The 144179-nt window shown below is 33.1% G+C and overlaps 1 protein-coding gene across 2 annotated transcripts; it reads left to right on the top strand.

Annotated features, from left to right (window-relative positions):
- Nucleotides 1-72482: 72482 nt before the first annotated feature.
- On the top strand, nucleotides 72483-143100 carry ORC4 (origin recognition complex subunit 4). Of its 2 annotated transcripts, XM_081261077.1 has the most exons (15): nucleotides 72483-72667; nucleotides 112633-112707; nucleotides 113324-113362; nucleotides 115740-115816; nucleotides 116574-116664; nucleotides 120272-120347; nucleotides 120674-120759; nucleotides 127008-127056; nucleotides 128451-128602; nucleotides 130272-130445; nucleotides 134962-135048; nucleotides 139166-139274; nucleotides 140021-140116; nucleotides 140202-140269; nucleotides 142664-143100. In XM_081261077.1, the coding sequence occupies exons 2-15, from the start codon at nucleotides 112651-112653 to the stop codon at nucleotides 142850-142852; spliced, it is 1350 nt and encodes a 449-aa protein (XP_081117203.1). In that variant the 5' UTR covers nucleotides 72483-72667; nucleotides 112633-112650; the 3' UTR covers nucleotides 142853-143100. The 2 variants fall into 2 exon arrangements, with proteins under 2 accessions (XP_081117203.1, XP_081117204.1); XM_081261078.1 differs by lacking the exon at nucleotides 113324-113362 and having other exon boundaries at nucleotides 72486-72667.
- The last annotated feature ends 1079 nt before the right edge of the window (nucleotides 143101-144179 follow it).

Genomic DNA, 144179 nt, shown 5'->3' with positions numbered 1-144179 from the left:
ATCATCTAGCCTATAAGGAGACATCATGTGAACAAGCCAGCAGTCAGAATCACCTGCTAAACATATGAATGAACAATACTGTAGTCTCACAGCCTTCTAGTCCTCAGGCTAAGACTCCAGACATCATGGACCAGAGAAAAACCATCCCCACTGTGCCCTGTCTGAATCCCTAACCCACAAATGTAGTATAATAAACAGTTGTTGTATTCTACTAATTTGGGGTAGCTTGATATGCAGACTTTGAAAACTGGAATAGAATGCTTCTATATAAGCAAGTTTGAGACTTTTTTTGAGGGGTATAAGTAGAAGTTTATATATATATAGGAATATATGATTATACTTTTGATAATAATAGATAACAGGCATTAGATTTGATTATTGCAATGACAAAACAATTGGGTTTTGACAATTTTATAAATCAGACAGTTCTTCCTCAATTTCTTTACCTTTTGTTCCTGACACTCTCACTTTGTCTTATAACCCAAGTCTGTAGACGCTCATAAGCACCTTTAGAAGTCCAAAATCTCCTAATTTGTTCAGATCTGCCTGTGTAAATGTCCCATATTTATATTATTATACATCACATTTGTCTCAAGACAGTATAGATTTCATGCATTTTTTTCTTTTCATTAAATTTCAAACTACATGAATTAATAAGATCATTAAAATTATTTTATGAACACATTCATATGAAGAGTTTTCCTTGGTAAGATGGAACATAATTTCTTTGGGGAGAAAATAAGAACATCTAAATAAATGTTCCAAGATTATTTTCTCCAATTCTTACTCCTATTCTTTAATTTAAACTAAGTATTAATTTCATTATAACTATTAAATTCTAGAATATAAATTATTATTCCTCCCCTATTGATGATTATCAACAGATGAGGGACTTATTTATTCAAATAGATCACCTATAATGGAAAAGGAAGAAGAAAGATAGAAAGGTCTTTAAGTATTCATTATACTTACTCTCACTAGTCTAAACGAAATCTCATGTCCTATAAGCCCATATATCTCTTCCTTGCTGTTACCTACTAGGTAACCTCTTCAAAAAAAACCCTTTCATCTTTAATCCTCAGAAGACTCAGCACCCGGCTCATATTCCTTTCCTCCTATCCAAATACTGCAATAAACTAGAGAATTTCAACATACTTAATGAATGACACAATACTTGCCTTTTATTCTTGATTTCCTCAGTGATCTTATTCACTGTCAGATTCAATCAATGATTTCCATGGATATGCCATGGATGTCATCACTGCTATGTCCTCAAAATAATAAATACAGACATCCTTCTCTGTGGTCATGACCTCCTAACTTGCCATCATTACCATTTAATTAGGATCCAATATAGGTGTTTTTTTCCCCAATATATAGAGTTTTTGAGGTAAGTCATTTCCAAAGTAAGATGTAGAAGATGATCTTGTAAATAACACAAAGAAACCCTTAAGGGGCTGGGGATGTGGCTAAAGCAGTAGCGCGCTCACCTGGCATGCATGCGGCCCGGGTTCGATCCTCAGCACCACATACAAACAAAGATCTTGTGTCCACCAAATACTAAAAAAAAAAAAAAATATTAAAAAAAAGAGAAACCCTTAAACACTTCCATATCTTTAAATTTTATCTTTCGTAACTTCATAATTTTTACAATTTCTGGTTTTGCAAAAGCTTTACAAAGTACAAATTATATAAAGCATATTAGCATATGGATAAATGAATGTAAAATTTATAAATAAATACATTGGTGACATATGTTTAAGATCACTTCATAGGCTACTTTCCATCCATTATCTTTTATCCTCACTGCCTTCCTTACTGAGCTTTTATCCCATTGTACTTCACTTTAGCATTTGCCTGTCAATATTATCAATACCCCTAGTCTCACAGTTTTTCCTTTGTACTAGGCTCCCAAGGGCTTCAAGCAAAAAACAACAAAAATATAAAACTCTATAGATAGTGGATAAACTCTGGTCATCACACTCAGTTTGGGCCCCAATATACCTGGAAATACTATCAGTTTTCCTTTCATTATTCCACAGTGATTGCTCTACCACTTTCTTAAACTTTCCAGCATTTACTTTCTCCCTCCTCTAACAATGGAAAGATATTTCTCTTCCTGTGTTTTGGTTTCTAGTCTCAGGTCTTACCTAATCTTCCTTTCTATTGACAATTTGTTATTCTCTCTACTGCTCCCAACAGGTAAGTATAAGGAAGTTTCTCCCATTATACAAGGAATAATCCTTCAATCTGAAGATCGTTCTAGTGATTACCATTATTTCTCTTTGCTTTTATAATCATATTCCGTGAAAAGAGTGATGACATTGGCTGTCTCTTTTTCTTTCCTCCCACTTACTTCTCAAATTACATAAATTAGTCTTCCATGACCATTACTACAGGTCACCAATTCATATGCAAATTTATACATACTGTGGTCACTTGTGGATCATTATTTTTCATTACTTCTCAGTAGTAGCTTTTGACTCAGCTAAACTCTCATTCTTTTTTTTTTTTTATTGATTATTTAAAGCATTACATAGCTCATGATATATCATCTTTCATACATTAGACTCAAATTGTGTTTTGAACTCCCATTTTCACCCCAAATATAGATTGCAGAATCACATCTGTTACATATTCACATTTTTACATAATGCCATATTAGTGTCTGTTGTATTCTGCTACCTTTCCTAACCCCTACTATCCCCCCTCCCCTCCCCTCCCCTCCCATCTTCCCTCTGTATCTCCCCTGCTGTTGTTCAATTCTCTCCCTTTTTTTTCCCTCCCCCTTGCCCCTCATAGCCTCTTGTAATTTTATGTATCCTTGAAGGTCTCCTACCATTTCCATATGCTTTCCCTTCTCTCTCCGTTTCTCTCCCCCCATTCGTCTTTGATTGTGGCTCAGTGGTAGAGTGCTCGTTTAAACTCTCATTCTTTAAAACTTTTCTTTCTTTGGCATGGAGATACCAGATACTTTCCTCCTATCCACTAGATCTTTCTTATTAGATTCTCTTATATTCTCCTTTTGTTCTTCTTAATGGTTCTCAACCTAGGCTGCATATTACAATCATTATGGGATCTTTTGAAATTTAAGATATTGTAAAAAGTACCTGAGACAAGTGGATCACAATTCCTGGAGTATGAAATCATAGGTAGGATATTTGTAAAAATTTCATCAGGTGGTTTAGAGACACTGTGGAAGTTAAGAACCTCTACATTAAATGCTGTCCACAGGTCTCTGTCATAGATCCTCTTCTTTTTCTATAGTATGCATTCCTTGTGTGCAAACCACTTAGTCTTGTGGCCTCATTTATAATCTATATGCTGATAAATCCTAAGTTTATATATTCAGCATACATCTCTCCTCATTGTTTTCTACTATTTTGTTTGTACATAAGCATTTTCATATATCTCTCAAACTCATGTCTCAAACTGAATCAGTCACTTCTCATACCCTGCAGAGCCCATTCCCCTTATTATTGACACTCCAAAGTATACTAAATACCAAAATTATATCTCTTCAGTATCTGTCGAATCTATTTCTTTCTATTCCCATTTTTTTTAAATGCAGACCATTGTAATTACCCAATTGAGCTGTTAGAGCTCCGTAACTGGCCTCCCACCTGCAATCTTGTTTTCTCTCTTCCAATCCATAATATTCACAGCAACTAGAATGATCTTCCTAAAAAGCAAACTATCACATTGCTCTCCTTATGTTATTCAAAGTTTGTCACACTTTAAACATTTAAGTGGCTTCCTACTGCCTTCAGAATTATTTTTAACTACCTTAACATTGCATATAAAGGGTTTCATGACTATGCCCCTGTCTGCTCTGCCCCCACATTCAATGTTGAAGTACTTAAACTTTCAGTTCTTAGGAGTCATCTTCCTCTTTCTCCAGCTATTGACATAAAATTATTATTACCCAAAATAATCTCTCCATCTCTTCCTGTTCTATTTAACTCCTAATTTTTCATGTGCAATTTAAGTGCTACAGTTTCTGGGAAAACTTTCCTGAATTGTTTTCAACCTGTGGTAAAAACGAAAGGCAAAGCTTATATTCATCACATATTCAGATGTGGCTCCCAACATCTCCCAGCCTGCCTGCAGTTAGATTGGGGGAATAAAGTTAATTTCAGGCCAGTAAAATGTGGGGAAAAATATTAGAAAACCAGTGATGAGACTGGTCCTTAAACATCCTATGGTTTTCACCAACCATCCCTTTCCCTATCATGGAAAATTTAAGAAGCCATATGCTTCTACAATATGGAGGTCTGCCTAATACAAACCAGGATTACTTTTAAGTGAAAAATAAATTACTTGTATGATAAATTATGAAATTTTCTGGGTTAACTGGTTACAAAAGCATAGTCTAACCTAGCCTTACCAATAACAATACAGAGCTTCAGTTACCTACTCCCAGTACTCCTTTATTTTTAATACAACTTGGTATTGCTTATCTGTCTTCCCTGATAAAATTATGAGCATATTAAGAAAAACTTGCACACCTCTCTAGCTCACTTCCATAGTTTTACAATCTAGCAAAGTGCTTGGAAGAGATTGTGTTGAGAAAAGAGGTACTACATGGATATAAGAATCAATACAATCTCCATAGTTTAATACAATAGAGTTGTACTAAAGAATTAACAAGTAATTCTGCAACTGTACTTCATCTGCATATATACATATACATTTCTTTTTCATTTTGGGTACTGGGAATTGATCCTAGGGCCTGGTGCATACAAGGTAAGTATCTCTCGCACTGCATAAAACTCAACTCAAAGTAGATCAAAGACCTAGACATTAGACAAGAAACCCTACATGCACTAGAAGAAAAGACTGGCCTAACTTTTTATCATGTCACCTTAGGAACCAAATTCCTCAATAAGACTCCTAAGGTGCAAGAAGAAAAATCATGAACCAATAAATGGGGAATGAAGGGAAGGGAGGAGGGAAAGGAATAGGAAAGACAGCGGCATGATTGTGACATAATTTTCCTATGTACATATATCATTACACCACAGTGAATCTCTATATCATGTACAACCACAATACTGGGATCCTAATTAGAATAAGATGTGCTCCATGTTTGTATCAATAAGTCAAATTATAGTCTACTGTCAAGTATAACTAAAAAAGCCCCCAAAGCATAAAAAGAATAATAAACTTCTAGAACATGTAAACGTGCAGAACAAACTTACAAATTCTTTTCATAAAAGTATAACATTTATTGAGGATAATATTTTTAGAAAATTATGGATCAATCACTGTTGTGAAAATTATGCAAAAATACTAAATAAAATGGTGAACAAAAACAACAACAACATGTGCTCCATGTTTGTATCAATAAGTCAAATTACAGTCTACTGACAAGTATAACTAAAAAAGCCCCCAAAACATAAAAAGAATAATAAACTTCTAGAACATGTAAACGTGCAGAACAAACTTACAAATTCTTTTCATAAAATTATAACATTTATTGAGGATAATATTTTTAGAAAATTATGGATCAATCACTGTTGTGAAAATTATGCAAAAATACTAAATAAAATGGTGAACAAAAACAACAACAAAAAAAATCTGTATCATCCTTCCTATTTTACAGAAAAAATGGAATGTCCAAAATGATGAATACCATGTCTAGGTCACACAATTGATAGACACATAGAATACTATTCAGTTTAATTCAACATCCACTTCCTTTCTTATACTACCACACTAACCAGCAAAATCACTGGCATCTGAACTCTTATTTTTCCTGCCAGTTTGCTGACTCAAAGCCTGGGCTCTGTCCATTTTCTGCCATACTCTCTGTCTATATCACTGATTAATTAAACTGGATAAATATTATAAAAAATAAGTAATTCTTCATAACTGTACTTCATCTGCATATATACATATATATTAATTTTTCTTTTGTGGTATTGAGAATTGATCCCAGGGCCATGTGCATACTAGGAAAATACTCTTCCACTGACTTACAATCCAGCCATCCTTTTAAAAAAATGTTTATTTTGAGATGGGATCTTACTGTGTTTCCCAATGTTGGCCTCGTATTTATGATCCTCCTGCTTCAGCCTCCTGAGTAGCTGGGATTATAGCTGCACCCAGTATCTGCTTTTCATTTTAGTTAAAAGCTGCTACATAGGCTTTGTATCCTATTTCTTTTTTTATATAAGCATGTACCTTTGTTACTACAAAGTCATCAAAAAGTCATTTAGAGTAAGTATGTAATATAATTTTACATATAAATACTGCCGCGTACCCAAATATTTCCTGTTCTTGGACATTCTGGTAGTTTCCTGACATCATTTTAGATAAAATATTGTTTGTATTCCTATTCAACTTACATTTTTAATAATTTTCCTCATATTTTAAGAGTTTCATTTTCTTTTTATACTGTACTTTCCTTGAAAGTTTGAATTTTGTCTTAATACTATTACTACACCATGGTATGCCTCACAGATGTCTTTCACTGAATAAACATTGGTAATATGTATTGCTTAAATTTTTAATAATGCTACCAATTCCAAAAACAAAGGGTTCTTCTACTTATTGTATTCACAAGACATTTGAGCAAACAATATATAAAACCAATTACAAAACAATTAAAAGAAACATAAAAGGGGAGACACAGCATTGAACTTTTATTATTCTTTCTCTCTTTTCCCCAAAATTAACCAAAGACAGCTGAGGTTTTGATTATAAGAACAATGAAAACAAAGGAAAGCACAAAGGTAGTGTCAGGAGACCCAGGTTTGAGTTTTGACCATTTCACTTAGTAGTTACATGGTTTTAAGCATATCTCTAGGTATTTCTATTATTTGGGAAATTACAGGTCTGGATCACTTTATAAGACAGGGTTTTTAACCTCACATTATTGACATTTGGACTAAATAATTATTTTTTTTATTGGGGGTTGGCCTACAGACTGTAAGATACTGAGCAGCACCCCTGAACTCTCCCCACTACATGCTACTAGCAATACCCCAACCCTCTCAGGTTCATACAGCTGAAACCATGTATAAAAATTGCCAAATTAAGGCAGTCATGCCCATTGGGAACTGATGCTTTAAGAAGAGCAATCCTATATAATTTTATAGCTTTGTCATGTTAGCAAAGCATTTTCCATTCCCCCCCCCCCAGAATGTCTAATAAATTACCAGGTTAAATGTCTATTCTCTGCTTGTGTCATTTTTTTTCCCCTTCAGTGTTCTCTTGTAATTTGCTTTTAAACAGTCAAAAGCATATTAAAGTAAGAAAGAAAATGGAAAAAAGTGTAAATGTTAAACTGATTATATAATGTTAATCAATTTTCCATGAATAACTAAAAATTGACAATATTGCTCTTTTAACTCTTTAAACTATTCCAGCTAGTTTTTCCCTTTAAAGAAGAAAACGGAACCTCAGTTTCCCTTTAAAACAAATAAAATGGTTAAAGCTGGCACTGTAGCTCAGAGATCCCAATTAACATTTAACATTTCAAACTGCTGCTTAATTTGGAACATTTTTTTTCAAGTCTGTTGAAGGTAGCAAGACTCCAACAGAAAATAACTCACAGTAATGGAAATGATTTTGAAATGGGTATTGTACATAGAGACATGTAATGTTCATAGCAAGTAATTTAAAATACTCCATCATAACTCTAAAAATACTTTGTAAGTTTTAATGTAATAATTAAATGTTCCCATCTTTTATAACAGAGAAATGTGTTTTAAGCATCTAAAAACAAAGTCTTCAAAATATGCCCTGCAACTAAAGCACTTTAAAACTATGTAAATCGAGTATAATTTTTACTTAAACACAGATTACATTTGTATTAAGGTGGTTAAATAATAACACAGTAATGTAAAATATGAGGTGGTCATATTTGGATTTTTATTTTGTGTTTTCTTTAAGATCTCATGCAGAAATAACACAAGTAAGTAGTTTTTAGTAAGGAAAAATTAAAATTGTTCACTTTTAAATACTTTCAAAAATGTTATCTTAATATTCACTGTGTTCTTTTAGGAATTCGAAAATAAACATTCCTATGATAAATCATATTTTCCCACCTGTTAAAAAGGGTTGCTGAATCTAGATTTCTTAATGGTGATGCAACACTTTGCAATGATTAAGCAGATGATAGGAATGTCAACTTTTAAATATATTTAGTGAGCAAAGAACAAGCACCATAATTTTGTTCATTAATTTATCAATACTTTTAACTTCCAATAATTTAAGATGATGATCCTGGACTTTTATGCAATGGAGATATGAGGTAGCAAGGAGTGTAGAAAAAACAGTCATTTGGGAATCAGACACATGAAAATTTGAATCCAATCTGTGCAATGTGGTATCTATAGAATGTTGGTCAAGTCAATTGTCTTACTCTTTTTGAATAGTGGATTCTATACCTATTTGCTCTAACACCTGCTTATAAGAACTGACTTATGGCTGGTATGCCATGAGTTATTTTTATTCCAATTACTAAATGTTTAATTAAACTTCCAGGAAATTAAACTTTTTAAAATAATAATCTCATTCAGATGAAAAAAAAACAAAAACGAAGGCGGCGGCTTTTTTAGTGATAAAACACTAAAAGACTGGATGGAAGAAGTTGTGTAAATGTCCTAAAGCAGGAAAATGCTTGGTGTATCAATAATTGACAGGCCAATTTGGATTCACAAATAAATGTTTAAGCAAAGAACTAAGGAGTTCCAAAACTACTTAACAGAAGTGAAATAAATGCATATCATCCTATGTGATTACTTTCTAAGAAAAGACAATTGTTTCATGGATAGCTTCTAGGATGTTTGTTTAAAAACAGTCTATTAACTTATACATTATGTGAATGCACATTAGATGAAGTGACATGGAGATATCACTTACAGAAAAAGAACTCAATGGGAATATTCCTTAGAAAACTGATTGTCATATGTAAATTTATAATCTGTAAGAAAATAAAAGGTCATGATTGACAAGAAGCTAGCTTTTCTAGTATTTTCTAATATTCATTCTGCTCAGCCTCAATTTTTTAAATAGCTTTAACCACCTATCATGTATATTTATTCTTGTTTATTATTACTATCAGCAAAAATCATAAGCCTTCCTTATGAAAGGAAGACTAAGAGAAATAGAGAAGGGTTAAATGAGTGATTCAAAATACAAAAAGTAAGGTAGTATATAAAGAAAGATATCAACCCAGTCCCAAACATTTATTTCTAGATACCAGAACTACAGGTGGTAAAAATGGGAAGGAATTTAGAAATGGCAGTTCTTAGGATTTAAAGAAAATAAAGTTAAAAACTGTTTTCCATTAGTTACATAGAAATTAATATTATGCTTTATATACATTATGGATCTATTCAATGGACATAATATCATTATCTGAAATAGTATTTCTATGAGAAAATAGATTCAGAATGACAAGACTGATTAAAACAATCTATTTTACATGATAGGGTCTATCATGATTAACAATTAATAAATATGTGATTCCAGAGTCATATGATAATATTATTAATGGTCCACAATCTCTCTCACCTGAAACCTTTGGGGGTAGCTGAATTTTTAAAAGTTATATCTGTTTTAGAATAGTAATACAGTACATATGTGTGATGTAACATTCACAGAAATGATGGAGGCAGCACCAGAAAAGTAATCACATTAATATTCTCCATTGTAATATAAGACTATTCACATATGAAAAATACAAAGCCCATAAATACCCTTACATAAAGTCATGTTTAGATTTGCCACAAAATGAATTTAGTTCAAATTAGGATTTGATGGCTGAACTAAAATTTACTTAATTTTTTCTTATTAATAAAAATGCAGATCCTTCCCCCCAGAACTTTTTTGGAGTTCAGAAATTTAGATAAGAAAAGAAACAACAGCCACTTATTTCAGTATTTATAAATGTTTTCCTATTCTCTCAACAGCCTCACATGAATGATTCACAGCTTCTAACAATATCCATCATTCCTTATTTCCTCACACTCAAGAAAAATTCCCTGAACCTGGGCAGTGTTGTTCATTTCAGTCCTTGTGTCAGTGTTCATTACATGCTGAATTATTTACAAAGACCAACACATTTATGTGGCACAAGGGATGCTATATCTGGGTTATCTTGAGTGTTTCCTTCTTCTTTCTTACTGACTACTTTGTGTCAGCTACTTACTCAGTAGTTACAATCAACTCACTTCTGCTTTCAGTGGAATATTCTGACTTCATATTAGAATCCACTTTCTTAAAAATTAAGGAAAAATGATGGTAGTAAGGAAGGAAATATAGCTGGAAGTATATAATAGTGGAGTAGATGGCTTAAGATGTGGAGAAAAGCGTGAAGCAAAAAGTCATCCACCAGTAAGTAAGTGGCAAAATATTTTATAAATAGTAACAAGATAACTTGTATTTATATAATGGCTTTTTTCCCAAAAGATTTAATGGTGTTGTACTTTTTAAAGACAAGTTAAAAAAAAAAAAACAGGGCAAAATCATAATCTTGAATATCTTTTAAAAGTATATAATATCCACAGACAGAAGATTAATTAGCTCTTAAAAAAAAAAAAAGCAGAACCTACAAGAGACGTTGTTTTGTTTCTAAGACAAGATCTTAAAAGGCCCAAGTTTTCCATGAAAAGATCAATGTAGTGATGACGAAAAAAATCTAGGGCTGGGATTGTGGCTCAGCGGTAGAGAGCTCGCCTACCATGGGCGGGACCTGGGTTCGATTCTCAGTACCACATAAAATAAATACATAAAAAGGCATTGTGTTCTGTCCATCTACAAAAGAGGTTCTCTCTCTCTCTCTTTCTCCCCTTTAAAAATATCTATTTTAAAATAATGATTTATAAATTAATAAACAACACTATACTGATATTTCAAGAGGCAGAAAATTAGGGTAGATATATCTGTCCTAATTGTTTTAATTCGTAGATGATTATCACATATTTTACATATGCTTATACAGTATCTTTTATATATGCTTGTTTTTAGAATATTTTTACTTCTGTTTGGGCAGACTTTTGTAAATTTGATATAAAGATGAATATTGTGGTAAGACATTAGTTGCTAGCACGTTTACATGAGAACAGAAGTGGAAAAAGTTAAGTGATCTGCCCAATATTAACAGTGATGGATATCTTGGTATTTGATTTTAAGTTCAATTCTTTTAAGAACTACATAAATCTGTGTTCTACAGTATGAAACTAAATCTTAAATTGCAAACAGGCAAAACAAGAGACTTATAAAGTATTTCTATGCTAGGTTTTCAGTCTTTATATGGAAGAAAAAACAGTCTCTGGTACTGAAAATGTACAGGATTCAAAAACATTATTTAATAAACTATATAAACAATGGAAAGAAAGGAACTATTTGAATAAAGGCAGGGTAGAATACAGGACCATGTCTGGGATACTCCATTTCTTATTTTTGGATAAAACATGTTAAATAAAAAGTTTAAAATATGTATAATGTATTTGGGGTAGAACCATGTCATTACATATTCTCATTTATAAAAATATATTTTTAACAAAGACACTGTCTTCTGACTCTCAATAAAGAAACTATTATTTAAAATCATAAAGAATCCTAAAATGCAATCAATCCTTTCATAAAAATATTTTTCAGTTCAGAGTAAATAGTACTCAGCTTTTCAAAAGTTATAATCACATTAATAAGCAAAATAACTACCCAACTAAAGAGTACCTTTGTGACTATGGTTATATCCATACCTTGATTTTTTAAACTAAGATTGTTTAATATTTTATAGACTAGAAATCTTAGATTGTTAATAAGAGTAAAGGGGTACACAAATTTTAGACAATTAGCTTTTGATTAACTTTACAACATGACAACAGAGCTCAGGTTCTGATACCTAACAGACTTGGATTTAAATATTCACTCTCTCTTAGTATATGAATGACTTTGGGAAAATAACAACTTCTTTGTGCCCTAGCTTCCTCATGAGTTTGTTGTGAGGATTAGAGAAGATCATGTCTCTAAAGGTCAAGAAACACAATACCTGGTAAATGTTAGTTATAATTATTAAGAATATTTTTATAGAGGATAACCTACTCATCTTTTTGTTGAATACAATACCTTTATTTTATTTACTTATTTATTTAATGTGGTGCTGAGGATCGAACCCAGCTCATTGCACGTGCTAGGCAAGCACTCTACCGCTGAGCCACAGCCCCAGCCCCAACCTACTCATCTTTTTGGAAGCACACCAAATGGTCATGAAATTGAGGCAGGTCCACCAGCAAAATGATAAGATCACTAACTTCTTTTTAGGTTGCAAACACACAAGAGAGTTCATTAATATAAACACTCTTTCCCTTAAATCAGAAGTAAATTCAGTAACTAAAGTATAACTGAGTTATAGAGGTATAAGGTTACTGTCTCATGCTTCAACTGAACAACAAACTAAGCAAGGATTAGGACCATGTCTGTTGTTTTCTCTTACTATATATCCTAACACTTAACACAACTCAGGTGCATAATAGTGATTTAATAAATACCTGCTGAATGACTAAAAAAGTGAATGAATAAGCTAATGTAAATCAGAGAAGCTATACAAAGGCCAAAAGAACAAAAAAACCCAAACAAACAACAACAACAAAAACTGAAGGGGAAATATGACCATCTAAGATAAGGAATAACTTAGAATGGGAAGCTAGTATTCCTGGGCAAGTGGCAAACAACTGTAGAGTTCAGAGAACTTAGCAGAGCCGAAAGAATGATGAAACCTTGACAGGGAGAAGGATATGTGCTTTAGAAAAAGGAAAACATCACAGAAGACTCTGAATGGATGACAAGAACTGGAAAACTCAGGGCTCAGAGTCAGAGATCCTGTTCTATAAAAATTCAGGTAGTTTTGCATGGAGCGGTATTGCCCTAAAAATATATAGAGAGGTCTAGGGCTAGAGAAAGGCTATTCGGCTTTTCTTTTCTTTTTTTTTTTTTTTTCTTTTTTCTTGGTAGTCCAAAGACTCTTTGAGAAATGACTCTGGTTTTGTATATGAAGAATGAAATGTTTCCTCAAAGAGGAAAGAAATATGAGAGGGCACAGCAAGCAAAAGGAATGAGGCTGTGGAATAAACAAAAGCAGAATGATTCTAAATGTAAGAATGATTTATAAAGATTCCCAGTGAAATGAGTAAAAGAAAACACTGATTATATGGGCGATGGATAACATTAAATTGTTTACCTATTAATGCACTTTGAAGATGAGAAGTTATTCCTATTTGGTATAGCTTCATTTCTAGGATTTCCCCACAAAGTATGAGATGCAATACAGTGGGGGCCATGCAGAACAAACCGAAGGTTTAAGCCTTGATACTGATGGAGGCCCATAGAAGGGCACATCAGGTCATGTAAGCATACCCAGAACCATTCAGGAAGTATGAGAGGGTGCAAACTTGGGTTGTGATGCAATACAGCGTTCACTTGTGGAAAGGAGATCAGGACTTCCAGGGTTCTACTACCACCTCTCTGTCCTACTTACTTTTATTCCTTATTTAAATGAGAAATGGAGGGCTGGGGATGTGGCTCAAGCCGTAGCGCGCTCGCCTGGCATGCGTGCAGCCCGGGTTTGATTCTCAGCACCACATACCAACAAAGATGTTGTGTCCGGCGAGAACTAAAAAATAAATATTAAAAAAAAATTCTCTCTCTCTTTAAAAAATAAATAAATAAATAAATAAACAAAATGAGAAATGGGGATGTTAACACCTTATCATGGTTGGTATAGCTTTACTCTAAATTACTACATTCTCTATCAGAGAGTTCACGGCATCTTTAATCATTATAACAATTTTTGTATTACTCTGATTTTATAGGCAAAACCAGGACAGATGGTAAAGGAACATAAATAAAACATAAAATAATTTATGTTGGAAATATTGATGAATATATAATAAAGACTTAATACATATTTCCCTCATTGATTTTTTATTCACTGATTCAGTCAATACTTATTAAGTGCCACCTTTCTTCCAGGAAGTATTCTAAATGCTAGGGATACACCAATTAAAAAAAAAACAAACAGGAACCCTCACTTTATAGAGGTTTTACTCAAAGTGTATATTTGAGGGAATGAGGTTCAGAGAAGACAATAAAGAAGTTAACGTTTATTTAACTCCCTTTATAATCAAACATATTAATTTTGAAAATTACCTAGTGCTTTGACACTCTGAGCTTTGAGCTGCCATTCATGGAAAATATATGCTAAAGAAATTATGGGGGTTGGGGCTGTGGCTCAGTGGTAAAGTGCTTGCTTAGCGTATGTGAAGTACTGGGTTTGAACCTTAGCACCACATAAATAAGTATCTATCACTAAAAAATGTATTAAAAAAAAAGAAACTATAGTCTTTGGACAAATAAATTTTTGTAAAAATATTTTCATCATAAAAATAACAGTTGTATTGCAGAAAAAATAAAAACTTAAGAGGGAAAAAAAGGACTTGATCTTTTTTTTTAAAAGATTTGATTAGCTCACATTTTCTATTTTTAAAAGTCTATCATTATTTTTGTTTGTTTTCCTACTTTAATTTATTTATTTGTTCTAATCAGTTATACATGACAGCAGAATGCTCTTTGATTCAATATATACAAATGGAACATCATTTTTTACTTCTCTGTTTGTACCCAAAGTAGAGTTACACAATTCATGCAATCATACATGTACCTAGGGTAATGATGTCCATCTCATTTCACCATCTTTCCTATCCCAAAGGCCCTAATCTTAACACCATAAGAAAAATACTATTCTCATATGTTTCCTTCTATATTTTTACATATTGAAATAGTTGCATATTTACATAGTTGCCATTTTGATATGTAATAATTTTGAATATTTTGAAAAATTTTAATTTAAACATTTTTTTAATATTTATTTTTTAGGTGTAGATGGACACAACACAATGCCTTTATTTTTATGTGGTGCTGAGGATCCAACCCAGGTCCCGCCCGTGCTAGGCTCGAGCTCTACCGCTGAGCCACAATCCCAGCCCCAAATTTAAACATTTTTGATAATTTGGTTTATTTTTAAATTTAGTTTATTTGCTAATAAGACCAATAGCAAGGTATACATTTATCCTTCCCCTAGTCCATCTAAAAGTTTAAGAATGGAAGGGGAAAAAAATTTATTGTAAGCCTAAAATTGTCTTTAAATTGAGGCCTAACAATTTAAACCTAAACAATGCCAAGTTTAAAATTTGATTCCAGAAAATTTTTTAAAAAGAGTATTATTCCATATAGTAAAATACTGTTACATTAGCACCAATTTCTATTTTAAATTGTAGCTAAATAAAAATGAGAATACTAATGACATCATTTTTTCAACAACATCAACTAGTAAAGTATCTGATTCCAAACACATAAATGATATGTTCAGAAAAGAATTTCACTTTTTAAAGGAAAAAATATTTATCTAAACTAAACATCTCCTCTCAAAATTCAATATTGTTAGATTTTTTTTTCATTCTTTGTCCATCTTTTACTTATTTATTTATTATTTTGTTAGGGTTCTTTTTAATCATACATAACACAAGGATTCATTTTCACATAGTTATAAAATAATGGAATATAATTTGCTTTAATTCCATATCTTGCATTTCCCCTTTTTCTCCCTCCTTACATCACTTTTTGTTTTAAAGTCAATGACATCTATTCATCTGCTGGAGATATGTGTAAAACTAATGACAAACTACATTGCTTTTATATATACTGATTTAATGAAACAATTATGATTATAATAAATCTTTTGCATTGAAAAAATAGAAAGGTTTCTGTTGGAAAATTCACTCCTAAATTTAGTATTTGGATACCTTACTTCTCGGGAAATTAACCAAGTGACAAAATTACTATCTACCCAGAGTACTTCATGACTATGATAGCAAGTTATAAAAGTTACATTTGAAATTAGCATTAACCAAAAGAAGTTTATGATTACCAACAAAAAGGCAACATTTGTAAGGTAGAAATGTGTATTAAAAAGAAATACCAATGTATGATACAATCTTATAGTGGGCTATTTTAGCCACTATAGAAAGGATAATCAGTGATATGACATTATTTCATAAGAGTATATTTGCAGTGGCTATGAAGTAGGGGAGCATGCTTTATGGAAATTAACAAAAAAAAAACTACATAAGGAAAAGGAGATTATAAATTATAATCAAGAGTTATATAAAATAGTAGTTAATAGCAAAGAGAAGTAAATTGTACATAATCCATAGGTAACACTGGTACACTTTTATGTTTAGGTACAAGATATTCCCCAAAAGCTCATATGTGAGATAATTCAAGAAAGTTTAAAGGTGAAATGTTTGGGTTATAAGAGCCTTACCTAATCGGCGCATTAATCCATTGACAGGGTTTAACTGGGTGGTAATTGTGGGCAGGAACAGTGTGATTGGAGCAGGTAGGTTGCTGGGCCATGTCTTTGGGATATTTATTTTGTCCCTGGTGAGCCTAGCTTAGTTTCTCTCTGCTTCCTGATTGTCACTTCACGAGCTGTTTTATCTTCTCTAGTTGTTTCTGCCATGTTCTCTTTCATCTCAGGCCTAGAGCATAAGATTCAGCCATCTACTGACTGAGATCTCTGAAACCATGAGCCCGGAATAAACTTTTATTCCTCTAACATTCTTCTTTTTAAGTCTTCCAGTCATAACAACAAAAAAGCTAACTAAAATACAAATTTATTATATAAAGAATAACTTGCTAGTTTCCATATAGAAAGCTGGTAAAATTCTATGTCAAGTTGACATAGGAAAAAACAGGGTCCCACTGGATGCTTAGAGTATTCAGTATAAAGACTCAGACTCTGGTTAGAATTACTGAAGGCTGTCATTCAGTTAAAAATAGTCAACAAAACTACAAAGAACTTTAGGAGTCATTTGGAAAATTATGCTCTCTGGGTGTTAAGGAAAACAAGTCTAATACTTGTAGTTAAAGGTGACAGTTAAGTGTTCAGATCTAAAAGAGGATTTATCCCCAATCCACAAAAATCTAGTTCTTATTAGCAACTCAACAGAAGATGACCTTGACCAAGAAAAGAATTTTATACACTGTGGTTGAACAAGTGTTTTTTTGGCATTGGCAATCTACATTTCACAAAGCAAAACATTTTAAGTAGACTTATTACTGGTGTGGAATCTGGCAGAGTTCTATAATCTAACATTTCCCCCAAAATGTGGGGATATAAGAGAAATAAGTTCTGATGGTCAAAACAAGACTACATTAAATATAAGCTCAAGGCTTCTTTTTTTTTTTCTCATGTTGTTTTCTCTATCCTCATTATAAAATAAATAAATATTTTCCAGGCTTTTCCCCCCCTCCAAATTTGCTTTAGAAACAGTCAAATTTATATAATTCTATACCTGTCAATATCAATCAGAATATGCTTTATTTTGAATTTGTGTGTCACAAATGATTCTTGACTTGTCCTAGTAGCACAATAAGTACCTCATCAATTGTCTTTGAATTCTATACATTTTAACCACAGTCTTATAATAATTCTCAAGAGAATATCCCAGCCCATAGTACAGAAAATAGAATTCTACTTTTCTGCGAATTTCTACTTACTGACTTTGATTTCTAAAGATTTTATGTCTTATGTCTCTGAAGAAGTGAATATCCTTATGGTTTTTTATTACCTGTTACAAATCATTATTATTAATATCTGTACATAGACATCTTATGGGTTTGCCCATCTCACAGCTACTTTACTATGTATCATATCCAATAGGCAACCCATTTCTCCAGTTACCTGTAACAAGATGATCAAAGATGAGAATAGAACAATTTAAAAACGCAGATATTTATCTCTTTAGAAATATAACATCTGATTAAATGAAAGGCATACCATTAAGAATTACCCAAAGTTTACAAGAAAATTGTGTGACTTTTATCCAAGAGTGGGCTAGACAGAAATTAGTTTGAGGAGCTTCAAATTTAAATTAGTTATAGATTCTGCAAACATTTTCCTGTGAAGATTTAAAGAGTAAATTTTTTAGACTGTCCAGGCCACTTAAGAGTTTCTGTTTTATATATATATATATATATATATATATATATATATATATATAGGCTGTTTAAAAAAGTAAGATATTTTTAGCTTAAGGGATATAGAGACACAGGTTCCAGGCCAGAGTTGTCCTGCAAGCAACATTCTGCTGATCTTTAGTACAGAAAAACTTGTGTTTTGCTACTACTAGACTGTGAGAAGCTACTGAAGAGGGACAAAGTGTATTATTCACTTAAGTTTTTCCAATGACTAGCACGGTGATTCACATATAGCAGCTATATAATATTGTTAACATTTGATAAATGAATGAATAAATGAGAAAACAAATGAGTGAACAGATATGTAAGCAATCAGCAACAGAATTATTACTGAAGATATTATTAGAATTTATAACTATTGTTAATGTACTGCTCACCAACAGTGGTCCTTTTATTTTAGGCATCCAGAAAATTAACTTCCCAGCATTGATTGCAGATTAGAGATCTTCCAGGTCTGACTAATTTTTTTTCCTTCTCTTCTTCCTTCCTTCCTTCCTTCCTTCCTTCCTTCCTTCCTTCCTTCCTGCCTGCCTGCCTGCCTTTCCTCCCTTTCTTTCCTCTCCTTTTCCTCCCTCTCTTCCTGCCTTCCAGCATGGTAATCAAAAATGATTGAAATGGTGGTTGCTCCATAAGATCTCTCTGAGACTATTATGAGCAGAGATCCTGCTGACCATGATGGTCATGCAAGGAGAGCAAGAAATAAACTTTTGTTGTTTCAAACCACTGAGGTTTTGAGGTTGTTTCTCATGACTTCATAATATAGACTATGCTGACTACTAATATACTACCAATCATCACATCTTCAGGCTACTTGCAAACTCTTTGAAATGATTTGAAAACTTTCAAACTATTTGAAAACTCATGCCTGGCTATAGTACAAAGCAGAAAGACAAAAGTATCTTAATCAGTCTGCTTGGAAAAAAAAAAAAAGTGTCCTGATAATCTACAGTAAATTAACAATCATTTAGTTTTTAGGTTGTTTTCTTAACCATAGTATGATAATAAGGATAGTATTTACTTTCTAAGATCACACTTGCAGGGAAGTTAGGAAAAGAACTATAGTTTATAATATATAAATGTTAAGTTTGTCAGTTTTCTGTTAGTATAATAAAATATCTTACATGAAATCAACTTATAAAAAAGAAAAGTTGGCTGTTTTAGAGGTTTCAGTCCATGACTGGTTGGGCCTACTGCTTTTAGACACAGCATATCATGATAGCAATGGATAGTAAAAACATCCACCTCATGGCAGGGACCCAAATGATACACAAAGAGAATGGAGTCCCTCAATCCCCTTTGAGGGCATGCCCTCAGTGACCTGAAAATCCCTCTGGGCTCCACCATTTAAAGATAATACCACCTCCCAATATGGCCAAGCTAAGGACTAAACTTTTGACAAAATGGTTTTTTAAAGGATATTCCAGATCCAAATTATAGCAGATGTTATTTACAATTGAATAAGTTGGCTAATTACTAGTGGCTCCCCATTTCTTCAGAAGTAATTATTTTGATCATTAATACAGTTATATTGTGGGCACTGAATAAAAAAATATAAAAGATTTCATATGCAATGCATGGCTCTTATTTAGATCCTAGCATAAATAAGTAACTGTAAAAATGCACACACAAAAAACCAAAAACCTACAAAAACTCAAACTTATAATTAGAAAAATATGAAAACTGACTAATAACTAAAGAGTATTTCCATTTTTTTTTATTTTTTGAAATTTTCTAATTTTTAGAAGGGTGATAATTGTATTGCAGTTGTCTTTAAATTGAGTGCTGATCTTTTAGGTATACATATTATATATAATTTGCTATACACTACATATTTATGTATATAAACATACACATAATATATAACATGTATATCTTATCATAAATATATATATATATATATATTTCATAAGAAATATGATAGATTATACAAATGAAAAAAGTTCCTACAGCTTGATGTTATACCACTTTTAAGAAAATTATTTCCAATTCTCTTAGTCCAGTGTAATACTTAGGAAGGGTAGACCACAGAATGAGGATGGGAAAGTGGAAATATAGGATGAGCAGGGCTCTAGTTGAAAGAAGCAATCAAATTTTACTCTTGTTCTTAATAAAACAAGGCCAACCAACAAACAAAAACCCCTGAATAAATATTTAATTCCCAGTTTATCCTGGGGTATATAGTATACCTATGGTCATTCTACATGTGATACCATGACATGTAAATTCTTTTTTCTATAATCACCTACCATCTTCTTTAGTTGCTTCATTCTACTCTCAGATACTTTTTCCTTAAGCCATCTTTCCAATAATCTCTTCCACAATGCTTTTCTACCACATCTTATTATTTTTTATTATGTACTTTTTTATACCTTTATTTTATTTATTTATTTTTATATGGTGCTAAAGATTGAACCCAGTGCCACACATGCTACACAAGTGCACTGCCACTGATCTATGACCCCAGACCCAAATCTCTATTATCGACCCTATAATTATTAATCAACAATCAACAATCCTCTCTTGCCTGAGGAATGACTTCACAAAACACTCCATCTAGAGACACTGACCCCTGCTAAAAAAATAGAAACCTGAGGAGATCTTTCTCTGATGGCCCTCTATACAGAAAGTCTTTATTCTCCCAGGACCCCTAATTTTTATAAACTACAACGGTCTGGCAGAAGGAGGAGGTCAGCATTTCTTTAGCTACTCAGGATCATTTCCAAATCTCTACTGCCATATTCTCATATAAAAATCCTATTATTTTGAGATCTGCTATTTGCCAGTTATAATTATTCCTTCTAAAAGGAAACAGTATCACCCATAAAACTGTTTCACCAGAATGCTCACATTAAAATTTGTTTTTTCCTCTTCATCAATGGTCTGGAAGTCCAATAAACACCAAACTAAATGTCACAGACACTTACAAAGGAAGGGGAAGCACCTAAAGGAATTAAAAATAACATACCATATAAATGTACAAAAGGTCTTTCTAACGCTGAGAGAACCACTGAAGGTTAAGTGGACTCAGTAGCATTATTCTTGTTTTGTAGAAGTTAAGGCAACAAGTTTGATGGGAAAGGGAAGAAACAAAAAGCAAAGGGAAAAAGTAGAGAAGAGAGCAGGGCATGGTGGTGCACACCTGTAATCCCAGGGGCTTCAGAGGCTGAAGCAGGAGGATCACAAGTTCAAAAAGCCTCAGCAACTTAGCAAATCCCTAATTAACTCAGGGAGACCCTGTGTCTAAATAAGATATAAGAGAGGGCATGGAGGGGGATGTGGCTCAGTGTCTAAGCACCCCTGGGGGTTCAATCCCTGGTACAAAAACAAGACAAGGAAGGAAGGAAGGAAGGAAGGAAGGAAGGAAGGAAGGAAGGAAGGAAGGAAGGAAGGAAGGAAAGAAGGGAGGGAGGGAGGGAGAGAGAGAGGGAGGGAGGGAGGGAGAGAGGGAGAGAGGGAGAGAGGGAGAGGGAGAGGGAGAGGGAGAGAGAGAGAGAGAGAGAGAGAGAGAAAAGAGAAAAGAGAAAAGAGAATAGTTTGGGGCAGTAATTTATTTATTGTTTCCAAAATACAAAAACTTCATTTATCTTATTAGAAAAAGCATAAATATTCACTGTAAAGATATAAAAACATTATCTGATATTCTGGAAATAGAAAATAACTAGGGTCAACATTATATAGAAATGTTATCATGCTATATGTGATAAACTATTTTTATCAGTTGTTTAATAAGTAATGTACATTTTCATATTAGTAGCACAGGTTTATACAGCAAAGCAGTACATACTACTATCTCTAGAGTCAAACTGTCTCTGATTGCATAACCAAGCATTCCTTCCTGATAACTGTGTGAACAGAGGCCAGTTGTTTTTCTTCATTTTAGACAAATAATCTTTAAAAGTGGGATTAAAAACAGTACCTACCTCATGGAGTTATTATGGGATATAATGAAATACCCCATGTTACATTCTTAGAATAGAAACACACTAAGCAAAAGTGTTCAAAAAAGATTGACACTTTTTACTTACTTGTCTATAGAAGGAATTTCAATACTATCAAGTATGAAATTATAAGAATGTAACAAGTAAATAAGCCCTTATTGATGTAAAATTTAAGTTGGATATTAAGGCTTATTGATACACATTTAAATATAAGAGTAATGAAGGAGAAATGATAAAATCATTTATACAGTTCCAGTTTGACTTATGAAGAACAATTATGAGACAATTTTAATAGTGATTGCAAAACCACCCTTTTTAATATTGTACCTACCCCTTAATTCCAAGAGTTTTATTTGAACATGGGCAGTATGACTTGCTTATATCCTCCAAAAATGATAAATCTAAAATTGAGACAACAGTGGGCTTTTTGTCATCTACACTAACTTTCTCATCACAGTAGGGGTCTTCATCTGATCCATCTTTTTAGGAAACAGTAAAAGAAAATCATCACAATGAGAACCTCACAATTCTAAGAAGTGTGGAGTATGTAAACTTAATCAAATACAAAGAAACAAATGTTTCTATAGGAGGACTCTTAACCAGTAGTTTGGAAGGGGTGTAAAGTGTGGGTTTACACTAGATGAGGTACTAACTCCAGTGGTCCATCACTTCATCTTTTTTCTTGGTACTGGGGATTGAACTCAAGGGCACTGGACCACTGAGCAATATCTCCAGCTCTGTTTTCTATCTTATTTTGAGATAGGATCTCACTGAGTTGTTTAGCACCTCGCTTTTGCTGTGGTTGTCTTTGAACTCAGGATACTTCTACCTCTGCTTCCTGAGCCCCTGGTATAACAGGTGTGTGCCACCTTGCCCAACCATCACTTCATCTTCTAAGTCATGTTTTGTTAAAAAGATGAACATTAAGGCTGGGCTATGGCTCAGCAGTAAAGGGCTCACCTAGCACATGTAAGGCGCTGGGTTCCATCCTCAGCACCACATATAAATAAATAAAATAAAGGTACAAAAAAATTTTTAAAAGATGACCATTAGAGTTACTTATGTGTATTCCTAAACATTAACAAAATACAATTAGAAATCTGTATTTCTCACTCAAATCAGGGTCCTTTAGAAAACTTTTGTATTTAGAAAAGATTCCTAAACATTTAGCATTGTTAAAAGGATAGTACTACTCCAAACCAGTCAGATCCAAATGATTTAGCTTTCATAGGACATGAAAATTTGGAATAAAACTTTTGAGTGAAATAAGTATGATGCATTCATAATGAAGAGCCTGCTATGAAAATAATAATCTTGTTATCAGTGGCAATTCTGTGCCACTTATTCAGTTTCCATACCACTAATGCACATGTTCCTAAAGAATGAAAATGAAATGTTGAATTGAAAATTATTCAACTTACCACTCTATCAAACCTTTGGCTAATACCAAAGGTATCAACTCCCAGATGAAAAAAATTCTAAGCCTAAATAATTATAATAAAAGAATATACAATTTTTCTTTGTGCAGTATACCATATATATGTCAAGTAGTATTTTTTTTTATTATTTTTTTATAGGATGTTCACAACATTACAAAACTCATGACAAATCATATTTCATAGATTAGAATCAATTGGGTTATGAACTCCCATTTTTACCCCAAATACAGATTGCAGAATCACATCGGCTACACATCACATTTTTACATACTGCCATATTAGTGACTGTTGTATTCTGCTACCTTTACTATCCTCTAATATCCCCCCTCCCCTTCCCTCCCATCTTCTCTCTCTACCCCATCTATTGAAATTCATTTCCCTCTATGTTTGTTATCCCATTCCCCTCGTAAACTCTTATATATAATCAAAGCTACAACTATCTTATATTTGATAAAGGAGCTAAAAACATGCAATGGAGAAAGGATAGTATCTTCAACAAATGGTGTTGGGAAAATTGGAAATCCATATGCAACAAAATGAAACTAAATCCCCTCCTCTCGCCACACACAAAAGTCAACTCAAAGTGGATAAAGGAGCTAGATATCAAATCAGAGACTCTACGTCTGATAGAAGAAAAAGTTGGTTCCGATCTACAGATTGTGGGGACAGGCTCCAAATTCCTTAATAGGACACCCATAGCACAAGAGTTAATAACAAGAATCAACAAATGGGACTTTCTTAAACTGAAAAGTTTTTTCTCAGCAAGAGAAACAATAAGAGAGGTAAATAGGGAGCCTACATCCTGGGAACAAATTTTTACTCCTCACACTTCAGAGAGCCCTAATATCCAGAGTATACAAAGAACTCAAGTAGTATTTTTTTTCCTCAGTACTGAACTATCTCCCTAGCACTTTTTATTTGTTTTCATTTTTTTACATGGTCTCACTAAGCTGGCCTCAAATTTGTAATTCTCCTGCCTCAGCCTCCCAAGTCACTGGGAGGTATGTGCCACCACACCTGGCTGAAGTACTTACAGATAGTCTTATGGTTTGTATGTGAGGTGTCTCCCCAAAGCTCACATGAGACATAACAGAAAACATTTTAGAGTTGATATGATGGAGTTAGGATAGTTTTAAACTAAGAAGGAGGTGGGTCATTAGGGATATGCCTTTGGGGTATATATTTTGTCCTTGGTGAAGGGAACTCTCTTTCTCTGCTTCCTAGTAATGTCTTGAGCTGCCTTCCTCTACCCACATCCTTCTGCCATGATGTTCTACCTCACTTCAGGTAATCAGCCATCTGTGGACTGAGACTGCTGAAACCTTGAGACCCCAAGTAAACTTTTTCTCATCTAAAATTGTTCTTTTTAGGTTTTTGGTTACAGCAGTGAAAAAGCAGACTAAAACAGACACAGAATAATCCATGTTCATGATTTCTACCATAGAAGTTTTATCTGTAAACATTAAAGTTTGCATTTTGGTCCAGACTTTTTATCTAATTTTTGATAAAACATGAATTTGTCTAACATCTAAAATTATATTAACCTAAGGGGTGACATTATGTGTAATGATATAATTTATTAAACTTCTTTTAAACTAAATGACTTCATTTTTACTATGCAGATTTCAGGTAATTTTATATATTTATGTAGGTTCATTACATAAAGGTGTTTTCTTATTTGAATTTTGGCAGGTCTCAAGACATTATATCTATTCAACCTGATATTATTATGCAATATAATAAATTCAATAATAGCATACTAAATTCTCTACATGAATAAAAATTGTTACATTAAAGGTTAAAACAAGGAACAACGGTTAAAACAAGGAACAAATATTATATATATAGAATATATATATATATATATATATATATATATATATATATATATATATATGCCGAGATTCTTCTAGAAATATTCCTGATTATTTAAGACATTTTCAAAAACACCGGGAAGGGCTGGTGTTGTAGCTCAGTGGCAGAGTGCTTACCTAGCAGGTGTTAGGTACTGGGTTCGATTCTCAGCACCACACATAAAAAATAAATAAAATAAAGATCTATTGACAACTAAAAATATTTTTTAAAAAACCACAGGGAAATCTGAAAGAACTCCATGAACAAATGAACAATGCTGAATTTTCAGCAAGAAAGGATATCATCTTTAATATCTGGATTCCTAAACAGGAATAAAAAAAATCCACAGTATATATCTATTAGCTGTAATTCCATAAGGTACTGAGACCTCATTTGAGTCCCAAGGTCTGTTATATAACCCTGGATATTACTTTCCCTTCCCTAAATCAGTTCCTCAATGCATCAAAAGGGAATAAGAAAGTACTTATTTCACTGGGGTATCAGAAGACTTAAATGAGAATATAAAGTGACAGAATAATACCTGTCTCAGGAGTTGTACTTCCTGTCAAGTACTTACATATTTACATGCATACATACAAATGTATTTATGTATATACACACAGAAAAAATACACTATTTGTGAATACTGATACATACATAAGACAATTGTAATTTATCAAAATGGAAAGAAATATTAGGCAAATATTACTAATTTTAACTTTGAACAAAAATGATTCTCATTCTCCAGTATCTTCCTTTGATCAAATTATGCACATGTATAAATATGGCACAATGAATCCTGCAACTGGTGTACTTATAATGCACCAATAAAAAATATAAAAAATAATTCACCATTTAAACAAATATCTGATATACTGCTAAATTTCTACTTGGAAGGATTATTAATTAATGATACTATTACAAATTTTATGCTTCAATTAGAAAATTATTCTTCAAAAAATAGTATTAAGATCCTTTTAAATGTTATTTCTACATTTCCAATTTTCATACCACCTAAGTTGACCTTCCTATATTTCTAACAATATAAAATGTTCCAGGAAATATCACAGGAAAGGCACAATTTTAAACAAAGTAATGAACTAAACATTTCTAACATGTAGTTGGTGAAATGTGAACCGGAGATATGGTCCTCTAATTTTCATACCTAGTATCCTATCTATTTTTATATCAAGGAAATTTGGCTCTACCAGGATAAACAGAAAATGGTATTTTGCTTGAGTCTGTTTTTTTTTCACAGAGACTTTCCTAATGATTTAAATTTTAAAAGCTTTCTTGATATTTTGTATAAAGCAGTTGGGATTAGTCTGTCCTACTAGTAGCAAACATTCCTCCAATCACTGAAATATATATTACATATATACATATATGTATGTACATATACAAAAGGATCTGAGACAATGAGGCAAAGAAATATTTGGAATAAGACATGAAAAGCTGAAGAAACAGCATGAACAAAGTTCCTAAACCAGGACAGGGCTAGTCAAGTTCTGGGAATAGCAAGGAGGTTATGCTCTGGAGCAGTGCCATGTATTTTTCTTCGGTAACAGTCTTGACAGCAGTCTATGTAGTATAGTAATTCATACAGCTATCTAGCAGGTTTCTTTTCTGTTCTCCTAGATTGTCCTTAGGTGCAAGATGAGATTCACATTCAGGTAAGGGAACTGTACTGACTTAGAGATTCCATGTTCCACCAGAGCTAATATTTCCTGAAACAACACCATTGGTGTATCTTCTAGAATCCCTCCATGATAAATGCTCATTTCTAAGAGTCACCACATATAGAGAAGCCCAAAGATATGACTTAATGCCAGGTATTTATAAGTATTTAAAATTCTAGATGAACTTTATCAACTAGGAGTCATTTTTACAATAAACAATGTTGCCTAGGAACATAGGGGAGACACCACCCTCTCAGATTACTATGGAAACAGAGTTAGAGAGTTAACAGAAAGTCAGATTCTAAAATTGGAGGGAAAAAATTTTGTTAGACTTACACACACAGGTTAACACACTTTCTTATAGCATTGGTGGGAGATAAGAGTTAGAATACCCATTAAATTACCATGAGATTTTTGGAAGTCAACCTGGGAAATTGGGATGAGGAAGACTTGAATGTAGTGGGTAGTAAAGATAATGAAAAGGAATTGAACAAAATTTTCTTGAAAATCTGAATAGCATTAGATTTCTATTTGTTTTAATTCCAGCTAACAGTTAAGTAAAAATAGAATCTAAATCTGTTTTTTTTTATTTTGTAGGAAAGTAGATAGAAATTCTAAACTATATTTACTGATGTAACAATTTTAAAATGATTTCATAAAATACAGATTTATCTCAAGTCTTAGAGGTATCAGAACGTAAATTAACTTTATTTATACCTTGGCAAATTAAATGTTTACTGAAACATTGAAATTTTTTATTTTGCTATTATATCTAATAATAACCTATAGAGAAAAATCAAATACAACAAAAATGCCTTAGTTATTATTGTCACTAAAAGTTACTGAGTGGTTCTTAACGGGAGTCCAAAATATTTCTTTGAAGTATATGCATTTAAAGCCCATAAATATTTCAGTGTCTAACATAGTACTTGGTTCAATGAGTGCTCCATAACCATTTTGAGTTAAAGAATATTCAGAAAGTGTACCTTTTGCAATCTATTTTGCAGTTATTGTGAACAGTAAAACTTCTGTCAGTATCAGTTATTGTTTCTGAGATTGACCAGAAGAGGCACATAGACTGTTAAATCTACAATCAGTTCGACAAATACTTACAGAATACTTCTATGTGCCATGTTCTATGGCAGGTACTAGGAAGACCATTTTTTTCCTCCAGGTTTTCCCCCAAAATTCTAATACAATGATAGATAGTACAAAACCGGATGGGTTACATAGTGCCCCGAAGGAAGACAAAGAGTGTCTTTTTGATAGGATACTGAAACCAAATCTTAAGAATGAGACAAGTGAAAGTTCATTGTACATCTGGAGAATAGCTTGATCCTGAAGGTGAGGAAAAAATGTATTTGCTCAATCTAAAATTTTTATTATTTTAGAAGGAAATACTAAATATACAAGTGAGGAAGTAGAGAGGAGACTTTAAGAAATAAAGATAAAATATTTACCTATTAACACCATAGCATTTAAAACTAATGGCTATAAATCTATCTAGTGAAAGTAATACTGCAAATCTCTTTTTTCCTTCTTACCTCCAAAACTTTAACCATAGCATATGTTTAATTCTGGAACATACAAATAACAGATATGTCTTATTAACTGCAAATCATTTAAGTGCTAAGTTCACATTTTTAGTTTTGCTTTGTATTTCAATAAAATACAAAGGAATGGAAAGTTCCTATTTTAAAGTTAAGAATACTGTATTCTTAACTTTAAGAAAGCTCACCCAAGGCTCAGATCTTCAGTGTCTTCTATCAAAAAGTCTACAATGCACAAAATATCCAAATTCAGCATTTTATGTTATGGTGTTCCTATTTCCCAATTTCCATGACATCTACAGCTTACCTTATAGGTAGGTAGTCATTCAACACATTCAACTTTGAAGAAATGCACATTTTCTTACAACGATAGAGAAAACCTGTATATTCATATTGTGATATAGTTATATTCTTTGAGTTTCATTTTTTCTACATTTTGTCATAATTGTTGAATGATGATTTCAAATGCGCATGGCAATGTCTCTGAGTTGTTACTATTAAAAGAATCAGTCTGATATCTACCATGGGAGAGAGAAGGCTCACAAGCTAGGAGAATCCCAAAAGCAGCTAACATACTCATGGTTTCTGCCTCAACTGATGGCTTCAATTGCGGTTCACACACATACCTAATGGCCCAACTACTTCAATCTTCAAGTTATTCTCACACTGCCTTCTTCTTGCTTGTGCCTTAACATTGCTGGGAAATGCCAGACTATTTGAAAGTAGGAGAGTCTTATTATGAAAGCTAAAAAGAGGTCTGTTAGGCTCTTTTTGGAGAAAGCTCCATAAAATGGCAAAAATGTTTCATCCTTCTCCCACTACTAGTCCAAGTAGGGTGGGGCAGTGGGGGATGCAGAGCTTGATTATGTAAAGACTGGGGACGAAGCTGGCAACAACATAACTCCTAATCTTCCCTTTGAAAAGTGATGATGCCAAAATATATTCTCTCTAGATTCTGGCTGTTCAACTTCCACCTCCATCAGACTCCAAAGCAGGAAAGATTCTCACCTGCCTATTTGGTCATAGGACCTGAAAGAGGCAAGACAAACAGGAATCATTATTTTAGGTATAAGTGACTCTACTAAATAATTTCAGCTCTCCGATATGTTTTCAGATATATATTGATATAAAAATAGTAGGCTATGTGTGCATAAGCTAGAACTGCCAATATTATAAACTGTTTTTCTAAATAATATTTACTGAAGGAATGAAAGGAAAAAGAAAGGAAGCAAAGAAATAAGGAAAGAAGAAAGTTAGGGAAAAATGAGTCAATATAAGGCCTCCAATTTTTTCAAGTGGTGATTTCAGAGCTATTGCTCTTTTAATTTGTTTGTTAAATAGTTAAAAAGAGAGTGAGTTGAGCTGTAAGATTTGCTGGGCCATAAGCAAAACACATGGGGAGGACTGAGGTTGCAGACGGAGGAGTGCTTGCCTCAGAGAAGAGTAACCGTCAAGTAAGAGTGTTTAAGGAGTTATGAAGAATATAGACTTGATGCAGGGTAGTGCCAATTTCTCAATGATCTCACCAGACAGAAGGAATGATGAGAAGAGAAAGGAATCTTTGTGTGGTGGTGTCATTTGAAGGCAGGTGGCTGAAGCAGCAAGTTTCCTGGTAATACCCCAGGAAAATAAGTTTGTTAGTCCTAGACAGACTATCAACTCTTAATCTGGGCAAAGAGGTTGGAAATGGTGGGAGAAGGCTGTAACTTGTTTATATTAGAACATTAATGGATTCAACGCAGGCATCTGAACACTGGATTAGAGACAAAAAGATTGATCCTATGCCAGAATGACAAATTAATACCCTTGGCCCAGGAACAAGGTGGGTAAAATCTGAGGGTCAAAGGTCTTAAATACTGGCAAATAAGAAGGCAGTAATGTTATAATTGATATTTTTCATAGATTTTTCAGGTATGTATATTGAACAGTGGGAGAATGTATCATCATCATTCAGGAGGTTCATACCAAGACGATCAAGTTTAAAAAAAAAAAAGCTGGCTCACATTCATATAGGCAGTAACATCTAAAACATGCATCAGAATAGCAGTCAGCAAATTCATCCAGTTGTCAGGTGGGTTTTTTTTGTTGTTGCTGTTGTTGTTGTTTTGTAAAAAAGAAAAAAATCTTACTGAAACACAGGCATGCGCATTCATTTATGTATTGTTAATGACTGTTTTTGCAATACAAAAGCAGAGCTGAGTGTGGCTAGTAAAGCCTAAATGTTTAGTATCTGGCCCTCTCCAGAAAAAAAAATCATTTGGACCCTATAATTGAATATAATTGAAAGAATTCTAAGGATCTTCTACTTCCATGCATGTTATTTATTTATTAATCTTTAAAATAACATTTTATTGAAGTATAACATACTACAGAAGAGCACACAGATCATATGTGCAGAACCAAATGAATGTTCAAAGAGTTAAGAAAACTGTGTGAACAGCAATAATAGACTATCAGCAATACCTGGGAATCTCCTCACCCACTCATTCTAGGTGAATTCTGCTCTTCAAGGAACAAGTATCCTAAATTAAAATATCTTAGATTTGTTTCCCTACCACCCTTCTTGAAATTTGTATGACTCTGAAACTTAACAGCACGTGCTCCCTTGTTTCTGACTTATTTTACAAGATTGTATAGTTGGTTAATATTTGCCTCTACTTTTTGAAAAACCATAAAACACTTCACAAATGTGCCTGTTGTCCTTGTGCAGGGATCATGCTAGTCTTCTATTAGGATATGTAGTACTAAAGCAAGCACATATCATTTATTTTATTTCTATTTTATATGTAAATTAAAATCTGTATTAAAATGGGGAAAATATAGTAAAATAAAGATCCTAAAACATCAGGAAAAATACAAATTCACAAAAACTCTTGAAGAATTAGTTAAATTTTGAAATGAATTTCATCCTCAATCTATCAATAATCCTTAAAAAAAAATCTAAATGTAACATGTACCTCAAATTTAAAAACCTTCATAGTTATCCTCCTTACTAAAAGCATATGTTGTTATTATCATCATCTTATTTTCCCCCCATGTACCGTACCAGGGATTGAACTCAATGGGCAATTTAACACTGAACCACACCCCCCAATCTATTTTAGTTTTTGAGACAGGGTCTAGCAATATTACCAAGATTGGCCTTGAACATGTGCTCATCCTGCCCCAACTTCCAGAGTCTCTGGGATTACAGGTGTATACCATTACACCCAAATATTTTAATCATTTTTATTAGAATACGATAACTTGAGAGGCTAAATGGACTGGGTCACAGGTCTCAAGAACTCTATGAAGGGGCTGGGGATGTGGCTCAAGTGGTAGCACGCTCCCTGGCATGCCTGCGGCCTGGGTTCGGTCCTCAGCACCACATACAAAAGAAAGATGTTGTGTCTGCCGAAAACTAGTAAATAAATATTAAAAAAAATGTTTTTTCTCTTACAAAAAAAGAATTCTATGAATATGCAATGAGAAATTTTGAATATTATTAAAATGTATATGTTGAATATGTTTAATACTATATTTTGAAAAAGAAAAAAGTGCACTTCTTTTTCACTGCAGAGTAATAAATATAGTAGTAAAATATGAGAAATCCTTATCGAGTATGTCAGTGGTGGAAAGAAAAATAATATTAAAAAAATCATAACAGCACATTTAACAAAGCTCAGGAATGATTTCAAATTGCAATACCGTTAAATATTAAAACTTCTTAAACCAAAGTTGAAACTATATATGTAATCATCTGTAAAAGCATCACAATTCTGTAAGACAAAATACTGTTTGAAATTAAAGCAAAATTATTTCAAGATATGTTTTTACATTACCCTGAGCTTATGGAATATAAAGATAAATACCATCATTTTTAAATGATACATTTTGAAATCATATTGTGTCTTAGCCCTTCTATGATTAGTGTACGCTTTAAAGTTTAGAAAGTATAAAAATTTTGGAGGTTTTTTTTCATATATTTTACTGGTGCATTTTAGTTGCATATAATGGTGGGATTGTCACATATTTGAAGTAGGCAATTTTTGAAGAACAACTATAGCTGCTGTACGATGAAGGATGATGTAACTTTTTACTTTTTTACAAATTAATAAGATTCTAGGGGTTACTATCAAATTTTAGCATGTTGCAACTTAGCTCTGACCAAAAATGAAACAAAAAAAAAAAGAAAAAAGTTAAAATGTTAAATGAAAAACAAAATGAAGCCTTCAGTAGAAGTAAAGAAAAAGTACGGGGCTGGGGATGTGGCTCAAGTGGTAGCGCGCTCACCTGGCATGCGTGCGGCCCGGGTTCGATCCTCAGCACCACATACAAAGATGTTGTGTCTGCCGAAAACTAAAAAAATAAATATTAAAAAATTAAAAAAGAAAAAGTAAGTAAATAGACATTTTATTAAAAAGAGATACAAATGAAAAAAATACTGGGAAAATATTTAAAAGCCTGAGAACAAAAATAAATAAAAATTAAAGATTTTATAAAAAGAGAAAATCCAAAGATTTCAATGGTACAGGCTAGATATCCTGACATACTGCTAGCTGTGACATATAAAACAGTTTCAATTTTCTTAAGTAAACTGAGGTATAAATCAGTAAGTATAAAAATTTTCATAAAGTTTGAATCAGGAATATCATGTTCAATAATTATTTTCTTTAGAAATACAAATATTGATAAAGTAATGTAAAAAAAGCACTGTTTTAATAATAATGAATATTAGAAATAACCTAAAGTACAAAATTAAGGAAATGGCTAATTAAATGCTGATGTATGCAAACAAAGGAACTTTATATCAGATAATTTTTAATAACATGTAACATATTTATCATAACAGATTTTTCTTTTTCTTCAGAATAAATGAGATGGTCTCAATTTTGAAGGTAGAAAAGGATAGGAAAACAAACAAACAAAAAAAGAAACATGCCAAAGTATCAACAGTGGCTTTTTCTATCTTCTATTTTCCAAATTTGCCCCAGTGAGCATGAAATAAGACTTAGAAAAGAGAAAAATAAAAAGAAAATAAAAATGGCCAGTGTACCACTGATGAGTTGAATATGAATACCAGCTACTTATAATAATTTTATAATAATAAATCAGTAAAATCTGCATATCTGACAGATAAGTAGGATTCTGATAAAAACATTTGTCTAAAGGACTAAATCCTAAATAAAAATTCACTTGGGTGGTAAATAAAATCAGAAAAGTGAATATTAGAAGAAATTGTTTATATTTGATGTTTTAAATACCACAACAGAAGTAAACCTCAAAAAACATTTTAAACATAAGTCACTCTGAGATTGGGAAACCTTTTGTGATAGAGAGAAAAATGTATGAACACGAAGAATTAAAGCAAGAAGAAAGAGTATCAGTATTACAATTAGTCCAAACTTCTTTATAGTCTTCATGGAAACATAAAGGCCCTTTGGTTAACTAATGAACAGACAGTAAAATGGAAAGATGATGAGATAATAGTAGAACTACCTGTCAGTCTGTGAAGAGTGGGTAAAATGGTAAATATGATTTGAATAAGGCAAAATATTTAGGGAATAATGAGAAAAATATATTTATAAAACTAAATAATTACACCATATCAGTTATAAGAAATGGACACTTAGAAGTAATATTTTTCTATTTTCTCCCTGAAGTGTTTCATTTAACCCTACTACAAAATTAAGGGCATTATTAAGAAGGATAATAAAAACCAAATAAATATTTTAATAAAAGTAACTCTGACTAATATGCTAAGAAAACAAGATGAAAAACTAACAAGTCCATAAGAAAGGATGACAAAATTTGACTCTGCATAAACTATATATTTCAAAAATTCAAAAAGTATTCCTTTCTAGTGGGACAATTTTCAGATCTTCAAAGCATCTTGCTAGTTACCAAGAACCAAGATTCTCCATGGTCAGGTGGCTAGAGAAATCCTTTAAGGAATTGGAAGAATTTCCTTAGGTATTTCTTAATTGAAAAGTAATTTTAAATGTACTTAAATTCAGGTTGTTAGGTAACATCTTAATTATGCTAGAATATTTACTTAACTCATTTAACATTAATTACATTTCTGCTAATCTAATGCATTAAGATAAATTTGCCCTACTGTGTTCAACCTTAGCAATAAAAGTGGCACTGATAGGCAAGAAAAGTTGTTGTTGATCATTCCATTATCAAATGTATACATTTATTGTATATAGGGAAACTAAGTAGTAAACTATACTTTTCTTTAATTATCAGAACCAGTTTTTATGTGTGTGAAAATATTTTCACATTAAAAAAAATCTGACAACCCAAGTATTTATGAATGATAACTAGGATGAACACAAATAAACTATAGAAATAAATATATAATTTTTTAAATTTTTTTGTTGTTGGTAGACCTTTATTTTACTTATTTATATGCAGTGCTGATAATTGAACCCAGTGCTTCACACATGCACAGCAAGTGCATTATTGCTGAGCCCCAGCCGCAACATATAATTTTTTATACAAGAAAATACTACCACAATGTTGACAACCATACCACCAAAAACTTGCCTGATCTCATCTGATTTTGGAAGCAAATATTTTTTCATTTATTTACTCATTTACTCATCTATTAATCTATCCATCTTTGTACTCCATCTAATACACTGCATAAAACACTTCCATTATGTCTTACTGTCTTAGTTTACAGACTGAAATAGCTAAAAGAAGTTCTCACTAAAACTCACTATGTTCTTGTGAAATGCTGTTTAATACAGAAAAAATGCATTCTGGAAGGAACTGTGTAAACTAATAAATTAAGCATACGTTTTGCTTTTCTATAAATATACCACAAATAATGTCGGACAAAACAGTTCATCAAATGCTTATATGCTATATAAGTGTAAACATACTATAAACAGAAAAGTGTGTAAGTTTGTGTATGGGTGTTGGGGGGAGACCTGGTAATTCAGAGGTAAAGGCAGAGAGTTGAGAGTTATACCTTCCACTCTTAAATCAGCAGCAAACTGAGAGCAATACTCTGTGTGGAGTTTAAAGTATTTACAAGTACTGGCTAAGGAACATCATTTTGCATATAATGTCTTCTGGAATGAACTATAAATCACATTGAAGTTTATAATGTCTGTTTTCAAAAATCAAACTGGAGCCAGGTTTGCATTAGTGCTTACTGCAGTGCCCAGAAAATTAGAAAGCAGCAATGAAACAACAATAATTCAATAATAGTCTTTAGAATCTCTTTCTCCATATATATAATTATTATTATTTGTAATGAGGATTGAACCCAGGGATACTTAACCAAGGAGTCAAATCCCCAGTCATTTTAAAAAATATTTTATTTAGAGAAAGGGACTCACTAAATTCCCCACGGGCTCTGTAAATTGCTGAGGCTGACTTTGAATTCACAATTCTCCTGACTCAGCCTCCCGAGCCACTGGGATTATAGGCTTGTGGCCACCATGCTCGGCCTAACTATATTATTATTTAACTATGAAAATAATTTCGTAGATATTCTCTTCATGCAACTACTAATCTCTAGGATTCCAGAGCAGACACGTACGTAATGACAGTGCTGCAAATACATCTGAGTATATATACACTCATTAAATTTAAAGGTGGAAAAATTAATACCATCTTTACAGTATGTGATTCTAAGAATTTTGATCCTTCTACTAATGTAATAACAAGATCTCCATACAGATCACATTTCATGACCACAATGCCCTTAAAGCCACATTAAAATCAATAATAACATAAGATACTTTAACAAACTTGGGGCCAATAGCAGTTCTTTTTGTTTTTGTAAAAAAATTTTTTGTGGTTATAGATGGACAGAATGTCTTTATTTGTTTATTTTTATGCAGTGCTAAGGATTGAACCCATTGCCTTACACGTGCTAGGCAAATGCTCTGCCACTGAGCTACAATCCCAGCCTGTCAATAGCAATTCTGAAGAATCCCAAAACCACTGAAGAAGTCACAATAGAATTAGAAAATGTTTATGAGAAAGCAAAACACCACCAACAAAAAAACTCTAGCCATCAAAGCTTGAGGAATACCTTGAGGATATTTAATGATCATAAGTGCTGAAATTTTAAGAGGTAAAAGACTGCAAATTAATGAAAAAGCATCTAAGTTTTAAAAGTTTTAAACATCAGAATATATAATGAATAAAGCAAAATAAAAAAGGACATAATATAGTTATAGAAATACAAGGCTAATCAAGAACAAGAGAAGCATAATAAAATGTTAGAGAGGGATATGGTATAATCTCAGCAACTGGGGAGGCTGCTGCAGGAGGACAGAAGTTCAAAGACAGCCTCAAACTATTTAGGGAGGCCCTAAGCAACTTTTTAGACCCTATCTCAAAATAAAAAATCAAAAGGGATGAGGATGTGGCTCAATAGTAAAGTGTCCCTAGGCCCCTAGGTTCAATTCCTGATACTAAAAAGAAAAAGGGGGGGGGGGCGGGGAGTTTAACAACAATTTCCACCTTAAACAGATAAGAGGATATTAGGAAAAACTACATGACCATAAATGGAAAAACTGATGAATTCATAGAAAAACATAGCATGTTGTTATTTAAAGAATGAACTGAGTTCTTAAATATTCCTATAATAAGCAAAGTGATTAAATCAAAAGTTAAAAACCTTCTCACAGAAAAACCACAGCTCTGTTTTGTTATAAGTGAATTCCTCTATATGTTCAATAAATATAATTCCAATCTTACTCTAACACTTCCAGAAATGGAAAAAAAAAAAAAAAAGTCACTTCAACAAAAAAGGCAATTAAAGGCCAATTTCAAGAGAGGCAAAACACCTCTCTACCACACTAAACATTTTAAAACTTAATGCTGCTATGTATAAAAAAGACACAACCAGACTGTCAGTTTTTATTTAATTCAGAAAGCTACATAAAGATTGCTCACTACATTACAGATAAAACGAGAAAAAAACAGAGTCATCTCATTAAATGCATTTAATACAACTCAACATTTGTCCATGATGTAAATGCTTACACTAGGAATAGAAAACTTTTAAAATCTGTTAAAAGGCATTCACAAGAAAAATTTAAGTCATATTTAAGGTAACACACAAAAAGCATTCTCTTTAAGATCAGCAATAGTACAAGAATGCTCATTATCAGAATTGGAGAGTCTAGCACTCACAGAAAGCCAAAAGGAAGAAAACAAACAAAACATTATTTAGAATGACCACCTATTTCAAAAATACTTCAAAGAATGTGCAAATAAATTAATAAATTTAAAGAGTACTTAGTAAGCTTTCTAATAATATAAAAAGACAACTATATTTCTCTACACAAATAACATGGAAAACTTGAAAACTCTGAGAGACTTTAAGCAAAAGTAAAATATAAGAGGTATTTCATGGTTTTGAACAAAAGAACTAATTATGATAAAGAGATCAATTTTAATCAAAATCTCCATGAATTTCCTTATAGACCATGAAAAAATGATTATTAAATTCTTAAGGAACAAGTGCATCATAAGACTTACACTATCAGTTATCAAGATTAAATTGAAAATTACACCAATTGAAGCAATGGTTATACAGATTGACAAATGGAGCCCAGAAGGTTATCCATAACATATCTGAAAATAAAACTTAAGATCAAATAGACCTTGATGGTAAAGGAGAACCTATTGAATAAAGAATGATGGGATTGCTAACCACAGAAGGGTAAGAAAATTAGGCCTTTATCTAAAAGCCTATAGAAAAATCAATTCAAACTACAGGTGGATTCAGAGACCTAAACATGAGAGACAAAACTTTAAAACTTAAATATACAGAAATTTATAGAATTAATTTCTTTCTTTCCTTATTTTTTTAAATTTTTATTTATTTATTTGGTTTGTATTGGGGATTGAACCCAGTGGGGTTTTACCACTGAGCTATACCCCCAGCCTAGGGTTTCACTAAGTTTCTGACCCTGGCCTGGAAACTGTGATCCTCCCGACTCAGCCTCCCTCGTTGCTGGGTTTACAGGCCTACACCATCGTGCCAGGCACAGGAAAGTTTCTCAAATATGAAAAAAAAAAGAAGAAGCCATAAAATAATTTCTCCCAAGTTGAAATTAAAAATTTCTATTTAAGACACCCAAACCAAAGCAAATGAAACAAAACAAAAGCAAACTGGAGAAGATATTTATAACATGCACAGTTAAGAGAGAATCACTATCCAGAACATATAAAGAATACCTAAGAGAGAAATGCAAATCAAAACCACCCTAAGATACCATCTCACTCCAGTAAGATTGGCAGCCATTATGAAGTCAAACAACAACAAGTGCTGGAGAGGATGTGGGGAAAAGGGTACTCTTGTACATTGCTGGTGGGACTGCAAATTGGTGTGGCCAATTTGGAAAGCAGTATGGAGATTCCTGGGAAAGCTGAGAATGGAACCACCATTTGACCCAGCTATTGCCCTTCTCGGACTATTCCCTAAAGACCTTAAAAGAGCACACCACAGGGATACTGCCACATCGATGTTCACAGCAGCACAATTCACAATAGCTAGACTGTGGAACCAACCCAGATGCCCTTCAATGGATGAATGGATTAAAAAATGTGGCATCTATACACCATGGAGTATTACGCAGCACTAAAAAATGACAAAATCATGGAATTCGCATGGAAATGGATGGCACTAGAGCAGATTATGCTTAGTGAAGCTAGCCAATCCCTAAAAAACAAATACCAAATGTCTTCTTTGATATAATGAGAGCAACTAAGAATAGAGCAGGGAGGAAAGATTAACATTAAACAGAGACATGAGGTGGGAGGGAAAGGGAGAGAAAAGGGGAACTGCATGGAAATGGAGGGAGACCCTCATTGTTATACAAAATTACATATAAGAGGTTGTGATGGGAATGGGAAAATAAACAAGGAGAGAAATGAATTACAGTAGATGGGGTAGAGAGAGAAGATGGGAGGGGAGAGGAGGGGGATAGTAGAGGATAGGAAAGGTAGCAGAATACAATAGTTACTAGTATGGCATTATGTAAAAATGTGGATGTGTAACCGATGTGATTCTGCAATCTGTATTTGGGGTAAAAATGGGAGTTCATAACCCACTTGAAGCTAATGTATGAAATATGATATGTCAAGAACTTTGTAAGGTTTTGAACAACCAATAAAAAAAAAGAATATCTAAGAATCCAAAGCAAGATCAAACATGTAGTATATACATATGAAAGTATGCATATCTTCATTAATAATTTGGGAAATAAAAACCTAAAACTGTAAGATGCCATTTCACACCTACCACATAAAAAATTTTTTTTTATGTAGTGGGGTAGTGTTTCTCAAGCTATCCATTATGAACAAACTGTATATTTTATTTCCAATATTCCATGGATCAATGCCTATATTAAATACAAAAATAAATTACTAAATTCTAAAGTTAATAAATTAATAAAATGAATTACTATCAAAAAGATCATGAGCTTGGATGTTGCAGGAATATCAAGTTGCCATGAAAGTTTCTAAGCTGTCTCAATTTTTGTACTTACTTTGTTGCAGACCAGTGTCACTTTGAAGATCAGCACTAGTCCATGAAACATATTTTAAATGCATTGGTGGAACAAAGGCATCCAATATAATTTAATGTGATAATAGAAACATCTATATCTGTGTGGTCCAATATGGCCACTGACTTATATGACTATTCAGAGAAAAACAGAACTAACTTTTCAAATTTAAATTAAATCAAATAAAATTTAAACATAGGTTGCTATGTTTAGCTAGTATTGTAGAGTGCAGTTTCAGAGAAACTCGTGCACATGGGCTGCAGAAGACATTTATGCATAAGGAAAGAATTTCAATGGAACAGTATTCCTGACAACAAAACAAGAACAACAAAACAACTTGAAATCCCTCAATTGTCCATCATTAGTAAATAAGTAAATAAATTACATATATTTAAAGAGAAGAATGCTTCACATCAACAAATATGAACAAACTACATTTAAATATACCACCATATGTAAGAATCTTGAAATGTAATACTAATTGAAATGAGTCAGAGAATACATACAATTTGTACACTACATAAAAACATTTCAGCTAAGGACAGAAGCCTATATGATGATGGTCATGTACAATTATATTGCCTAATATTGCATAAGCACATGCTATAGTGTTCACACGTGACAAAGGTAAATTGATTAATTTTCCATTTCTCAGAATATATGCTCATTGTGAAGTGATGCATGACTATACAGAGTGGTCCCTTTATGTGAATGTGATAACTGGGCAAAAGTAAATTTATTGTTATAGGTAAACAGATTATAAAACTATTTTTAGAAAAGCAGAGAATGGTTAAACAAAATTTACATTAGTACTTTACTCTACCAAGATGTAGGCAGATAGGATTTAGAGAGGAACATAGAATAATAAAATATTTATATTCTCATTATGTAGTGACATTGTAGACTCATTTTTTTTACCACGTTGCATATTCTGTTTTGTGTGTATTAAATATTCGATTAGAAAACTTTTAAATGTAAATGCTAAAGTATCTTTTAAATTCAGTGGTGGTAAAACAAAATTATTATGAGACATCACATAATGAAAAAATGGATCAATCAACCCAAAAGAGATACAATTACAAACATACATACACTTAACATTCCAAAATACGTGAAAACAAAAAAATGACAGAATATAAAGAGTAATAACTTCAACAATAATAGCTGAATACTTCAATATTTCACTTTCATTGAAGAACAGTAATAACTAAGCTGAAGATGAACAAGGAAACAGAAGGCTTGTATGACACAAGGCCTAACAAACATTTATAGAAGACTACAACCAAAATAAAAGAATACACATTCTTCTGAAGTGAACACAAAGTATATTCCAAGACACCTATGTTTCAATAAACTTTTAAAATACTAAAATCAAACAATGTGCTTCTCTGACCACTATAGAAGAAAATTATAATAGATGAAGAAAATTTGCAAACTTCAAGGATGAGTGGAAATGAACAACACACTGGTAAATAACCAATGGATCAAAGAAGAAATCACTTAGAAAATTAGACATTTCTTGACATGAATGAAAATGAAAAAACAACATATGAAAATTTATGGTGTGCCTCAAAGCAGTGCTAAGTGGGAAATTTATAGCTATAAATGCTCACAATATAAAGCATCCCACAGCTGGGCATGATGGAAATTTGGAAAGCTGAGGCAGGAGGATCACAAGTTCAAAGCCAACCTCAGCAATTTAATGAGGATCTAAACAATTTAGCAAGATCCTGTCTCAAAATAAAAAAATTAAAAGGGCTGGGGATGTGGCTGAGGGATTAAGTGTTAATGCCTATAGGTTCAACCCCTAGTATCAAGAAATACATGAAATAACACATAAAAATAAAAAGGTTCCCAAATCAATAGCATGATCTTCCACCTTAAGAAAAAGTGGTTTAAACTAAACTCAAAACAAGAAGAAAAGAAAAATTATAGCAGAGATTTAAAAAACTCAGAATAGAATAAAAGAGAACAATCAATGAAACAAGTTTATTAGTTGAGATGATTAACAAATTACAAAACTTTGTCAAGACTGAGCAAGAAAAAAGAGAGAAGACTAAAGTTACTAAAATCATAAATGAAACCAGGGACACACTTTATAGAAATAAGAATTTAAAGAGAATACTATAAACAATTATGTCAACAACTTAAATAACAGATTTCTACAAACATAAACTACCAGAATTGACTGAAGAAGAAACAGAATATACCCACAATAAGTAATGTGAATGAACAAATTATAAAGGAAATTTCTAACATAAAAGCCCATAACTAGATGGTTCACTGTCGAATTTGACCATTCAAGCAAAAATGTAAACCAATCCTCAAGGTCTTCCAAATAAAGAGAAAAGAAAAGGAGCAATCTCTAAATCATTGTACGAGAACAATAGACCTTGAAATAAAAAACGAAATCATAAGAAAACTATGGACAATATCTATTAAGAATAAAAATCCAAAAAACCTCAACAAAACACTGGAAAACTGAATGTACAAGCATTTGAAAGGATTATATATGATAGACAAGTAGGATTTTCCTTTGGAATGTGAGCCTGGTTCAACATATGAAAATCAACATAATGTGATACACCAAACTAATAGAACAATGGTAAAAGAAAGACCATATAACCAGCTAAATAATTTATTTATTTAGAACACAACACTCCCTTAGGACCAAAAAAAAAAGAGAGACAAAGAGAGACAGAGAGAGAGAGAGACAGACAGAAAGAGAGAGAGAGAGAGAGAGAGAGAGAGAGAGAGAGAAACAACAAACTTAGAGGGAAATTTCCTCAACCTGAAGGAGCATTTCTGAAAATCCCATACTAAATTCATGCTTGGTTCTCAGAAAGTGAAATCTTCAAAATACGTACCATTTCTAATCTACATGATATTCTATGCTGGACAAATAGGTAAAAGAAGCAGAAAATATTAATCCAGTTTAGAGGGGAAGAAATAAAACTACATTTGCAGATGATATGATTTTATGTGTTAAAAAACCTGAAGAATCCACTAAAACAATTTTAAAGCTAATGAATTCAATAAAATTGCAAAATACATATTCAGTTTACAAAAAGCGGTTGCATTTTTAAATATTAGCATTGAAACAACCAAAAATGAAGTTAACAAAACAATTCCATTTAAAACAGCATCAAAAGAAGTAAATACTTAGGAGTAAATTCAACCAAGAGGTACAAGATTTGTGCACTAAAACTACAAAGGACAGTGTAGGAAAATTACAGAGTATGTACACATGAAAAGATATCCTTTGTGCGTGGATTGGAAGAGTTTCTATTATGACAATCTTCATCAGTTGGTAATCCCTACAGATGATCTACAGCTTCAATGTAATCCCAATCAAAATTTCAACAGCCTTCCTCTTGTTGCTTTTGTCACCCTGTTCTTATAGAAACATAAGAGACTCTGAATAGCTGAAACAATCTTAGAAAACAAAAACAAAAACAAAACAAAAAGTTGGAGAACTCACAATTTCTGATCTCAAAATTTACTATGTAAAGTTAAGGTATGGTAGTGATATATGGAGAGATGTTATAGATCAAGGAAATAGAACTGAAAGGCTGAAATATACAAATATATGTATCATAAATAGATTTTTGATAAGAGTGACAAGGTCATTCAATGTATGAGAGAATAGTCTCTTCGACAAATGGTACTAAGAAATTTGGATGTGTAAAGGATAATTTGAGCCTCTAATCTAGCACAAAATACATGAAGAACTCTTACAATTCCACATTAAAAAAAAAAAAGATAACCACTTAAAAAGGAGAATGGATTTTAACACATACTTCTCCAAAGAAGATATGCAAATGACTTATTAGCATATGACAATTATTAGAACATAATTAGCCATCAGGTAAGGCAATTAAAACCAGATGCCATTTAACACTCACTGGGATGGCTACAATAAAAAAGAGAGCATGTGTCCCTGTTACACTGCTGGTGGCAATTACAATAGTGTGGCCACTGTGAACAAGTATCCAGTTCCCGAAATATTAAACATAGAGATACCATGTGATCCAGAAATCCCACTCCTAGGTATATATCCAACAGTAATAAAAATATATTTACACAAAACCTTGTCCATGAAGGTTTATACAGGTACTATCCAAAAAGTAAAATATCCTAAAAGAGAAAGCAACCAAAATGTTCATCAATTCGATTCAATATTGATAAATCGATAAACAAAATTTCATAGACATCCCTATATGAAAAATTATTCAGCCACAAAACATTTAAATATTGATATATGCATATGGATGAAACATGCTGTATGAAAAAAAGCCAGACATAAGAGGCCACACTTCTATGATTACATTATACGAAATGTCTGGAATAAACAAATCTATATAAAGTGGATTAAAATTTCCAGAGGATGGGGAGAGGGGTAACTTGGAAGTTACTGTTAAGAGGTATGGTGTTTCCTTTTAGGATGATGGAAATATCCTGTGATTAAATGGTGGTGATAGTTCGGCAACACTGTGAATATACTGAAAAATCAATGAATTATATACTCTGGTGAAAAGTGTGAAGTTCGTGTTATGTAAATTTTATCTCAGTAAAAAATAACCACCTCAACAAAACCTGATACTTCAGGAATAGAATAAATGCTCAAAAAATTTCAGTTTCTTTTCTCTTTGATTTTTCATCCAAAAGATACTGCCACAGTCCTCATCAGATTAGAAATACAGCTGAAATGTAAAATCATATCACAATGAACATTTTATGGTTAGGTTCTACCAAACATTTCCACAGATTTCTAGGACTATCGAAATTCTTCCCTTTATTCAAAGAAAAGAAGAAAGGATAACTTCCTCGAATATCCTACTTTTCAACTTCATAGCGCACCACTCCCTCCCATTTAGTTCCTGCCTGCTTTCCATCCCATCCTCTTCTCTTTTAGGGGTTTAAGAAAATCTCTAAAATGATTTAAGAAATAATTTAAGAAAAATGGTTTAAGGAATTATTTTATTCTTCTGAATAAGTCATGTTATCTTGATCTTCCTTTTGAACATGCTCTTCCTATTTCCTGAAAAGCATTATCCCACTCTACCCTTCAACTCCAAACATTATCCCACTCTACCCTTCAACTCCAAGCATTATCCAACTCTACCCTTCAATTCCAAGCATTATCCCACTCTACCCTTCAACTCCAAACAAGATACTCCTGACTAGTTAGATTACTAGTTAGTCTTCTTTGAGGAAGACTTCCCTAAGGGGACATCTTCTCTCAGTTCTTTTCTTACAAACCTCTCCGCTAACACATTAGAGAGGCTGTATTATAATTGTTGTTTTTCTAGTCCTACTATATTTTGATTTCTCCAAGGACAGAGGTTATGTCTTCATCATCTTTGAAATTCCAAAATCTAATAAATATTAAGTGTTCAATAAATCTTTTCTTAAATAAACAAGTGAAAAGGAGGAAACACAATACAGGTTAATATTCCTTTAGTCTCACTTAGACTTCTAGTGGACCAGGCACTGTCAACAGCTTTGTTTGCATTATCTTGCTTAAACTTCCTAGAAACCCTGAGAAGTGGGTACAGTTAAAAACACTTTTCAGTAGGTAAAATGATGCTTTATAGAGAGACAGAAGATTTCAGGATTTGAATATGAATTCTGATCTTTACAGTTCATACTCCTACCCACATTATACTTCAAAGAGAAGGGACAGTAAATATATTGATGGAAGATGGTATCCAAAACGGATACTTAAGAACTTAACATGGATATTATCTATGGTACCTAACCAGAAGCTTCTTTGAAAGGCTTTTAAAAATAACACTATGTGTAAGATCTTACACTTATAAACAATGGCTCCACGAGTCTTACTGCTTTTATATCTTATGCCTTTATACATGCAGTTGCCTTATTCAGAAACCACTTCAACTTATTCATCTGAATAGTTCCAAGTCACACTTTAAAATTCTGCTGAGGCACTGCTCTGGACTTGAGGCCATTCTACCAAGGGAGTTATTATCATCATGAGAGATTGTTATTCCTCAAAATTACTTCAAATAACTTATTTATTTACAAGTCTGCTCCCCATATTCACTCTACATTTCTGACTCATCTTTGTATCCCTAGGGTCTGCATAGCACAAAACCATATACCTACAAGAAATTTGCTAAAAACACTGGCTAACAACTTCTGTTTCCCAATTTGGACTTTTGGTAGGTTTGAAATATTACCTGTCTAATCCTGGACAGGAGAATATGAAAAACATACAGACTTGCCATTGCCCATCTTCCTTCCTTTCCTCCTCCCCCACACAAAATTAATTCCATTCACTTTGGTTGCAGAGCCTTTACTTCAATCAAGGACTGTCTGAGTCTTTGCAAAGGCCTTGGTCTTAATAACTATAATACACATAGGATATGAATATGTGATATCTTGGGCTAAATTTAAATAAAAAACAAAGCAAGCTCTTCATAATTCTGGGAGTAGATAGGCATTAAAAGTAAAGAGATAATCATCTTACATGATCATAAAAGTTAATTCCGTGTGCCACTAAGAAGACGCAAAATAATTCAGCCTGAGGAGAACTAAGATAATTGGATAACAAGTGATATCTGATTTCAGACTTGTAGTAAAACTATTCCGGGGCAAGTTGCTGGGTAAGGCAACATACATGGTATAGAAGACAGTATGTGTACACAACAATAAGACCTGAAGGAACATAATATAATGCTGAAGAGGAAGCAGTTAGGTCAAATGCAAGAAAAGGCAGAAAGGAAAGAGTAAGGGAAGATGAGATTAGAGGTCTAACTTGAAGATAGTCAAATGAAGACCTTGTGTGCCAGACTGAAATCAGGATATATATAAACCAAACTGAAGGGACACTCCTTAATGTTTTCAATCAGGGTTGTGACATAATGAGATTTATGCAAAATTTAGAATACGGGCTAGACAGAAAACCAAAGGCAGATTAGTTAGTTATGGAGACTACTTACTGCCATTCTCTAGTCAGGGAATGAACTAAAGCAGTTCATTCACAACAAGGAGACAAAACTGAGCAGACTTAACAGTTAGGAAAGAGAAAAAACATACAGGAATTGGTGAAAGCCTGACCAGGGAGGAAAACAAACACGTGGCAGAAAACTATAACATTTTCTAATTTGGGACTCAGGGTGAATAGAAAGACACTATCCAAGAAAGTATGAACAAAAAGAGGTTTGTGAGAGATGTTAGTAAGTTTACTTATATTAATTCAGAGTTTGAAGGACTTCTAGGACTTACTGGTAAGCACACAGTCTAGGATTTAATCATATATTATTGAACTCTTTTGATATGTTTATATGGTCTTCTCAACCAATAACAAAGTTATTTCATTTTCTTCAAGTCACAAACACATCGAAAGCCTTCATTTAAAACAACAATAACAACAAAGTATTAGTGAGCTGATTTGATTTGTATGGACTATGATTGCATACATAAATTAGGACATGATATTATTATCATGTCCTATGATTACAGCACAAGTCTTCAAAAAAATTTGTAGATTACCTTATTAAATGAATCCTAATATACTTAATAGCATGAAGGCAATGGTGAAAGAAGACATATGATACTTACTATTGCATTTACTAGTAGCTACAGGAAAATTTTCCCTTCAATTCTTAGTCTCCCTGCTTTTATTCTGAACCAATTAGTCTTCACTCTACTTGAGAGAGTAACCTAATTCAAGTTCAACTTTTTATTTATCACTTATCATTCAACTACAGTATCAGATATTGTTTCTACCAAATTATCTAAAACTTTAAGAAAATTACTAAATGAGACGCTTAATTTAAATCTGTGGAAAAGAATAACAAGGCCAATATCACAGGTAAGGATTAAATGCTATGTACACAAGAATATGTAACTATGTCTAGAATATAATAAGAAGCTAAGCTAATATTTTTCTTCCTCTTTTTCACAAGGGAGAGGCATCTCTCTATATATTTAACATCTTTTTTTTTTTTTTGTAGTTATAGATGGGCAGAATGCCTTAATTTTACTTGTCTTATTTTTTTTTTTTAATGTGATGCTAAGGACCGAACCCAGTGGCTCACACATGCCACTGAGCTACAGCACAATCCCTAACATTGTTTTTAATATGAGCCTTTTGACATATTTTAAAGTTATTTTGAAAGTTAGAAGGTATAGTGCTTAAGAAGTACTAAAATTAGTTAATAATACATTTGTAAAATATGTATTTAGTAGATACAAGTGACTTGTGAATAAAAAGTTAATATATCTTTTATACTGTTTTGAAAATATAGTGCACTTTTTATTGCAAAGATAAATAGGATATTTGTATGTGTGTAAGTATTTGTGTGTCTTTGAGGAACACATAAAGTCAAAGGGAAACAAAAAAATGAATTCAATGATTCATCAAAAATTATACCACATAAGTAGTATTATCTTATATGAAAACATAAATGAATTTTCAGTCTGAAATATGATGCAATGGGAAGATCACCAACTAAATTTTTATTTTGTAGAATAACTAAATTCCTACTTTTATATAAATTGACACTGCATAAGAGAAATGGAAATTTTTTTGAGTATTTTCATGTGATTTCCTAAAGCAGGACGTTAGGAATAATAGATTTTACATGATAGTCTTTATAAAACTAGTATTAATCTAATTTGCTTTTAAGGAAGAAATACTTAGATGAACATTAGTAGATATTTTTACTGTACCAATGAAAAATATAACAATAGTAAGAATTTTTCCCCACACAAAAGTGGTATTTCTTCTTACCCATTGATCACTTATAATTATTAATTTTATTTTAGCAATAAGTATCCTTCATTAAGTCATCCACATCATATTACTGGATCTCCCTTGACCCTCAACAACACGTTTAATAAGAAAGTTAACTAATATATATAGTAGAATTCTTCACTAGAGAATTTTTTTTCCTGTGTTAAAAAAAAAAAAAAATCATGACTTACAGCCACTCAGTGTGATGGTGCAACATTGTTTTTGCTTAATACTAAATAATTAGCTTCATGAGCATATTAGTTCATTAATCCAGATCCAATAATTTGAAATGAGATAATCACATGTATCCATTAGTCTATTTCATCCCTGAACTTATCTGAGAAATAAACCAACAAAAGTAAAGTAAGATCATATCAGGATTTGGAATGAAATGCTTGGTCAAATTTTATAAACTATTTTTAAGCAGTTTTTAAACTCTTTTAAGAGCTTTGATTTACACACTACCACCTGCTTTAAGCATTACAATGAAAACTTATTTCACTCAAATATGGAGATGACTCTGTAGAGACAGTTCCTATCCTCATATACATTTGAAGTTAAGCTGTATATATTTTAAAACAATTCTATACGTTTTGCTTTTTTAAATTTCACACTAGATCTGGCCTTAATTTACTCTGTTAGCAGATCTTCAGGCACTTATTATTGGAAATCCCAATATGATACTATTAAATACTTAAACAATTACAGGTGCATTTTTAAAAATATTTTAAGTTGTAGATGAACAAAATACATTTGTTTTTTGTTTGTTTGTTTTTATGTGGTGCTGAGGATTGAACCCAGTGCCTCACACATGCTAGGCAAGCGTTCTACTGTCTAACCACAACCCCAGCCCTTGCACATGCATTTCGAAAGCAAGTGAGTATATTTACATACGATGAGAAATAAGTTAAATTTACTTCACTTGCACATTATATGTACTAAAAGACTCAGGATCTAATATATATTTCATAACATTGCTTTTAACTAAAATGATAATCAAGCCAGGCATGGAAATACATGCCTGTAACCCCAGAGACTCAGGAAGCTGAACCAGGAAGACTGCAAGTTTTAGGCCAGCCTTGGCAACTTAGACACTGTTTTGAAATAAAAATTTTAAAAGGCTGGGGGATATGGCTTGGTGGTAGTGCACCCCAAGTTTCAATCCCCAGGGCCATAAAATAAAATAAAATAAAGAATCCAGCAGAAACCATTTCATTTATTTATAATCTTTATTAACACCAACGATACCCCTTTGATATTTTGTAGATAGGTAAGAAATGGGTAAGTAACATATGTTTCAGTCAAATATCACTATAGTGGAAGTTGGAAAACCTTGATCTTGGCCAAGGGCAGAATGTGTATCCCATGAAGTTATAAAGGAGCAATTCTAAACCTTAGTAGTAAACAGAAAGAATCATGAGGGAATGCTTATTAAAATACAGGTTCCTGAAACTAGATTATTAAAAAATTCTAATACAGCAGTTTGGGATGCAGCCCAATAGTCTGTATTTTAATAGGTACCTCGGGTGATTCTGACACAAGTGAGCTAGGAGGTTGCTGGTTTTCAAAAAGTTCACAAAACCTGCAACACATAAACAAACCCATACAGAGACCCTATCAAGAGTCAAATAAGTTCATCAGATTTTCAAAGGCAGCTGAAAGAACAACAAAGGGTCAATGCCCCCTTGCCTTAGGAGGCACTAAATCCCAGGTAAAAATAATCCCCATCATCAACCAGATATCCATGAACTATAAGGTTCCTTTAAGCACTAATTGTCTTGTCATTTTTTCCCCTCCTTGTAATTTGCAGGGGCATTCCCTTGATGTCTTTATAAAAGTATCAAATATTAATAAGGAAATTGATTACATCACGGTTTTCTAAAGAAGTTTAGATCTGCGATTTTTTTGTGGCTTTAAAAAAGGATACCTCTATTTCATCTTCCCAACTTTGTTAAAATACATTTTATTTTATTCTTCACTTATTGTGGATTGTAGAACTGTATAGCTGTTTTTTAAAATGATGTAATGGGCCTTGATAATGTAAACTTTAAAAACTGTCCTTGTTTTACAAGGCTGATCTAAATATTTTTATGTATCCAATGGCATTATTAAAAAAATAAAAAAGGTCCTTTGGCCTTTTGCTTTAAGTTCCCTATAGCTTACTCACTGATGTGAGAAAAGTTTTATCTGTAAGTCCTAAACTCTTTTTTTTCTTCAAAGGCATACCTTCTCATCAGTAATATAAAGAAGGATGCAACTTTAAAATGTTATAGAGGCACTAAAAATAAATGGTAGAAAATATTGCTAAGAACAGAAATGTACTATCACTGAACTCTTAGTGCAATACCCTTATTCATGACCATGCTTAGTTATTCTAATGGCTATTATGTAGAAAAGGAAGAAAGGAAGAAAAATCTTGTTTTTTCTTGAACCACAGTAACATCCACCTAAAACTCTGATTATAATAATATTTACTACTTACATTCACACTGATTTTTATAAAAGGGAAAGTACATTTTTAATAGCAAAAGTACTATGTGCTAATCATTTATCTGAAGCTGAACTGTTAAACAGACGTTTGGTAGGCTAAAAATACTTTTGCAAATATCGTGCATTTCTGTTTCTAATAAAGGTAAATGACAAACTAGAAAATGGAAAATAGAGCTTTTCTATCTTTGTCCCTTTCCTTCAGATTAAAGCAGAGACAAAATAAACATTTAACTTGTTAAAAAGACTATGCTAAGTTTTGACACTATTGCAATGTATATATTTACATTTTTTTAAGCCTTTCATCTCTAATGAACTATTTAAGGGAGAAAGTCTGGTGAAGTGTGGCAGTAAAGGCCTGTTGTTCCAGTGACCTGGGAGGCTGAAGCAGGAAGAGTGCCAGGTTCAAGGTCAGCCTCAGCCACTTTCCAAGACCCTCAGCAACCTCTGTCTGTAAAGAACCCCAAAAACAAAAATGGGAACTTGGGGATGTAGCCCTGATTTCAATCCCCAGCACCCATCCCACCTCACAAAAAGCTTGTTTTCTTTAATGGCTTTCTGGTACAAGCACATAGGTATTAAATGTCTTTTTGTTTTTGGAGGGAGGGAAGATAGGTGGGAAATGGAAGGCAATAGAGAATAAGCAAAACCTTTTGTTCCAATAATCAATCTCTACCTCAAACCTGTATAACTTTACTTGCTTTAGAAGGACGAGGTGGCAGTATATACCATGTGCATTGGCATGACTGAGTATACAATGCGTGTGCAGGTACAAGGGGGAGCTAAGTAAGGATCTGTTAATACCTGGTTCTCTTTTCCCCATACATGATAGCCTGGTGGTGGCTCTTCTGCAAGTCCATTTCTTGGGACTTTAGGACATGAACGCTATACGGTCCACTTTTTAAATATTACTTTCCTGATAGTTTCAAACTTGCTTCAATTTCACCTAGCCAGCCAGAAGGCTCCTTTCCTGATTCTTCCTAGGGCTGAGCCAAGATGCAGTACTCTCATTTTTCTTGCCCTAGCCTCAGGAATTAAAGACACCATCCTGACACCATCCTCACAGGAACTCCTCACCACATCCCAGTGTTATTCTCAAACAAGTTAGAAGTCCAGATTCTGTAGTGCCTTCAGCTTCCCAAAGACCTGTGGACTGGTGTTTAAGGATCCTTCAAGGAGGAGGTAGAGAATGTTAACAAAGAGTATCTTAGGGTTATAACAGTAATTCTCAACAATGGCTGAGTTCTAGCATCAACTGAGGAGCTTTTAACAACAAAATACCATAGCCTCCATGCTTAAAAATTCTGACTTAAAACTTTAGGTCATGCATGATTTCAACATGTATCCAGGGTCAAAAAATGACTATTCCAAACCTAGAAGAAAGATGATGTATGCAAAAGAAAAAGTATTGTTTTAACATGCTTTTAACAGGGTATGGAAAGGGTAAGCAATAACTTAATGGATGTATTTCATGACAAAGATTAAATTGTGTATGCTATCAAAACTAATGCTGGAGTTAGAACAAAGAGGAAAATGTTTTGGCTATATTTTAAAAAGCTATCACTGTTATTTACAGTAATCACTTAACATATTTACCTAATTATCATGAATTTCACCAATGATTATGAATATACAGTAAATGCACATCAAATAAAATAAACATCAAATTGTCAGTTTTATTTAATTAGATCATGGAAATATAGTGTTAAGAGAATGATAAGGTTAGATACTCTGTACATACTTGAATTTAACAGAGATATAAAATTATAATTTATCTTATTATAATTTTAAAGAAAGATTTTACTATTCATTTGGGTGCTTTAAATATTAAAATTCAAACTACACAATGGTCCAGTATTATAGACCACTGCTTTTTCTTTTACTAAATATGGAACAGGAAGATGTGTCCAAAGTCACTTTTGCTCAAACTAGGTAAGATGTTTTGAAACATAACTGACATGTCAGTTGTCTGTGCTTAAATATACTCAATTAATAATGTCATTTTAATATATAATTCTTGTAACATAAACATTCCTTCTAACTCCTTTCTCCATTTTCTATTTTCAGATAGACTCTACAAACTAATCTCAAACAACACTGAACCAAAATTAAACCAATAAAATACATTTAGAAGTTAGATTCAAATGGAGACTCTATGTAGAAAATACTTTTTCATTAGTTAATAGTTATAATTTCAGGAGTGATTTATCCTCATTTTAAATTACTATTCAGCTGCAGTGACTTCTGACATTTTAGCATTGAGTTCTCCTGTATACCTTTTAGTCCAGGTTGGGAACTGATTCTACAAACACTTAAGTGTATCAGAAGAGCTTTCAGTGAAACCTTTTCACCATTTACTTAGTATATTCAATATTTCATGCACAAATTTCTTAAAATTTAGTCCAACATTAAATTGAAAATAGCATGTATTCTGAAGAGACAAAAAACTTACATACTAGAATAACAATAAAGTTTAAAATATACTGTACACTAATGTTATATCCTAACAATAATATAAAAATATGAAGGGGGATACTTAAGGAAAAAATTATCAATTAAAAAATGTTCATGTCACCACAGAATATCTAAAAGAAAGATTATCTTTATTTTTGAGACAACAGATCTAAGGTTGTAAAGCAGAATACTCATTTTTAACTCACGGCTATTATTTTTGTCTGTAGTCTGATGCACTATCGTTCTCCTTTGCCATATGTATTGTAGGTGGGATGTTTCCTGTTGTTACTATGTCTAGCTTTGCAGACTCAACTTTCAAACAGTTTATTTACTTCTCAAAGTGTGATCCTATAATTGTGCTTTGCTGTACCCAAGTCAGTTACTAGAATGTTCATCTAGTTTTCCTATTTAATATCCTTTTTTATAAAAATAAAAATCAAATCATTTAACTTGGTGTTTAAAGAATAACATCAAATTAAAAAATATAATGGAAACTAGGGTAAAATCATCTAACTTTCAATCATCTAACTTTCTCTATGTATTATTTTGCCAAGATCTTAACTATGATTGGAGTTCCTTTCTAATTTACTATAAACTCATTTCTAATCAGATACATGCAAGACTGACCCATACTAACAGTATTTCAAATTAAGTGTCAGATCAAAACCATTCCAGGAAAAAAATGTGTCCTTAAATTTCCAACATCCCGCTTTTCTTTGGTCTAGCAACAAGCAGAGTAGAGTTTAGTAAATTTGAGATAATTAAAGGAAACCAACTTTCTTTACTAAGAAAATAAATAAATAAATAAATAACACTCAAAAGTTTCCAGAGAGATCAGATTTAGGACTATGGCACCAACAAAACTGGCTTGCAAGGTCATAGTGGTGCCTTTGAATGTTTTTTTTTTTTTTTTTGAGTTTGAACTTAGCAAAATTCAAACAGTCAGTAAATACAAAAGGCAACCCAAAAGAAATTTAAATAAAATAAAGCATAAAAAGGTTTACAGGTATGATTCTTTGGATTATATTAATTACATTAAAGTGATCCAACTTTCTAGACATCTAGTCTCTCTTTAGATTCCTACTTTATTTCACATGGAAAGTCTAAATATACTAGAAAACAGGTGACCTACAACCCAGATATGCCATGTGCTATATGACCTTGGATAAGCCACCAACCCTTTCTGGGTCTCTCTTTCTTTCTCTCTCTCTCTCTCTCCCCCTCTCCCCCCTTTCTCTCTGTCTCTCTCTCTCTCTCTCTCTCTCTCACACACACACACACACACACACACACACACACACACACATGGAAATTTACATTCCTTTATCATCATTACCTAGATATGTGGTAACAACTTATATTTCTATTCTTAATTCTTATACTTCTGTTCATTAATAAACTGTTTGTGATATACATCACTCATACAAATATTTGTTTAGTATTGATCCTAACTGAAAAACTGTGAGCTCCATTGTCCTTGCCTTCTTATTTATTGCTAGCCTATAGCTAGTACTTAGTATTTGTAGAATGAGTAATTAAATAAACATTTACATTTATTTACACCATCATGAAAAACCCAAGACTGTGTCCCATGGCCTGGGTCTTTCTTTTCTAATGGATATATAAAATGAATACATGTAAAACAACATTTTTTCCCCCTGAGACAAATTCCTGCCTATGAAATTTTTATTATTCCCCTGAGTCAGTATTTGATAGCTTCTTAGCTTATATTAGCCTTAATATGAGTAATCTAAGTTTACAAACTGGGTTAATGGTGAACTGTGTACCTAATCAGCAAAATGAATACACAAAAATACCAAAAAAAGTGAAAAATAACATTTTGTAGACCCATTTACAACATTTAAAGATTGTGTAATATGAAAAATAGCATTGTGCATCTGAAAAAAAATGGTCTTTATGTGAAAATCTTCATGAATATTGGCAACTGACAGAGAGGAATACTAAACTAAGTTTTGTTTATTACTATTATTTGTGAGTATGTATTGTGCACATATATTGAATATGGAACCCGAGGTTTCTCACATGCCAGGCCAGTCCTCTTTATCACTGAGCTCCATCCAAGTTCTTGTTTGTTGTTGTTAAAGAGAATATTCATACTGTCTTTATGTCAAAAACTATTCCAAAGTAACAATGAACATTAATTATAATTTGAAACTAGATACTTTTCCATTACCTTTTTGTCTAAGCAATCATTTACAATTCTCTGTTAGACATGGTTCTCTTTGAGTCTTTTAACTGTCAGTATTTTTTTCTGGATCCCAAGGCAACCATCACTTTTCTTAACTGATGAATTATAGATGCCATGCATATAAGAAAAAAAAAGGCACCAATTAAAAATGTTCTTTAATGAATAATAAAAATATTGATACTGTTTGCCATATAAGCCTGGTGTTTTGCAGAACTTCATTCTATAATAATTCACTGTTTAAAACTTAGGATCACTGTTCACAGTAACAACTATTAATAATGAAAGCTTCGTTTTCTAGCTGGCTAAAAAACACACTGAATCCATAATATATAGTACTAGAGTACTGATAGCATGAGAAATAGAAAGGAGTTTTTGACCTAGTTCATCGAAGAGGGAGAAAAAGCCAGTTTACAGCTAAAAAAAGAAATTCAACCCTTAAATGTTCTAAGGGATAGCTAGCTCAACACTTGACTTTAATTAGACTAATCCCATTTAAAACAAATTTTTCATGCAATCTGAGTAAATCAAATTAACTAAGGCAACACATCAACGCAAGCCAATGAAATTTTTGAAGAACAGAATGATATATCTTGAACATTTATTTTACCCACAAATAGGTTTGTTTGAATTTTCAATAAGGAGTAGAGTCAGTTTGGCTGAACACACTGTTAAATGTAATATTTATATTCTAATTTTAAACTTTCTATTCACTTTTCTAGTGTCATATTTTAAAGATCCTAAACTTTCTGGATGCCTCAGTTTCTTTATGAAACAATGGAACATTTTTCATACTAGCTTCTTCAACGATAAGATTAAATTTGAAAATATTAAAGAATTTGGCAAATACAAAATGCTATGTAAAAGTCTGACACATGGTAGAAGAACTATAAATTAAACTGAATTTGTTTCATTCTACCAAATGTAAAATTATGAGTTAAGACATGTACCAAAATATTCTAATCACTGTTTTCTAGAACTAAAAATTAAACTGAATTTGTTTCATTCAACCAATTGTAAAATTATGAGTTAAGACATGTACCAAAATATTCTAATCACTGTTTTCTTTCTACGTTACATCTAACATATAAATAATATACATAAGCACTATAATAGTTAACACTTTAATGCTACTTAGCATGTGCCAGGCATTTCTAAAGTTAGTATACACATTTAAACTCATTAGCCAGGTGTAGTACTACACACCTGTAATCCCAGCCACTCTGGGGGTTGAAGAAGGAGGATCATAAATTCCAAGCCAATCTGAGCAACATATCAAGACCTTCTTTTAATTCATCAGTACATACTCATTAACTAACCCTGAGATGGCCACAGTGATTTTGCTAATAAATCACATAGCTAGAAAGCAATGAAATAGGGATTTGAATCCAGATTGGCTCTGGTGTCCAAACTCTCAACTCTTGTATAATATTGCCAATTTTTTTTCAGGTTTCAGAATTTTATTTTTTTATCTTTTTATTTAATATAAAGAAATCAAGACCAGGAAAGTAAATAGATTTACATATTTGTTCACTTAATGATCATAATCAACAAAAGCAATGCTGTAAGCTATGTCTACAATATTTACATTAACCAAGTAGGACCATTTATTCTAATTTCACTACAATCTGAGTTCTATAACATTTATAGATGCCCATTTTATTAGCAAAAGGTAGGAGTGCATTAAGATGAAGATCAGGTCCTCAAGTGTAGGAGTTCAGGAAGCTTTTAAAATAGCTTTAAAATTAAAGTAATTTTATTTTGTAAAGGGGGGGAGAAAAAAATTCTTGCTGGGTGTGGTGGCACAAATCTGTAATCCCAGCAACACAAGAGGTTGAGGAAGAAGGATCACAAGTTCAAGGCCAGCCTCAGCAACTTAGTGAGGCCCTAAACAACTTAGTGAGAACCTTTCTCAAAAAAAAAAAAAAAAAAAGAGCTCAGAGGCAAAGCAACTCTGGGTTCCATTCACAGTACCAAAAATAAATAAATAAATAAATAAATAAAATTTCAATAATCCAAATGCATAGTATAAATTTATAAAGAGTTTAAAATGTGATTATACTTACAACTAGAAACAGAGAAGGAAAACAAAAGGAAACCAACTTTTAGTGAATGGCTGCACAACATTGCTGAGACTTCCTATGTGTTCTAACATTTAATAGTCAAAACAACTCTGAGCTATGCATCACTAATACTAATTTTACTGATAAAGAAACTAAAGTTCAAAAGCTCAGCAGTACACCAAAGGCTGTGTATTACAGTATTCAGGAAATTAAGCTATTGTTCAAACCAAGGAATGAATGTCTCTGAAAACTGTAAAAGTTGCCACCCAGTAATAAGAAGAATATAAAGATTATTGTCGATTATCTATGCGCACTACAGTGAAAAGAATATAGAAATATACTACTAAGTTCAGCATTTAACTTTAAGGATAAAATTCATTACCTTTCTTTCGTGAAGTAATTAGAATGCAATAACAGAAATTGATATTTATCTTACTTTTCCTTTATTCACAGACGTATCTGGATGTTATTTGTAAACAGTGAAATGATATGAAGATGAATTTTTGTGTGTTCCTCAGAATGTTTTTTGCTGTTTGTTTGTTAAAAGAATCAGACATATGATAATGTATATAAACTGCTTAGCACGCTGAGTGGCACAAAGTACTTAATAAGTGTTAGTGATTTCTATTTGATATTCAGGAGAGTTAGTGCTGGTATCCCTTAAAATACAATATTTTTTAAAGAACCCTATTTACTATTCTTTAACTTAACCATGGTTTCTAAATCTTAATAAATGAAGGGACCTTGGGGGGATGGGGAATCATACCTATTCACTTATCACAGAACTAGAGGCCTTTGGAATATACTGTGCTAGAAAGACAGTAAGAGGCTATAAAACTTAATGATCACAACAATTCTAGAATAATGCCAAAGTGTATCTTCACTTCTATTTACGAGGAACATTGACGCCTTAGTATTATTAAATTTAATAAACTTCCTTTCCACACATTCTAAAAAATTCAAATATTAATGGTCTAAAAATCCTCAGTAGTCTGTTAGTGCATAAAAAATGAATCAATGATAGTGATAGTGATATTCTCTTCTTTAGAATGTTTTATAAATAACTAAGTAAGCACCAAATTCAATTCTGTGGTTCTTATTTTAAAATGTTAAACTGTTTTTAAAAGTGTGGTCTACCATATCTGAGAAGGTCAGAAAGTTAAGGTCAAGATTGCATCTTGAGGGATGTTCAATCTTCAAATTGATGCACTGGTAGAATTCATCAACCAACACTAGTAAGATGTACCCCTCTATTCAATGAATGCTTGTATGTTTTCCCTCTTACAATTTAATACATCTTTGTGATCTTCAATCCTTAATAAAAGTGACTTAATCGACTCATTATTTTTTATAATGCCAGTCAGGTCATTTCTTCATTTCTAGTTATTGATTAGATTGTTAATTCCTTAATAAAGATAGAAACTAATGTCCAAGATGCTTAATAATTAAAATCAACATGAAATGAAGATAATTTACTGATAACTTTAGAAGTTAAATGAAAATGATTAAAAATTATATTTATTCATTTTTTAAAATATTACTTCAATATGTTCAAGGCTAACATCATGGGCTGAAATAGTTAATAGAACAGTAATTTATAACTTCTGACTCTATGAATTACTTGAAATATTAATGAAAATAAAGTTGATACTTATATTGTTATTTTTGTACTCTCCTTAACAAAACATAGAAGAATTTATATAATATTTATATTGTAATAACTGACACAAAATATACTAGATTTATTTTATATCTTCTACTGTACCTCTAACTTGATTGGCTCCAGGTATAACACTCTCCTACATCCAGGAGTTGTTGAGGGTCCTCTCAAGTTGTCTGACTGACTGTCCCTTACCATCATTTGTTATGATCCCTCCAACATCAGCTTAGTACCCTTGAAGTAGGCTTTTTCATTTTTTTCATTATTCACATCTTAGTCAAATACAACCAAGACATTCTCTTTTGAATATAGACAGACATCATTTTTAAATTCCTTTTCTAGCTTCTACCTGATTATATTCAGGACACAATGTTATGTTCAACTAGTTTCTAACGTTATTTGTGTTAAAGATGTTTTTATGAGATGTGACACTGTAATCATGTTGATCAGATCTTTTTTTTTTAAACAGGAAAAAGCTTCACCAGGTTTAGAAAGAAATAAAAATTATCTCAAATAATACAACCCTTTACAACTAATAGTAAGCTTTTCCTGTTGAGCATAAAGAATATTAATCTAAGTTTAAATGGTAACCCTAAGGATTCAGCAAAGTTTGGTCCTGTAGTTTGGCTTCTACTTAATTCCCCAGCATCACATTTTATCATATACCCTTTCTTATTATAAAATTCTGTCAGCTATGCTTATCTGTTTGATATTGGATACCAAGCGTCCTCTCTCATTAGGACCTTTGTATGTAAAGTTGCTTCTTTTCAGGAAATTCTCTTCTCCATCTTGATCAAGTTAACTCATACTTCTTGAGATCTCAGCTAAGCAAACACGCTCTCAAAAGTTCTCTTGATCCCATTGGTTGAGCAAATTCCTTCTTAAAGCCAAAATATTAAATACCATGAACCTTTCTACATCAATTGAAAAGTTTCAATTTTGCTTTTATTTGTTTGATTACTTAATTAATATCCCTTCCTGTTTCTATGGTATAAGTTCCAGAATACAATGACCCACGTCTATTTTTTGCTTACTATCCAAGTTGAGTACACAATAGGTATCAATACATATTTGTTGAAGAAAGATAAGGACGAGCAAACCACTCAATGATCCTATATAGTTTTAAAGGAAAATCTATTATGTGTATTCAGTTGAAATCATGATACTTGGTAGAGCTATTTAAATATGCAATTTTCTGAAGGGAAAATTTCAGTTCAATTGCTAGTGGTAAGAGTGACTGGGATAATTTATTTAACAGGGCTACTTGGATAAAAGGTAAATTCAAAAGTTATATTATTTTATTACTTCAGATTCTGAAGGACTTCCTAGTTATAATTGCAAGGAGATACTCTCTTACCCCCATTTTACTGTTTCTTTTCTAACCTACATTCTGGCAAATAAAATCTTCAAAACATATATTTAAAGGTATACTATTTCTAACCACTTCCCTAATTTACCAGGTTATTCTGAATTATAATATTAGCTTTTAATAGTAAAAACAAGATCCCTCAACTCCTCATCCCATTGGAAGCTTTGTCTTTATCTGAAACAACTTCTTTTGTGGCAACCTAGAATCTCTTCTCTACCTAACTCATGTCTTCTCAAAATGCATGCACACTGTGATAAATTCTGGAGAATTCTAATTCCTCCTTTACTAAGCATATTTACCTACTCAGTTTGATGTTATTTTTACAAAGGTAACTAAAGTGTTTTTCAAGGATATGTTTCAGTCACTTAAAAAAATAAAAGTAGTTAGTTCTAAAACCTTCTGGTTTTTGTTCTATATTTAATTCAGTACCTAATATAGAAAATAGTACAGCAATGTTAAGTGACTATGCCATTTATATTTTGAGTGAACATATAAAAATCTGGATCACTGATTAAAATAATGAAAGTTTATCTTAGGCCCATGGATTCTTTTTGTTGCTGTTATCATTGGTACTGGGGATAGAATCCAGAGGTGCTTTAAAAATGAGCTATATGGGGCTGGGGATGTGGCTCAAGCGGTAGCGCGCTTGCCTGGCATGCGTGCGGCCCGGGTTCGATCCTCAGCACCACATACCAACAAAGATGTTGTGTCCGCCGAGAACTAAAAAAATAAATAAATAAATATTAAAAATTCTCTCTCTCTCTCTCTTCTCTCTCTCCTCTCTCACTCTCTCTTTAAAAAAAAAAAAATGAGCTATATCCTTAGTCCTTTTTAGATTTTGAGACAGGGTCTTGATACATCACTGAGGATCTTAATAAGGTGCTGAGGCTGGCCTCAAACTTGTGATCCTCCTGCCTCACCCTCCTTAGTCAGGGGGATTAAAGATGTGCATCACAATGCTCTACTAAATGTATTCTCTCTTCTCTCAGCCAAAACTATCTATAACATTATAACTGACATCATTCACCAACCCCCAGCAGCACAACCTATATATTCCCAGGAAAATACTGAGAAACCGATTTTTTAGTAAGAACCAAATGTTTAAAATCAAGATTTATTATACCCAATTTTTCTCTCTCCAATTGACTAAGCTTTTTACCCTTTTAGGTAAGATTAGGTCAGTGTGACAGACTTTATTCTGGATCAAGCTATGACAGTTATTAGCAAATACCAAATTTTTTCAAGGTATTTAAGGAATATATTCATATGATTATTTGGCTAGGAATGCAATTTTCCTGGGTTGTTTTCCTCTACAACGCCTTTTAATATATATGTTTTCATTACAAAATCTCAACCTGACTTTAAGCTTATTGTTAAAAATTAAAGCCAAGTAATGCTGAATTATACATTAGAGTTTTTTAGCCTTCCAACATCTGGCATATATATTTTATGTACACAAAAGATATAATTTGGTATATGTCTTTCAGACCTTTATTTAATATATTTACATGGCATATACTTTATGCAAATATACTGCATATAGTATAAAATGTGTATTGTATATCTGTGCAAACATACATTTGTAAGTATTACAAACATAATATTCTCTTTGTAAATTTATTATTATTATTATTATTATTATTATTATTATTATTTACATTAATGGTCTCATACTCTGCAGGGAGAATAAGGCAAGAACATCGGAAGTTTGAGGTCAGCCTCAGCAACTTAGCAAGGCCTTAAGTAACATAGTAAGACCCTGCTTTAAAATAAAAATATGAATAGGGCTAGGGATGTAATTCAGTGTTAAAGTACCTCTGGGTTCAAGCCCTAGTACTAAAAAGAAAAAGAAAAGAAAACCACCCATGAATTTAATCTATAAATCTAAATTTTACATGGTTGTCTTAATTCTTATCTTTAGATACCATAATTAGCATTTCCTAATTTTCTATCTTATATTATTTCAAAATAAATGGATTGTTTCCTTTGGTGCCCAGCAAAGTGAGTCATGTAGATCTTTCCATTGTAGTATCTGTTAATTAAAATATTTTAGCAACTATTCATTCAATTTGATATCATTTTTCATCCTAAATGATATGTTGTTTATATACCTGCCATAAAAATAGACATCAATAAAGTGTTTATATATACATAACGTCTACATAGCCATAGCGGTTACACATGCCTGTAATCCCAGGAAATCAGGAGGCTAGGACAGGAGGATCACAAAGCTGGCCAGCCTCAGAAATTTAGTGAGGCACTAAGCAATTTGATGAGAAAGTGTCTCAAATAAAAAAATAAAAAGGACTGGAAATGTTGCTCAGTGGCAAAACACCCTGGATTCAATCCCCATTACTAAAAATAAAAATAACAAATAATATTAATGTATATGTTTAGTCAATCAAGGTCTAAAGTAAGTAAAAAATAAAATTTAGTTTTATAAAAAAAGAAACCAATGTAGGGGCTTGGGATATAGCTCAGTTGGTAGAGTGCTTCCCTCACATGCACAAGGCCCTGGGTTCAATCCCTAGCACCACAAAAAAAAAAAAAAAAAAGAAAAAAAAAAAAGAAAAAGAAACCAATGTATATATCAAATTGGTGTACTATATTGAAAAATTAAATACCCATACAATTGAGTCATTTTCGGATTAGCCTAGGAAAACGACAAAAGCAGAGAGGCAGCTGAAGAAATGTACTTAAAATATTCTTAATAACTTAAAAAAAAGACCTTTAAAACAGTTTATCAACATATTTAAAAACATAAAAACCAAAACGGCAAGAGCAGCAGCTTAGAAAAGCAATATAATATTAAATTAAAATCTGTGTTATGTGTACCTACACTCTTTTCAAACATACAAGGTAACTGGAGTAATATGACTAATACTTTTATTTTCTAATTGGCAACATATTGCTATAGTTTTCAAACGGGATTCAAATCAATTGAATAGGAAAGCAATGTCTAGACAATGTATTAATTTTAAGACAAGTAAACTAGACAATTGAAGCACTAATATAAGCTGTTAGGCTTCATTTTTATGAAAAGAAAAATATTTTAAAGGAAAATCTATATTACTTCTAATGGAAAACAACCTTCACTTGACAATCCTAAAAGAATACATTATTAATACTTCATAAATGAAAAAAAAATATTCTTAAAGAGTAGTAAGATTTAGGATATCTTATGACCACATAAGATCATTACCATCATTACATATGATATTTTTAGCTGGTATGAGCTTTCTGATATATAATAAAGTGAACACTGTAGCTTTAATTGAAGTTTGAATGCTATAAACAGTTAGATGTCTGGCTCTGGCCTGCATTCTAATACCATCAGCAGAACAGGGATGGGAAGCATAAACAAACCTTTTAACTAGATTATAGTCTAAAATGGCCAAGAAATCCTTCAGCACAAACTCTACAGTGATAAATGTGGAAAAAGGAATATGATTTTAGAATAATACTAGGAAAAAACCCTCTAGAACTATGACATGAAATTGATGCTATGTAAGTACATGAATATAACAGTGAATTTCACCTTTATATATCTATAAAGTACCAATTAAAATAACAATAAATAAATAAATAAATAAAAGAAAAACCAGTAAAAAAGAGGTAGGAGAAAAGGGAAGAGGTGAGAGAAAAGAGGAAGTACTGGAGCAAACAATATTCCATTCTTGTACGATTATGTCAAAATGAACCTCACTTTTATGTACAAGTATAATGTCTTAATAAAAACATTTTTGAAAAAGCTCCTAATTTCTGTCATTACAGAAATATGTATTTGATTTTCTAAATATTTTGATGTCATTTAATATGAATGATAATGCACAGATTAATTAATGGCACATTAGTGGAGATTTCTGGACTGAAGGTGTATAAGAAATAATAGCTGTCACTACAAGAATAAACCTAAATAAAATTTAGTAGTCATTCTTAAGAAACATTTTACATTTACTTCTAACTACTAAGATACATGAATTTATTAAAAAAAAAAAAAAAAGGCAGCAAAAGAATGTAAGCTTTAACAGTAGCACCAAACTGAAAAATTCTATGTCATTGCTGCAATTTTGGTTGGTTGGCCAAAGACTGTAAGGCAACAAAGTACAAATATTTTTTGCCATTGTGAGAAAATCAATTGAGTTACATAATTCATTTCAGTCCTTTAAACAATACATTCTAACAATCTACTAAATGATACAGAATTTAATTACAAGTTCTCTAAGAAAAGGCTATATACATAAACTGAAAGAACTCAACCCAAAACTTGTCAAATTCAGCTTTGGCAGAAGAATAAGCTTTACAGCAGGTCAATAACAAAGTATCATTTATCCATCATATCCATCTACATAAGAAGGCATATCTTAATGCATGTTAAACCTAGATCTTGCCTTTTCTCTTTGAAGTTATTACACTAAGTTATTCCAATCTCTCAGTTGTTACATAATATAGAATAGCTTAAACAGAAATCCAGGTGTCAGAATCTTTACTTTCAACTGAATAACTTTTAGCTTATCTAAGAAAATTATTCAGGACCACAGACTTATTCCATTTCACTAATTATTTAGATTGTTTTTATAAGCAAGAACCATTTTAACAAACTTTCCCTTCTGAGCTGTAATATACTATACAGAGTATTTCTTTGGCATTTAAAAATGTTTCCAAAACTCTGCAGGACATAATGCACTGGCCTAAATCCCATATGATGATAAGAGTAAATACAAGTATATGGCTTGCAAGTATATTTACTTGGGATTGATGTGAAAATCACTTAAATAGTAACATAGAAAAAAAAATTGTTCTTTTTCTCTTAATTAAAAGATGTAAAAATCTATTCTGATTAGGTGGATAAAAAAGTACTTTACCTTAGTAGTTTTTTTATAGAACAAGCATAAAATAATTTAGGCATTCAGAGAATTCAAAAGTTGTCCATTCTCATACTAAAAATACTTCTGACTTTAAGTAGTACTAAAAAGAGAATATTAAACTTAGTCCTACATGTGTAATGTAATTATGAAAATGTTGTATGACAGAGTCCAGAAGGTAATGTATATATACACACCAAAGCACTAGAAAGCAAAAACTCCCCTTCGTTTAGAGATGTTTCACTACCAACACATTTATGTAATTTTTATAGTAAATATTCATTGTGTCACATATTGTTGGAAACTGCAAACTTAATGTAACAAAATGAAAAGATAATACCACACAAGATAAAGCTCAGTATAAAGAAGGTCCAGGGCTGGGGTTGTGGCTCAGTGGCAGAGCACTTGCCTCACAAATGTGAGGCACTGGGTTCGATCCCCAGCACCAAATAAAGATAAACAAAGTTTAAAAAAAAAAAAGATCCAAATGTCATTTTTGCTAGGCAATGAAGAGAATGACTTCAAGTATATTTTATGTTCCTTATATAGAACTGGCATTTTTTGTTTTTCTAACCTTATACACTTTCAGAAACTTATTAATAAGCTATCAGAGCCATGATTTTAGTAATGCTTTATTGAAGTATAGATTGACAAAAATTCTTTATCCTGAGTGTGTTTTGAATTAGAATGTGTCTGAAGTCTAATATAAATATTTTGGTGCTACAAAATGATAAAATGATGTTTGGTTAGTAATTAGTTTCCTCATTTGTAACAAGAATTAAGCAAAGTTCATAAGGAAAACTATAAGAAATGACAAAAATCGAATTAACAGTGCTGCACAGTGAAAATAAATGATAGTTATGATTATTACTAAGATAGAAATTTAAGAATAAATGTAAGCTGGACAAGGTGACACCTGCCTGTAATCCCAGCGGCTTGGGAGGCTGAGGCAGGAGCATCACGAGTTCAAAGCCAGTCTCAGCAACTTAGTGAGGCCCTAAGCAACTCAGTGAGACCCTGTCTCTAAATAATTTTTTTTTTCTTTTTAAAAAGGGATGGGGGCATACATGGCTTAGTGGAAGATACCAGAATTTACCATTCAGGTGTCTATTTATCTTCTTGAGATGTGTACCAGCAGAGTTAAGTCCCTTGATTTTTTCCAATACTGAATCAACAATATTCTAAAACTACATTAAGGAAGGTGAAGTGAATGCAGTATTTTTTTAACCTCTAATACTTTTCAATCACATATGAAAGCTACAAAAGATACTGAGATAGGATGTTTTTGGCTTTGAAACTCCTTAATTTTTCAGAAACTTCCAACTTTCTTAACTAGAGCTATAGAAGCAAGATTAAATATAATAACTGTTTTAGAATTAAAACTGGGAAGTTTCTCGCAAAGATCTTGAAATAATATATCCAGCATATGCTAAAATTCTAAAACTAATAAAAAGTAGATATTAATCACTGGATAATAATGAAATCATATGGTTAGGTTTGCTTGAAATTTGGTAGAAATGTCTAAAAACTCAGAATGATATTGTACAATGATTTCCTAATAAGCATGAAAGATATCCAGTTATACGAGATATAGATAGAAAAAAGTAGGGGCTGGGGATGTGGCTCAAGCGGTAGCAAGCTCGCCTGGCATGCGTGCGGCCTGGGTTCGATCCTCAGCACCACATACAAACAAAGATGTTGTGTCCGCCAATAACTAAAAAAGAAAAAAGTATTTGGGGAAAAAAAATAAGTTTGGAGAATTTGAATTTTTTTTCTATTTTTAGTAAGGAGAGGGAAATTAATGAAGTGTTGGTCATCTTCAAAAAAATAATTATACTTAGCAATAAAAATCCAGCAATGGTTGTCACATACACTATTTTCATTGTGTTAAATGAATGAACTATAAACAGAATAGAAATCCGTAGAATACAGAATTAAGTGAAAAAAAAATTTATCTTTTCTATATTAATAAAATACAGCAATATCCTTCTTAAACATGCATTATTCTACCTAACAATATTCATTTAGTTAATATAAAATTCATTTAGGTAAACCAAAGTAAATATATGACCAATACACTTGTGGAATACAATTAAGAAATCTCTTTACATTAAATTGCAGGGACCATTCTTGTTTGTTCACATGCCTAGCACAGTGCCTGACAGACAGCAGATGCTCCATAGATGTTTAATGAATAGCTAAGTACAATCTGTTTTGCACATACATTCAAAATCCAGACAAGTTTGCAAAGGTACATAAGTTGGACATAGGCTTTCTGGCTGACTTCATGGGGTCCCATTGAAGACTAGGAGTAAATCTTCATATCCATAGAAAACTGGCAAGTTGATAATTGTCTGGGTAAGGACCAAAAAAACAAAGTCAGGGAAACATGTCACCTAAGTAACAGTTGCTTTATAGAGCTGGTAAAAGCGGCCTAATAATTCCGTCAACCTATTTGCACCATTCACTCAATGAAGTGAAGTTTAAATGCATCTTGAACATTTACATTTTTATGTAAAATTTTTTATCATTGCTTATTCAAAAATCAATCACGTTTGTTAAATTCTATTCTGTGTAATGATTAGAAGTGAATAGGATTTTAGTTATTATTAGGAGTACTACATCATCATTGGTGTTTAATTTGGCTGTTGATTTTAAAAAGTGAGAACCGCAGCAGAGATTTAAAAAAAAAAAAATTCTCAAGAAAAAAGTTTTCATGGTAGTGAAAATTAGAGGGAGAAAGAGAAAAGGGAGGAAGGAAAAGGGAATCTCACAGTTGGAAGTAAGAAATTCAACTTTGTCTAATTCTAAACCTAATAAAAGATTTATAACAAACAACCAGTAAGGTCTACTGTACACCAGGCATTGTGCTGAAAATGAGGGACTAAGTTTAAATAACACAAAAATATTTTTATTTAAGTAGTTCTTTAAGGTAAGACTACCATGTAAACATTTACAAAACGCTGTGAATTTTATTTCTTTTTATAAATATGAGTCTTTAATACAAGAGTAGTAAATATGTTTCCTAATTGGAAGTTTAAGAAAAAACAGCATTAGAGAAAGCCAATATAATTCTCAAAAATATTAACAATCCACAATAAGTGAAGTTAGTATTTCTCAAAAAGATCAACAACAAAGAATTAATTATAATAGGACAAAGTTTTAACACTATTTACTTTACTATTCTTATAAAATATAAAATCTTAAGTGTTGTATGTGGTCTTGTACATGACAGTTTCATTTCTGACAAAGAACAATGAGTAATTAGTACAGTAAGTGTTAAAGTTCTCTGTTCCCTGTACTGTGTCCAATCAAGGCATTAGAACCTTGGGCAAGTTCCTCAAGCTCTCTGAACTTCAGAGGTATGGAAAATGAAGCTGGATAATATGACCTCCAAGATACCTTCTAGATGAAAACTTTCCATCCTAAAATATCAATAATTCTTAACACTTAAAAAATAAACCACAATAAAAGATTTCTAAGCATAAATCATTATCAAAAGTAGAGAAAATCTGGAGTCTTCCAACCTTAAAGGGTTAACCTGGCAGTGATAAAATAAGAAATACTTTCAAAGGAAACAGAAACAAAGTAAAGGTATTAATCAAGGACTGTCAATTTTTACTCAGCTGCCCACTGTGTGATGACTACCCCAATTACCTATACAATTCACTTTATTAAAATTGATTTCTTCAGTATGTTGTACTGTCTGTCTCCTACGTTAAGGTTGCTGAGGTTTTAAGGTAAGGACAAAAAAAATCTCAGGTGGACCTGGAATAGCAGTATAGATGTGTGGAGGAAAAACTTGAACTTGACACAAATTTCTGCTTCAGTGCATCAATGACACCTCAGAGAAAGGCTAGGAAACTATTCAAATGTATAATAGCAATGAGAGAAATAAGACCATATTGCTTACTGCTACACAGCTCTTTTTTTATAATTTTTTTTTGTTATTGTTATGTATAAACGTCTATTTTTGCACCCAGTTGGTAATTACAATTTTATAGAACAAGTTTCTACATATGTAATGCTTTTCAGTCACTAAAATACAAGTATATTATGTCTTGGCTTTACCAGTCAGAAAATAAGAAAGTATCATAATGTCTTCATAATATATATGGCAAATATCCTTCTAGGTTGATATTTCTTCAATCCTTTCTAGTTGATCAAATTGCTGTTTTCATATTGCCCATATGATCACAAAATTGCTGCTTTACAGAAGAATATTTTTTTGTTGACATAAATTATGGCAGAGATACCAATGCAGATAAAAAAAAGGGGGGTGTGTGTATGTGTGTCGGGGAGAGAATGAGAAAGAGAGAAAGAGAAAGGGAATGTATGTGTGCATCCATCTTCAAGGAAAGGATAAAGAATGTACATAAAACAAAATACCACTCCTAATGTAAGACCTAGTGTAAGGCCTACATCAGAAATATACTTTCTAGCATTTGTGAAATAAAGCACTGAATGAAAGCTATTCACTATGAACATACCATGTGAAAATGGAGAATAGTGATTTTTATCAAGATTGTTGCTCTATAAATCTAAACCTGGATTTACCTTTCAGTTTATATCTAACTATAATATACTAACTACAACTTTGTTTTCTTTGATCCATGAAAACATATTTTAGACATTTATTTTCTTTCACATATAGTGAACAATTTGTTTCAGTACCCCAAGAGATGAAAAACTCATCTCAATTTACAACAGTAAATAAATAATTCAGTTAAAACTGAAAGTGGTACCAATCCGGCAAACTATTGATGGAGAGATTTGGCCTTCCATGTAGCCAGAACAACATAAAGTTTTCAATAGGGATTACTTGTTCAGACAAGTTACAAGGATTAGAAAAATACTCAGTTAATTGTGAAATGGCTAATATTCTCATCCTATATGGAAAATAAATTCCAGAAACATATGTGGGTAAGACAATACCAGTGGCATGTAAACTTTAAGCATTTTGAGCTCTGCACTTTATAAACTCATATATGAAACAAACATTTAACAACAAAAAAAAAGCAATAATGCAAGTCAAAATCTAACCAAAGGCCTCTAAACTAAAAATTTGAAAATTTCTATTCAACTCAGATCAAACGAGAAATGGAGAAAATAAACCCATAACGCAAAAACCAGTCAAGTCTTCCAACCCAAAAGTCAATATCCAAATCACATACAGGACCAAAAAGGGGAAAACACTCAGGTCTACAAATGGATAGGCAGTTCCAATACAATCCAGATCCCGACATTTTCCCACTCAGAAACAAATGCAGTAGAGCTTTTCCTGGGCAAAGAGAAAAAGCTCTCCAAATGAAATTTTTTTAAGTGACATCTAGAAAGTGTGCCTCTTTCTGTCTCTTTCCCTGGCGCCTCATTGGAGGAAGGAGGGGGGTTGTTTTTGTATTCTCCCCCACTAGAGCAAGGCACAATCAGATGTTAGCTTAAGAAGAGAAACCACTTTTGACAACAGCAAATAAAAATAAAAGTGCCCTTCCTCCCCTGACAGGATGGGCACCCCACCTCACACATCCCTCCTCACTCCGACCCCTCCTTCTCTCACCCCCCCCCTGAGCACCACCCCCTCCTCACCCCAGAGCTCCACTGCGTATGTGGTTTGGTGCTACTGTTGCCCCGGAGTGAAAGTCAGAGCCAGAGGAAGGCAATGAATCCCCCACAAACACACTTACCTTTCCTGCCCCCCACTTTTGAGTGCCTTCCCTGGAGCTGTGGAGGATGACACAAAGGGTAATAAAGGGGGGGAGTGGAGGAGGAGGAGGCGAAGGAGGAGGAGGAGAGCTGGGGAAGTGGCTGCTCCTGGGTGTAGTGAGATGTCTCCAGCCAGGGCCAAGCAGCAGTAGCAGCAGTAGCAACAGCAGCAGCCACAGCAGCAGCAGCAGCAACAGCAAAGGGTCTGTGTTGCTAAGAGGCTTTTGGTCTCTTTCTCTCCTCCTCTCACGGCCAAAGAGAAGGAGGGTGGAGGGGGCTCGGGAGGGAAGCGAGTGGAGGGGTGAGGGGGTAGGAGTCGTGGATGGAGGTTTTCGAAGAGGAAGAAACTCCTTCTCCTTCTCTCTCAGGCTCAATCCCCCTCTCAGGGCTCCGGGCTGGAGGGTGGGGGAAGGAACTCAGCCGCCTTCCCCCCACCCCCCTCAATTCAAGGTTGAAGTGGGGTAAAATTAGTGTCCTGTCCCTTTAAAAATAGAAATAAAAGGTGCCCCCCCTCTGCCACTGCCTCTCTCTTCATCATCAGCTGCTGCTGCTGCTGGGGTCTCTCTGCTTGGGGGGGGAGGGGGGGTTCGGGTAGAAGAGACGGGAGGCACTCACTGCGCATGCCCCTCTCTGACGGGAGGCTGGTTGGTTGAAGGGAGGAGGAGGGGGAGGGGAGGAAATGAGATGTTTTCCCAGAAGGCTCCGAGGCACTCGCGACCCGGAAGACATTGTAGCGGGGGGTAGAGGGGCGGGGGCGGGGAGTAGGAGGAAGTCGGTACTCTTTAACATTCCCATCTCCCTCCTCCCTCCGAAGGGAGAGTGGAGGAACGGAAGTGGGCGTGGACGGAGGCGAAAGGAGGTCACGTGTTTGAGTGGGAGGCGGGTCGAGGAGCCAGAGGCGATACGTGCGCAGGGCATGCTGGTAGTGGTTGGTTGTGTACGGCTGGCAGCAGCAGGTGAAGTCAAGGCGAGGTGGCGGCGGGACGAGCTTGGGAAACGAATTCAGTAGTCGCTGGATTCCGGCATTGCGCTGATAAAGCCAAGCTAGCAGCGAGAGGTAATGTCTATCAGACTGGCCTCACAATGAAGGTCAGGCACGCCAGCGGCCAAAGAAGAATCGAAAGTGGTAGGGTGGAAAGCTGCAGCGAATATTGGGAAGGGGCAGGCTTTTCTAGGCCGGGCAGGCCAGAGCGAAGCGGGATCTGTCTGTCTCCTAGCCTCCACATGAGCCTGTCGACGCATCCTGACTAATGCAGGAAGTGCTGAGGATACTGCCTCTGCAGGAGATTGTAGGTGAGGTGCATCGTGGGTTGGATGTTAAGAGAGCAGTGAGATATGTTGGACCTTGGCTGCGAACTCTTAAATAAACTTTTTCCTCAGAGCTGGCGACGTATTTGGGGAATTAGAAGCCACGTGTGTGAATTTTGACCAGCTGCATGGGTAGCATTACTTATGTTGGATGTTGTGCCCTTCGCTCCTTACCTTGCAACCTTCTCTGGAATTTTGGAGTGACTTTGACACAGGATCAGGCAGGGAATGCTTGAGTGGAATTTCCCTCCATATTTAGCGTTGTTGCTTCCTCCCGTTGTGCCTGTTCTTAAGAGAGTTATGTGTGGGATTGTGTGTTCCTTGATGTTGAGTTTTATAACTGGTAAAGAGAGAAGGGATATCATTAAAATTTTCCCTTCCAGTGTAGATGGGAAATTTTTCAAATAGGTGCCTCGTCTTTTCTAGAGAAACAGCGATGTCTTTGTGTGTGTGTGTGTGTGTGTGTGTGTGTATGTATTTCATACAATCTTTATTGAAAACATTTTCATTTTCCAGCTATAATTTTTCGTAAAGATATTTTGAAGGATCATTATTTAGGTATTCCCTTTTTAAACAGAAAATAAACCTCATGTTTAATGTGTTAATGTTATTTATTCTATGGTATGGATTCCTTTACCTATCATTTAAACTTACTGTTTTTCTATGGTATACTTCCCAAAAGTTTTGGTAGTGGACCCTATTTATCCATCATGCCTAGTGCTTATTACTCTCTGTGTGTTCAGTAATTATGTCAGATGGGATCAAAACTAAGATGTTCCTTTACTGGAAAACCTAATTGTTTACCACGTTGTAATAGAAAGATTATATAGCAAGATAATTAATGTGCCTTTTATTTTTGTAGAAACTAAATCTTTGGAAAAGAAATCATATGTAGTATAATGAATAATAAAGTAAAAAATAATAATAATAATAATAAAGTAAACTCTAACCACTCCCCACTTTCAGAACTGGAACATCTTTGGAGCTGAAAGTACCCCAGTGCACACAGTCATGACCATTCCCCCACGTCACTAATTTTTTTTTTTTTTTTGGTTTTTATTTTTGTTTTTGAGCCATTTAAACCTCTTTATTAGTTTACTTAGCTCAGGTATTTTTTTATAGCATCAGAAACAGACTACAACAGAGGCTGGAAGAATTTTCAGGGACAGCTGAGAAATATGGACATTAAAAATGATTCTAGTGATCTCAGACAGAAATGAAGAACATAATGCTAGAAACTAGAGGAAATGTGACCCTTGGCATACAGTGGCAAAGGACTTGGTTGAATTGTATTTGTGTTCTAGCATTTGTGGTTGAAAAAACTTGCAAGGGATGAAATTGGATAGTTAGCTGGGATTACTATGCGAAGTATTGAAAGGGCACCTTGCTTCCTCCTGATAACTTAGGGTAAAATGCAAAAAGAGAATGAAGTAAAAAAAGAAGTCCAAATCCTTGATTTTAACATCCTGATTTTTATGGTAATTACCTACTGGTTTTAATATTTTTAAACTACCTGTGTCAGCATTCCTAAACACTGTAGATTAGCTTGTAAAGGAATTGCATATTATGTATCTTCTATTATTGTTTTTTTTTTTTTTTTTTTTTTTTTTTTTTGTTCATGTTGCTAAGATTTGACCCTGATAGTATGCTTAGTACAGTAGTTCATATATTTTCACTGTGGTATAGTTATATTATAGTATATTTTTAAAAATAAGCCACAAATAATTTAATTGTTCTAACATTAAAGGACATTTGGATTGTGCTCAGTTGTTGGTAATCATGAGCAATGTCACAATGTGTATTCATATACATGTATTCTTATACACATAACCCTGTATTTTTGTAGATTATTTATGTTTATCATCAACTTCTAGATTATGCTAGTCTTTTCCACAATGGATATACCAATTTATATTTCCACAGAAGTGTATGGTATATATCTTTTATTTCTGCAATATTATTCGTAATTTTTGTATTTCATCAAGCTGATAAATGTACTTTTAGTTTCTGTTCTAATTTACATTGTATTTATTATATTATAATACAACCTCCGGATCACTAAGGAGGTTGAACCTTTTTTTTTCTTACAAACATAACAATAGTGGAGTGCATTACATTCATAATTATCCATTCACAGCACAGTTTTTCATAACTCTGTATATAGAGTATGTTCCCACAAATTATGCCATTATACATGAACTCTCTTAATTTTTTTTGCATTATAATTCTTAATACACCTTTATACCACAATTTTTTTTATATCTCTGTATATAAAGGTATGTTGACACAAATTCACATCTTCATACTTGTATTTTGTATAATGATGACTGTCTGCTTCCACTGTCCTTGTTATTCCCCTTCCCCTCCCTTTCTCCCTACTCCTGTTCCCTATCTAGAGATAATTTTCCACTCATGCTCTCCCTCCCTAGCCCACTTTGAGTCACCCACCTAATATCAGAGAAAACATTCGGCATTTGTTTTGGGGGGATTGGCTAACTTCACTTAGCATAATCTTCTCTAATGCCATCCATTTCCCTGCAAATGCCATGATCTTATTCTTTTTTAGTGCTGAGTAATATTCCATTGTGTATAAATGCCACATTTTTTAATCCATTCATCCACTGAAGGACATCTAGGTTGGCTCCAAAGTTTAGCTATTGTGAATTGTGCTGCTATAAACATAGATGTGGCTGTGTCCCTGTAGTATGCTGTTTTTAGGTCCTTTGGGTATAGTCCGAGAAGAGGAATAGCTGCGTCAAATGGTGGTTCCATTCCCAGATTTCCAGGGAATATCCATACTGCTTTCCAAATTGGCTGCTCTTTATATACCTAGAGATTAGAGCTCTATCTGATGTGTGAGGGGTAGAAATTTGTTCCCAGGATGTAGGCTTCCTGTTCACCTCACAGATTATTTCTTTTGCTGAGAAAAAACTTTTTAGTTTGAATCCATCCCATTTGTTGATTCTTGGTTTTAATTCTTGCGCTATAGGCATCTTATTAAGGAAGTTGGGGCCTAGCCCCACTTGATAAAGATTAGGGCCTGCTTTTTCTTCTATTAGACACAGAGTCTCTTGTTTAATTCCTAGATCCTTGATCCATTTTGAGTTAACTTTTGTGCATGGTGAGAGATAGGGATTCAGTTTCATTTTTTTCAAAAATGTATTAGCTATTTGGATTTCTTCTTTCTGAATTGTCTTTGAATCATCTAATTCTTTTGTGCAGTTTTTCTGTTTGGTTGTTTTTTTTTTACTGAAAATTTGTAGCAATGTGGCAAATATGTTCTCTGCTGTTAGCCTAACACTTCCTAGATGATAATTTCGTCTACATTTAGTTCCTCACTGACTTACATGGAATAATGGTTGTTACTTGAATCTTACATGTTACTTTAACTCTTGCAAACAAGTTCTCTACCTGCATTCTGCATATTCAACTAGTAGCTGAATATGACTTTTGAGCACTTGAAATGTGTCTGGTGTGACTGAGATACTGAATTTTTATTTTCATGTAGTATTATATTTGAAAACTAATACTTTTCTGAGTTATTATAAAACCTCTGTTTGGAACAACTTGGATACATAAATTTGCTTCTCGGATGAAAATTTTATAAAAATATGGGTCAAATACTTTTATTATGACAATTTAGCATATGAAATTGTGGTGTTCTGTACATTTAAAATGAACAGGTGATTTGGAAAACAGTATGAAAACAGAATGTTTATACCTCAACTTTTTGTTATGATTCTATGTTGAAATTATGATCAGTATTACCTTGTTTTGCTTTTTTAAATGTTGGTACTAGAAAATTTTCAATTATTTATATGATTGATATTGTATTTCTTTTGGATAGCAATGCTCTCAACCATCTATGTTGAATTATATATTCCTATGTGTTTGCCACTTCTCTTTTTTCTTAATATACTCCTGCATTTCTGAGTCTTCTTTGGAGATCTTTTTACTTTTATTTGAGTAGTCTTTAGAAATTCCTTAATGCACACACCCTATTGACCATTTCTCTTAATTTTTTGGTTACCTTAGAATGTCTTCATTTTATCTTGATTATCTTGAATATTTGAGGGATAGTAAATTGTCTGATGTGTGGTTGTTGGATAGTAAATTGTCTGATGTGTGGTTGTTTTTCATCACGTTGATGATAACGTTCCACTGTTTCTTCCATTATTAATTTTAAGAAGTAAGCTGTCAATCTAATTCTCAGTGAGTGCTTTGAAGGGAATCTCTCTTTTAAATTCTTTCTTTGTCAGAGTTTTTTTTTTTTTTTTCTATTTCACTGTGATGTTTCTGTGTGGAATTCTTTGTCCTGCTTTGGTTTCATTGAGATTCTTGAATCAGTGCATCAGTGTCTTTAAAAAAATAGTGCCTGTGTTCATTCTCAGTACTTCTGGAGACCTGCTAAAAATTGGAATTTTGGCTTTTATTGGCATAGTATTCACAGTTAAATTGTTTTCTATGACAAATAATTTCACTTTGACTCTGTTTCTACTGGCTCTCCTTTTTTTCTTGTATACCTTTGTGCTAGTAATTTTTGAAAAATTATAGGTATATGAGTTCTGAGATAATGGTGTCTTTCTGAAGAAAGCATATTTTTCTAGGAAAGATACACAGTGTTGCTACCAGTTACAAATCATTTTTTTTTTCATATTCAAGTCTTAAAAGTCTTCCTGTTATATATTTGATATTAGGATTTCAAATTTGCATTATTTCTACTTCAAATTTGCCTTGTACTTGACAATGCTCCTTTTAATGTCTCAACTTAAATTGGATAAAGGCTCATCTGAGTATTCAACTTTGGTGGGCCTTGTTCCTTTACATAGTCTAACAAAGCCTTAAGTGAATCAGCTTTGCTTCCCAGCCTTTTCTTTTGAATGGCAAATGTCTTCAGAACAAGTGACTAAGTAGGGGCTTTATCTCTAATTTACCTTCTCCTTGATTTTTGGCATGTAATTTCTCACTGCTTTGTTTATTTTATTTTATAATGAAGTTGTTTTGTTGGCCTCAGCAGGAAAGTTGGTCCAGTCAGACATTACCATAAGTAGAACCCTCATTCACTTTTCACTTTCTTTTCTGTATTCTTAAAATTTAACTGATGTAAGTACTTGATACTTGTGAATATATTGAGAGGATACATTGACAACCAGCAGATTGTTTAGTAGTAAAAAAATAATATTAAATGTTTTGAAACTAAACAAATACTGAATGGTCATATAGCCAAAAAACAAAACAAACAAACAAAAAAGCCCCTAAGTTATCAGTGAGAGGATCTAGCATTTCTTAACTACCAGTTTTGTTTTATCTCCTTTTTTTTACTACATGTAAATAGATTGTATATTATGTGTCATTTTTCATCTTTTCTGTATTGTGTTGCTAAGATTTAAGTCTGTTAGTACATTTGGCTGTAGTTGATATATTTTCATTGCAGAATAGTTGTATTTCTAGTATTGTTAAGTATAGTAAGAATGAAGTTAACGGTATGATGTGTTTAAAACTAGAAAGTTTAATACCAAAATAATAAGCTAAAATGACTTTTCAAAGTTTTTTTCCTCTTGAGAGGGGAACCAAGGGCTGTGACAACTGCCTTAGCTGATATCACATTCTTCCCTGGACTAAGCAAGTAAGGGATGAAGTCCCAACTATGCTGGCCACAGTGGCTTCTGAAGCTAAGGCAGGAAGATATCAAGTTTGAGGCCATCCTCAGGAACTTAGCAAGGCCCTAAGCCACTGTGTAAGACCCTATATCAAAATAAAAACTAAAAAGGGCTGGGGATGTGACTCAGTGGTAAAGCACTCCTGGGTTAAATCCCTAGTACTAGAAAAGATAACAAAAACCCAATTCTTTTAGTCCATCATAGTATAAATATAACAGAAAATATTCTGGAGAGTCAAACCTATGACAAATAGGTATGAGCTGTTTTTAAATAATGAACCATGTAAAAATAGTTCTGTTTACTTTTGAAACTGTTAACTTTAAAAAGAGAAAAATAGCTTAAAATATGTTTTGCATTTCATTATTTGGTTTCTTATACTGTAGAAGCAAATATGATTTTAAAAAATTAAAAATAATCTGTGAGTTAAGTAAAAACACAGAATTTTGTCTAGAAGCAAGTTTCTGTGAATCCCTACCTTCCCTACTGTTATTAAATAGTATGATTGTGCCTTAGTATCATACATTTGTCACAATTAATCAACCAGTGTCAAAATATTATTAGTGTAAATTCATACCTTTTTTTTTCACTTTTCATGACACCTTTAATATAAGCATATTATTGTACAATTTTTTTGATATCATACCTTTAATTTCAACAATTAATGTTTATATTGTTTGTTATAAGGGTATAGCATAACATGTAGATCAGAAAACAAAATTTGATTTCAAGCTAAAGATCATTTCCAGATGGTTTTTAGGTTTATTTTCTACTCGATTCTCATTGTATCACATTATTTAATCCTATTTCTGTTACCATAGTTTATTTTTGTTTGTTTGTTTGTTTGTTTTTAATTTTTTATTGATTATTTAAAGCATTACATAGCTCATGATATATCATCTTTCATACATTAGACTCAAATTGTGTTTTGAACTCCCATTTTCACCCCAAATATAGATTGCAGAATCACATCTGTTACATATTCACATTTTTACATAATGCCATATTAGTGTCTGTTGTATTCTGCTACCTTTCCTAACCCCTACTATCCCCCCTCCCCTCCCCTCCCCTCCCATCTTCCCTCTCTATCTCCCCTGCTGTTGTTCAATTATCTCCCTTTTTTTTTCCCTCCCCCTTGCCCCTCATAGCCTCTTATAATTTTATGTATCCTTGAAGGTCTCCTACCATTTCCATATGCTTTCCCTTCTCTCTCCGTTTCTCTCCCCCCATTCGTCTTTGTTTACTGTAGTCTTTTCCACATGCTCTTCCTTCCTGTTCTGTTCTTAGTTGTTCTCTTTATATCAAAGCAGACATTTGGCATTTGTTTTTTAGGGCTTGGCTAGCTTCACTTAGCATAATCTGCTCTAATGCCATCCATTTCCCTGCAAATTCTATGATTTTGTCATTTCTTAGTGCTGCATAATATTCCATTGTGTATAGATGCCACATTTTTTTTTATCCATTCATCTATTGAAGGGCATCTAGGTTGGTTCCACAGTCTAGCTATTGTGAATTGTGCCGCTATAATCATTGATGCAGCCGTATCCCTATAGTGCGCTCTTTTAAGGTCCTCAGGGAATAGTCCGAGAAGTGCAATAGCTGGGTCAAATGGTGGTTCCATTCCCAGCTTTCCCAGGAATCTCCATACTGCTTTCCAAATTGGCCTCACCATTTTGCAGCCCCACCAGCAGTGTACAAGTGTACCTTTTTCCCCACATCCCCACCAACACTTGTTGTTGTTTGACTTCATAATGGCTGCCAATCTTACTGGAGTGAGATGGTATCTTAGGGTGGTTTTGATTTTCATTTCTCTGATTGCTAGAGATGGTGAGCATTTTTTCATGAACTTGTTGATTGATTGTATGTCCTCCTCTGAGAAGTGTCTGTTGAGGTCCTTGGCCCATTTGTTAATTGGGTTATTTGTTATCTTATTGTTTAATTTTTTGAGTTCTTTGTACATTCTGGATATTAGGGCTCTATCGGAGGTGTGGGGGGTAAAGATTTGTTCCCAGGATGTAGGCTCTCTATTTACCTCTTTTATTGTTTCTCTTGCTGAGAAAAAACTTTTTAGTTTAAGTAAGTCCCATTTGTTTATTCTGGTTGTTAACTCTTGGGCTATGGGTGTCCTATTAAGGAATTTGGAGCCCGACCCCACAATTTGTAGATCGTAGCCAACTTTTTCTTCTCTCAGACGCAGTGTCTCTGATTTGATATCTAGCTCCCTGATCCATTTTGAGTTAATTTTTGTGGATGGCGAGAGAAAGGGATTCAATTTCATTTTGTTGCATATGGATTTCCAATTTTCCCAGCACCATTTGTTGAAGATGCTATCCTTCCTCCATTGCATGCTTTTAGCCCCTTTATCAAATATAAGATAGTTGTAACTTTGTGGATTAGTCTCTGTGTCTTCTATTCTGTACCATTGGTCCACCCGCCTGTTTTGGTACCAGTACCATGCTGTTTTTGTTACTATTGCTTTGTAGTACAGTTTGACCTCTGGTATCGCTATACCTCCAGATTCACAATTCCTGCTTAGAATTGCTTTTGCTATTCTGGGTCTTTTGTTTTTCCATATGAATTTCATGATTGCTTTGTCTATTTCTACAAGAAATGCCGTTGGTATTTTGATTGGCATCGCATTAAACCTATAGAGAACTTTGGGTAATATCGCCATTTTGATGATGTTAGTTCTGCCTATCCAGGAACAGGGTACATTTTTCCATCTTCTGAGATCTTCTTCTATCTCTCTCTTTAGGGTTCTGTAGTTTTCATCGTATAAATCTTTCATCTCTTTTGTTAGGTTGATACCCAAGTATCTTATTTTCTTTGAGGATATTGTGAATGGAGTGGTTTTCCTTATTTCCATTTCAGAAGTTTTGTTGCTGATATATAGGAATGCCTTTGATTTATGCGTGTTGATTTTATAACCTGCCACTTTGCTGAATTCATTTATTAACTCTAGCAGCTTCTTTGTAGACTCTTTTGGGTCTGTTAAGTATATTATCATGTCATCCGCAAATAGCGATAGTTTAATTTCTTCTTTTCCTATTTTTATGCCTTTAATTTCTTTTGTCTGTCTAATTGCTCTGGCTAGTACTTCGAGAACTAAATTGAATAGAAGTGGTGATAGAGGGCATCCCTGTCTTGTTCCAGATTTTAGAGGGAATGCCTTCAATTTTTCTCCATTCAGAATGATGCTAGCCTGAGGCTTAGCATAGATAGCTTTTACAATGTTGAGGTAAGTTCCTGTTATCCCTAGTTTTTCTAGTGTTTTGAACATAAAGGGATGCTGTACTTTGTCAAATGCTTTTTCTGCATCCATCGAGATGATCATGTGGTTCTTGTCTTTAAGTCTATTGATGTGGTGGATAGCATTTATTGATTTCCGTATATTGAACCATCCTTGCATCCCAGGAATGAATCCTACTTGATCATGGTGCACAAGTTTTCTGATATGTTTTTGTATTCGATTCGCCAGAATTTTATTGAGAATTTTTGCATCCAAGTTCATTAGAGATACTGGTCTGTAGTTTTCTTTCTTTGAAGTATCTTTGTCTGGTTTTGGGATCAAAGTGATGTTGGCCTCATAGAATGAATTTGGAAGAGCTCCTTCTTTTTCTATTTCTTGAAATAGCTTGAAAAGTATTGGTATTAATTCTTCTTTGAAGGTTTTGTAGAACTCCGCTGTATACCCATCTGGTCCAGGGCTTTTCTTAGTTGGTAGTCTTTTGATGGCTTCTTCTATTTCTTCTTTTGTTATTGGTCTGTTTAAATTGTGTGTGTCTTCCTGTCTCAATCTGGGCAATTCATATGCCTTAAGAAATTTATCGATATCTTCGTTATCTTCTATTTTATTAGAATATAGGGTTTCAAAATACTTTCTAATTATCTTCTGTATTTCTGTAGTGTCTGTTGTGATATTGCCTTTTTCATCCCGTATGTTAGTAATTTGAGTTCTCTCTCTTCTTCTTTTCGTTAGCGTGGCTAAGGGCTTGTCTATCTTATTTATTTTTTCAAAGAACCAACTTTTAGTTTTATCTATTTTTTCAATGGTTTCTTTTGTTTCAATTTCATTGATTTCTGCTCTAATTTTAATTATTTCTTGTCTTCTACTACATTTGCTGTTGTTTTGCTCTTCCTTTTCTAGATTTTTGAGGTGTTGTGTGAGTTCATTTATTTGTTGGTTTTTTCTTTTTTTGAGGTAAGAACTCCAAGAAATGAATTTCCCTCTTAAAACTGCTTTCATTGTGTCCCATAAATTCCGGTATGTTGTGTCTGTGTTATCATTTGACTCTAAGAATTTTTTCATCTCCTCCTTTATGTCTTCTATAACCCATTGATCATTCAATAACATATTGTTCATTTTCCATGTGATGTAGGATTTTTCCTTCCTTCTTTTATCATTGATTTCCAATTTCATTCCATTATGGTCAGATATGGTGCATGGTATTATCTCCACGCCTTTATATTTACTAAGAGTTGTCTTATGGCATAATATATGGTCTATCTTTGAGTAGGATCCATGTGCTGCTGAGAAGAACGTGTATCCACTTGATGATGGTTGATATATTCTATATATGTCGGTTAAGTCTAGATTATTGATTGTGCTGTTGAGTTTTATAGTTTCTTTATTCAGTTTTTGTCTAGAGGATCTGTCTAATGGCGAGAGCGGTGTGTTGAAGTCACCCATAATTATTGTGTTGTGGTCTATTTGACTCTTGAACTTGAGGAGAGTTTGTTTTATGAACATTGCAGCTCCATTGTTGGGTGCATACAAATTGATGATTGTTATGTCTTGTTGGTGGATGGTTCCTTTTAACAGTATATAGTGACCTTCTTTGTCCTTCTTGATTAACTTAGGTTTGAAGTTGATTTTATTCGATATGAGTATGGCCACTCCTGCTTGCTTCCGAGGGCCATGTGAGTGGTATGATTTTTCCCAACCTTTTACCTTCAGCCTGTGTATGTCTTTTCCTATCATATGAGTCTCTTGAAGGCAGCATATTGTTGGATTTGTTTTTTTGATCCAGTTTACTAGCCTATGTCTCTTGATTGGTGAGTTTAGGCCATTAACATTTAAGGTTACAATTGAGATATGATTTGTATTTCCAGTCATGCTTCTTTATTTATTTATTTTAGTTTGGTTAGTTTTGCTTTTTGGTTATTTTCCTCCCCCTTTACTGAGATACTTCCTGCTGTTAGTTTTGGGCACTATTTTTCACATCCTCTTCTTGTAGTGTTTTGTTCAAAATGCTTTGCAGAGCTGGTTTTCTTGCTGCAAATTCTTTTAGCTTTTGTTTATCGTGAAAGATTTTAATTTCATTGTCAAATTTGAAGCTCAATTTTGCTGGATATAGTATTCTTGGTTGGAATCCATTATTTTTCAGCGTTTGAAATACGTTATTCCAGGATCTTCTCGCTTTCAAAGTTTGTGATGAGAAATCTGTCGTTAACCTAATTGGTTTACCCCTGAAAGTAATCTGCCTCTTTTCTCTCGTAGCTTTTAATATTCTCTCCTTGTTCTGTACGTTGGCTATCTTCATAATTATATGTCTTGGGGTTGGTCTATTATGGTTTTGAATGTTTGGGGTCCTGTAGGCTTCCAGGATTTGGCAATCCATTCCATCTTTCATCTCTGGGAAGTTTTCTAGAATTATTTCATTTAATATGCTGTCCATTCCTTTGGTTTGAATCTCTGTGCCTTCTTCTATCCCTATGACTCTCAGATTTGGTTTTTTTATGACATCCCATATCTCTTGAATAGATTGCTCGTGGGAATTAAGCATCTTTTCTGTGTTGACTATATTCTTTTGTTTTTTAGTACCATACGATTTATTTTTTTTAGTCATATATGACAGCAGAATGTATTTTGACATATAATACATACATGGAATGTACTTACATAAGTCGTAATGTCTATTCTATTCTGCTGCCCTTCCTATCCCTCCTACTCCTCCCCTCCTCTCCCATCCTTTCTCTCTATCCAATCTAAAGTGATACATTTTTTTTTCTTTTTCTCATCACAACATCATATATGTATTCTGTATAACAATGAGGTTTTCCTTCCATCTTCGGAGCAACTCCCCTTCTCCCTCTTTTTCCCTCCCACCTCTCTTCCCTAGTATTGAGAGATCAGCCTTTGTATTATACATTCTATGGATTTTAACAATTTACACGTATCCACCATTATGGTCTCTCTAGTTTAGGTTCAGTGCTGTTAAAAACTGCTTGAACTCCCCCTTGAACTGTCGATATTTTCACTGTTTCTGTAACATCTTCTGGGACTTCTTTCACTTAATCAAAGATGTCTTTTGCTTCTCTGTGTCTTTTCATGGCTGGATCGGTTACTTTTTTTTTTTTTTAAAGAGCTGGATAATATTCCATTGTGTGGATATACCAGTTTGTTAATCCATTTACTTACTGAAGAACATCTGACTTCCAACTTTTGGTATTTATAAATAAAGATACTAGCTGTACATGGTGGCCTGTAGTCCCAGCTATTTGGGCAGGAGGTTTATATAGGATGAGTACTTGAGTCCATGAGTTCCACACCAACCTGGGCAGCACAGAAAAACCACATCCCCCAAAAAACAAACAAATTAATAAAGGTACTATTAACAGATATAGTTCTTTTTCAGATATGTCTTTAACTCACTTGAAAAACAAAAGCATGTGATTACTGGATTGTATGAGAACAGTATAAATAGGTTGGGAAGGAACTTGTCTTCCAAAGTGGATGTACCGTTTTGCAATCTCTGTCAGTAATGCATAAAAGTTCCCATTTCTCCAACATTTGGTATTATCTTTCCTTTGGATTTTAGCTATTGTAATAGGTATGAAGTGGGTAGCTCATTGTTTCACTGTCCCCTTTTCTAGTAACGATGTTGATCATCTTTCATGTGCTTTTTTTGCCACTTTATATGATGAGGTGTTTGGGTCTTTGGCATTTTTAAACCGGGTGATCTCTGTTTATTTGGGATACCAGTGATTAATTAGATATGTATTTTTCAAGCATTTTCTCCAGTTTGTGACTGTATTTTCATTTTCCTAATAGTGTCATTTGCAGGACAGAATTTTTGATCTTCATAAAATCCAGCTTATCAATTTTTTCTTCATGTTTTTGGTGTTGTATCTAAAACATCATTGCCAAACAGAAGCCTATATTATTTTCCTGTTTCTTTTAGGAGTTTTACAGTTTTGCATTTTACATACGTGTCTGATTCATTTTGAGTTAAGTTTTGTGAAGTTTGTTCTTCAGCTTTGTTCCTTCAGTATTGTGTTGACTCTTCTAAGACTTCTGCCTTCCTATATAAACTTTCAAATCAGTTTGTAATATTCACAAAATTGGATTGGGGTTGCATTCAATTTATAGATCAAAGTTGGAAGAACTGCTGATATTCAGTAGTTCATAATCTTCCTGTGTACATGAAATATCTCTCCATTTGTTTAGGTTTTCTATAATTTCTTAGAGAGTTTTATAGTTTTCCTCAAAGGTCTTATGCATATTTTGTTAGATGTATACTGAGATTTTTTTTTTATTTTGTGTGTATATGTGTGTGCATGCATGTGTGCTATTATAGATGTTATTGTTTTGATTTGAAATTTGAAAAATTCATTACTAATGTATTGGAAAGCAATGGGCATGTGTATATTAACCTGACTTATATCCTCTAATCTTACTGCAATAGTTCATTAGTTTGAGTCATTATTTTGTTGCTGTTTAGGAATCTTCTACTTACACAATAATGGCATCAGTGAACAAAGACAGTTTTATTTCTTCCTTCCTATCTGGATACCTCTTCTTTTCTTATCTGGATTTCCTTTTCTTGTCGCATTAGCTAAGGATTCCATATTATGTTAAATAGAAATAATAAAGATGACATCCTTGCATTTTTCCTTATGTTCTAGTTCATTGTTAGATCTAATCTGTATTTTTTTTGGCAATTTTTGTGTCTATATTCATGAGAAATATTGGTCTTTTTTGTAATAACTTTGTCTGGCTTTTTTTTTTATTAGGATAATGCTAGTCTCCTAGAATGAAATTGGAAGTTGTTGTGGTCAGCTTTTCTGTCACTGTGTCCAGAAGACCTGACAAGATCAACACAGAGCAGGAAAAGTTTATTTTGGCTCATGGTTTTAAAGGTCTCAGTTCATAGATAGCTAACTACATAGCTATGAGCAAAGAATATCATGGCAGAAAAAACTATATCAGGACCTAGCACCAGAAAAACAGAGAGCTCCACTTACAAGGAGCAGAATATCCAAAAATGCAAGCCCCCTGTCTCTTCCAGCCACACCCTACCTGCCTTCAGTTATCATACAGTCAGTCCATATCGGTGGATTTATGCACTGATTAGGTTACAATTCTCCCAATTCAATTATTTCACCTCTGAATTTCCTACATTGTCTCACACATGAACTTTTAGGGTATACCTTATATCCAAACCACAATAGAAGTCTTCCTTCAACTTCTATTTTTTTTTTTTTTTTTGGAATAGATTGTAGAGAATTAATATAATAAATCCCTTAAATGTTGGTAGAATTTACCAAACAGAACCCTTCTGAGCCTATTGTTTTCTGTTGTAGAACGTTATTAATTATTGATTCAATTTCTTTAGAAGATTTGGATCTATTCATGCCATCTATTTCTTGTGTAAATTTGGTAGATTGTGTCTTAAAGAACTGTTCTTTATTGTTTAAGTTATCAAATTTGGTTTGCCATGGAGTTCATTACATTGTTTTATAATAGCATATAAATGTCTATTGGATCAGAACTGATGGCTCCTTTTTCCACTTCTGATTAGCAATTTTATATATTTGCTCTTTTTGTCTTAACCTGGTTAAAGGTTTATCAATATTATTGACGTTTTCAAAGATAGTTTTTTATTTTGTTGGTTTTTCTTGATTGATTTCCTGTTTTCAATCTCATTGATTTCTTCTCTGATTTTTTTAAAAACATTTTTAGTTGTAGATAGACGCAATACCTTTTTATTTATTTCTATGCCGTGCTGAGGATTGAACCCAGTACCTCAAACATGCAAGGCAAGCGCTCTACCACTGAGCCACAACCCCAGCCCTCTGCTCTAATTTTTCTTTTTACTTAGGTTTTAATTTGTTTTCTGATTTCCCAATCCAGACACTTAGGTTAATGATTTTTTTTGTCTTTTTTGTTGTTATAATATACGCATTCAGTAATATAAGTCTTCATCTGTGGATTGCATTTATTGCGTTGTACAAATTTGGTAAGTTCTATTTTCATTTTCATTTTGCTCGTAATTGCTTCACCCATGTGGTATTTAGAGGTGTGTTGATTTATCTCAATATATTTAACATATTTGGGGATATTCCAGCCACCTCTGTCACTCATTTCTAGTTAATTCATTTTGGTTCGTGAGCATATGAATTTGTTAAGATATGTTTTACGTTCCAGATGTGATTTATTTTGGTGATGTTCCTTTTGGATGCAATATTCTGTTAATGTCAGGTCAGTTGGCCCTTAATGCTGTCCAGTTCAAGTACGTCTGTACTGACATTCTGTCTGCTGGATTTATCAGTTATTTGGAGATCTATTAATGTCTCTTGCTAGGCTAGTGGACTTGTTTGTTTCTGTTTTTTAGCTTGGTGATTGGTTTGGATTGGATTGGATTGATTTGGTTTGTTGGATTGGTTGGGTTGGGAGAATTTTGGTGCTGTAGATTGAAGTCAGGGCTCTGTCTTAATGAAGAATTGACCCCTGTATTATAATTGTTTTTACTTTGAAGTTTGTTCTGTCTAAAATTAACATAGCAACTCCACCTTCCTTTCAATTAACATGGTATAATTTTATCTTCTTTTAATCTGTCTTTATATTTACAGTGTGTTTCTTAGAACATGTAGTTGAGTCTTGGTTTTTTTGTTTTGTAACCTACTCTTTTAATTGGTATAATTATTTAGGTTATTCACGTTTATGGTCACTGCAGTGCCGGTAGATTACCATATTTGTTCTTGATTTTCTCTTTTGTCCTTGTTCTTTTTTTTTTTTCTCCTGCCCTTTTCTCTTTCTTTCTCTTGTTTTTATTTGATTCAGCTTTTTTTCTCTTACTCAATCTATTGATTATAATTTTTTAGACTTATTTTAGTGGCTACCATAGAGTTCGCAGTATAAATCTACAACCAATTCAGCTTCTCTTTCAAATAATACTCACTATATCACTTAATGGCCGGTGCAAGTATCATGTAACAATATTCCCAATTTCTCTCTCATCTTTTATTAGATTAGTTATTCATTTTACTCATTCATAAGTTATATTTACGCAATACATTTTTGCTTGTATTATTTGGAACAAGCTTTTAGACCAGTAAAGAATAACAAAAATAATACTTTATCTTTGTTTATTCCTTCTCTAACACTATTCCTCTCTATGTAGGTTTGAATTTGTGACTTGCGCATAATTTGCCTCTTGTCAAAAGAACTTCTTTGAACATTTGTTTCAAGGCAGGTTTACTGGTAACAAATACCCTCATTTTTTTTGTCTTTAAGAATAATCTCACTTGATATAAATTCTAGGGTTTTGTTGTTGTTGTTGTTTGCTTGTTTGTTTTGGTATCAGGAATTGCAACCAAGGTGCTTAATGCACCACTGAGACACATTACCAGACCCTTTTTTATTTTAAGAGAGGGTCTCACTAAATTTCTTAGGGCCTAGCCAAGTTCTGAGGCTGGCTTTGAACTTGTGATCCTCCTACCTATGCCTCTGAGTTTCTTGAATTACAGTTATGTACCACTGTGCCCAGCTCTTGTTTATAGTTTTAAAACCTTACAGCACCCTAAGTATTGCACTGTACTTTCTTGCTAGCATGGTTTCTGAAAAGTCAGATGGGATTATCATTAATTTTCTATTGATAAAATGTTTTCCTTCTAGCTTCTTTTAGGATTTTTGGTTTGCTTTCTGATTTTCTGCAGTTTGAATAAGATATGCTTAGGTATAGATTTTTTTGGAATCTATTCTACTTGATTTTCTCTGAGATTCTAGCATCTGTGGTTTAGTGTACTTAAATAATTGGTACTTAAATAATTTGGTAAAAAATCTGTTATTATTCAAATGCTTCTTTTGTTCTTTTCTATACTCTTCCAGTATTCTTTCATTGTGCATGTTATACCTTTTTTAATTCTCACAAGATGGCTTTGGGGTTTTTTTTTGACTCAGTTCATATAGAAATCATGAAAGAGCAAAGTGCAGCTCTCAGTTTTGAGTGCCAGTAGCTCTCAGCTCTTGATGTGAGCAGGTCTCCCAGCTGTGCTTAGTAGCTTTCCTAACAGCTTTCAGCACCATGAGCTAGTGGTTTCTAGAAACTCAGCATAAGAGGAGCAATTCATGGAATGGGGGTTTCTAGGTTGTCCCCTCAAAGTTAGAGGAGTGCTGCATATATAGACAAAAGGGGCAGGCCAATTAACTCACACAGTCTCCTGCCTTCTGGTTTTCTGTGCTGCCCTGCCAGTCTATACACCCTGCCCTGGCTGTCATGGGTGGGGGCACTGTTATAGTGGACTGGTGTGAAAATATCTGAAGCAGCTGCAGGGTATATGGAGACGACCTGAGTAGAGTTATCTGGACCTGCTGGACAGTTATTTGAAATAGCTTTGGCTAAGGTTAAGTCTCCTAGAGCAGTTGCCGGACAACTGAGGCTGAATGGAAGGTCTCTGTGGAAACTAGGGGAACAGCTGCTGATGTCATGGTGACAGCCCTACCTGGCTACAGAGGCAACCATGGACAAATCAACTGCAGGGTTTCTAATCTATGGTTCCTGGATAGCCACAGAAGCAGTAGTAGTGAAAATGGTTGGCATAGCAACTGCAGAGGCTGTGGGGAAGTGCTGGTCCCTATTGACATTTTCTCTGACCATCCTGGGAATAGCTACAGCTGTCACTGGCATCAGAAGTGGTGCAGGCCCAACTAAGAGTGCTGAGGGCCTTCACCCCATACTTCAAATCTTGCTGGCAGGTCATCTGGCTGTGCCCCAGGGCAGTGGCAGCTGTAGCCAAGCAGTTGGGCATGGGGGAAGGATACATTCACTATCAGTTGAACAGCAGACTGCTAGTGCTCTGCAGGTTGGCTGCCTGCAGAAACACACACACACACACACACACACACACACACACACACACACACCTATCTGTAGACAAAAAACAAAAGAACAAAAACCTTTTGGGAAAGATTGGGCCCTCCTCTTTGGTCTCAGTCTCACACTTCTTAGACATTCTTTTCCATTCTCCTCATTTTAGTTAAGAAGTTACTGTTGGTATAACTTCAAGCTACCTGTTCCTTTTCTGGTTCCTGTCTACATTTCTAAGCCTATCAGAAGAATTATATATTGTCTTTTTAACTTCCAGCATTTCTTTTTGATTCTTAGAGTTTCCATCTCTTCGCTTATTATATTCATCCATAAACTGTAGATTAGCTGTTCTGTGTGTGTTTTATTTTTCCATTAGAGCCCTGCCATTCTAGTTTAGTCATTTCAAAGTTCCCAGTGTAATAGTTCCACAATCTTTCCCATATCTGAATCTAGTTCTGCTTCAAGGAGTTTTTTGTTTTTTCTTTCATTGTGAAAGCCACATATGATGTGAGGTAAGTATATCTTTAGTGAGATTGTACATTCGTGTACTTCATAGTTAGACTAAATTTATTGTTTTCCATAGCTATAGGTCCAGACTAAAATTTCCTGTTGTGTCTTCTATTTAAAATATTTCTAATATTTCTTTTGGTTTTCCTAAAGACTTCTTAGATACCATCTGTGAAGTATATAGGAGTTCTTACTAATGTGGTAGTAAAGTGAGGTAGAAGAGCACCATTCTATAGACCTATTATTAGGTCTCAATTTTTGTGTGTATGAGCCTTTGTCCCTGGGCTTTCACTATCAACACCTACTTTTAGGTTTGTCAGGAAGGGTAGAAGAAACTGGAGTTGGTTATTTCTCTTCTCTGGGTCTGTTAGGCTCTGGTAAAAGCCCAGTCAGTCAGGTTCTGGTACATAGTTTCCCTTGAGGGCAAGCCTCATTGAGGCTTAGGTGTATTTATTTATTTATTTATTTATTTATTTATTGCCAGGATTTAGGATTCCTGGAGGAACTCAGGAAAAGTGATGGAACCTCCCTTAGACTGGTTTCCTAAGAATCTTTAACTCTGAAGCTTGTCTACATTGAACCTTTAGCAGTACCCTGAAATAAGCTCCAGTGCAGTTTTTGATCCTCTTTCAATAGTCCATGATTCTTTGTGTCTGCTGATGCCTCTCGAGTTTGGGGAGAAAACACTTTGCCCTGTCACCTCATGGATCTCAGTTGTTTTCAGTTTGTTCAGCTTATTTCTTGTGATGAGTGCCAGCTTCAAGCCACCTTACATTCCAGAACTGAAATTCCTCATCCTTTTAAACCAAAAAATATCCTTTTTATATTTAAAAAAAAATTACTCAATACTATACTCGTTGAACAGTAGTAGTCTTATTGTACGTGTATATTATGGCTTAGTTCGTCTCCTGCTGAGTATTTTCCTTTATTATAACCAATGCTAGATATTAAACCATTATGGCATGTGTCTGTGATTATTTCTGTGTATATCTGATTATTTCTTATTAGATGAGAAGCTTAGAAGTGGAATTACTGAGTGAAAGGTGGCACAAAATTGAGGCTTCTACTAGTACATGCTTATACTCTTGTTATGAGTTGGTTCCACTTACCACAACCTCACTAACTTTATTAACTAAACAAAATACTTTTATTTTTGCATGCCAAACATAAGAAAAAATTCCACTTTAGAGATGGAATTTATTTTGTTGGAGTCTGAAAAGGAATGATTTTCCTCTCATATTATATGATGTTATGTATGACAAAGTTCTGAGACATGTAGTACTAACTTTCTAAAACAAAACAAAATTAGGGGGGAGGAGACTTGTTAGAATCCTCCCTAAAACAATTATCTGCTACAATATCATATTACAGTATAGTTGTAACTAACATTTTCATTTGTCCTGGTGAGGTTATTTAAGCATGGTGATAGAAGGTGGAATGGAGAACATAATTGGGGAACGTCTTTTAATTGATTGTATTACTTAGGCTATAGGAACTTTATCTCCTGTTTCCTGTATAAATGGAACAGTGAATATACTATCCTTCAAAGGTTTTAGGAGCATTATAAGATTTTGGGTTTGCATCAGTAGTTTATAGAAGTCCTTTAATAGTTTCTCTCTAGAGCAATGTTACTTTTAGTTTTCTCCCTCAAGTAGTTTAATTAGTATTTAGAAATTAAATCTCAAGAGAGTTGAAACATCATATTCAGATCCACATAACATAATTCAGCTGAGTATGGCAAAGAAAAACGTTATTAAATAGTAAGGAGTATTTTATTTGTTATTCTTAAATGAACATAAGACCTGAAGTCATTGTTATTGAAAGAAAGAAAGCACTTTACTTTATGGATAGGTCCAGGCTTTTCAAGGAAAATTTGCCCACATATGCTTTCTCTTTACCCACTTACTACTTTACCCTGGTGTTAAATCTTATGTCCTATCTGACACCCACATCCTTCAAAAAAAAAAAAAAAATGATGTTTTCAGTGATTGAGGTTTTTGTTGTCTTTGTACTATTATTTACCCACCCAAGTAAACACATGAGCTTTGATTCACTAACTTAATTTCTTCTATTTAGAATGTTTATAGTCAAATTGGTCAGAGAATATAGACTACTATTGATGAGTTTAATAGTTAGGATGTATCCTGCTGTCATGTATAACTAAAAAGAACAAATAATTTTTTTAAAAAAGTTGTACTTATAAGTCAGTGCTCAAAACATTGTATAATGCTTTTCAAAAGCCTAAAAGATTTCTAGACTGGTTGCAGATCATGTTGCTTCTTTCATTAGCCTATGTGATTTAGAAGCAAGTACACTTTATTTTTAGACATGTATTTTAAAGTAGTCCTTCCATTATTCTTTCTTTTCATTTTTTAACACTGGAGTTGATTTACCATCTTGTACAAAATGTGTTCCCTGTTAATAAGAAAAATGAAATAATTGTAGGAACTTATAAGTGCCTTTTTTCCTGAAAATTTTGTATTATTAACCATATGATCATCCCACCAAGGTATATTTACTTTTTTAATCAATCTCAACCCACCATGTTCTTAAAAAGAAATATATTGGCATATTTATTAATATGAGGGTTCCAGTAGGTTTTTTATAAAGTAGATAACTTATTAAAAACATATACTCATACATGTGTTTTATACATATATGTGTGTGTATATTTATATATGACTCCAGGAACACTGTTAGGCAGAAGTGAAAACTATAGGAAACTTAACTTTGCAAGAGACCCTGCTTTTCTAGAGAATTACCAGCCTTTCACTTTGAATTATTTGATCAATATTGCATAATCAGACATTAGAAAATCACAATTCTTCATTTGAATATCAATGAAGAAAATAACTTGGTCACCAAAAGACTTAACTAAAAATGTTTAAACCTTGGGTTCATGTGATGTAAATTTGTGGTCCTCAGTAAATTGTGTCCATGAATATTCAGAGCAAATGAGAGGAAAAAAGGATTTTATAAAATTGGCAGTGATCGTCACTGTTTTCCATTTTGAGCAAATTTTTCTAGAAATTACATAAAATACTTATTTTCTTTGAAACTACTCTTCAGCTACCTAGAAATCAAGAAGACATCTCAATAGAAGCTGTGCCCTAGCTTGAATTACTAGACACTAAACTACAGATTAATACAGTATTTTTGAACTGATCCCTTTAGGAAGTACTAATAATCTACTAACTTGAAATTTATACTTATGCTGTCTTCTGTCTTCCCCACCTTCGACCTTTCTTTTTATCTAATTTTATCTTTACCTCACTATAAACACTCCATCTGGAGATGGTGTGAGAGTTATTTCTTGCTGACTGGAAGAGAATTATTTCAAATGAAGATTAAAATTACTAGTCAAAACACTTATTTATTATGTTAATATGTAGAAACACTCCCAATATCCTTCATATCTTTACTTTTAACTATGCCCTAATTTGGAATACTTTTCCTGATAATTTTGCATTAGCCATAACTGGCTACTAGTTAGACTAAATTTATTGTTTCCACAATAAATACATTTTATATATTTAAAAAATATATATATTGGCAACGGGAATTTAAAATATATTACCCAACACATGAAAATATGTAGTTTCAAACTATTTCATCTATGAAATGAAGCCAGAAAAAATAAGTAAAAGAAATGAAAATGAAAACACTAGATTTCTGTAAAAAAAATTAATTTTCTTTAACATTACAAGGAATTAAAAAAGAGAAATATTTGAAGGTAATATTTGATCAGAACTCTATGCATTAAAGACTTTCTCAGTAAAAAATAACTAGCATATAAAATGTAACGTAGATGGAAATGTAGACTTAGCTATGGAAGAAAAGCAGAAGTAGAAAACTTCACTATTAGTACTGGTGTCCTTAACAGCTTTGTCACCAACTGAGCCTAGATTTGAGTCTTTGGTTCTGTCATGTCTTTTTTGCAAATTAAATTTCACTAAACCTCAGTTTTTTTCCTTTGTAAATTTTACGTGATATTTAATCCATAGGGTTAGTATGGGGATTAAATTAAATGGTTGACAAAGTTTTTAAATATTGGTCATAAGGATGTTGTGGTTAGATCCATCAACTATGGTCTTATATAGGCCCTCAAATCACGGACAGAAAGCCAATCAAACCTCAGAAGTCATTCCAATTACTGGGTCCCATACCCAGTTTCTTTTTCTCTTTTTGTGGTATCAGGGATTGAATCCAGGGCCTTGAATATGCTAGGCAAGTACCCTACTACTGAGCTACATCCCCAGCCCCAGAATTTCTGATTTAGGTATGTGGAACAGAGCTTATAGAACTTGCATTTTTTTAAATTGCCAGATCATGCTTCTGCTGCCAGTTCATGAATCAAACCTTCTGAGCAACTGGAAAAATTGAGTCTGATTACTGGACATCTCACACTAAAGCTGATAAAACTAAAAAGATATATAACAGAAGATAAAGAAATCCATGAATAGAAATTGCAACTTCTCAAATCAACCTAGGCTGGAGGTAAAAAAAAAAAAAAAAAAAAAAGTAGCTGGGGGCTGTAGATGGAGAAATTTTAAATAGGAAAGGCATCAGGAGACCAAAGAACTTTAATCATGGTAAACAGACTTTGAAGTCTTAGAATACTAATTAGACAAAACAAGAGGTCACATGTCATAAACTACAAAGGAAAATAAAAAGCAGTTAGAAGTTTCTTTCCTCCAAAAACAGAGTAAAATGGTTTTTTTTCATATTAGTTGTTGATAGACCTTTGTTTTATTTATCTACTTATGTGTGGTGCTGAGAATCGAACCCAGTGTCTCACACATGCTAGGCAAGCGTTCTACCACTGAACCACAAATCCAGCCCCAAGTTAAATGTTTTTTAACCTATCATTTGATAATCTGGACAATGCGGAAGATATGCCCCAAATGCATGTTCTCCTGTGATCTACTTGGAAGTCTTTGGTTACCTGAATGTTCACATAAACTTTTATAAAGAAAATAGTAGAAGTCTAGAAACTGTCAACTTATTGGATAATTTATATGTACACATTATTTCCTTTTTTGATATATATGTTTTTTTTTTGTTATTGGTTGTTCACAACATTACAAAGCTCTTGACATATCATATTTCATACCTTAGATTGAAGTGGGTTATGAACCCCCAATTTTACCCCAAATGCAGACTGCAGAATCATGTCGGTTACACATCCACAATTTTACACAATGCCCTATTAGTAATTGTTGTATTCTGCTACCTTTCCTATCCCCTACTATCCCCCCTCCCCTCCCCTCCCATCTTCTCTCTTTACCCCATCTACTGTAATTCATTTCTCTCCTTGTTTATTTTCCCATTCCCCTCACAACCTCTTATATGTAGTTTTGTATAGCAATGAGGGTCTCCCTTCATTTCCATGCAATTTCCCTTTTCTCTCCCTTTCCCTCCCATCTCATGTCTCTGTTTAATGTGAATCTTTTCTTCCTGCTCTTCCTCCCTGCTCTGTTCATAGTTGCTCTCATTATATCAAAGAAGACATTTGGTATTTGTTTTTTAGGGATTGGCTAGCTTCACTAAGCATAATCTGCTCTAGTGCCATCCATTTCCCTGCAAATTCTATGATTTTGTCATTTTTTATTGCTGCATAGTACTCCATTGTATATAGATGCCACTTTTTTTTATCCATTCATCTATTGAAGGGCATCTGGGTTGGTTCCACAGTCTAGCTATTGTGAATTGTGCTGCTATGAACATCGATGTGGCAGTATCCCTATAGCATGCTCTTTTAAGGTCTTCAGGGAATAGTCCGAGAAGGGCAATAGCTGGGTCATATGGTGGTTCCATTCCCAGCTTTCCCAGGAATCTCCAAACTGCTTTCCAAATTGGCCGCACCAATTTGCAGTCCCACCAGTAATGTACAAGTGTACCCTTTTCTCCACATCCTCGCCAGCACTTGTTGTTGTTTGACTTCATAGTGGCTGCCAGTCTTACTGGAGTGAGATGGTATCTTAGGGTGGTTTTGATTTGCATTTCTCTGACTGCTAGAGATGGTGAGCATTTTTTCATGTGCTTGTTGATTGATTGTATATCCTCCTCTGAGAAGTGTCTGTTCAGGTCCTTGGCCCATTTGTTGATTGGGTTATTTGTTATCTTATTGTCTAATTTTTTGAGTTCTTTGTATACTCTGGATATTAGGGCTCTATCTGAAGTGTGAGGAGTAAAAATTTGTTCCCAGGATGTAGGCTCCCTATTTACCTCTCTTATTGTTTCTCTTGCTGAGAAAAAAACTTTTTAGTTTAAGTAAGTCCCATTTGTTGATTCTTGTTATTTACTCTTGTGCTGTGGGTGTCCTATTAAGGAATTTGGAGCCCGACCCCACAATATGTAGATCGGAGCCAACTTTTTCTTCTATCAGACGCAGAGTCTCTGATTTGATATCAAGCTCCTTGATCCATTTTGAGTTAAGTTTTGTGCATGTCGAGAGAAAGGGATTCAGTTTCATTTTGTCGCATATGGATTTCCAGTTTTCCCAACACCATTTGTTGAAGATGCTATCCTTCCTCCATTGCATGCTTTTAGCCCCTTTATCAAATATAAGATAGTTGTAACTTTGTGGATTAGTCTCTATGTCCTCTATTCTATACATTGGTCCACCCGCCTGTTTTGGTACCAGTACCATGCTGTTTTTGTCACTATTGCTCTGTAATATAGTTTGAAATCTGGTATTGCTATACCACCTGATTCACACTTCCTGCTTAGAATTGCTTTTGCTATTCTGGGTCTTTTATTTTTCCATATGAATTTCATGATTGCTTTATCTATTTCTACAAGAAATGCCGTTGGGATTTTGATTGGCATTGCATTAAACCTGTAGAGAACTTTTGGTAATATCGCCATTTTGATAATGTTAGTTCTGCCTATCCATGAACAGGGTATATTTTTCCATCTTCTAAGATCTTCTTCTACTTCTCTCTTTAGGGTTCTGTAGTTTTCATTGTATAAATCTTTCACCTCTTTTGTTAGGTTGATTCCCAAGTATTTTATTTTTTTTGAGGATATTGTGAATGGAGTGTTTTTCCTCATTTCCGTTTCAGAAGTTTTGTCGCTGATATACAGAAATGTCTTTGATTTATGCGTGTTGATTTTATATCCTGCCACTTTGCTGAATTCATTTATTAGTTCTAGTAGTTTCTTTGTAGACCCTTTTGGGTCTTCTAGGTATAGAATCATGTCGTCTGTAAATAGTGATAATTTAAGTTCTTCTTTTCCTATTTTTATGCCTTTAATTTCTTTTGTCTGTCCATTTGCTCTGGCTAGTATTTCAAGGACTAAATTAAATAGAAGTGGTGATAGAGGGCATCCCTGTCTTGTTCCCGATTTTAGAGGGAATGCCTTCAACTTTTCTCCATTCAGAATGATGCTAGCCTGAGGTTTAGCATAGATAGCTTTTACAATGTCAAGGTAAGTTCCTGTTATCCCTAGTTTTTCTAATGTTTTGAACATAAAGGGATGCTGTACTTTGTCGAATGCTTTCTCTGCGTCTATCGAGATGATCATATGGTTCTTATCTTTAAGTCTGTTGATGTGGTGAATAACATTTATTGATTTCCGTATATTGAACCATCCTTGCATCCCAGGGATGAATCCTACTTGATCATGGTGCACAATTTTTTTGATGTGTTTTTGTATTCGATTCGCCAGAATTTTATTGAGGATTTTTGCATCTAGGTTCATCAGAGATATTGGTCTGTAGTTTTCTTTCTTTGAGGTGTCTTTGTCTGGTTTTGGAATCAGGGTGATGTTGGCCTCATAGAATGAATTTGGAAGAGCTCCCTCTTTTTCTATTTCTTGAAATAACTTGAAAAGTATTGGTATTAATTCTTCTTTAAAGGTTTTGTAAAACTCCGCTGTATACCCATCCGGTCCTGGGCTTTTCTTGGTTGGTAGTCTTTTGATGGCTTCTTCAATTTCATCCATTGATATTGGTCTGTTCAAATTGTGTGTATCCTCCTGACTCAGTCTGGGCAAATCATATGACTTAAGAAATTTATCGATGTCTTCACTATCTTCTATTTTATTGGAATATAGGTTTTCAAAATAATTTCTAATTGTCTTCTGTATTTCTGTAGCATCTGTTGTGATATTGCCTTTTTCATCCCGTATGTTAGTAATTTGAGTTCTCTCTCTTCTTCTCTTCGTTAGCATGGCTAAAGGTCTGTCGATCTTATTTATTTTTTCGAAGAACCAACTTTTAGTTTTGTTAATTTTTTCAATAGTTTCTTTTGTTTCAATTTCATTGATTTCTGCTCTGATTTTAATTATTTCTTGCCTTCTGCTACATTTGCTGTTGTTTTGCTCTTCCTTTTCTAGGGCTTTGAGATGAAGTGTGAGCTCATTTATTTGTTGTTTTTTTCTTTTTTTGAGGAATGACCACCAGGCGATGAATTTTCCTCTTAAACTGCTTTCATTGTGTCCCATTGATTCTGATATGTTGTGTCTGTATTTTCATTTATCTCTAAGAATTTTTTGATTTCCTCCTTTATGTCTTCTGTAACCCATTGATCATTCAGTAACATATTGTTCATTTTCCATGTGATGTAGGATTTTTCCTTCCTTCTTTTATCATTGATTTCCAGTTTCATTCCATTATGATCAGATAAAATGCATGGTATTATCTCCACCCCTTTATATTTACTGAGGGTTGCCCTATGGCATAATATATGGTCTGTTTTTGAGAAGGATCCATGTGCTGCTGAGAAAAAAGTATATCCATTTGATGATGGTTGATCTATTCTATATATGTCAGTTAAGTCTAGGTTATTGATTGTGATATTGAGATCTATAGTTTCTTTATTCAACTTTTGTTTGGAGGATCTGTCCAATGGTGAGAGAGGTGTGTTGAAGTCACCCATAATTATTGTGTTGTGGTCTATTTGATTCTTGAACTTGAGGAGAATTTGTTTTATGAATGTCACAGCACCATTATTTGGTGCATAAATATTGATAATTGTTATGTCTTGTTGGTGAATGGTTCTTTTTAACAGTATATAATGTCCTTCTTTATCCCTTTTGATTAACTTAGTCTTGAAGTCGATTTTATTCGATATGAGGATGGCCACCCCTGCTTGCTTACGAGGACCGTGTGCATGGTATATTTTTTCCCATCCTTTCACCTTCAGCCTGTGTATGTCTTTTCCAATCAGATGTGTCTCCTGGAGTCAGCATATTGTTGGATTTGTTTTTTTAATCCATGATACCAGCCTATGTCGCTTTATTGGAGAGTTTAAGCCATTAACATTTAGAGTTACTATTGATATATGGTTTGTACTTCCATCCATGTTTGATTATTTATTCTTTTTTTAAAAAATTTAGTTTGTTTCTCCATGATTATCTTTCCCCTCGCCCTGTCTTTACCGAGGCACTTCCTACTGATGGTTTTGGTTATTGTTTTTCATTTCTTCCTCGTGTAGTGTTTTGCTCAAAATGCTTTGCAATTCTGGTTTTCTGGCTGCAAATTCTTTTAACTTTTGTTTACCATGAAAGATTTTTATTTCGTTGTCATACCTGAAGCTTAATTTTGCTGGATACAGAATTCTTGGTTGGCATCCATTGTCTTTCAGTGTTTGAAATACATTGTTCCATGACCTTCTTGCTTTCAGTGTCTGTGATGAAAAATCCCTTGTTCACCTTATTGGTTTACCCCTGAATATAATCTGTCTCCTTTCTCTTGTAGCTTTTAATATTTTCTCTTTGTTCTGTATATTGGATATCTTTATAACAATGTGTTTTGGCGTTGGTCTACTGTGATTTTGTGTGTTCGGTGTCCTGTATGCATCTTCAATTTGTATATCTGTTTCCTTTTTTATTTCTGGAAAGTTTTCTGTAATTATTTCATTCAGCAGGTTACTCATTCCCTTGGTTTGAATCTCTGTACCTTCTTCTATCCCGATGACTCGTAAGTTTGGTTTTTTTGTTATCCCATAACTCTTGGATGTTTTTTCTCGTGATTTTTTACCAGCCTTTCTGAGTTGGCTAGACTCTTTTCAAGATGATATATTTTGTCTTCATTATCTGACGTTCTGGCTTCTACTTGCTCCACTCTGTTAGTGATACTCTCAATTGAGTTTTTAATTTCGTTTATTGTTTCCTTCATTTCTAGAATTATTCTTTGATTATTTTTTATAATCTCTATCTCCTGATAAAGATGCTTAACTTCTTCTTTTATCTGTTTATGTAATTCATTCTCAATGTGTTCTTTCGCTGCTTGAATTTGCTGTCTTGTATCCTTTTTAAGGTTCCTTTCCATCTGTCTAAGGTGTTCCTTGAGTTCTTTATGTGACCATTTTTCTGATGACTCTAGGTCCTCCTGTATATTTAGGCTGTCCTGCATTGTTTGTACTCCTTTTCTTGCTTTTTGAAGCTGCTCATGTTACTTCTTGTTCTGTTTGACTGATGATTTACTGTTTACTCCTATAAATTTATTAGTTGCTTGGGAGGAAAGGTATTAGAAGGGAAGGGAAGAAGTCACTAAAGAGAATGAGAGTAAGCAGGTAGAATTCAAGTAAGGGGGGATAAGATAATTGAAAAGAAATGAAAAGACAAAAGAAGAAAAATAGGAAATAAAAAAAGAAAAAAAATTTTTTTAAAAAATTAAAATTAGAAGAAAAAAACTTTAAAAAAATTGTAAAAATAATTTAAAAAAACAAGAAAGAAAAATGAAAATGAAAGAAAAACCCAAATCAAAAAAAAGAGAAAAGAATAAAAGAAAAAAAAACTAATAAATGCAGTCTTAGAGTTTGATTAACTTCTCTTCCAGTAGGTGGCGCTGTGCCCACCAGGCCAAGTTTCTCCTGTCAATACGCCGGAACCAATTACTGTGCAGCAGCTCCTCCCAGACTGGGCGAGTCTCCAATCCTGAGTGCCTAGGGCCTCCTCTTTTGTCTAGTCACTTCCCACTTTTCCTCTAGCCAGGCCCCTCTCACGGTGCCGCTCACCACAATACTGGCTACACGCCAGGTCTGCTGCTCCCGGGAGCCCTGTTTTCATGAACGACTGGGCACACTCTTCCAGTTTGCCATTCCCTCAGACCCTAAGTTTGTAGAGCTTGGGGCTGAGAATCCTCAGCGAATTTTACTTGCCCTCCGTTAGCCATGCCCCCAGTAGCTGGTGCAAGAGACCTCAGCTGTCAGCACTGGTGGGAGCGGTAGTTCCGCGCCACGTCTGATTCCCTCGGGCTGGCTATCGCGCTCACGGGACAGCTGGGAGGGGCCCTTATGGGAGAGCTGGGAGGGGCCCTTAAGGTTTCCCCGATGTGTGGAGAGGGAAGGCTAGGGAATTACACACCTGTAGCCGCAGGTTTCAATGAAGTTATCTCCTCCGCCGCCGCAGTCTGATGATGTCAGTTCTCTGCCATGGTGGTATCTCTTGCAGATGGCGACAGTTCGTTTCCCTTTGCCGGGCGACCAATGCAACGGGTGGGTCCTTACTGTCCCTCCCAAGCTCCGTTTCAAACCTGTGTCTACTACCTATGAAGGCTCGGTAGGCATTTCCCTCCGTAGGATCAGAAGGGCTGACCAGTTGTTTCAGCCGGATGGATTAGTGCTGAGTCACAGCTGTTTGTCTGCGGGAAGCAGGCAAACGGGAGCTGGAATTCAGCCGATATTTATGTTTTAATAGTAAAGAATAAAACAGTTTTATAATAATTTGATTCATCAGCTTTTCTTGGGAAAATTAAAATGTCTACACTAAGAAAAACTTAACAGAAGTAAAAAGATGTACATAAAAATAGAATATTTACTAAAAGCTGTCAAGTTATCAGTCTAAGTTGGTACCAAGGAACTTGAGAGGCTCCTAATATAAAAAGTCTGAAAAAAATGTTCTTGATTCAAAAGATGAAGACCAAGATGTGTTCTGATAAGACAACCAAATAATGGAGCTACTTGAAGGTTATAGTTTCATAGTTCCAATTATAGAATGAATGGAGAATGATTAAGCACTAATGCACTAGCACTAATAGGCTATGTCTATTACTGTGATGACAAGTGGGTGATCACTGGCAAAGAGCAAATAGTATTCAGGAAGGAAGACAAAAGCAATATGGATGAATATTCATAAGAAATATCATTTCTAGGGCAACAAACCTGAACCTATGTGTTAGAAACTCCCCTTCCTTTTTGCCCTTTTTTAACATTATGAGTAATTACTCAGTTTTGCAGTTAGAATTGGAAATGAATTAATGTCACAGAGAATGCTTTTAAAATTACTGGTGAAGCACTCACTGAGTTACTAAGGCTGGCTTTGAACTTGGGATCCTACTGCCTCAGCCTCCTGAGTCACTGGGATTATAGGTGTGCATCACCATGCATGGCTTTGAACTTGGGATCCTACTGCCTCAGCCTCCTGAGTCACTGGGATTATAGGTGTGCATCACCATGCATGTTCCTGGATCTTTTTCTGTTTTGAGGTTTTTGATTACTGATCCAGTGTGTATGTGTGTGTTAGTAGGGGTGGAACACAGGGGCACTTTGCCACTGAGCTACATTCTTAGCACTTTATATATTTTATTTTGAGTCAGGGTTTCAACAAATTGCCAAGGCTGGCCTCCAAATTGTGATCCTTCTGCCTCTCTAAATCTTAATATGAAACATGTTGGTCTACTTCTACTAAGGAAAATACATTATTAATCTTTTAAATATTTGTTACTAGTGAGCTGTTAATCCAGGATTATAAGAATATAGAGCAATTGACTGATACTGTTTTTCTGAAAATAATTGTTACCTTCTCTTGCATGAACACTGGTTAACTTTATAAAGTTTGTGAGTTCATTTAAAAATTATTTATTAAAAAATAAATTTCTTAAACACGTAAACTACGTTTTAACCATTTTGAAATTTTGCTGCTATGAGACATTCATGATTATTGACATAACTACATGTATTTTAAGTTATAAAAGAGCTCCCTTTATTTCTGTATTTTTTGAGAAAAATATTTTTTGAAGTTCATGGCATATAATCATCTCATATTGCTCAAAAGACCTTTTTTCCTCTTGTATACATATGGGAGGAAAACTTAAATGTGATAAAACAAATCTTTAAAAAAATCCTTAAGGTAAAGATTCTCAAGCAAGGTGTCTTCCTTACACATAAAAGGTTTCTAACAGCTGTCTTAGGAAATAACTAAGAAGACCATTTTTCTTCTAAGAATAGATTCAGTAGTTTTTTCTTTGGTTTCCAATTTGGGAGATTGAAACCAGAACTCCTGTTGGTGAGTAAAATTTCACTACCTTGTTTGAACAGTAATTGGGAGATTTGTTTTCTATTTATTTGTCAAGGCATAGCTCAGCAGCACACCTATGGTCATTTCCAGAGAAAATGGAAGCAGTATTACCAGGGATGGCTTTGTAATTGTTAACTGTATGAAATTAATAAATATTAATATAAAATACAACAAAGCCACAATGGCTGATCTTTCTTCAATTTATTGAAATGTGTTTGCATTTTTAAAATAGTTGGCTAAATAAGTAACAGTTGGTTAAGAAGATAATAACTTGGTTGGGTTCAAATCCTGGCTCTGCCACTTGCATGCTTCTGACATATAAATATACTTTTTAATAGACAAATAAAAAATTGTCTATGTTCATGATATACAGCATGCTGTTTTGTAGAATGACTAAATCAGTTAATATTTTCCTTATGTACCTATTTTTTGTAAGAATATTTACAATCTGCTCATCAATTTTTAATTATATATTATTATTAACTATAATCACCATATTGTACAATAGACCTCTTAAATTTATTCTCAACTCGAACTGAAATTTTATTTGTCTTTTTAGTCAATGCTTTGTGTCTTTTGGCTAAGATTTCCCTAGTCCTTCCCTGAGGACCTAATAAATAACATTCTACTCTTAGGCTTCTCTAAGCGACTCTTCTCTTTTAGAGACCACTTATGAGTTAAATTATGGAGTATTTGTCCTTCCGTTTCTGCCTCATGTCTTAACACTGGTGATGTCTAGGTAAATCCAAGTTGTAACAAATGACTCCGATTTCTTATTTAAAGTGAATATTGTTCCATTGTGTGTATATATATATATATACCACATTCTCTTTCTCCATTTATCCATTGATGCACAGTTGTATTGATTCCATATGTTGGCTTTGGTAAATAATGCTGCAGTAAACATGGGAATGAGGATGTCTCTTTGATATACTGATTTTCATTCATTTTGATATATAGCCAGGAGAGGTATTGCTGGATCGTAAGTTTAACTCTATGTGGAATTTCTATACAGTTACCCATATTATCTGTACTGATTTATATTCCTAACAGTGTACAAGCAGTCCCTTTTCTTCACATCCTTGTTAAATTTGTCATCCTAATAGGTATGGTATGGTATGATTACTCATCCTAGTTTTGATTTGCATTTCCCTGATGATTGGTGATATTGGTGATATTGAGCATTTTCTCATTTACCTATTAGTCATTTGTATGTTGTCTTTGAGAAATGTCTTTTCGTGTCCCTTGATAATTTTTTAATGGGGTCATTTTTCTTGCTATTGAGTTATATGAATTTCTTACGTATGTTAGATGCTAATCTGTAATCATATATGATTCACAAATATTTTCTCCTTTTCCATAGGTAGTCTTTTCACTTTGTTGATTATTTCCTTTGCTGTGTGGAAGATTTTTAATTTAATATAATTCCATTTGTCTGTTTTTTGCTTTTCTTACCCATGTTTTGTCATATCCAGAACTTTGTCAAAAACAATGTCAAAGAGTCTCCCTCTTTTTTCTTCTAATAGCTGCAATTTTAGGTCTCCGGTTTAAATCTTCTTAATCTAATTTGAGTTGATTTTTTTTTCATATGGTATGTTATTAAGAATCCAGTTTCATTCTTCTGCGTGTGCAATTTTCCCACCACCACCCATGTCTTAAAGAAATTATTCTTGTTCCATTGTGTGTTTTTGGCATCTTTATTATACTTGGCTTTGTAAATCTGTGCATTTATTTCTGGGCTGTTTATTCTGTTCTGTTGGTCTGTTTTTGTACCAGTACCATGCTGTTTTGATTATGATAGTTGTGTGATAGATTTCGAGATCACATAGCGTTGATGCCTCCAGTTTTGTTCTTTTTGCTTAGGTTTTGCCTGTGCAATATTTTTTGTAAGGTCTTATGTATTGCAGGAATTTTCTCCCCATTTCTGCAAAAAATGTCATTGCAATTTGAATAGTGATTGCCTTGAATTTATAGGTTACTTTGGGTAGTGTGGACATTTTTAACAATATTAATTCCTCTAATTCATGAGTATGTGCTACCTTTTTCAATTATTTGACCCTTCTTTGGTTTCAGTCATCAGTTTTCATTATACAGAGCTTTCATCTCTTTGGGTAAATTTATTCCTGAGTATTTTATGTTGCTTTTGCATCCTGCAACTTTACTGTATTTAGTTAGTTAGTTAGTTAGTTTCAGGTTCTTACAGTTCTTTGGTAGAGTTTAGGTTTTTCTCTTTGTAATGTAATTTTGTCTGTAGATGGACAATTTTTTAACTTTCTTTAGTATGATGTGAATGCCTTTTTTTTCTTTTTCTTTCCTAATTCCTTGAGGTAAGAGGTACTGTACTTTGTTAAAATATAAGTGGTGAGAATCAATATATATTTCTAGTTCTTGACCTTAGGTGGAAAGACCTCATTTTTAATTTTTCACCACTAAATATGTAATTAATCATGGACTTGTCATAAATATTTTTAATTGTGTTGATACCTTGCTTCTATACCTAGTTATTGAGAGATTTTATAATGAAAAGATAATGAATTTTCTCAAAGAGATTTTCTGCATCAGTTGAGATGGTCATATGATTTTTGTCATTTATTTTATATTTATTTTACATAGTATGTCTGTCTATTTATAGTTTTTCATAAATTGTATACCAAGGAGAAAATTTTTGTATACCAAGGAGAAATCCTACTTAATGATGTGAATTATCTTTATAATGCACTGTAGATTTCAATTTGCTGGTATTTTGTTGATGATTTTTGAATCTACATTCATCAAAGATATCGGCCCAGAATTTAGTTTTCTTGTAGTATCCTTGTTTGGCTGTGATATCAGGGTAAGATCATTTCGGATGTATTCCTTCCTCTTCCATTTTCTAGAAAGGATTTGAGAAGATTTGGTATTAGTTCTTTAATTCCTGGGTCAATTCATTTATGAACCATCAGGTCCTGGGCCTGCCCCTCTCTTCCTCCCTCTCTTTCTTTCTCTTTCTTTCTTTCTCTCTCTCTCTCTCTCTCTCTCTCTCTCTCTCTCTCTCTCTCTCACCGTGGATGAATACGGGGCACTTATCCACTGAGTCACATCTCCAGCTCTTTTTATTTTTTAAGATTTTGAGGCGGGATCTTGCTAAGTTGTTTAGTACCTCACTAAGCTAGCATTTGTGATCTTCCTGCCTCAGGCTCCTGAGTCACTGGGATTACAGGCATGCACCACTGTGACTGGCCCTGGGCCTTTCTCTGTCATAAGGTTTTCAATTACTGATCCAGTTCTCTTTACTAGTTACTGGATGATTTCTCTTCCTTCATAATTCAGTTTTTGTAGATTATATGTTTCTAAGAACTTATCCACATCTTCTCAAATATTGAATTTGTTGGTGTTTGTTCATAACTCTTGAGATTCTTTATATATCTATGGTATTAGTTATAAAATCTCCACTTTAATTTTGATTGTATTTGAGGCTTCTCTTTTTCTCAGTCTAGTTAAAAGTTTATCAGTATTCTGTCTTTTCAAGAACTAACTCTGTTGCTTTTTTCATTTCTGTACTTCCTGTTTCATTTATTTCTGCTCTGATCTTTCTTTTTAATGCAGACATTTAGTACTATACACTTGCCTTTTTGAACTGTTTTTGCTGCATCACGTAAGTTTTGGTAAATTGTGTTTCATTTTCTGTCTTGAGATTTTTTTTTTCTTTGACATCTGGAACATGTACTTTAATTCCCACATTCTTAAGAATTTTCCAGTTTTCCTGTTATTAATTTCAGTGTTATACCATTCTGGTTAGAAGAGCTGCTTTTCAATAACAAGAAATATCAATTATTTGTTAAAACTTGTTTTATAGCCTGATGTATGAACTGTACCACAGAATGTTTGCTTGTGCTTGAGAGGAATATACATTCTGGTCTCATTGTGATGAAAGAAAACACAAACAAAGCAATGATTTGGAAATTAATACATGAACAAAATGAGAAGTTTAATAAAAGAAATACAAACAATAAAAACGTATTAATTTTGAAGTTCGAGAATACATTGGTGGAACTAAAAAAAAATCAACTGACAGTTTCAGTAGTAGACAAGATCACACAGAAGAATTAGGGAACTTGAAGGCACGTCATTTGAAATGAGTCAAAGAGAAAACAAAATGAAAAATGACTTATGGGAGAACATCAGCATATACATATTTTAGCTCACTTAGCAATGAGGATGTGTTCTGAAAAATGCATTATTAGGCATTTTCCTTCCTGTGTGAACACCATAAAGTGTATTTACACAAGCCTAGACTATATAGATTACTACACATCAAAGCTACATGGTAAAGTCTATTACTCCTACACTACAAACTTGTACAGAATGTTACTGTACTAAATAGGCAATTTTAACACAATATAAAGTATTTGTGTAACTAAACAGAAAAGTCAGAGTAAAAATACTAGGCAACAACAGAAAATTTTCAGCTCTGTTATAGTATCATGAGAACACTGTCATATGCAATTGATTGAAAATTGATTGAAATGTTGCCATACAGTGCATGACCGTATAAAAATTAGAGGAATTTCAGAAAGAAAATATGGAGAGGAAAAGAGACAGAAAACTTATCTAAAGAAATAATGTCTGAAAATTTCCCAAATCTTGGCAGGGATATGAAAACAGGAAAGTAAGAAACTCAATGGTAAAGGTAAATACTAAGTCAAATTCCAAAAATCTCTAGTACAACAGCTAAAGAAGAAAACTGTGAAAAAGAGGAACACTTTTCAGAAGTACAGTATTGCTTAGCACGGGTTAAATCCCTAGAATTACCCATATACAGATAAACACATATATTCAATTTTATGAAGATCAAAGAGCCCTAAGTACGATCACTCAAAAGAGAAATACTGCAAGATAATATTGTAACCAAATTGTTAAATGTCAAATACAAGGAAAGACTTTTGGAAGTAGCAAGAAATGAGACAATCATCACAGGCAAGGAAACTCCCATAAGGGAGTGGAATGAAATATTTAAAGTATATTTAAAGTACTGGAAAACAAAACAAACAAAAACCCCTTGTAGAATACATTGCCTGGCAAAGTTACCCTTAAACAAATGGAAAAGACAATTCCAGAGAAACAGAAGCTGAGGAAGTTTATCATCACTAAACCTGGGTTATGAAAAATGCTATTACAACGTCTTCAAGTTGAAACCAAGAGTGATAATCAAAACCATGAAAACATATGAAAGTAAAAAACTCAATGGTAAAGGTAAATACAAAGTCAAATTTGGAATAGTATAACAGCTAAAGAAGAAAACTACGAAAAAGAGTTAGGAACATTAATCAGAAGTAGAGCATTTGCCTATCACATGAAAGGTACTGATTAAATCCCCAGAATTACTCATGTGCGCGCGCATGCACGCGCGCGCGCGCGCACACACACACACACACAAAAACTATTAAATAAACAAACCTACAGTAATCTCTTAAAACGTACACAATGTAAAAATATGTAAACTGTGGCATTAAAAACAAATCATGGAAAAAGTGTAGTTTCTGTATGTGATTGAAATTGTTATCAGCTTAAAATAACCGACCAGAAATACAAAATGTTTTATGTAGCCCTCATGATAACGACAAAGCAAAAACCATTAAGCTTCTTGAAACTAGTTTAAACTAAAAACTTTTGTAGATCTTATTTCTGGATTCAGTTCCTGTAGCTTTATTAGTTTTTCTTTGCTGTGTCATGTTTTACTGATTCTCTGCTGTCCTTATAGCCTTGTACTGATATTAGTGCATTTGAAAGAGGGAGCACTTTTAGTCATTTCAGACCGGTTTCGGCAGGTTAAAGCCTTTTCTTATGATGTTCCTGGGCTGATGAGATTTCCTAGTTACTGTAGTCAAATGAGACCAACCAGGTCATTTGTCTTCTGCTGGGTTCATAGTGCAGTCCTTGGTTGGTGGTTAGTTGATCTCTTACCCCAAGGGATCTAGTGAGCACAAATCTGCCCTGGTCTCTGGCTGTACTAAACTGCCTTCGGTACCTTAGTATGTTTGGCTAATTCTGGGATGACAGCCTGTAAATGGCAGTTTTATTATAAGATATGCATATAGGTACAGCTTCTCTGGGTCCCTTGGATATCTTCCAAGGTTGCTAGATGAGATTGTAGTCAGACACTATATTGTTTTCTGTCCATGGCTTGGTAAGGCTGAAACAAAGTCACAAAAATGCCTTAGGCTCTATAGCTAAGACCCACTCTTTTGCCTATTCCTTTGGTCACATGGACGTGCTTGCCACTCACTAGGTCCCTGATGGGCAGGCCTCATCTCATTGTGTTGAGAGGGTCTAGAGCTGCTTTTCAGGATCTTCTGTGGGGCTTTGATTGGATAACCTGTGGGTGGCATAGACCTGCCTCCCTCCAGTACCCTGGGCAGGAAATTTGTTCTCTAATTACACCTAAACAATGTGGGGGCCAAAATTACCACAATTGTTATTGAGAGGTTTTTTTTGTTTTCTATCACCATGGTAGGTATTTGGTTGGAACTGCCTAGAATTCCAAGATGAAACACTCTGTAGGGAATGTTTTGATCTGTACAGAGTTATTTGAGCTTCATATATTTTGATGGTTTTCAAGGCCCTAGATTCTACTTCATTAAATTTGGTCCAGTATAGATTTTGTGACTCTTCATTCAAACAGCACCCTTGAAGCTCCCCACAACATCAGTCCTGGGAAGGAACCAAGAGGGCTAAGTAGGGTGCCCTGTATGCTACTATATCAGAGGAGAACCAGACAACAAAGAACTGTATTTGAGGGACTTTTCATTATCCAGTCAAGACTCAGGAGAATAGGCTTGTCTTCTATAATACTAGTGGGAATCATTGCTCCTGGACCCATTATAGGAAAAGCAAAGCAACATGGGTCTATACCTGAGCCCTCAGAGGAACAGACCTTCTTCCGAATCAGGAGCTGGGACCACAGTTAGCACATGTGTCACCTTTATGAGTTTTTGCCTTCTCAAAGCCACCTTTCTAGGTCTTGGGCTCCCCTGGTACTTCACAGATTCCTGTTAGAATACTAAGGCTCCCACTGGGGCACTTTTATTTCATGGATGGCTATAAAATTATTATTGTTACATGGAGATTTAAGGCAGGTGGCTTCCTATTCAATTTTGTTGTCATCCCTGTCACATCACAATATTAATTTGAAGGTAATTTAGACTGTCTTGAGTTTGATGAGTTCTTGAGATTGGAAGTTGCAAAACAGCTTTAAATGGACTTTAATAGGATTGTATACCTTCTGTAGACTCTAGGGCAGTCCAGAATACATTAAAAAAAAAAAAAAGTATGACTTAATTGGGTTTAAATTCTGGCTTTTCTACTTACTGTTCAATTCTGGTCAAGTTACTTAACCTGTGTCTTCTAATCTTAAAGGGACATTATAATAGTACTTGTTTGGATTATTTTGAGGGTCAAATTAGCAAAGTATTTGTAAGAACTTCTACTACCCAAGTAAAACACTGTTTAAGGTATTATTATTACTTGACTTTTAAGGTACTCCTATAGGAAATCCATGCCAAGAAAATTAGATCTTTTAACCAAAGGTAGTCTCAAGGAGATTTTTTTTTTTTTTTTTTTTTTTTTTTTTTTTTTGGTCAGCTTTTTCACCACGGTGACCAAAAGACCTGACAAGAACAATTTTAGAGGAGGAAAAGTTTATATTTGGGGCTCATGGTTTTAGATGTCTTGGTTCATAAATGACCGGCTCCATTGCTCCATGCCCCGGAATTAGGCAGAACATCATGATAGAAGGGTGTGGTAGTGCAAAGAAGCTCAGGACATGACAATCCAGAAGCAGAGAAAGAGCTCTGCTCAACAAGAAAAAACATATTTATAGAAGAGGCATTCAACCTAGTCTGTAGATTGTGTATGATTGTTGAATGGAACAGAAAGGAAAGGTTTTTCTGTGGGAATTATTCTATTGGATGGATGGGTAAGAGAAACACTCTTTATAATGAGAAAGGAAGATGAATTGTAGATTTAAGGCAAAGGAAGAGTAGGTGTAAGAACTGTGTAAAGTAGAAAGGTGTCAAATAAGCTGGAACTTGGGCAAAGGAGAGCCATTGGGGATTTTTTTAATTTGAAAAAGTTTTGTTATTTTCATATTTTAAAACATTCATTTTGATTCCTGAAATGTAAACTCTTAAATAAATTTAAGCCAGTAATGCTTATTGTATTCATTTTTTTAGGATTGAATTTTATTGGAAATGAACAGTCGTAAATCAAAGAGTAACAACTTAATACATGCAGAGTGCCTTTCTCAGGTATGTATTTTCCATAGTCTCAAGGCTATTACAAAGACAAACTCTTTCCCTTAGAGATTAGTATAAGATCATCTGAACATCATGTGGAAGCAAAGCTTTCCAGAATGTGCAATGACAGAACTTGTTATGGTTGTTCTTAAGTCCTGTTATGTCAACTAATAATGTGTTTTATGGCTGGGGTTGCGGCTCAGTTGTAGAGCACTTGCCTTGCATGTGTGAGGCACTGGGTTCGATTCTCACCACTGTATATAAATAAAGGAATAAAGTAAAGGTCCATCAACGACTAAAAAAAATTTTTTTAAATGTGTTTTATATTAACAATCATGATACTACCTGATTTGGATAATTTAATCCTCTTACTCTTGTCTTCCTAAAAGTGATCTAAATTCAACTTAGTAAAATGTTATCTTCAAAATATGTTTTGCACCACTTTGTAAAGAAGTTATCCTGGTATCTTATTTATTTTAGTGATGATGTATATGAAACTGCTTTCTTAATTTTTATTTCTTGCTTTAGTTCATTGCTAGTATTAACCAAGTGATTTTTATATGATGATGATTTATCTTGAAATGTTGCTGAACTCGTTATAATAGTTTTTTTTTAATGTATTCTTTAGGATTTTCTCTATTCAGTATCATGTCATCTGTACATACAGGTAGTTTTACTTCTTCCTTTCCAATGTGGATACCTTCAATTTCTTTTCTTGATTAATTGTCCTGGTGAGAACCATCAGTAAAATGTTGAATAGGAATGTTAAGAACAGTCATTGATATCTTACATCTGATCTCAAGGGGAAAACATTCAGTTTTCACCATAATATATGATGTTAAGTATACATTTTTTGTACATATACTTTCTAGTTTATTAAGTGACTTTAGGGAATGTTTAATATTGAATGTTTAATATTAAGTGCATCCTGTATTTTAAGTATTAAACATATGTCTCTCTCTTAAGATGCTTATAATATGGTGGGAGAATAGGGATGGTATTTCCATCCTGGTATTTCTATTTATCTGACTTGACCTCAACTACATCAGTTTTTTTTAAAACAAAGCTAAATATGATTATAGTCCTTTATAAGACCTTAACTTTTCTTTTTGTCTTTTTTGGATGTGGTTAATACTAACACTATTAGAATTAATCACTTAGTGAGGCAGGTGTTCTACCACTGAGCTATATCCTTAGATCTACCACTTTTGTTAAGAATTTTTTTTTTTTTTTTTTTTTTTTTTTTAAGGCAGATCTTGCCAAGTTGTCCAGGCTCTCCTCAAACTTGTGATCCTCCTGCCAGAGCCTTTTGAGTAGCTAGGATTCACCATATTTTGGGATTTTGACCCTTCTAGTTATTCACGACAACTTCACTTTCTTATCCTTATATTTTACACATAGTTTTTGTCTAGTAGATTTTAGTGTTTTGTTTTTAAAGAATGAGGTTTGTGTTGTTTCTATAGATCTCCTCTCTGTAGAGAATACATGTGATTCACTGAATCTGTACATATAGCACATTTGAGTGTTTTACAACTCAGGTATCAGCTATTATGTATATAATATCTATATAATCTAACAAGATTACTAACTACCTTAATTTTCAAATCAGGCCTTTTATAAAGGTATTATTATCTCCATTTTATACATAAAGAAATTGAGATTTAGAAAGACTTAAACTTTCTAAATTCATATAAGTGGCTGTCTGGCACCAATATCATTATTCTTTGTATTTTCCTGAAATATAACTATGGATTGTTTTATCACTACTGAGTAATTGTCTTTCCTTAGCCTCTGGTACATGTAAAGAGAACTCAGATTTTTCTCTTTAGTACATAAAGGATGAATTCCATATTGTTGGTCTGAGAGAAGCCAATAATCTGAGGCTTCTTATTTAAGCCCATGGGGCCAAATCTGAGACAGCCTCCTAAGGTTTTTTTGTTGTTGTTGTTTTCGAGAGAGAGAGAGAGAGAATTTTTTTTTAATATTTATTTTTTAGTTTTCGGTGGACACAACATCTTTGTTTGTATGTGGTGCTGAGCCTCGAACCTGGGCTGCACGCATGCCAGGCAAGCGCGCTACCGCTTGAGCCACATCCCCAGCCCCCTCCTAAGGTTTTTGATGGACTTCTGTATTAGAGCAGACCCATAGAAGGAATGACTTTAATGTTCCAGTTTTAGAAGATTGTATTAGATTATTTGACATAATAGCTACCTCCAAGGATTTTTTTCTTAGCTCATTTCAATGATTCCTTACTTTTTCATTTCTTTGGGAGTGGGGTAGAGCCCAGGGCCTCATTCCTGCTAGGTAAGCACTGTACCTCTGTTACACCCCTGTTCCTAATCTAACCCTTACTTTATAGCCTAAATAAATGTGTTTTCTTTTACATACCCACACATTTGCTTATAGCTGAACTACTATCTTTTTGTCATTTGTTTCTTGAACTTGTCATTTCTTGACAATTTATTTGCATTTTTTAAAAAAGGCATGGATCGTATACTTTTAGTATTACTCTGTTCTGAATCTAGTAGTTTTTCAAAGCAACATGAACTTTTAAAATTTTTTGTTCAATTTAGAATCCTGCCTTTTATGACAGGTACAGATTGATAGTATTTGAGCTAAGCCAGTTTATATGTGTTGATCTCTAGAGTTTGTGTGTATGGTACATGACCATTATTAGATTACATTGCATTATTAGATTTGCTTCTTTTTGCCTTGGCTGACATTTTTATACAAAATGAAGTATTAATTCATTTACAAGATTAGAATAGACCCCACGTTGCTGATGTAGCTAAAGTAAGTAAGTAATTCTCCCCTTTTTTGAAGCTTTCACAACTAAATTCTCATTACTTCTTTGGGGTTTGATAAGTAAAAAGAATCATTAGTTTTATAACTCAGGAAAATGTAACAGAGCTCTTAAGGACAAGGATGTACTAAGGATTGAATTTGTTTATTAATATCTCTTCTCAACTGCTATATGTGCACTTTTTATTCATTTTTGAATGCATGTGTAATACTTTTACATTTATCCCCTTTATTTTATTCAGGTACAAAGAATATTACGTGAAAGATTTTGTCATCAGAGTCTACATACTAATCTATATGGAGTTCAAGCACAGTACAAGTAAGTGTAGCTATTCCCTTGTCAGGTATGAAGCTACTGATGTTTGCCTACCAGGTTTCTTTTCTTTTCTTTTCTTTTAACATATACTTATTTTTTAGTTGTAGTTGGATTCGATACCTTTATTTTATTTATTTTTATGTGGTGCCGAGGAGTGTACCCAGGGCCTTGCACATGCTAGGCAAGCACCCTACTGCTGAGTCACTACCCCAGCCCTACCTACCAGGTTTTGAAAATTAATCATACACAAATTTGATCTTGGTAGGATAAGGAATACTTTTATAGAAAAAGTTTTGCTTTGTTTGTAGGAACAATATCATGAAATATGGGCAGATGTAAATATTTCCACAATGATAAAGCTCTTTATCAATTTTGTTTTGTTTCCACTACCTGATATAGAGAGAATTCTGACCTTCTTGCCCATAATATTGGTACCCAGTTCTGGAGATAAAGGCTACAGTGTTAGTAGAAAAAGGGATTCTAAATGCAAGGTTCTTAAGAATTGCCTATTGTTCCTATCATCATAAAATTCAATGTTTGCCAAACTTAATAGGTTTTCTCTTTAGGTTTTCAGAGAATCAGCACTGGCCTGCTCTCTTTTTCTCCTAATTTCTTCCCAGTAGGACCATTTAAGCCTAAGTCAGGATCCCCAAAGAAAAGAGAAATTTCTGTGCATACTAATATGTAGCTTTTAAAATGTACTACCAGCAAATAATTCCAGCTTTTTATTTGAAATTTTGGCCCATTTGTATCATTTCAGACATTTAATTGAGCTACTAAAAAGAACTGCTATCCATGGAGAAAGTAACTCTGTACTTATTATTGGACCCCGAGGATCAGGAAAGACCATGGTAAGAGCAATTTTTGGTGTTTCTTTGCTTGGATAAACATGCGATGATTCTTATTTCAGGTAGCACTAAAAATGAATTTTATTTCACTATTTTACAATGTTTTTTCCCTTTTAAAAATAGAGAAGGCATACAAAAATCTTACAAAGTCGGGTGGGATATTGAGTAGAGCATACCTTTTTTTTTTTTTTTCTTTTCTTTACCTTCTATTTCTTCCCAGTGACAAATTTTCTCTTGATGTTAGTTCTATCCTGGTCATTGTGCTTAAAGTATTAGATACTTCCTGTGAAGAAATAAACTAGCATTTATTGAGCATGTATTTTGTGCCCCTATAACATATGTTCTTTCATTTATTCTTTATTTCCACCCTGCAAGGTAAGTTTTATTCCTTTTTTTATAGATTAGGGAATTTTCAGATCCTGCATTCTTTTTTTGCCCTTTGTTTTTTCTTTTTACCATTTATTGTTAAACTCTAAGCAGTTTTTTCAAATTCGTTTATGTCTTCTGTAATTTTCTTTTACTTTCCCTTTTTATCATATTGCTTAGTTACCTCAAAAAGATATTCTTGCTTTATCCCCTTCCATCTTTTCTTTCATATTCTTTATTCAATAAAGGAGACAAATTAAGCATATTAAACTTTATAATAGAAAAATTAAGCAGATTATATAGCATTCATATATAATTCTCTGCTCAGCAAATACACACATACTTAACATATTACCTTTGTGTGGTACCTTTGTTAATAAGCTAATATTGATATATTATTATTAATATTATTATTAACTAATAATAGCTTCAGATTCTCTGTTATACATTTCTATGGAATATGACAAATCAATAATGTCATGTACACATCTTTACAGGGTCATACAAAATAATTTGCCACCATAAAATCTCCTATGCTTTACCTATTCATCCTTTCCCTGGAACTCTTGGGGACTACTGTTGTTTTCCCTTTATCTATAGCTTGCCTTTTCCAAATATATTTAAAATGGCTTATTAGTTCATTTTTTTTTTTAAATTGTGGCTTATTAGTTCTTTTTTTTTTTTTTTTTTTTTGCTGAATAATGTTCCATTGTATGCATGCTTCTACCAGTTTGTTTATCCATTAACTTATTGAAGGACATCTTGGTTGCTTCCAATTTAGCAGTTAGAAATAAAGTTAACACAGACATTAGTGTTCAGATTTTCATGTGAAGGAAATTTTTCATCTCAATTGTGTAAATACTCAGGAGCACAATTGCTAGATTGTATACATGGTAAGGCTATATTTAGCTTTGTAAGAAATGCCAGACTATCAATGCGACTATACCAGATTGCTTTCTCATCAGCAACGGATAAGATTTCTTATTGTGCCACATCCTAAATAGCATTTGGTATTGTTAGAGTTCTTTCTATATTTGTGATTTTCATTTGGAGGGAAAAAAGGTATCTTTTCTTCATCAAAATGCCTTTGCTTCTTATGAAGATCAACTGACTTTGTGTACATCTGTTTCTGGGGCTTCCTTTCTATTCCCTTGATTTGTTAGATGTATTTGATTTGTTGTTTTTGCCATTGTCTTTATTACCATAGGTTTTTAAAATTCTTTTTTTTTTTTTTTTAACTACACTAGAGTGTATTCTGACATGTTATATATACATGGAATACAACTTATTCTAATTACCATGGTTTTTATAGTAAACCTTAAAGTTAAGTACTCTAAGTATTAGATTTTGCTCATCTTCAGTATTGGGTCAGCTGTTCTTACTATTTTTACTTCCATATTAAGCTTGGAATCAATTTGTCAGTATCCACAAAGTCCTGGGAATCTGTATTGAATTGCTAGGGTTTTGTGTTCAACCTATAGATCACATTGGTAAGAATTGAGACCTTAACTATATTGTCTTCCCATTCATGAACATGAAGTGTATTTTTATTTATTTAGATATTTTATCAGAATTTTTATTATATTGATTTTATATATATTTTGTTAGATTTATACCACAGTACTGTCTTTTGATACTAATGTGAATTGTGTTTTTAAATTTCTTTTTCCATAAAATTCAAAATTTCTTGTTGCTAACATATTGGCAAATAATTGGCTATTGTTTATCATCTTGTATCCTGTTGCCAGTACAAATAGTTTTAATAAATTCATTTTTTAAATAGTTACCAGTTACCCCAGTGCCTTTCTTAAATAATTTTTTTCTCACTAAATTTTTATTTCATCTGTAATAATTTCTTTGTATATTCTTCTTTTCCTGGGTCATTTTTTTTCTGATAGTACTCTAATAAAATATTAGAAGAAATATTTCGTCATTCTTTTTCCTTTTGAAAGTTTTATTTTTCTTAATTCTGTTCATTTTCAAATTGTCATAAGTACATGTAATGATAATATAAAGAGATGTCTATGATATTGCAATATAAGAGTAGTATTATGGCTCAAGTAAAAATGTATAAATAGGGGGCTGGGATCATGGCTCAGTGGCAGAGCGCTTACCTCGAATGTATAAGGCACTAGATTCAATCCTCAGCACCACATAACAATAAATACATAAAATAAGGTATTGTGTCCATCTACAACTAAAAAAATATTTAATAAAGAAAAGCATTAAATAGATGGCATAGAAACTTTTCATTATGAAAATGTGAAGCTATATAATTGTATGTTTTAAGGCAATAAAACACTGACTATAAATATATTTAGTAGTAACTTTTACTTGCATTATTAAATTTTTTTAAATCTAATTTGTTATATATGACAACAGAATTTATTACAATTTATATAACACATAGAGCACAATTTTTCATATCTCTGGTTGTACACAAAGTAGAGTCACATCCTTTGTGTCTTCATACATGTACTTAGGGTAATGATGACTATCACATGCGATGTTATTAATAATAATAATTTTTAATAATTTAATAATAATTTTTCATTGCAACCTTTATGTTTCTTTCAACTTAATTTACTAATATTTCTCATTTTCATTTCATGTTATCATTCTACGTAGTTTACAATATTTCACAGGAATTGATATATTGGGTGTACACTTCTTTTACAATAATTTAGCATTGTTCTGATAAATATTTTTCAGTAGCTTTTGATTAATTTTTGCTATTCTTATAGTAAATGTTAGACATAAAATATACCTATAACATGAAGTTCATAAGGGACTATAGAGTACTGTAACATGGAAAATGTTTATTTTTTAAATTAATTAACTTATTCTAATTTGTTATATATGACATCAGAATGCACTTCAATTCATATTACACATATAGAGCACAATTTTTTATAAAATAATAATTTTAAGTTGTGACTAGGATATAGCTTAGTTGGTTGAACATTTACGTTTAATCCCCAGTACTAAAAACATAAAATATATATTTTTTTAATATTAGGTTTGTTTCTAAACTTTTATTAGAAGTTTGGGTAGATGATTAAGAATGTACTGTCAATTCTGGCTCTAGTATCTTAAGAAAAGTCAGACATGAGGTTCTAGTTAGACTTTTTATCTAAAATATTTGAAAATTTAGTAATTAAGAACGACTTGTTTATATTCTGCTCCCCCAATCTTAGTTTTAGAAGAGACTGCTTTTTATCTCTAACTTTTCGTTTCTATTTAGTTAATAAATCATGCTTTGAAAGAACTCATGGATATAGAAGTGGTGAATGAAAATGTATTACAAGTTCACCTAAATGGTAAGTAGGCCATCAGTTTTCATGGGAATGATTTGAACCACATAATAGCCTCTAACAAACCATACATAATATATTTAGGAATCAAACATTGATCATCATGGAGTGTTTTTGTCTTTCTTTTTCTAATCAATGATATCCTCAAGGAAATCTGTTTATTGACACTACCAAATGTCTTTTTTTGCTATTTTTTTAATGATATAATGCGAACTAATAGACTTTGTTTCCTGTCTAGTAAATTTTTAAAAACATTGGAAAATTTATTTGGATAATAATCTTCTGTTAAATGCATATTTTGATTTAGTTCTTTTAAATGGGATGTATTTCAGGACTGCTGCAGATCAATGATAAAATTGCTCTGAAGGAAATCACAAGGCAGTTAAGTCTGGAAAATGTAGTTGGAGATAAAGTTTTTGTAAGTATTGTTTCAGATATTTTATTAAATAATCTTCAAAGCATAGTGTCCAGTAAAGGTATTATATTTCTGGAAGGTTAGGAGAGGGTTTCAGAGGTTTGAGTTAAAATATGGAAAACTCTGGTCATAAAAATATAAAATGTATTAGGATACATTTAGTTATCAAGCCTATATATTTGAATTTTTATAGTAGATTGTGCTAGTTCTAAAATAGCTAAGAAATCTATGTTTATGGAGCTATTCTCTAAGTTTATTACTTTGCCAAGAAGATAAATGCTTTCTGTCCTTAGAGATAAATTAATATTTATCTATTAAATAGCAGTTTATTTGTAGTCTTCTGAGACTTGTGGTAAGGGCATAGTGAAAACCGCTGAATTTTAAGCTACAGTAACTATTTTTGACACTTGCTTTACTATCTTTTAAACTTCTAATGATCTTGGGATAATGAATGTTTCTGAATTTCAGATACTTCATTTGTTAGCTGGGCTTTATTGTACATACAATAAAGATGAAAGGAAACAAACTTAATTTAGATAAATGTTACTTTTCTTGTTGCTAACATGCTATACAAATGTCAGTTATCTCTTACTATTAAATTAACAGAAATTTATCCATAAACCAATTTTCATACAGCATGCAGTCTCAGGACAGTGAACATCACTAATTTAAAGTCACTGATTTAAAATGTTTTCACATTTATAAACTTTTTACCTGTCAACTATTTTATGAGACCTAAAAAAATAAGATTAATTTGCAACCTAATTTTCATGAGGAAATTACTTATCCTTATATTGCTTATGCAGTTGAAATGGGATACTTACATTCCGAGTTCATTTTCTGATGACTAGTGATCATGCAGTGCTGTCACTGTACTCTCATAGCTATGTACTCCCTGCTTCAGTGACATACCATAGTTGTGTAGGCATTTAGGAATTTCTTTTCTTTAATTATCATCTATAAAAAGCTGAGCCAACCATATGCTTTCCTTTCATATTTTGCAGATCTTTGAAGTGCAAGTTCATAATGCTCCTTCTATAAATATAATGTTCTAACTCCTCTTTAGAATGTATGCCTAAGTTAGTGACCTACTACTTGATCAATAATTGTGCAAGTTATTGAGTTTTACTTTGACATTTCTATGCATGTATATATATTGTGTATTGATTGTATCCATCTTCCTGTCTACCCTCTGTTGCTCTCCTCTCTCCCCCCACAATCCCTTTCCCATTTCCTAGTAGTCACTCTTTTTTTTTTCTTTTTTTATAGCTTATATGTATGAGAGAAATATGTACTGTCTTTCTGTCCCTGGCATATTTCACTTAATATAATGTCCTGCAATTCATTCATTTTGCTGCATATGGCAGGAGTTCATTCATCTTTATGGTGTTTTCCTCCATTTTGTATATATGCAACATTTTCTTCATCCATGTGTTGACTGGCACCTAGGCTACTATGAATAGTGTTGCAGTAAATATGGGTTATGCAAGTATCTCTTTTGTATACTGCTTCATTCTTTCAGATATCCTTAGAATATATGCTGTGATTCCACAGTGGCTATGATAATTTCCATTCCCATTAATAGTGTATAAGTGTTTTTCCCCCACAGTGTTTCAAGTACTTTTTGTTTTTTAATAATCGCCATTCTGATTAAGGTGACATGAGATCTGAATATAATTTTGACTTACATTTACATAATGTAATGAATATTTTGAGCATTTTTATATATTCACTAGCCATTTATATTTCTTATTTTGAGAACTGTCTTCAAATCATTTGTTCATTTACTGTTTTTAAAGTTGTTTATTTTTGGATTTTAATCTTCTATCAGATAAATAGCCAGCAGAGATTTTTGCCAATTCTATAGATTGTCTTTTTTACTGTTAATTGTTTCCTTTGCTATGTAAAAATGTTTTAATTTGATGTATTTCTCATTATGCTTTTGTTTCTTGTTGGAGTCCTATTTGGGAAATCATTGCCTATGCCAATATTTTGAAGTATTTCCCATAGGTTTTCTTTGCAGCTTCAAATTTTCAGGTCTTTGATTCATTTTGAGTTGATTCTTTGTTTTTTTTTTGGGGGGGGGATTTTTTGTGCAGGATATGGCTCAGTTTTCTGTCTTCTGAAGATCTCCAGTTTTCCAAGCCTCGTTTGTTGAAGAACTCTCTCTTCTCCAATTTATGATTTTTGCATCTTTGTTGGGAAGTAAATGAGTCAGTTCATTTCTGGGTCCTTTATTTCTTTTCATTAGTGTTATTTATCTGTTTTTATGCCAAAACCATGCTGGTTTTGTTAGGATATCTCTGTAGTATATTTTGAAGTCAAGTATTTTAATGGCTCCCACCATCTTATTTTTTTCCGGATTGCTCTGACTCTTTGTGGTATTTTGTACTTCATATGAATTAAGTATTGTTTTTTTCTAATTCTTTAAAGAAAGCCATTGAAATTTTTATGAAGATTGCAGTGAATCTGTAGGTCACTTTGGGTGGTAGGACTATTGTAACAGTATTAATTCTTCCATTTCATGAACATGGGAGCTCTCTCTACCTTCTAGTATCCTCTTCAGTTTCTTTCTTCAGTGTTTAAGAGGTCTTTTACCTTCTCAGCAAGGTTTGCTCCTAGGTATTGTTTTTAACTTCTTGAGTTTTTTGTTAATGGGATTGCTTTCCTGATTTCTTTCTAAGCAAGTCCGTTATTGGCATATAGAAAAGCTACTGATTTTCATGTTGATTTTTATATCCTGCACCTTTTACTATATTTCTTTCCTCCTTTCTCTTTTCTTTTTTTTCTTTTTTTTTTTTTTTTTGTTATTGTTGTTGTTGTAGATGGACAGATGCCTTTATTTTATTTGTTAATTGTTATATGGTGCTGAGGATCGAACCCAGTGCTTCATGCATGCTAGGCAAGCACTTTGCCACTGAGCTACAGCCCCAGACCACTATATTTCTTTATTGGTTATAAAAGCCTTTTGATGGAGTCTTAGAGTTTTCCAGTATAGAATATCACCAGCAAACAGGTTTAATTTGACTATCTTCTTCTTTATTTGTATTCCTTTTATTCTTTTTCCTGACTAAGTGCTCTGATCAAAATTTCTAGTACTGTGTTGAATAAGAGTGCTGAAAGTAGACATTCTGGTCTTATTCCTGAACTTATTGGAAACACTTCCAGTTTTTTTTTTCCATTAGGTATGATGTGGACTGTGGCTTTATCATACATAACCATTACTATGATTCTGCTACACCTAATTTATTCTGGGCATTTATCATGACATTGAATTTTATCAAAGGCTTTTTCTATATATATTGACATGATCATGTACTTTTTATCATTTATTCAGTTTATTTGCTGTATTACATTTATTGATTTGCATATGTTGAGCCGTCTCTAGAATGAAACCAACTTGTATATTTTTAATAGCTGTTGAGTTTGATTTGCAAGTAATTTATTGAGGATTTTTGCACCGTTGTTCTTCAGGAATATTGGTCTCTAGCATCCTTTTTATTTATTTTTTATATATATATTTACTTTTAGGTGGACACAATATCTTTATTTTATTTTTATGTGGTGCTGAGGATCGAAACCAGTGCCTCATGCATGCTAGGTGAGCACTCTACCACTGAGCCACAACCTCAGCCCTTTATTGTGTTCTTATCAGGTTTTGGTATCAGGTTGATAATGGCTTTGTAAAGGAGTTTGAAAGGGTTTCTTCCCTTTCTATTTTATGTAATAAAGGAGCATTGGTGTACTTCAAAAGTCTGGTAAAATTCAGTATTGAATTCATCTGGTCCTGTGCTTTTCTTTGTTGAAAGATTTATTACTACTTTAATTTCATTGCCTATATTGATCTATTTCATTTTTTTAATATCCTCTTGGTCCAGTTTCGTTAGGTCTTATGTGTCCAGAAATTTGTCTCTTTCTTATTCATTTTCCAGTTTATTGGCATATAATTTTTCAAAATATTCCCAAATGATCCTATGATCCTTTGATTTTCAGTGGTACTTGTTGCATTGTCTTTTTTTTTAAACCTCTGCTTTTATTCATTTGGGTCTCTTCCATCTTTTGGTTACTTTAAAGGTTAATCAATTTTATCTTTTTAAAGAACCAACTCTTGGTTTATAGCACCTTGCTTTGTTCTTTTTTAGTTTCTATTTCATTTATTTCTGCACTGATTGTTATTATGTCTTGCCATCTGATTTGGGGGTTGTTTTATTCTTGTTTTTGTAAGACCTTGAGATGCCTCATCATTTGTGATATTCTGGGTTTTCTTCTTCTTCCTTTTTTTTTTTTTTTTTTAACCTTTATTTTATTGATTTATATGTGGTGCTGAGGAGGATCGAACCCAGGGCCACACGTGTTCCAGGCAAACATTCTACCACTGAGCCATAACCCAGCCCCTATATTTCTGGTTTCTTTGATGTAAACATTCATTGATATAAACATTGCTGTTAATATTGCTTTTGTTATATCCTACACATTCTAATATGTTGTGTTTCCATGATCATTTTATTCTAGGAAATTCTTCATTTCTCCCAATTTCTACAGTGAATCATTGATCATTTAAAAGTGTTTTGTTCAATATCCTTAATTCCTGTAGTTTTTTGTTTTGTTTTGCTATTGATTTCTAATTTCGTTCCATTTTGATCTAATAAGTTAAAAGAAATCATTTCATTTTTATTTTCAAATCTGTTAAGAATTGCAGTGGCCTAACATTTATTTTGGAGAATGTTCCATGTAATTATAAAACGAATGGTATCCTGCAGCTTTTCGATATCTTCTAAAGAACTAATCTATGGTATAATTTAAATCTGATGTTTCCTTGTTTGTTTTTTTGTTTGTTTGTTTTTGTTTTGGGTTTTGGTTTTTTTTGCCGGAATGATTTATTTGTAAATGGGGATATTGAAGCCACCCATTATTATTGTGTTGGGATCTGTCTTTCCCTTTAATGTCTAATAGTTTTTGTTTTATAAATTTGGGTGCTCTACTATTCAGTGCATATATATTTGTAATCATTATATTTTCTTGATGGAATTGTTGCCTTGTTCAATATATAATGACCTTTTTTCCTCTTCTAATTGATTTTGTCTTAAGTCTATTTTGTTATATATCTAAGTATAGCTTCTCCTGCTTCTTTGAATATTCCATTTACTGGGAATATTGTTTTCCATACTTCACTTTTGTTCTGTGCATGTCTTTCCAAGTGAGATGAGTTTCTTTACCATCCTGTTGGATCTTGGTTTTTAATCCTGTCAGCCAGTTAGTTTGTACCTTTTAATTTGTGAACCATTTACATTCAGGATTATTATCAAAAAATACACAGTTGTTTTTGTCATTTTGTTGATTTTCTTCTGGGTGTTCTGAATAGTCTGTTAATTTCTTCCTCGTTCATTTAGACATTTGACTGTTTACCAAACTGATGTTTGATTCTTGCCTATTTCTCATTTGTGTAACTACTTTTCTAGGGACATTTATTCTTTCCTGTGCTCTCATGATATGTTTGTCTTTGTCTTTGGGTATAAGGGTTCCTTTAAGTATCTTCTATAATGCAGTTGTGATGATCATGAATTTCTTTACTTTGTGCTTATCTAAGAAGGTCTTTATTTTTGTTTTGATTCTAAAGCATAACCTTGCTTTGGTACAGTAATCGTGGTAGTTATTTTTAGGCCTTGAAATATATCATTCCGTACCCTCCTGGCCTTAAGATTTTCTGCTGAGAAATCTTCTGTTGATGCCAACAGGTTTGCATTTACATGTGACTCAGCATTTCTCTCATGCAGTTTTTAACATTCTCACCAGGTTCTCTCATGATGCCTCAGAGCTGGCAGTAGGCTGGGCAGCCACAGTAGAAAACATTATTATTTAATATTTTTGAGCAAATTTCTTCTACCTTTCCCTTTTAAATTTCTCTTTAAAATTCATACTCATTTCTTTGGCAATGCCATTTAGAGACTTTTAGGAGCACCATGTATTTGAACAAATGGGTTTCCCATTGTGTTTAGATTATAGCAAATCTATAAATTTTTTACAGATTTTAGAACATATAAAATTTAAAACACTACATAGTTTTGCCATTTTCATTGCTTTATCATCTTTACTTTTCTATTAAGTTTTAAATAGTTAATATATTGACCCTTGGCTGAACGTCTGGGCAGTGACTCTTAATTTACTAGAAAAGAAAGATGTGTAGTTTCTGTGTAAGTCTAAGGATCAACCTCTTATTATTTTACTACTTGTTTTCTTTTTTTGTTTTTCAGGGAAGCTTTGCTGAAAACCTTTCATTCCTTCTGGAAGCTTTAAAAAAAGGTAAATACTTTTCATACAACAACATGAAAAGATTCTTTTTAACTTTTATTTTACTCTTAATTATGAAGGTAATACCAAACAGAAAACACAGAAGTGGAAATAGAAAAAAAAAAATCACTGTAATCCTACAACTATAATAGTGATTATCTCAATAATTGTTTTTTTTATTTTTATTCACCTGCCACATATTCTTTGTATATTTACATAGATAAATTTAACTTTATTCCAAAAATAAAATCATTTTCCTTATTGTTTTATAATCTATAAATTTTTATCTGCATAATTTTTATGATTCCCATGTTGTTTTTTAAAGGTGCTATAATTTATTAGTCACCAATTAAAAACTTTTTGTTTCTGATTTTTTTACAGTTAGCAAGACATGCTTATTTGATTATATGTTCTCTTGGATAAATTTTAATGAATAGAATTCTGGGTTATAAGGCATCAAATTTAAAAGAAGTAACATTAGCAAACTATTACTCTCTAATTTTATTTGTAAACAATTTTTGGTTTTTGCCTATATACTAGAAACAATTTTCATGTTTGCCTATATAATAAAAAAATTCTCTTGATCATCAACATAATTTATTTCTTTGATTTGTATTATTCTGTTAGTGGTGAGGCTCTTCATTTCATATTTTTACTGACAACTGATAATTTCCTGATTTATGTATTTCCTGTTGGTTCTTTACCTTATTTTCGTGGTGGTTATTTCATATTTACCTGTGGAAATTCATGTGCTCCCTACCCTCTTCCCTTAAATTTGGTTTGTACCTTTTAGTTTAACAAAAGTATTAAATTTTTTGCATAGTTACGTTTATGTAGATTTTTTCTCTCCTTCAGATTATGAAAACATCAGTGTTTGCATTTAATATAATTATCATTAATATTTTGTTGGAATTTATTTCTGTATGCATTGTAAAATAAGGATCTTTGAATAAATCGTTTTCCTCATTGATATTTAGTACCATAGTTTATCAGGTATTAAATTTCTATATCATTGTAGAGGTCTATTTTGAACTTTCCCTCATTGTGGACATTAATCCCAAAGTGTTTTGATTCTATATGAGTATTGAAAAATCTTTGTTAACTTTATAATTATTAAAGAAGTATTACATTTATATGATTTAAAATCTGCAGCCTTCAGTTAAATGATTATTTAAAAGATTTTCTTAATTTTTTATCAATCTGCTAGTCTAATAACAATTTGAAAGCAATAGGGGATATCTTTGTCTGTGAATAATTTTTTCATATTCAGTGAGTATCCATGCACTGTTAAGTGCCCTACCCATTGTAGGTTATCAGTGTTTGTTGAATGAGTTTCAATAATAGAAATGTAGTAAATAGTTTGGAAATTTAAGAAATGTTGTTAATATAAAAGCTCTCTATTTTAGGTGACCGAACTAGCAGTTGCCCGGTGATCTTCATATTAGATGAATTTGATCTTTTTGCTCATCATAAGAACCAAACACTCCTCTATAATCTTTTTGACATTTCTCAGTCTGCACAGACTCCAGTAGCAGTTATTGGCCTTACATGTAGATTGGTAAGTCTTTCTATTTTAAAAAAATAATTATAATATTTAGAAAATTCAAGCTAAATTGCTGGTACAGTAAGTCATTAAATTAGGCATAAAAAAAAACTTTTTTTCACCAATATGTATATAGATCCAGCTTTTTACAAATTGAGGAATACTAGAAAACAATTACTACACTTGCCTATAAACTAATATATTAGTCCCTTCACTGAAATTATTGAAAGAGAAAAAATACTAATAAGTATAATTTCTACACTTAGCAAGTAAAGAGACAGTTAAATAATCTAATCTCTGTTTAATAAAAATCATTAAGTTTCTACCATGTATTTTGAAAATAAAGATATTGTGTCCATCTATAACTAAATAAAATATTTTTAAAAAGAAAATAAAATGCTTGAAATCAAATGAGCATTATACTATTGCAATTTTCTAAGTATACATCCCCAGAATTAAAGAGGTTCTTTCTATCAAACAGTTAATAGTAAAGTGGCTTCTTTGTTCCTTGGGGGCTTTAGAATGGTTTTAAGCATAGTCTTGGTATGTGTGTCACTTTACTTTGTGAAAGCTATATACGTGTTAACCCTTTTGTACCTTTGGAGAGCTGCACAGATCTTTTGGTATTTATCTCCTTACACTCTGATAGTATGAAGTTTCTTATTAAATTCAGATAAAATGTGTTTTTAAAAATCATCTTATATATCCAGTTTTTTCCAAGCCTTCCCCCTCCATTTCTAGAAGTTTTATGTCAGACTCATATATTTATTTTCCTTTCCTATAAGTCATTTTCTTTTTTAGAAGAGAGAAACTTTTTTCCTTCCCAATGTAGACTCTTAATTCTTTCATAGTTACTTTCAGTACCTGCCTATATGAATGACTTAGAACTCCTCCTTCATAGATTTATAGAAAATAAAATGTAGAATTCCCTTGTTTCTGAATATAACCTCCTTCTCTTTTAATTCTTATTATAAAATCTTATTATAAAAATATTCTTATTATAAATTCCAGATATTTTGTTCTCTTTTCTTCCTCCTAGTTCAAGCTATTAATCTTTTCTGTCCTCCTTCATATACTATCCATAATCTCATTTTGATCATTTAAATTATTTCCTTTGTATCATGATTTATTAACTTGGATGTTATGAGAATCATCTGTCTAGATTTATAATTTTATAGTTATGGACCTCATTACACCTTTTTAAAAATGTTATACAATATTTCAAGATTTTATGTAGAAGAGAATAGTATAATCAGAACCAATCTTCTCTGCTTTAACAATTCGTACAAAATTCCCCACACAGAGACATATACCAAGTAAACATTTGATAAATTTTTATTGATTCTAAAGCATCTGCTCTCCTCCCCATGAAAATCAAGCTCTTTTGAGAACTGGACCACTAGAGCTGGCTGTAGTTACATTGTCCAGCAGTTTTCAGACTGAATCGTTTTGTTAGGATTACCATAGGAAAAAGGCACAGTATCATCAAGCCTACTGATGCTTACAAGGGAATTATTTATTTTCCATTAAATTTTTTCAAATGCTTAATTTTATTTATTTATATATAAATAAATATATAGAATAAGCATCGCTAAAGTATAGATTATAATATACTTGTACCTCTAACATTGGTGTAATGTTTGCATAAACATGCATCTTACAGAGATTTCTGTTTGTTTTTAAGGACATTTTGGAACTCCTAGAAAAAAGAGTGAAGTCAAGGTTTTCTCACCGGCAGATACACTTAATGAATTCATTTGGGTTTCCACAGTATGTAAAAATATTTAAAGAAGAGTTATTACTACCTGAAGAAATTTCAGATAAGCATTTTGCTGAGAAGTGGAATGAGAATGTTCAGGTAACTTGAAAGCAGTGGTGTTAAAATAATTTGTTTGTCTTGGTATATGATTTAAAGCAATTAAAATTACAAATTTAAAGAATTTATAAATTAACACAGAGCTTCTAATGCTGTTGTGATGACTGGAAGAATACATTCTTTTGAATTCTTTTTTTCTCATGAAAAGCATTTGAAATATCATTCTGTTTTGCAAAAGAATTACACATATGAGCATTAGCACTTAATGTCAGTAGTTTCAAATTAACTTTGAAGTTTTTATTTTATCTGTATCTGGTGTACCTTTTAAACAATTTTATTAGTGAATTTACATAATTAAAAATTTAGTTTCCATATTTACAACTGTAGCAAAACACTATGTTTATGTTCATTCCTATTCTATGCTAATGTTTTTATTTCAAATTTTCATATACAACTTCAATTTTTGTCTCATTGCATTATTTATTAAGAACCAATCTAAGCTGAGTCACCTTTCTTCTACACTGGTAATATTCATTCTAGATTCTTTGGAGCCTTGAGTATCTTAGATATAAGATCCAGGTGTTGTTTTAACAACTTGTTGAACCTTATAAACTCTAAATTTACCTGTGCTTAAGCTGAATAGCCTCGTTTATTTAAACCATTGTTGTATCATCTTAATACTATCATCAGTTTAATTTTATGTTGACAAGAAGTTTCAATTACTAGAAGAGAAGGTAATCAGTTAAATGACTCTGTTTGAAACCATTAAAAAATGTTATTTGTAATAATTCCTTCATGACACAATCTTAGCAAAGTATAGATCCAGTAAGAGTGGAAAATATTAGAATCTTTGGTTCTAAAGGAATTGGGAAAAACTGATCTGTAATAATCAATTCAACTGAATAATGACAACTAATTTTCTGCATGGAATTATACTTTTCTGTATTTTTTAGCTCTGAAAAATTGTTTCATGTTAAAGCAATGATTTTAGATATATTTTTTCAGTAAAATCTTAAATATCGGTGCCACAATTAATAATTTTGCTTTTATTTTCTCTTAAAATGATTTTTGTCTTTATTATGAAGTATGCTCTGCTTACATAAGCACTGTTAATTTTGACACAGGTTTTTTTTTTAATCATAAAAATTCACTAACAAAATCTAATCCATGTAGAATATATGGTAAAAAGTGGAAATTTCCCTTGTATCCATGTCTATTCTTTTACTACAATGTATTTATAACATTGTAGACCTTATTAAAAAGGTCAAACCTTATTTTACTTGTTTTAACTTTGTTCTCATAATTTCTCACTCTTTTTCCTGATACAGCTATACATAATTGTATATAAAATAGCTGATTTTATTCTTCAAATTCAAATATTGTGTCTTGATATAATTAGGTGGGTCCTCTTTCCCTTCCAGTTTAATCTTGCCTGGGACTCAGATTATCTATTTCATTAAGTTAGGTCAGCAATGTTGATACTATTTCTAATTGTAGGATTCAGCTCTATAGGAACCTTTATTATAGGTACTCCCACATTGTTTCTTGGTCTGGAATAAATCCAACATTTGAATCTCTAGCCTTTAGAGCCATTTCTCAGTGCCTCACAGACTTTCATTTTCTACAGCTTCTGAATTGTATGCCTTATTCCAACAGTATGTTTTTCAGAAGAAAACTCTTTCATACTATTTAAATATGTGTATGTGGTCTCCCAAGTTTTCCTGTGGTGATCACGTAGCCAGGCTGCACTGTTTCCTCATCCATCTTTCTGTCTTGCCTTATTATTTGCATTCTGAGTGTCTCAAAGTGATTATAGTCTGACCTATGTCTATGGTTTCTGAGTCCTCAGATAAGTTTGCAGTTGGGGAACTACACCTGTACTGAACATGTACAGAACTTTATTTCTTATTTTTCTCACCTAAACAATGAAGTATGACAAATATTTACATAGTATTATATACTATAAGTAATCTAGAGAGGATTTAAAGTATACAGGAATTACCTATGTACATTCCTAGGAATTTCTTTTACACTGCAATGCTGAAATGGAGTCTGCTTATATTCCTTATATGTAAGTCTACTTATATAAGCAGACATATTCCTATAATATGTACAAGTATTATACCATTTTATCTGATGAACCTAAGCATCCTCATATTTTGGTTGTCTGTGGGATGTCCTTAACACGGTTTCCTGGATAAAGTGAAGTCTGAATATAAACAAGGAAGATGATGGGGATTACTAGTGAAGCCCAACTCTGAAAGTCTGAAAATAGTAACCATGTGATAGTAGGATGACTCAATCCTGGTTTTTTTATTCCTTTTTTGCAGACCCTGTATCCCCAAAACTTAGGGATACATGCATGCATCAATCCTCTTGTGCCACTTTCCTTTGATATACTAATAAATTTCCCTTGAAAAAAATCTCTCAGCACCATAGCTTGAGTCCCATCAGGGTTGTGGGGTAAGGAAGGCTACAGGGTACTTTCCTCTCTGTCCAGTAGTTTTTTAAATTGCAAGGTTAGATTAAAAGAAATATATATATTTCTTAAATAATAAATATTTTCAGTGTGAAATTGAACCTAGGTATCCTGCTTAATTTAAAAGTTTGTTGTATCCCTACTTCAAATGAATCAATAAGTCAATAGAGTAGACTCCATCTCAGCATGGCAGTGTAAGAGAAATTCCTAGGAAAGAGAATTTAATAGAATTATAACTATTCTCAAGGAAAATTCCCCAAAATGCCATAGCTACATTCAAGTGGTTGTTAATAGCGTTATTTTCAAATACTTTATATTGTTTGAATCAAGATGCAATTTAAAAATTAAAATATGAGAAGCTAGGCTTTTTTTTTTTTTCCTTGTACTGGCTCACATATAGATGATGTAAACTTCTTTTAAAAACGGAATAAGTAATTATGGAAAGAAAAAGATGATAGCTTTCCAAAACAAGAAAGTTTTGAATAAGAGCACTAAAATTAAAGAGGCAAAGTACAGATTAACCCTTTGGAAAAAAAGCATTTCAAAAAAAGGTGAAGGTGTTTTTTGTTTTTGTTTTTTTAATTGAATTTTTACAGAGAAAGTTTTCTTTCATCAATTATGTTTGTCCCAGATGATTTTTTCTAAGTGCTCTGATTGTACCACATAAACTTTACAAGAGATTTGATAGTCAAAAATTCTAGAAGCCAAGACTATACTTTGCCTATTCTAATTAGCACATATTTCTTAAATTTCTAACATTATATATACAATGATGAACATATAAGTGTGTGTGTGTGTGTGTGTGTGTGTGTGTGTGTGTATTTATCCTTATATACTTTCAAAAGATATTTGGTCTTGTGTATGGAAAAAGGAGGTATGTATTAAGAAAAAGAACCCCATTAAAAATTAAAAACAAAATTAAAAACAACTGAGAGAGTGGGACCTTTAACTACCATAATCCCTTCACTAAAGGCAGGAAATTCAAACAGGGGCTTGGTTGTGGCTCAGTGGTAGATCCTTCACCTAGCACATGCAAAGCGCTGGTTTTGATCCTCAGCACCACATAAAAATAAATAAGTAAAATAAAGGTATTGTGTCCAACTACAACTAAAAACATTTAAGGAAAAAAAGAAACTCCAACAAACAATAGTAATGCCAAATTTTCTGGACTTCTTTTTTTTTTTTTTTTTTTTTTTTTTTTAATATAAGGAAGAAGAATCCTTATTCCATGCTGATGGTTTTTTGAAAAATTCTGCCTGTCTTCCCTACACCCTCTTGGCTTTTCCAATTCTGAGGCTGCTCTCTTTTCATCCCCTTTTTTCTTCATTGCCAACTCTTCCACACCTTCCACTAAATTCTACTTTACTGAAGTTGCTTGGCTCCTTTTAAGTGCCTTGTCAAAGGACACTATCTTAAAGTTTTCTTTCCAGATCACTGTTTTTCTGGATTCTCTTCCACTTCTTAGAATCTATCTTACTTTTGTGTTCTCTTTTCCATCTGCTACTTAAGTTGAGTACATTCCACTATATTCACAGACATTTCTGTCCCCGATAGTTCATCTTTGATTTTTTTTCTTAGCTCCTTCAACCCTTTCCTTCTCATCAGTTGATTCTCCATCTTATATTCTTCTGGCAATGTCCCAATTCTCTCTTTTCTTCACACCATCTGTACCTCAGGTATGAGCAGTTGCTTCTAATTAGATTTTCTTCCTTTGTCTTTCCATACTATCCGTTTACAAATAATAATCTTTCTCTATTACTAATGCTATCCCTGAACTTCTCTTTTCTCTATGTTCTTGTGTGTTGACTTAAGCATCCTTATAATACTTTTCCTTGTTTTCCCAAATACAATAACTGTTATTCTCTAGTATGACTAGTATAGTTCCCCTTATTAGATTAGAATTTGGGGGTGGGGGAAAGGAAGGATTGTTTTCTTCTTTTGTATATTGACTTCTAGGAGGAAGAATATCAGGATTGAAGTTTGATTTAGATTGTACTAAGTTACATAAGTAAATGAGGCAAATGATTATATTAGATTTAAGACTGCATCATTACTTAATTTTAATATTTTTTTCTGTAGTGTCTTTCAGAAGATACAAGTGTGAGAGAAGTTCTACAAAAGCATTTTAATATCAGCAAAAACCTGCGGTCCTTACATACACTACTGGTTTGTGGGCTTTTTATTGTTTTAACTGATATATAAGTTATCTTGTAATGTTTTGACATGTATATAAATTGTGTCATGTTACAATCCTCGTTAATCTCCTCAGTTATCATTTTGATAAAAACTTTCAAAATCCACCTTCCAGCTTTTTGAAAGTACAGACCATTGTTATCTGTAGTCACTCTACAGTGCAGTGGCACACCAGAGCTTTTTGCTTTTATTTAACTGTAACTTAGTATCCAAAAACAACTTTTTTCCCTCTTTACCTCCCCCTTCTTTTCATTGTCTGTGGTAACCACCATTTTACTCTACACTTCTGTAAGATCGACTGTATTACATTCCAAAGGAGTAAGATTCTTCCTGTCTTATTTCATTTAACCTAGTCATCTCCAGTTCCGGTTATGACTGATTATAATCTCCCCTACGTGTAGGTATGCATTCAACACATTTTCTGTATACATTCAACAATTGGTGGACACTTTTAGGCTGTTTGCATTTCTTGGCTATTGTGAACATGCTGAAATATTGATAGAAATTCAGATGTCCCATGCTGAGTTCATTTCCTTTGAACATATACCTAGTAGTGGAATTGCTAGATCATATAGTATTTTTAATGATGTGAAGTACCTCCATACTGGTTTTCATAAAGGCTGTTTAGTTCACATTCTACCAGCAGTGTATGAGAATTGTGATTTAAGTTTAGATGGGGCGTGGTTAAATCTATAAATTTTTGGACAATTGACATTTTTACTATAGTGTTCTAGTCCCTGAATGTGGTTTTTATTTTATTGTATTTTTTTATTACTCAAATCAGCATTTTCTAATTGCACAAAACAAATCCTATACATATTTAAAGCATTTAATGCCTAAGTATGTTCTTTTCTTTGGAGCAGTTGTAAATGATGGATTTAAATTTTGGTTTTAGCATGTGTGTTTACCATTAGTGTACAAAAATGTACACACATATCAATGTGGTCCTGCTAAGCCTAGCTTATTTTAGGAGTTTTTAAAAAATGATACCTTGGGATTTCCTATGCAGACAATAGCTTTCCATAAATAGATTCAGTTTTATTTTCCTATTTAATCCGTGTGGTTTTTCTTTTCTTGCCATATTGCTGTTGTTAGAACTCCTACCACTATGTTGAGTAAGAGTGTTAAGACTAGACATCCTTCCATATTCCCAGTCATGTGATGTTATCTATAGTTTTTTAGTACATGCTCATTATCAAATTAATTATTCTAAATTAATTATGCTAAGAATTTATTATGACTGGGTCTTGGATTTTTGTCAAATGCTAGATTGGGTGATAATGAATGATCATGCAGTTTCTCTTTAGCTGTTGATACATTCGATTGTGTTGTTTTTTATTTTTTGTTTTGGGGTGGTTTTGTTTTTGTTTTTGTTTGTTTGTTTGTTTTATGTTGAGCCAGTTTGCATGCCTGGAATAAGTTCCATTTGGTCATGGTCTTTCACTAAGATGTATTGTGTCTTAACATCAGTGCACAAATACTTAATTGTCCTGAAAGTTAAAGAACTTCTTTCACTAAGAGTATTTGTTATTACTCTGCTATTTAGAAAATTGTCTGTGGCAGATATCTTTTAAGGAGAAAATTATTTTCTTGGTCACTTTTAATAGTAGTAGAATAGTAATAATAATAGCAACCATCATTTATTGGTTAGCACATCTACCAAGTAATACTGTTTCTTTTCCTACATTATTTCTAAATTTTATTATAATCTTACTTTTTTTATACTTAGGTGTTTATTTTTGTCTTTAAAGAAATTGAGGTTCCTAGAGTTTAAATAACTTGCCCACAGCTAGTAGATGGCAAAGCCAGAACTTAACCCAAGGCTCTCTGGCTACAAGCTTTTTATTATATGGTTCTGCCATGTTTATTTATCATTTCTCTTTTCTCATTTCTGTTTTTATTCATAAAACTTCTCTTTTTTCCTATAAACTTTCCCTCTCATTGTTCTATCCCCCTGTCATTTTTAGCAATAGGCCTATTATGAAGAAATGTGTGGCATGTAGATAGGTAGGTATTAGATATAGATTGATTTCTGCCTCAATATTGTCAACATGAACAACCATTGTTCTGCAAGTTTCTTGTTGTCTCTTTTTCATTCATAGTAATTAATAGTGAGGTGCTTCTGATATGCTTAGATCATCCTTTTAGTGATTATCTCTGTCTTAACTCTGCAAGCTCTTTTTGTATTATGGATTTATGTCTCCAGTAACCAGGGAAATGCAGGTAAAGGCTACAAGTAAACTTACTTTTTTTTTTTGCCAATCTGGTGAGTTTCGTCAATAGAAAATGAATAATTGTGGGTATATACAATGGAATACACAGAAAAATGATTAGAATTAACACCTGGACATGGATAAATTAAATGTTCATTGAAAAATGAGTTGTGAGACTACATAGTATTTACATAAAATTTGAAAATTACTCTTGTCTAGGGAATACATATACATAGAATATGAATATAAAGATATGCATGGTTACTTTATGTGGTGAAGAGTAGAGAGTCCAATCAGGAGGAGGCAGGGTAGTCTTAGGTATTACGTTATTCTCTGTTGTCTCTTTGTATATTAAGAACATATTTCAGGGGTAGAGTGCTTGCCTAGCACATATAAGGCAGTGGGTTCAATCCTTAGCACCACATAAAAATAAGCAAGTAATGGTATTGTTTTTTATTTTTTTGAATGTGATTTTTTAAATTTTTTATTTATTTTTTAATTATATATGACAACAGAATGCATTACAATTTTTATTATATAGAGAGCACAATTTTTCATATCTCTAGTTGTATACAAAATGTATTCACACCAATTGTGTCTTCATACATGTACTTTGGATAATAATGTCCATTACATTCCACCATCATTTCTAACCCCATGGCCCCTCCCTTCCTTTCCCATCCCTCTGCCCTATCTAGAGTTCATCTATTCCTCCCATACTCCCCCTCCCTACCCCACTATGAATCATTCTCCTTATATCAGAGAAAACATTCAGCATTTGGTTTTCTGGGATTGGCTAATTTCACTTAGCATTATCTTCTCTGATGCCATCCATTTACCTGCAAATGCCATGCTTTTATTCTCTTTTATTGCTGAGTAATATTCCATTGTGCATATATGCCACATTTTTTTAATCCACTCATCTTTTGAAGGGCATCTAGGTTGGTTCCACAGTTTAGCTATTGTGAATTGTGCTGCTATAAACATTGATGTGGCTGTGTCCCTGTAGTATGCTGTTTTTAAGTCCTTTGGGTATAGACCTTTGTTAAAATGAAATAAATATTTCATATAAAAGAGGGTGGGGAGAGAAAGGGAGGGAGATATTGGTGGCCCGGGCTGTACCCAGTAGGAGAATGAACTCCAAGGATTGCTGATCTCTGTTTAAACTAAAATACTTGTACCCTGCTGACAATGGAGGTGTCTGATATATTGTATGGTACATAGTATTAACTTTAGGTTGTAGTTTTCTTTCTTTGTTTCTTTTTGCAGTATTAGAGATTAAACAGGATGCTCAAGCACTGAGCTGCATCCTTAATCCTTCTTATGTTTTATTTTGAGAAATGGTCTGTGTTACCCAAGCTGCCTTAAAACTTGGAATCCTTCTGCCCTCGGCCTCCAGAGTCACTGGGATTACTGGCAGGTGCCACTATACCCAACTGTATTGTGTGTTGATTTTTATTTGCTAAATCTGCCAACCCTAAATATCTAAACTTTTATAAGAAAAACAAGTATTTACAGAAAAAAGAAGTAGGTGTTTGAAGGGGATCGTTAGTTCAGGATTTGTGTTAGGTTTTGGGAAAGTAAACAAAAAGTACATGAGAATTGGACTCCGCTTTTTAAGTGTTTTCTTTTGAAGAGTAAGTCATTATGATAAGTGGGAGGTGATAGCAGAATGCAGCAATTTGTTATGCTTTTTGTTTATAAAGTTGTGTGTCATTAATTGAAATACTATATTTTAATAGAGCTAAATTTGAGAATACTTGTCCCAGGTATTCATGTCTACTCGCCCATAAGAATAAACTACAAATTTAGCAGCCTTGTTCAGTGATATCCTCAAACTGCTGAAGTAATTGGTTGTCCGATTCACATTTCCCTAGATGCTGGCTTTAAGTCGAGTAACAGTATCACATCCATTTTTGACTGCAGCAGACTTCATGGAGGCAAACCAGCTTTGTAGCATGGATTCTAAAGCAAATATTGTGCATGGTGAGAAGCGTGCTTTATAATCATTTGGGTTTTTTATAGTTTTTTAAAGTTTGTGTGTTTAAGTATGTATTTTTCAAAATTATCATTAACATTGTTCACAGCACTTTATTTATAAATACTTTAATATCCAGACAGCCTTTAACTTAATCCTTTACAAGGTTATTATCACTTTTGTTTAAAGTGAAGGAAACTTGACTCTGCCTCCCTTGTCCACTGAAAATCCAGATAATACTGTATTACTGAGGTTCTCAAATCACTAATTGCTGTTGAAGACCCTTTATTATCATTGAAATCATTTGTTTATTATCCCTTTTATAAATGCAGTGAGCATTCTCTCTGGGGGAGGGAAGGATACACACACAGTTTTGAATAGTTTCCAGGAGTTTGGGGATTCTCTGAGTAAATCTCATTCAAGGTCCTTTTGTGATTTGAAATCTCATAATAATCATAGTTTCTCATTGTTGTTTTAGTGTGAGTGCTTGATATATCGTCTCTTTATGGCAGCTCTAAGTTTAGAAAGATTCTTACTTTGCAAATGCAAATAAAAAATATATCAGGTAAAATGATTTGCGAAGTTTACATAGATAATAGTGAATGAAACACATTTAAAGTTAGAAAATGACCTCTCCCTCCTCCATCCTTCAAAACCATGATCTTTCACTTTATTTACTCTTTGGAGACAGGTGTCTCAATCTTATATATCATTGAACTACATTTTTTGGTATGTTTCTCTTTTCCTATTACAGGTCTATCAGTTTTAGAAATCTGTCTTATAATAGCAATGAAACATTTAAATGATATCTATGAAGAGGAGCCCTTTAATTTTCAAATGGTCTATAATGGTGAGATGAGACTTTGGTAGTTTCTTTCTGATTTTCCCCTGATGCTTATTTGAAGATATTAATGTTGTCTTTGCGCTCTCTCCAGAATTTCAGAAGTTTGTTCAAAGAAAGGCCCATTCTGTGTACAATTTTGAGAAACCTGTTGTCATGAAGGTAAGATTTGGTTTACTGTTGTTTTCTTGCAGACAGCTACCTTTTTTAGATACAGTTTGATTATATAGATCAAGATTTCACTTTTGAGTTTTAAACTTTAGGTACTTACTGTAGGAATTTTTTTCAGACAAAAATTATCCAGAAATGAAATGAACGTTCAAGTCATTCTGAAGGCAGCCAGTTTGACAGTTTGTTGGACTGTGCTGCCCTCTGCTGTCTGTTGTTAGTATTTGCATTCTACTGAGGAGCTGTTTATTATAGTCTATCAAAACACATCAAATATAGTAACCCTGTCCTTTTCCAACCTGAGTTGGATTTATAATTTCAGCAGTATAAGGAGACAAAAATGCAGACTAATGCCATTAAGAAACTTAATGGACAAAATCCTGTTAGTTGGTGGACACATATACAAAGTTTTATTTAGGTAGTAGGTGAGGCATGAGTTTAAAACTCAAAGGCTTCATTATTTCATGATGTCCACTAGAAAGATGTGGACCAGGATTTTCTAGTTGCCACAGGAAATAAAAGGTGAAACTAACTTTAATAATATAATTAACCCATATATTAAAAATATTTCAAACTCTTTAATCAAATAGGAAACTTTTAATGCAGTATTTTTTTGTCTCATATTTGGAATTTGTGTTTCTGCACATAATTATAGCAGTTCGCAGTTTACTAAATACTCATTAGAAACTTGTTTAAATTCATTGTTATAGCTTTAAAAAGTAGATTTATACTTTGAGATTGTTAGAAACGGTTGTCTAAACAAGTTTCAAATTTAAATTTAATGAATTTTTTTTTTTCTTTTTAAGCACTGGACCCCTACATTTTTTTTGTCTAATAAAAATTGAATATAGAGCCTTGTCATTTCTTCATTGAAAGAAGAAAAGTATTTAGCATGCTGCAAGACCAAATTTTTTTCTCCTAACTCCATATCCAATAGTCATGGTTATGAGAATTGTGAAATGTAGTAATGTTACCTGAGCATTTGAATTCTTATGAATAATATCCAGCAGCTCCGTTCTATATTTTAAATAAGGTTGTATTTTACTGCATAGAAATATGGTAAATTTCAGTTTTGTTCAGTCTCAACATCTGCAACATCCAGTATGTTCTCATTTTCAGAAATAAAAGGTCTCTTTTTTTCTCTTTTGATCAGAAGAATTTTATGATAGAGTATATTCCCGATTTTTTCACAATGAACTGTAAGGATATAATGCTCAAGAACCTAATTCAGTGTATTTAATGATTAGTACAACATGATTCAATGTTTTTTTTTTTTTTTTTAAGAGAGAGAGAGAATTTTTTTTTATTTTTTAGTTTTCTGCGGACACAACATCTTTGTATGTGGTGCTGAGGATCGAACCTGGGCCGCACGCATGCCAGGCAAGCGCGCTACCGCTTAAGCCACATCCTCAGCCCAATTCAGTGATTTTTTAATACCCTAATATCTAAAACATCAAGTTTAGAAGAGACAGTAATATGTGAATATTAGAAGCAAGAAGAAGCAGACGGTGAAGGGCTCTATTAAGGTCAGGAAGATGGGTCTGGGGTTGTGGCTCAGCAATAGAGTGTTCACCTACCCTGGGTTTGAGCCTCAGCACCACATAAAAATAAATAAAAAATAAAGGTATTGTGTCCAACTACAACTAAAAAATTTTTTGAAAAAAGGGTCAGGAAGATGAACATGGAACAGAACTTGTTGACAGGTTTGACAGTCTCAGTGGTACTCTTCAAAGAATGTCCATGTCTGTACCATTCTGCAGAATCTAAACTAAAGGATCACCTAAATAGTCTTAGTATACTCACAGGAATTTCCTCCCTCCATCTTTGTTACAGCTGTGCTTAACTTTTATACAGCAAAGTCTTACAGATGGCAGGAATAAAAAAAAAAAATGCAAATTTGAGTAACCAGGTAATCAAGTCTTATCATATTCTTACACTTTTATAGAGAAGAAAACTAGAAACCCTTGTTAATTAAAATGCCACAGGAAGGGCCCTGGATGTAGCTCAAGGATAGAGTGGGTACTTAGCATGCATGAGGCCCTGTGTTCAATCTCTAGCACCAAAAAAGATGTACAGAAGGAACTATGATGTAGAATGAAGAACAAGACCTTGTTATAAAGACTGAGTTAAAATTTGCCTTGTTTATATTCAACACTTTAGGAACAGATAACTGCACTGACACTGTTTTTACATAATATGAAGTTTTTATGGGGTTGATAAAAGCTTTGTTTTTTGTTAATCCTTTGATTCCTATTGTGCTGGGGGCTTTTGTTGTTGTTGGGCTTTTTTTTTTTTTTTTTTGGCACTCAATTCCATGACCCTATTTTCTGGGCTAACTTTGCTACTTTTTTCCCTTGTTCAACCTCAACTATTTGTTTGATGTTTCAGGCATTTGAACACTTACAACAATTAGAATTAATAAAGCCTATGGAAAGAACTTCAGTAAATTCACAGAGAGAGTACCAGCTGATGAAACTGCTTTTGGATAATACTCAAATTATGAATGCTCTGCAGAAATACCCCAACTGTCCTACAGATGTTAGGCAGTGGGCAACATCCTCATTAAGCTGGTTATGAACATGGCTTTCAGCATTTCAGGCATACATCTCCAAAGAACTAAAAGCTGTTGTCCTTGTAACAAGAAATGTTATTATATTCCTTTATATTTATAAAAATTTTTATATTTATGAACAACTGTTGAACGTGTGATGTCTTAGCTCTGTGTCTTGCCTTTGAATCATGAGTATTTTTGTCGTTTGTAATTCCAGGGATCAATTTAGATTGTCCTATAAGCAGTTCAAAAGAATAAAATGTGACTGCTCTAAGGATTGAATCAGGTGGTTATTTAACACTTGTTAAGCGTCTGTGTGGTCCATTTGAAGAGTTCATTCCTGCCAAGCAGCCTGATATTTTTACAAATCTTAAAAATCAGTAAAGAATTGATGTGAATAAATAAATAAATGTGATCACCTTTTGGTTCCAGTAGTGGTATTGCATATTTTTTAAAATTTCTGTACATGTGTAAATTTGGGATTCTATCCAGACCTCAGGTCCTCTACTTCAGGAAATTGACAAGGTTAGCCAGAGGGTGGTTCACTTGGAAGAAAAAGGCCAAGGAACTTGACTATTTCTTTTCTCAACTTCTAAAAATGTGGTACTTTGACCATCTACATCAGAATCCCTTGTAGGATTTTTTTTAGATGTACATTCTTGGATGTGCTGTTGTCAAAGAGGATCAGAATTTGCCTGTTGAACAAGTATTGTCAGAGATTCCTGGGAAATTATTCTTACAGATATTGGACAGTGTTGGACAGCATTAGCTGAATATTTATTTCAAAAAGTAAGAATGTCAGTTAAAAGATTGCTTTATAGATTCAAGAATCCAGGAACTAACACAGATTTATGTTTAAAATGAAATGTAATAAGCACTCAAGAAGTAATAGTAACTTCCTTTGTTCAAAAAGTATTTGCTTACATATCATGTCATGGGAAAATGTTTATAAGACATTCCCTATCCTTATGCAATGTATAACCATTTAACTGTCAAAAGCTCTATAGGATTTAGGTACTGTTATTTACAGATAAGGAAAGTGACAGAATAGTGGCAGTGTCCAGAATCATACAGGTTGGGAATGAGCAACAGACCCTCCTGGATTTCAACTCAGATGTTGATTTGACACCAGAGCCCATGTTACAGTGGGTTCCTTAACCAGTTGTTAAAAGTATGCTCTAATGAACAATTCCCCTGGGTTTTAGGAAGTCTCAAGAGTGGAATATATAATTTTTTGTGGATAAAAGTTAGCACTTCCAATAGTTACAACCTATTCTTTTGCATACACTTTCCTTCCCCCCAAAAAATTAAGCCCTTTAAATCTTCAGATTTCTCATTTACTTTTCAGCAATG

The sequence above is a fragment of the Spermophilus citellus genome (genome assembly GCF_964194105.1).
Source record: "Spermophilus citellus genome assembly, chromosome: 11".
Classification (NCBI taxonomy): Eukaryota; Metazoa; Chordata; class Mammalia; order Rodentia; family Sciuridae; genus Spermophilus; species Spermophilus citellus.
This window is presented reverse-complemented; position numbering and strand designations above follow the sequence as displayed.

Coding starts and splice junctions, on each gene's coding strand:
- ORC4 (XM_081261077.1), top strand. CDS start 112,651: ATGAACAGTCGTAAATCAAAGAGTAACAACTTAATACATGCAGAGTGC. Junction 113,363..115,739: donor CATGTCATCTGTACATACAG/GTAGTTTTACTT, acceptor TATTTTATTCAG/GTACAAAGAATATTACGTGA. Junction 140,117..140,201: donor TTTTCAAATGGTCTATAATG/GTGAGATGAGAC, acceptor CGCTCTCTCCAG/AATTTCAGAAGTTTGTTCAA.